The following is a 125,758-nucleotide window of genomic DNA, read 5'->3' as shown; positions in this document are numbered from 1 at the left end:
AGGATAGAGTCCTTTTAATATCATCTCTACCCGTTATCACGGCCCCGCGCCGGAGAGGCGCACTCTGTGGAGGCCTGTGGTATCAGCCCTGCTGCATCGCACGCACAGACCTATTTGCCAATCTACCTACCAAAGGCAGGGCGCGGCGTCCAAAGGGCAAGGTGCGAAAGGCGGTGAGTAAACAGAGCAGGAGGATCCATCTGTTTGGGAACATCTCTTGACCCAAGGCCAGGGAGAAGAAGGCCATTGGGTGAGATTCTGAGCCCAGGAAGGAGTACGGAGGGTGGTGAGATTCTAGGACCCTGTAAACTGTGCAGGTAAAGCCAATACTGTCCCATTTGGAGTCCTACGTTAGCAGACAATGTTAGAAACTATCTCTACAGTGTCATTAAACATGGAGTAAGCATGCTTTAGTCCCCCCTCACACCCACAAAGATAAGAAAGGCCTATTTGAATGATGAGGCCCAAACCAAAGTGTTGCTTGTAAGACTGACAGATGGCGATATGAAGTTTCATTCCAAAACACCATGCCCTACATTTTCTGTCCTCTCTAGTAGACATCAATTCTTGGTCGTTATCTACAAGCCACTGTATTAAGTCTTGTTGTACATTGGAGAGGGCATTCTGGGCTTTACAATGATATCACATGTGTGACCTTGACAACTTCATCTTCCTGGCTCTTATAAAAAAAATTATGTTGTCAAAATGTGCATATTTTATGGAAATGTTAAAAGTGTGTGTAATTGTTATAATTTTTTGGTGAGTTTAATGTTCAAATAGTTTCTAGTAAGTGAATATCTCAGGAATAGTTAAGTGAGTTGTCAGAACTGGGTAATATTTGTTTCACATTAAATAAGAGCTAAATAAGAGCTAATCAAGAAATGTCCTCTGTATTGGACACCTGGGTGCCGCGACTATGTTTTTCACCTACTGTACACATTGACAGTAATGTTAATGTTTCTCACCTACTGTACACATTGACAGTAATGTTAATGTTTCTACCCTACTGTACACATTGACTGCAATGTTAATGATTTTCACCTACTGTACCCATTGACAGTAATGTTAATGTTTCTCACCTACTGTACACATTGACAGTAATGTTAATGTTTCTCACCTACTGTACACATTGACAGTAATGTTAATGTTTCTCACCTACTGTACACATTGACAGTAATGTTAATATGTGTAATGTTTCTCACCTACTGTACACATTGACAGTAATGTTAATGTTTCTCACCTACTGTACCCATTGACTGTAATGTTAATGTTCACCTACTGTACCCATTGACAGTAATGTTAATGTTTCTCACCTACTGTACCCATTGACAGTAATGTTAATGTTTCTCATCTACTGTACACATTGACAGTAATGTTAATGTTTCTCACCTACTGTACACATTGACAGTAATGTTAATGTTTCTCACCTACTGTACACATTGACAGTAATGTTAATGTTTCTCACCTACTGTACACATTGACTGCAATGTTAATGTTTTTCACCTACTGTACCCATTGACTGTAATGTTAATGTTCACCTACTGTACCCATTGACAGTAATGTTAATGTTTCTCACCTACTGTACCCATAGACAGTAATGTTAATGTTTCTCATCTACTGTACACATTGACAGTAATGTTAATGTTTCTCACCTACTGTACACATTGACAGTAATGTTAATGTTTCTCACCTACTGTACACATTGACAGTAATGTTAATGTTTCTCACCTACTGTACACATTGGCTGCAATGTTAATGTTTTTCACCTACTGTACCCATTGACAGTAATGTTAATGTTTCTCACCTACTGTACACATTGATAGTAATGTTAATGTTTCTCACCTACTGTACACATTGACAGTAATGTTAATGTTTCTCACCTACTGTACACATTGACAGTAATGTTAATATGTGTAATGTTTCTAACCTACTGTACACATTGACAGTAATGTTAATGTTTTTCACCTACTGTACCCATTGACTGTAATGTTAATGTTCACCTACTGTACACATTGACAGTAATGTTAATGTTTCTCACCTACTGTACACATTGACAGTAATGTTAATGTTTATCACCTACTGTACACATTGACAGTAATGTTAATGTTTTTCACCTACTGTACCCATTGACAGTAATGCTAATGTTTTTCACCTACTGTACCCATTGACAGTAATGTTAATGTTTTTCACCTACTGTACCTATTGACAGTAATGTTAATGTTTCTCACCTACGGTACCCATTGACTGTAATGTTAATGTTTATCCCCTACTGTACCCATTGACTGTAATGTTAATGTTCACCTACTGTACCCATTGACAGTAATGTTAATGTTTTTCACCTACTGTACACATTGACAGTAATGTTAATGTTTCTCACCTACTGTAACCATTGACTGTAATGTTAATGTTTTTCACCTACTGTACACATTGACAGTAATGTTAATGTTTCTCACCTACTGTAAACATTGACAGTAATGTTAATGTTTCTCACCTACTGTACACATTGACAGTAATGTTAATGTTTCTCACCTACTGTACACATTGACAGTAATGTTAATATGTGTAATGTTTTTCACCTACTGTACCCATTGACTGTAATGTTAATGTTCACCTACTGTACACATTGACAGTAATGTTAATGTTTCTCACCTACTGTACCCATTGACAGTAATGTTAATGTTTATCACCTACTGTACACATTGACAGTAATGTTAATGTTTTTCACCTACTGTACCCATTGACAGTAATGTTAATGTTTTTCACCTACTGTACCCATTGACAGTAATGCTAATGTTTTTCACCTACTGTACCCATTGACAGTAATGTTAATGTTTTTCACCTACTGTACCCATTGACTGCAATGTTAATGTTTTTCACCTACTGTACCCATTGACTGTAATGTTAATGTTTTTCACCTACTGTACCCATTGACAGTAATGTTAATGTTTTTCACCTACTGTACCCATTGACAGCAATGTTAATGTTTATCACCTACTGTACCCATTGACAGTAATGTTAATGTTTTTCACCTACTGTACCCATTGACAGTAATGTTAATGTTTTCACCTACTGTACCCATTGACAGTAATGTTAATGTTTTTCACCTACTGTACCCATTGACAGTAATGTTAATGTTTCTCACCTACGGTACCCATTGACTGTAATGTTAATGTTTTTCACCTACTGTACCCATTGACTGTAATGTTAATGTTCACCTACTGTACCCATTGACAGTAATGTTAATGTTTTTCACCTACTGTACCCATTGACAGTAATGTTAATGTTTTTCACCTACTGTACCCATTGACAGTAATGTTAATGTTTTTCACCTACTGTACACATTGACTGTAATGTTAATGTTTTTCACCTACTGTACCCATTGACTGTAATGTTAATGTTCACCTACTGTACCCATTGACAGTAATGTTAATGTTTTTCACCTACTGTACACATTGACAGTAATGTTAATGTTTTTCACCTACTGTACCCATTGACAGTAATGCTAATGTTTTTCACCTACTGCACCCATTGATTGTAATGTCACTTTTTTCATATTGATGTCCTTATGACCACTAGAGAGGACAATTTGGCACTTGCAATAAAAGATAAATAAAAAAATAAAAAATAAAAAATGATTGGTAACATGTTTCCTTCCCACCGCAAACAATGTAATAATATATATAAGAATCCCAAACAATTTTTTCATTTCTCAGGAGGATGTAACAAATAACGACATTTTTTATAAAGAAATGTACAAATTATACATTTGTGACATCAATATTTAACAAATGTAAAAAATATTTTAAAAACTCAAAATTATATAAAGTATAATGAGATCTTTATGTAAAACATTTACATTTAACATTTTAGTCACTTTGCATATTCTCTTATCCAGAGCGACTTACAGTAAGGGAATTCATCTTAAGATAGTAGCTTGGGGAAACAACCACATATCAAGGTCAAATATAAAGCATACGAACATTCCATTCCGTCTTAACAGTGAATACATAGTGTTTGGCAAAAAAACAAAAAAACATTTTCATACACATCTAAAATGTATGAATAGAAAATCTGAAACAGTAATATTTTACACACACATGGAAGGTACCCAAAATAAATATTTCAGATGAAATAACATGTGGAAGTAAACTGTTTTAATGTGGTACTGTAAATCTAATATATGAGAGAAATCTGCCTCATACATATTTTTGAAACCATAAAAATGCATTAAGAACATTGGATTCAGTAATCTCCCCTCACTGAGGCAAGGTTGTTATTCGTTTCTACCCAGACTTGACAACCCAATGTGGAGTGACACTTGGTTAGGACAAAACATTTCCTGTTGTGTGTCAGGTCTTGTTTGGATGCCTGGAAATTGTAAATGACAATGGTTCTGAACTTTGAACTTCAGCAGCTCTAAATTCCGTTTTGTGTTAAACACCACGGGTGGTATCAATGAGATAGAACCATATCAGTGCCCTCCTGAACACCAGGAAGTACCTCCAAAAAGAGTAATCTTCAACTTGAGCCGGAACCCACTGCCAGTGACACACAACAAGGGTTGGACTGACAGGTAGTGGTGGGTGGGGTTGTTTTTGCTCTGGTCTCCAAGGGAAACTATTTTAGACTTATCTGTCTATCATCTAAACACTAAAGACATGACAAGAGGAAAGCCCCAGATGATCTGCTGTATGTTTAGTTACTTTTACAAGCTCTCCTAGAGTCTCGCTAGGAGGTTGGTCTTGCCACAGAAACACTGGCATCTTTACGCACAGGTCAGCACCATCAGAGGCATGTTCAGTGTAGTGGTGTAATGGTGTTTTTATGTGATAGTTTCCTACCATTATAATCATTTGGTCCTTGCCATGAAGTAGTCATGATGGTGGCTCTACGATTCAAATAAAACTGGATCCAAAGGCTCCTGGATTCAAAGGTAGTTGATAAAAATATATATTCTTGATAAGCCTTTTTCTCTTTTCAGTGGTGTCTTTTCCCAGGTAAACAGATAATAATTTGTATAAACAATAGGATGCTTGCTCTTAGCTTCCTCAAGGCTGTAAATGTTATTGGGGGGGGGGGGGGGGGTAATGCTCTAAAAAATGTCCTCACCACAGTAACGGAGATATGGTTGTTGAGAGAGTCTGATGCTCTGATAGTATAGGGGATTCCTAAAAGCGGCTTATGGAAACATGTTGAAATACCGCACACCTCACAATAAATAGGCCTACCTGGATTATCAGCCAAAGGCAATTACTGTAGCTTTACTGTTCAAATATCAAGATGGCCGTCCAAAACCAAATGATCTTGCATGGGCGCACAGGAAATAATGATTTCTAAATAAAATACGTTCACTTTTAACAAAACCAGCCTATTTAGGTGCTAAATTTACTCTCAACAGCAGTTACGAGTGCCCTCGCGGATTCGTTTAAACTGTAACGTTTAAGACAGATGTGTCATAATCCGCATGGAATCTGTTTACAGACAATCAAAGAAGGGAATATTATCACAATCTATATAAACAGACAATTATTTCAAGCAAATAAAAACAAACCAAACAGAGCAAATAACTCTTACCACCTTCAATAAAAAAAACAATTGCCTCTGCGGTGCTCATACTAGCTTATATAGCCACGTGTTTATGGGGCAGTTTTACCATAAACGTTCATTTACAATAGACTTACTGCTGCCTAATATCCTCTATACTGGTCAGATTTATTCTGTATAAACACGGGAGCTGTAAAGTAATAGTAATCAGAATAGGGTTAATGCAGTAGCTGTCTATAAATGCTAGATATGCTTAAGTGCCCTTGTCAGGTAAACCCTTTCATTGAGATTACTGGTATTCCACAGCACGCGCCTGCCTGTTGAAATACCAACGAGCGCAGAGACTCACGGACTGAAGGCACTTTATTAGATTACATATTTTCTCTAAAGGATGATAAATGGCACGTTATTTTAAGATAATAATAATTACGAAGTACATATGTGTGGATAAAAAAAAAAAAACATATATATATATATATATATATATATATATATATATTTACGTCTATGCTGGGCAATATGTGAAAATATAGAAGGTTTCACACAACATTTACACAAGGTATTATAGAGCGATGTCAGAGCAATGTCATGACCATCCTATCAGTATGACGCTGATTGCAGTGTGTCAGTTGCACAGGGCCTAATTAAGGCCAGAAGCTGTATATACCAGAAGCTTATTAGCCTGTACCAGTTACAGATGTCTGGCAGACTGTAACAATCAACCCCTAATCCCCCCTAACAGGCTTCATAGACGTAATGCTACATGCTACGGTCACACTGGCCAATTGTTGTGACCGAGCCAATATTTCTGAAGTGTTAGAGGTATTGTAAATAGCACATTGAGAGTTATCACTACGTAAGGCAATATTAATACGAATGTTAAATAACGGGTCAATTGGACATGGCATTGTGCATGGTATATGGTTATGATGGAGGCTTTTTGGCTTTGCAGAAGGGTACACTTAGTTTCCTCAAGTGAGACAGCCATGAAAATGCCTCATGGCACTTTTGACAGACTTACCTTTTGCCTGGGTAATTAACCTTTGTCTTGTTGGTAATTTAGACGATTTCGACATGACATTACAGAACCCAATCCAAACCAAGTTCATGTTTGGCAACTCGGGAGATATGGGGCTTAGGGTTGACATACTCCCTGTGCCATAGGTAGTAAAATGTAAATGTTTAACCATTGAAAAGTAAAAGGAAGTAAGTAATCAAGTAAATATGTCAAAAAGAGCTCTGAAGTCTACACTTCAACAGTAGGCTATTGGAGATTTAGTATGCTTTTAGCCAAAGATATCGATATTCTCACCATATTTCAAAATAAATCCCAATAGAAACACAATTTGTCACCCATTGTGTTCGAATGTTTTACTGAGCTCACTTGGACGTCTTCACACACTTTCTTTGAAATGTCTCTTCAGCTGAGGCTTTGTAATGAAAATGGACAAGATGTCTCCATGCTGAAATTCGCTGTCGTGTTAAATTCGTGACCATTGTCTCCTCTTTTACACTTCACGTGGAGAGTGGTTGTCTTGGTCAGGTGTAGAGGACGTGACGTCAGGTGATAAGTGTGGCAAGGCCACTGACACATCTGAGAATGTCTAGCTGGATTCTAACCCACATTTATGTCAGACTAGTTTTTAACCTGGCTTCCCCTGATCAGCCAGAGGATCCGACTGTGATAAAAAGAGAGGAAAGGGAATCCTGCGTCTCGTCTCCACTCAGACATTCACATGTTTTGCTATCTGGGATGTACAAGGAGCTCCATGAAGACCATTCTCCCTTTAAAGTCAGACCTGCAGACATTTCTCAAGATTTTTCCTCACACAAATGATTTCGTTTTCTATGGTCTCGTTATGTGTATGGACTCATAAACTGTGTTTTTTAAATTTTATTTATTTTACCATTATTTAACTAGGCAAGTCAGTTAAGAACAAATTCTTATTTTCAATGACGGCCTAGGAACAGTGGGTTAACTGCCTGTTCAGGGGCAGAACGACAGATTTGAACCTTGTCAGCTCGGGGATTTGAACTCGCAACCTTCCGGTTACTAGTCCAACGCTCTAACCGCTCGGCTACCCTGCCGCCTCATGGGAAATCGTACACCGGACAACAAGCATTGGCACGAAGAACGATCCATGCTTTGAGCGGTTTAGATGGATTTTGAAGTCGGATGAAATGTACGTTAACCAGACGTAAACAATGAATGGGGAGCGTTCGTTTATAACATGGGTTTGTGTGTCTTTTTGTCTGCTCCATGAGCTGGAGTTCCTCCTCACCTCCTCTGACCTGGTGTCAAAGTTCACACCGCATCACTAAACCGGTGTAGTCAGCCACACTTCACGGCTCTCTGGATAGGATAAGAGGCCTAGAGGAACAGTGATATTGCAGATGCAGTCTACTGTAGGAGACAATGGTGGGAACGGGACACTATACATGATACACATGATGATTAGCATTGCTGATCCTGCTATGCCCTGGCTTTGTCTTTCTGCTAAAGCCTGTGAATGAAGTCTGTGATATGGGCTAACATCAGGCCAGGGCTGTCAGTATAGTGTGAATTGGCCATGACAAGCCTGCTCCCAAGGCATGTCAGAGCTGCTACTGGTGTTTCAAACTATTTCAGGTGAAAATTAATTTAGTTTAAAAACAAATTGTTAAAACCAACATTTAATCATGATTTAAAAGGCGATTAGGGGCGGTAAGTGCCAGAACATATTTAAATGATTTTACAAACTCTTCATTCAATGGTATAAATGAATAAACAAAACAATATTTGACCCCATACCTTTCCACTGTCCTTTGATGCTGCGTCTGCCAGTCTTTTGACAAAGACAAGCCTGCGATAAGTAGCCTTTGAGGTCGTTGTGTTTTACTGCCGATTGTTAATCAGTTTCTGAGACGGCAACAATGAGCTACCTCCGCGTTTGATTTGACTATAAAGGAGTGTTTCTGTAAACTCCCCAACAAGCCTGAGGTCAAGGCTCTGTCGATCTCTCCCTCGCAATAAGGTTAAAGAAACAAGTGATCGAATACAAGCAAGTGTCATATTTGACATATTAGCCTATATATCAGCCACTGTCAATAAGATAGACAGGGGGGCCAGAAATTCTGGGAACCACACATCACCTATTTCAGAGAAAACAGATAAGAACTAGAAAACTGATTTAATAACAAGCAAATATGAATATTGTTGCCCCCACGAACTCCCAAGAACATTAAGAGTTAGCAACACTGTGTATAGAGGAACACATGAATAATCAAAACAAGTTTTTAAAAATGGTTCCAGTCTTCCTAGCATGCTAACAGATGAGCAGTGTAGAGCAAATACGGTGACAGAGCTCTGATCTCTGTGGCTGGCTGAGGTTTATGGCCCCTCAGTCCGCTAATTAACCACATTAACAGGCCTTTAATAGCTGGCCCTGACCTGCCCTCTGTCACTGAGCTGCACAGTAATCCATGCACAGCCTCACCACACACAGTCATATTGGAGGAACTGAGGTTATATCCGCATCCATGGTAATAATTAACTGGCCAATTATTAACCCCTTTAATTTCCACGATTTTCTTCCTCTGACTTTTCACTGATCGTTAATGTGATGTCTTCATCTGCTGCTACAGATACCACTGAAGAGTTTCATTAGTGTTGTAATCACAATGAAATAGCTGTGAAGTAATGAGACACGTTGAAGAAGCCTGAATCCTGCTTCCTCATGCTGAACCAGCTACATTCAAACCATTCTGATATTCAGTTCATTTATTTTACAGCCTCTGCTTTTTATATCATCATTCCTGGTTTTAGCAGGTGATTCTCAGATTCTCTAGTTGAGAATGGACTCTGTTTTACTGCTGGCATGCTACTGAGGGACTCACCCTGGCATCAGAACCCCCCAGGGCTAGCTACATAAAGGTCTCCACCTCTAGCTAATAGAATGGTCCCAATGGACCTCATTGCAATATTAAAACCTCAAATGAAAATGCCATTGTGCTAGGTGAAAATTGTCACACCATGTTTTGAATACATAGGAATCCTCGATATGTTGCTGCTGCCTTGGAGGGATTTTAATGGGGCTCGTCTTGCAATAAGATGGGACCGATTCTGTGCTGCAGAACAAAAAGGTCTCAAATAAACTGAATTGTTTTTCCCAGCACATATTCGGTTTTATTTAAGATGGCCACTGTGCTGGCACATGGGTACCTCTTTGAAACCAGATTACTCACGATAATAACCTGCCGTCAACTTCACCACGAGCAGCCCCAGTGGTCGTTGTGAAGAAAGGAAATTAGGGCAATTGCTTCTTTGTCAATTACAGACAACGGAATAATGTGTGACACAGTCAAACGCTTTCTCTGTGCCCAACGTGAAAGTAGTCGAGGACGCTATATGGAAGAGTGTGAATTATTCTGTACGTTTTTATTGAATGCTGTACCCTGCTCTAGGAAACATAAGTAGTGCTTCCATTTTCATTATCGACACCGCTGTACAGTGTGTGTACACCCAGCTCCTATAAGAAGACAGGAGAGGTTTAGGTGTCTCTATCAACCCTAACTCTGGAGTCTCATTAAGCAGGTGCCAGGGACAATCTGCTAGCTGTAAGTCAACAAGCTTTCATTGGCATTAGCTTGGCCAGGCAGGGACAGGGGCACCTCAAAGCGAATGCGAAAGTCAGGTGCAAATCAACGGATTGCTTTATGACTACGTGAGAGAAACATACCTGGAGGAGGTGAGATGCAATATAAGTTAATAATTTTTCTACTCCGGTTACAAGCTCAAAGGGGATACTTCTCGCACTGTGTCACAGCAGTTCTTCATATGGCAAGTTTTCTCATGGTGTTATAGCTAGAGCTACTATGTGGAACTATTTCTGTAAACCTCAAGAAGAAATAGAAGACACTTTAATGGTTGAATAAATCATTATTTGAATCAGTTATCTGTGGAAAAACAGTTCATATTTATTCACCATTATATGTGAGACTCTACAGGTGATGATAAACTGCTATTATCCCTGTCAATTTTACAACAGCATTTTATTTTACATACATGTATTATAACACACATTTCGATTATTTGTTCATAAACAGTAAAAGTCAACTACATCTGACATGTTCAGGGAAGCATTGGAATGATCCAACTGGGAAATCAAAAGAGAAGAGAATGGACCAGCGCCAACATTTAATGAAGTGTTAAACCCTAACGATACTGTATTTCTGGGCCGGAACTTTGCAACAACATTATATTGAGTTACAGTTGATAGTGAAGGGTCAGAGTTTCCCGTGGAAAGCCCTGGCCTCTCTTGTATGGTTCCTGTGTCACTGACTGTTCCTGTGTCACTTCCCCATTGGCTGTTCAAATGCAGAGATCAAAGAACTTCCTAGCCCTTGATGGCAGGATGACCTGTCTGTGCTCTGTCCCCTTCTCCTTCCCCTTCTCCTACCCTAGTTCTCCACCCATTTACCTGAGAACTGGAGAGTTCCAGAAATCCAAAACCAAGACAATACATCACCTCCTTTCAGGAAGTAGAGATTAAAACTACAAGAAGTCCACTGTAAGAATAATACAATATCTGATATGAATATTTGACTTTTTAACTTTTGTGACAGAGGTATCCAATGATAGTTTTACATGAGCATGATCGGGCCAAATTTCCACTATTCTGTAGTTTATACAACCTTAAGTTTGAATGCAATTCATCAAATTTGATGGAGTCTAATAATTACAGGTGTAATAATTAGGATACCATTAATACCCCTACTAAACATTCCTGTAAGCATTCAGTAGGCTATACAGTATATCAAGTAAGGTTCATGAGATTTATAGTCACCGGTAATATGGATCAACCTTCTGGGATGATAAGACCACTTGTAGGTGGTTGTATATGACACGCTAAGGATGTTAACGAGGGTATTGCACCGTAAAGAGTAGTTGGGTATCTGTTCTATTGTGTGCGACAAATCTCATGTGTGGTTGAGGATTATGATTAGATAGCATTACCGCCTGCTGTTAATATTATGTCACCTATGCTAGGTTTTTATATTTATAAAACTTGGATGAGTTAGGTTTACAATGTTTCCAAAATGTTGACATATCGTTGCAGTAATACTGGTTTTGTAATTTGCAAGCCTTTTCATTTGTATTTCATTCCACTAATCTTTGAACTTTCTTCTACAAAGAAAACTATTCAGAGCCCACGCCACAATACACAGTATGAAAGTAAAATGGGGGTCGAAAAATCAATTGAAACATCCATTATGTAATTAATTGGTGCATAAATGAATACACTGTTTTTAAAATCTTCAATTTTATTATTTTGGGGGTTTGCATTCAAGTGTATGTATATGTTTTTAAATCCAGTGGTCCTACAAAATAATATATTAAGACTGTATGACATTTAGCTAACAAGATTTCCGTGTTTCCATGAGGCATAACACCAAAGCAAATGTCCACATTTTTGGCTTTGGTTGAAACTCCATGTTAAATTCAAATCTCCCTACCATCATGTCTAAGCCAATATGACACCAACGTTTATGAAAATGTGAAAATCTCATTGATTGGCGGTACACAACACACTCTCTGCTTCTCCATGAGCCGTCCAGCTGTTACCAAAAACCAGATACCGGATTTTGAACAGGCTCATTAGCATTAGGAAAAAATAAAACGTCTTCCCTGATCTAGCTCAATATCTAGGTGTCGGATTAGAACGACTAATACATTTTTCAGCCAAAGCTCAGAGTATTAACACTTGGTCAAGAAACCGGCAACAGCACAGCTACTGCTTCACCAGGTTGCCAGTCATAAGAAGTGTAGTAGAAAAAACCAGAGGCTACTGTAGATAGCTATATGTGGTGGTATTAAAGCTGAGGTTAATCAATAAATGAAAACATATATTTTGATTAGCTAGGTAGCTAGCTAGCTACCTAAAATTAGCTAACGTTAGCTTGCTTTTCCAAAGTCCAGCAGCTAGCTTCTGTAGCTAGCTAACACCAGTCAGCTGAAAGCTAGCTAGCTAACAAACAGGCACAGAAAGGTAGCTAGCTATATTTGGTTATGGAATGTTTTTACTCAAATATCAAAACCCAAGACATGCTAACCTCTCACCATTACAATAACAGGCGAGGTTAGCATTTTGGGGGGTATGATATTTATGCCTGTGTAACTTTCACACTCATCATTATTCACAATTCATTCAGCATTATCAGGGAAGTTAGGAACCAATATACAAAGGCAGTTAGGAAAGCAAAGGCTAACTTTTTCAAACAGAAATTTGCATCCTGTAGCACAAACTCCAAAAAGTTCTGGGACACTGTTAAGTCCATGGAGAATAAGAGCACCTCCTCCCAGCTGCCCACTGCACTGAGGCTAGGAAACACTGTCACCACCGATAAATCCACAACAATTGAGAATTTCGATGAGCATTTTTCTACGGCTGGCCATGCTTTACACCTGGCTATCCCTACCCCGGTCAACAGCCCTGCACCCCCCACAGCAACTTGCCCAAGCCTCCCCATTTCTCCTTCCCCCAAATCCAGATAGCTGATGTTCTGAAAGAGCTGCAAAATCTGGACAAATCAGCTGGACTAGACAATCTGGACTCTCTCTTTCTAAAATTATCTGCCACAATTGTTGCAACCCCTTTTACTAGTCTGTTCAACCTCTCTTTCGTATCGTCTGAGATCCACAAAGATTGGAAAGCTGCCGCAGTCATCCCCCTCTTCAAAGGGGAAGACACTCTAGACCCAAACTGTTAAAGACCTATATCTATCCTACCATGCCTTTCTAAGGTCTTCGACAGCAAAATTAACAAACAGATCACCAACCATTTCGAATATATAATCTGATTTCCGAGCTGGTCATGGGTGCACCTCAGCCACGCTCAAGGTCCTAAACGATATCATAACCGCCATCGATAAAAAACTATACTGTGAAGCCGTATTCATCGACCTGGCCAAGGCTTTCGACTCTGTCAATCACCACATTCTTATTGGCAGACTTAACAGCCTTGGTTTCTCTAATGACTGCCTCACCTGGTTCACCAACTACTTCTCAGACAGAGCTCAGTGTGTCAAATTGGAGGGCCTGTTGTCCGGACCTCTGGCAGTCTCGGGCAGACTCTTTCCTTTGTATACATCAATGATGTCACTCTTGCTGCTGGTGATTCTCTGATCCACCTCTACATAGACAACACCATTCTGTATACTTCTGGCCCTTCTCTGGACACTGTGTAAACTAACCTCCAGACGAGCTTCAATGTCATACAACTCTCCTTCCGTGGCCTCCAACTGCAAGTAAAACTAAATGCATGCTCTTCAACCATAACTGCCCACACCCGCCCGCCCGTCTAGCATCACCACTCTGGACGGTTCTGACTTAGAAGACGTGGACAACTACAAATACCTAGGTGTCTGGTTAGACTGTAAACTCTCCTTCCACACTCACATTAAGCATCTCCAATCCAAAATTAAATCTAGAATCAGCTTCCAATTTTGCAACAAAGCATCCTTCCCTCAAGCTGCCAAACATACCCTCGTAAAACTGACTAACCTACCGATTCTTGACTTCGGCGATGTCATTTACAAAATAGCCTCCAACACTCTACTCAGCAAATTGGATTCAGTCTATCACAGTGCCATCCGTTTTGTCACCAAAGCCCCATATACTACCCACCACTGCGACCTGTATGCTCTCGTTGGCTGGCCCTCGCTTCATATTCGTTGCCAAACCCACTGGGTCCAGGCCATCTATAAGTCTTTGCTAAGTAAAACTCTGCCTTATCTCAGCTCACTAGTCACAATAGCAGCACCCATCCATAGCACACACTCCAGCAGGTATATTTCACTGATCACCCCCAAAGCCAATTCCTACTTTGGCCGCCTTTCCTTCCAGTTCTCTGCTGCCAATGACTAGAACGAATTGCAAAAATCATTGAAGCTGGAGTCTCATATCTCCCTCTCTAACTTTAAGCATCAGCTGTCAGAGCAGCGTACAGATCAAAGCATCTGTACTTAGCCCACCTGTAAATAGCCCATCTAACTACCTCAGCTCCTTTGCACCCCAGTATCTCTACTTGCACATTCATCTTCTACATATCTATTACTCCAGTGTTTAATTGCAAAATTGTAAATGTCTTCGACCACTACAGCCTATTTATTGCTTTACCTCCCTAATCTTACCTAATTTGCACACACTGTATATACACTTTTCTATTGTGTTATTGACTGTATATTTGTTTATTCCATGTGTAACTCTGTGTTGTTGTTTGTGTCTCACTGCTTTGATTTATCATGGCCAGGTCGCAGTTGCAAATGAGAACTTGTTCTCAACTGGCCTACCTGGTTAAATCAAGGTGAAATAATAATCTGTGATCCACATTAATGTAGAAGTCTTTATAAGCATATTCTAAAAAAGCTGAATAATGTCTTAGTGTGGTGCGGTGAAGAATCCAACACTTTACCGTGTATGCAGTACAAATCACATGATTGTGGGAGCACCTCCTCTAAGAGTATGAATTAGGCTGATTGAGAAGGTTTGAATCTAAAGCAACCTGCCTACACATTTTCTGAAGTACAACAGACCACACAGTCAAAGCTGTGTGTTGGAAAACCTTGGTAGAGCATGGGTGATGCAGGAATCGTGTTGCTCATGTGAATTATTTATTTTTAATACGCGCAGGGAGACCCATCATGCAGCATTTGTTGTGTGACAAGTTGACTAATCAGTCCGAGTATAGAGAATCACCCCGTGGGGGGATTATCTTTGTCTTTATGGATTTATGGTAGAATTATTGTTTTACAGAGATGAGACATTTAGTTTAGTGTCAGGCGGCTTGCTGAATATGCTTAGCTATTAGTCCAGTAGTGGGTGGGTGGTTTTCAGGGGTTTTCACAGCATTTCCGGATGTAGGATTCCTCAGTGTGTGTAGATAGCTGTAAAAAAAGACACTTATATTTTATGGTAATGCAGTTCATTACAGTTCTTTGTAGATTATGACAACATGTAATGCTGGTTAAGGAATTATAATTGGATCTACAGGAGCATTGGATGGTATAACATTGCTCAAGAGATGTGTAAACTGACATTTAAAAAAAAGAAGATGTATATTTTAAACTGCCATATAAAGTCCAAATATTATTTGAACAACATTTTTAAAAGGGAACCTTTTCTGATTTGTAATATAAATTGAGTTCTGTTTTGGAAATCACCAAAAATAAGTATTTGGTAGGCTAAGAACTAAATTAAGGTTAAGGAGATATACCGACCATGTATGGTAATTACTAATGACAGTTCTCTGAAAAAAGGAAAAGTAGGTCCTAACAGTGACTAACAAGAAATGTGTGCTTTATTTACCTGTTTCCACTTTTATTAAAGTTTACACCATACTTTATTACATGTATTAAGAGGTGTGAGGTGCTTTGTTTTTAGGGAGCTAAAATGTGAAGTTGTGATGATGAGTCACAATGGGAATAATGTTTATCATGCTGCAATGCTCTGTGAGGTATTTTTTGCCAGCATGGACAAGTGGGGGGAAATAAATATAATCTACTACCTCGAGATATGATTTATTCTCTCCTCTCTCTCCCATCATGATTCCCATGAGAAAAATTAATGAAGGTCAAATAAATGAAGTCGAAGAGACAGACCTTTTGCCATGTACATTTTGTAGATCTTTGTCACCTGTCAGTTGAATCATTAACTAAAGCCAGGTCATAAAACTGTAGTTTATGGAAAGTTTGATCATTGTGGGTCGTAAAGATTGGGCCTTTTATTGCCCCCTGGGCGGGGCCCATTGCATGATCTTACCTTGACACAATATGCATGTGATCCTACTCTTTTAACCTCTCTTGGAAGCTACAAACCTGGAAGCCGGAGGTCGTTGTTGGGTGTTTTGCATTTTTGTTTATCTGTTTGTTTTATGTATGCTGGTAACTGCCTGGGGATGTAATGCTTCCTTAGCTAAATGCATGTTTTGCTATACACCTCTCTTCTCCAGATTTCCCAACATGTTCTTCTCCCTGCAGCATTTGCATCGTTCTGAGAATGTGGATGCACTGGGTGTCTTCTTCTGGCCATGCGTGTAGTGTTACGTGACAGATGCATGTATCCCTTGGGTATGCAAGGATGTTTCATAGATTGTCAGGTGACTGTCAATTGTAGAGGTCCATTTCCTTCTTGGAATAACAGCGTTTACAGTGTGTTACAAAACAGACCCAACTAATAGTAATGTCCCAAATATAAATATGAATTGTTTTGGATGTAATTCATTGGTTTTTATAACCTACCCAAAAAATTATATTATACTAAAATGTAGTACGGAGTGCTAATTTTCCATAACTCTATAAGCTACAGAATTTGAGTAGGTTTTTTCCTTTTATAATGCATATTTTGTGTATATATATTTAGAAACATATTGAGCACATGTTTTTAAACTTATATGGCAATTATTTCCTGAGATTTGAAATGCACAAAGTCATTAGCGATCATTTCATGCTATTTCTGCAGTATTACCTGCACTTAAAAAATAAATCAAGGTATTTCAAAAAAATAAATACACATATTTCCTTCTCCATGTACACACGTCTATGGAAGATCAAGGGAAATAAATAGAATATATTAATATGTTCATTATACCAATTTTGAAAAATAGTTTTTAAATGGCCTTTTATGACGATTGATGTGTAAAATAGTTAAGCTACTAATTATTTAATGAAAAATTACCCTGCAAATGTAATTAGCTATACAACCATTGATTATTGCTGTCTTCTCAAAACTTGTTTTGTAATATTTTGCAAGTCCTTGTACTTATTTACTAAATTCCACAATAAAAATCTGTTTGCGATTAGAGCCATTGCTACACTGCTATGTACTTTGAATAGTTTTCTTCAGGATTACCGACAGCAATGGCATGAATGATAAAATCGGCAAAGATGAGGTTTAAAAAATAATAAAAATTCACCAAGCTGACATTGCAATTCACACTGTACAAATATACAAATGATTATGTACGCATATGTAGTCTGTTTGACACTTTGAGTACTTTTAGTAAGAATATTTACATGTATTTACAGTCTTCATTCTAACATCACTTCAAATTAAACTAGACTGCTGATTTAAACATCTTGAACTATGTAACGATAGTTGTCTATTCTAATAATCGTCATTTTGAAGACGAAAAACATACATTTGACAATAATGGCCAGAACAGCTTGGTTTGAAAATTAGAAATTGAATAATTTACAGTTGTCCCAGTGTGTCCATATGTTTGGAAACAACTATTGATGTAATTACAGTCATCCTAGGATGTTTCTTCACAGCAATTGTCACAGATTAACACTGTTTCTTTATCATACGGTAATGCTTCCACCTAGTGGTCCAGTACGATACTAAAGTAATGTAAATAAGGGAACGATACAATATCAAAATACAGGTACCAAAAAAAAATAGCACTGTTTCTCTCCTGTAGTCTCTACTATTATCTATTTGTATGAAGAAATATATACAACAAAATACTATACCATAATCTCATCAATAAACCATCATTGATTGGTAAATATTATCAGTGAATATGGTAATAATTGCGTAGTTCAAATCGTAAAATAGATGCTGTCGAAATGTAAAACCATAAACACATTCGTAATATCTCAATGAAACCATGTTCTTCATACATAGATATCATTATTATCCAACTCCCAGTGATAGTCTTCGCTTTATCCGAGCTTGAAGCGGGTGCAATAGATCTGCAGAAAACTGTTGTGGGACAACTTACAAAATATACTTTTAGAATCATAAAGTGGTGATACTTATTACTGAACACTTCAAATATAAAGGAAATGTACTGTGTCACTCTCTGCTGTGAGTTACCGTAATGGGAGGTGTCTTGGTAGGTCTTGGTCTCCTCCTGTGACCGTTTGGGCTGTAAATCCTTATGCATCTCAATATAGATGTTCTCCTCCACATCTAAAAACACATCAGTGCAGTTTGGGGGAATAGAATGTTTAATGTGAATGCTCTATAGTATTGCAACAAAACGACATACAATTGAGGATATTACTTGTATCTTTTTTCTTTGTCTCCTGACACCTCTTTTTCAAATTCAAAATGGCGACGGCCACTGTCATCAGTGCAAATGCAAAGAGTCCAAATGCAGCTACAGTTGAAATGTGACCTTTTTCCAAAACAAGTGCCACAGTTGAATTGTACGTACAGTGCCTTCAGAAAGTATTCACACCCCTTGACTTTTTCCACACTTTGGTGTGTTACAGCCTGAATTTTAAATGAATTAAATTCTGCTTTCTTTGTTACTGGCCTACACACACACAATTCTTCATTACGTCAAAGTGGAATTATGTAAAAAAAAAAAGAAAAAAAAAAAGAATCAAAACTGAAAAGCTGAAATGTATTGAGTCAACTCCTTTGTTATGGCAAGCCTAAATAAGTTCAGATGTATTTTTTTAACAAGTCACATAATAAGTTGCATGGACTCACTCTGTGTGCAATAATAGGGTTTAACATGATTTTTGAATGACTACCTCATCTCTGCAACGGTTGTCGTCTTCCTCACCTGAGGAGGAGTAGAAAATATCAGACCAATATGCAGCATGGTAAGTGTTCGTCATATTTATTACTCTGAACACAGGAAACAAACGAACAAGCGAATAAGAAAAACCGAAACAGTCCCGAATGGTGCAAAACACTGAAACGGAAAATAACCACCCACAAACAAGAGTGGGAAACAGGCTACCTAAGTATGGTTCTCAATCAGAGACAACGATTGACAGCTGCCTCTGATTGGGAACCATACCAGGCCAAACACATAGAAATATAAATACAAGAACAAAACATAGAATGCCCACCCCAACTCACGCCCTGACCAACCTAAAATAGAAACATACAAAAGGAACTAAGGTCAGGACGTGACAATGTCTGTACCCACACATACAATTATCTGTAAGGTCCCTCAGTCGAGCAGTGCATTTCAAACACAGATTCAACCACAAAGACAAGGGGAGATTTTCCAATGCCTTGCAAAGAAAGGCACCTATTGCTAGATGGGTAAAAAAAAGCAGACATTGTATATCCCTTTTGAGCATTAATTACACTTTGGATGGTGTATGAATACACCCAGTCACTACAAAGATACAGGTGTCCTTCCTAACTCAGTTACTAGAGAGGAAGGAAACCGCTCAGGAATTTCACCATGAGGCCAATGGTGACTGTAAATCAAATCAAATCAAATCAAATCAAATTTATCTATATAGCCCTTCGTACATCAGCTGATATCTCAAAGTGCTGTACAGAAACCCAGCCTAAAACCTCAAACAGCAAGCAATGCAGGTGTAGAAGCACGGTGGCTAGGAAAAACTCCCTAGAAAGGCCAAAACCTAGGAAGAAACCTAGAGAGGAACCAGGCTATGTGGGGTGGCCAGTCCTCTTCTGGCTGTGCCGGGTGGAGATTATAACAAAACATGGTCAAGATGTTCAAATGTTCATAAATGACCAGCAAAACAGGTAAAAACAGGTACAGAGTTTAATGGCTATGAAAGGAGAAAACTGAGGATGAATCAACAACATTGTAGTTACTCCCCAATACTAACCTAAATGACAGAGTGAAAAGAAGGAAGCCTGTACAGAATTTAAATATTCCAAATCATGCATCCTGTTTGCAACAAGGCACAAAAGTAATCCTGCAAGAAAATGTAGCAAAGAAATTCACTTTTTGTCCTGAATGGGGCAAATTACACATTACTGAAAAACCACCATTTATATTCCCAAGCATAGTGGTGGCTGCATCGTGTTATGGGTGTGCTTGTAATCACTAAGGACTGGGGAATTTTTCAGGATAAAAAAGAAACAGAGGCACAGGCAAAGGCACAGGCAAAATCCAACAGGAAAACCTGGTTCCACCAGACGCTGGAGTTGCTTACCAAGAAGACAGGGAATGTTCCTGTTTTGACTTAAATCTACTTGAAAATCTATGGCAAAACTTGAAAATGGATGTCCAGCAATAATCAACAACCGATTTGGGATGTAATACATTTTGAATTCAATCTGTAACGCAACAAAATGTGGAATGAGTCAAGGGGGTATGAATACTTTTGGAAGACACTCATTCATGAATGTTACAAGGTATTTTGTTCTGTACCCTATCCCCTGATTGATATTTGTAACCCTCAAAGCTTGACTCAATACATACTGTGCTACCCGGACAAGTAATGGGAAGGTCTACTTTACAGAGAGTGATTCTGGACCAATACTATGCAGAAAAATGCATGAGGAGTTACTGTACCTCTGCCTGTAAAAATAAATATATGAAACAATCAAAAACAAACATCAAACTGATCAAAATCATTCACTTAAATCATCACAAACAGGTATGCTCACGCTAAAACGTACATGTACATAACGATTAGGTCAATGTAGATTATAGAGCAGATGCTGTCAAACATGCAAAAATGACAAACTACTCACCTAGAATACTGAGCTCAATGTACCGCTTGGATATACATTCTCCATCATCACTAAATAGTTCCACTGTGCACTTTCCACTGTCTGTTTTCAGTCCATTGGGAAATAACTCACGCCTATCCTTTAAATTCATTAAAATGCCCCTTTTAGCTATATACATGTTTGCATGTTTCCATGTCGCGTCAGGGACCTTGGCATGTAACTCAATTTCAGTGTGAAGGAATATGGAGTCTCCTGCGTCAGTCCGTAGGCTGAATGATAAAACAGCTATTTCCGTGTTCAAATGTTATGGGATGCATATCCCCCATTGTTTTTGATGGTAGGCCACTCTGGTAGGCCTACATTATGATCAAATAGCCACAGTAGTCTACATGGCCACTGTTAAAGCTGTAACTTAAAACAGGTACAGCATCAGTGTTCACAGTAAAAATACGTTGGAACTGAAAGTGCCAACATTTTTTGAGGGAACATTGGTTGTGAGTAGACAGACGGGTGGAAACTGTGGGAAGTGGGACGTAGCCAGTTGAGTTTGCAAAGACCATGCATCACTGTTTGACAAGTGCTAAACCCATATCCTGTGGTATCTTGTGCTTCTGAAGTTAATCTTCGCAGATGACATTAGAGAGGGGTAATTTCCCATAACAAGAAACATCACTGTGTGAGTGTAATGAAAACTAGACCATCATTTCTTGACAAACTTTCTATTTTATAAACATGTCCTCTCCTCAGACTATGAGAGCTTTAACATCTAGTGGTGGGTTTCCAATATGGATGCTGCTTCTTGCATAAGCTATGGTAGGTTGAATATGTTAATACTATTTGCATATCTTATCTTAAAAAGTCTAACCCACTATAATTTTTGCTAATCTATTCTAAAGCATTGAAAAACTTCAATTTCAGTTTTTGCAGAGAACATCACCAGAGTAGTTGGACGCACAGTAGCAGCCAATGTGTGGTGTTATATATATATCTATATTATTTATTTGGACAGCATACATTATAGTCTTATTCTTATACAGACATCGTACACACTCTCATTATATCACACCCAATATCATACACATCAACATACTCAGATTTAATACACACATAATATCTTGTCTCAATTTTCTAACATCTGTGGCATTGGCTCACAGGCAAACACGCAAGGGAATAAAACAAATATTGCTGGAACCTATTTCTTTAATTCTAAATATCAGACATTTGAAAGCTCTAGTTTTGACCGTCGTAATACCTCTGATGGAGGGAGGTAACTTTAAAAGCACTAATTATTGTCAGACTGTCAGATTATTTAGACTGAGAATAGTATCTAGTTATGGTAACGGGGGGAAATAAGTACAGCCAATTTTAATGGCAATGATTTAGCATATTATAAAAAAGAAGATCAGTCTTTACGTGGCTAAAAGAAAAGCAATATAACATGTACTTTTTACAGGAAACTCACTCTACAGCCTTAGATGAAGTTGAATGGAAAAAGGAAGGGGTGGTGAAATAATTTTCTGTCATGGACAAAGGAACTCAAAAGATGTGATGATATTAATGAACAAATATTACGATCTGAATGTGCAAATAGTCAGGAATGTTTCGCAAGGAAGGTGGATCCTTTTTAATATGAAAGTGGACGAAAAAGAGATTTGGCTCATTAATCTATGTGGTCCAAATCAGGATGATCCACACTTCTTCGAAAACATTTATACCAACTTATTGATCATTTGTTGATCATTTGTTGCCTTTCAAACAGCATTGCAGAGCTGGATACAATTTCAATTTCATCCCCCTGAAAAGATAGAACAAATATTATGGCTGAACTCAAATGTGCTGGTTGATAAAATACCTGTACTTATGGGAAAGGGTATTTTGTTCTAAAATTATATTGTACATTGGAATGGTAGAGTTATGTCCATTGTGGAGTTATCAGAATTGTATGGTCAGCTCAATCCAAGAGTACAACCAATTGATTACAGTATTACCCCAAAAATGGAGGAGGCAGGTGGCAGTGGGAGGAGGTAGGGAACTGGTCTGTCTGCCCAATATAAAGGATCAAAACTGGTGGAGGAATAAAAATAGCATACATAGGAAAGTCTACCAGTTTCATTTGAGGACCAGGATGTTGACAACTGTGACAACTGTGCCAAATGTGATATTATTTATTACAAGATTTATTTGAGGTTTAGGGTTTAGTGAATGATTTGTCCCAAATACAATGCTTTTTATTTTTATTTTTATTGAATATCCAAAACATACAACATACTTGAAGTGAAGCAACAACTACACCACACCAATCATCCAACTACACCACACCAATCATCCAACAGACTCCCATTCAGAGTGACACACAGAAGCATCCAGGGTCAACGCCCTGCTCAAGGGCACGTCGACAGATCTCCCACAAGGCCAAAAAGAATGAGGACGTGAAGCCTCCAAGATCCCCCCCACAGTTCCCCATAGCTGTCCCTCAACCATCCAAGACCCGTCCCATAGTCATCTCCCCAAGAAAAATAAAAAATAAAATTATAAAAAATATAATTAATTCCATTCTCCACCCCCAAGAAGCCCCCCAATGCACCAACAACCAAGACAATGAACTCATGAGAAAAAGAAAAAAAGAAAACAGAAAACCACAATGCAAAAAAAACAAAGGACATCAATGACAATTAAAATCATAACAGCAAGGCCAACTGTATATGTTTGAGTGCATGTCTGGCACTAAATACAATGCTTCAGTAGTAAAGATTGAAAAAAGTAATGGGCCTAGACAGCTGCCCTGGGTAATTCCTGATTCTACCTGGATTATGTTGTAGAGGCTTCCATTAAAGAACACCCTCTGTGTTCTGTTAGACAGGTAACTCTTTATCCACAATATATCAGGGGGTGTAAAGCCATAACATATACGTTTTGCCAGCAGCAGACTATGATCGATAATGTCAAAGGCCGCACTGAAGTCTAACAAAACAGCCCCCACAATCTTTTAATCATCAATTTCTCTCAGCCAATCATCAGTCATTTGTGTAAGTGCTGTGCTTGTTGAATGTTCTTCTCTGTAAGTATGCTGAAAGTTTGTTGTCAATTTGTTTACTGTAAAATAGCAATGTATCTGGTCAGCACAAGTTTTCCCAAAAGTTTACTAAGGGTTGGTAACAAGCTGATTGGTTGGCTATTTGAGCCAGTAAAGGGGGCTTTACTATTCTTAGGTAGCACAATTACTTTTGCTTCCCTCCAAGCCTGAGGACACACAATTTCTAGTAGGCTTAAATTGAAGATGTGGCAAATAGGAGTGGCAATATAGTCCGCTATTATCCTCAGTAATTTTCCATCCAAGCTGTCAGACCCCGGTGGCTTGTCATTGTTGATAGACAACAATAATTTTTTCACCTCTTCCACACTAACTTTAAGGAATTGAAAATTACAGTGCTTGTCTTTCATAATTTGGTCAGCTATACTTAGATGTGTAGTGTCAGCATTTGTTACTGGCATGTTATGCCTAAATGTTCTAATCTTGCCAATGAAAAAATCATTAAAGTAGTTGGTTTTGTGATGAATGAGCCATCTGTTTCAATGAATGATGGAGCTGAGTTTGCCTTTTTTCCCAGAATTTCATTTAAGGTGCTCCAAAACTTTTTGTTATCATTCTTTATTTAAATATCTTGATTTCATTGTGTAGTTCCTTCTTTTTATTCAGTTTAGTCACATGATTTCTTAATTTGCAATATGTTGGCCAATCGGTTGTGTAGCCAGACTTATTTGCCATTCCTTTTGCATCATCCCTCTCAACCATACATTTTTTAAATTCCTCATCAATTCACGGGGATTTAAAAAAAGAATTACATTCATTTTCTTAAGGGGTGCATGCTTATTAGCAACTGGAATAGGAAATGTCATAAATGTGTCAAGTGCAGTGTCTGTTTGCTCCTCATTACACACCACGGACCGTAGTCTAAGGCACAGCATCACAGTGCTTGAGGTGTTACTACAGCCCCGGTTTGATCCCAGGCTGTGTCACAGCCGGCCGTGACCGGGAGACCCGTGGTGCACAATTGGCCCAGTGTTGTCTGGGTTAGGGGAGGGTTTGGCCGGCTGGGATTTTCTTGTCCTATTGTGCTCTAGCAACTCCTTGTGGCGGGCTGAGTGCCTGCAAGCTGACTACGGGTGCCTGCAAGCTGACTATGCGAGCTGTACGGTGTTTCCTCTGACACATTGCTGAGGATGGCTTCCGGGTTAAGCAAGCAGTGTGTCAAGAAGCAGTGCGTCTTGGCAGGGTCGTGTTTGGAGGACGTATGGATCTTGACCTTTGCCTCTCCTGACTTCGTACGGGAGTTGCAGCGATGGGACAAGACTGTAACTACCAATTGGATATCATGAAAAAGTGGTAAAAATAAGTATACTTATTTTGTTGTTGTTTGTAAACTCAGGTTCCCTTTATCTAATATTAGGTTTTGGTTGAAGATCTATAACATTGAGTATGAAACATGTGCAAAAATAGAGAAATTCAGAAAGGGGATACAGTACATACTTTCTCTTCCTCTTTGCCCCCCCCCCCCCCCCACAGGCCTGAGCCTAGGAGATTCAGCCCCAGTAAGCCGGCCCTGCTTCTCACCTCACCTTCTACTTCTTCTCTTCATGATGAGCAGGCTGACCACAGACCGGGCCTAGTTGAGCTACTGAGCTTTAGAAACCGCTACATTAATAGGTGTGGTGTGACAGAGGGACGGACGGTGCTCATGTTGTTTTGTTTCGTTTTGAGTTACTCTGCCAAACATGAACTCATTAACCACTCAAATATAGAACAACCTGCTAAGCCATGCAATGCATTTTACACTCTGGGCCTACTTTAACTACTGTGGTTTCCCTTGCTCATTTTCTTTTCTTAAACATAATAGTCTGGCTACTGTACAACTGAGGTGTAGCCAAACTATTTACAGCAATGGGTTGCAAACTGGTAAAGTGTATTAAGCAATGATAGTAGCCAATCTGCTGTGAAATATGTGGATCCTGTATATGCTGGATCACACTACTTCCCCAGGGTGGGCTAGATCACACTACTTCCCCAGGGTGGGCTGGATCACACAACTTCCCCATAGTGGGCTGGATCACACTACTTCCCCAGGTTGCGCGCAGAGGTAAAGGATGAGATTCTCTCCCGGGAGGTTCCTTCCAGCGTGGATTCCTTGATTGAACTCGCTATTCGCATTGAGCGACGGGTTGATCTTCGTCACCGAGCTCGTGGAAAGGAGCTCGCGTTCTCCGTTGCCCCCCTCTCCGCATCACTACCATCTTCCTCTGCCGGCTCGGGAGCTGAGCCTATGCAGCTGGGAGGTATCCGCATCTCGACTAAGGAGAGGGAACGGAGAATCACCAACCGCCTCTGTCTCTATTGCGGTTCTGCTGGTCATTTTGTCACTTCATGTCCAGTAAAAGCCAGAGCTCATCAGTAAGCGGAGGGCTACTGGTGAGCGCTACTATCAACCACATGGAAACCACGTTTGATAGCATTCCATTGACTCCATTCCAGCCATTATTATGAGCCGTCCTCCCCTTAGCAGCGTCCACTGGTGGCACAGTCATGCAGTACTTGTCAATTGGGCTATATGCTTTAAGTCTAAAACAACTTTCACAATAGTGACAGAATTGCAAAAAAGAGAAAAAAAAAATACCCCACCCACCTTCCCAGGAGGGACCTTGCAACTAGGACAAGATGATCTTGATCATATAGATTTATTCCATGACAGAATGCCTCCAAAGCAACTATATGGTGGGACACAGGGTTTAGATGATGAAACAGAAGATAGAAAGAGTCAAACTCTGTATGAAGTGGTACTACAGAGGTCTTTGACAATTTTAGACCTTGTTTTGTGCCGCAAACATGATTTTAGGCCTCGTTTTGTGCCACAAACATGATTTTAGACCTTGTTTTGTGCCGCAAACATGATTTTAGGCCTTGTTTAGTGCCACAAACATGATTTTAGACCTTGTTCCAGGAACTCAACTGGTTGCCTGTTGAGGCTAGGGTGTCCCAGATTAGACTGGGTTTGGTTTACAAGAGTATTTCTGGTTCTGCACCCAGATATTTAACTGATTACTTTCCCCATGTTAGGGATGCACACAATCACTGCACCAGATCAGATGTTGCTGATATGTGCTTATACAGGTTCAGGAGTAATGCTGGGAAAGGTCTTTTCTAACTCTAACTTGATTCATAACCTAAAATGGCTCCTAGGTATCTAGTTGAGGCTGGGAGCCTATCTGGTTCCAGCTAAAGCCAACAATGCTAATAGTATTACAGATGTTTTGTTTTGTTTAAAACAGAACAAATCTGAGGGGGTAGTATAGACTCCTAACCCACAGTGTAATAGACTCCTAACTAACTTGTGAGGTCTCACCCACACTGTCCTCACCACACCTTCCTTCCTGTCTCAGTGTTCGACATCATGTTGGAAGGGTTGCCAACATGAAACATATTGTGTTTTTTAGAGGGCCCTCCCAATCAAAGGCCAAGTCAGTGACTGTAGCGTGAATGAGTCTGTTATGCAGGCTTGGAGAGTTATCGACATGTCCCGTAGGCCGGCAGGCCACCAGGCTTGTGAGTTTTTGAAGAGTCACTGTTTTATAACACTGTCATCCAGGTTGTGCTGTGGGTCCAGCCAGCATACGTTCATACCTGTTAGGTGTGGGGTGAACCAAGCCGGGTCATGCCTTACATCCAGCTAGAGGAGGAGAGGACAGACGAGGGGAAGAGGACACACCAGTTAACAGCCTTACATCCAGCTAGAGGAGGAGAGGACAGACGAGGGGAAGAGGGTTTCTGAGGTCATGATGATTCATTGCTGAAGGAAATACTTCTCCTAACTTTACTGTAAGCTGTGTAAACTCATTGAGAATATTATTTCCAGTACAGTAGCAGTATGAGTGAAGATGAGAGAGAATACAGAACTGCATTGTTATTCATAGAGAAACTGAGGGAAATTATTTAAAAAGCAACAGTATTTATTAAAGTATATGTACAGTGAGGGAAAAAGGTATTTGATCCCCTGCTGATTTTGTACATTTGCCCACTGACAAAGAAATTATTCATCTATAATTTTAATGGTAGGTTTACCATTAAAAAACTCGGAACTAGGAATACACTAATCATAGCACATACAAATGTACAAGGCTAGACACACACAAAACAATTAGCATACACATTTTAAAAAGAGAATGAGGTATACAGAGTTAGCTCAAATGTTCAAATGATTATCTTTATATTCAAGCATCAAGCATATCAAAAAAACTTAACACACACACATTCACTGAACTTGAACATAAGCTACAACAATGTAAGTAAGTATAATACAAAAGTTTAAGAAGCCCTCCTCTACAAAAATGTTTCGATTACAATGTTCACTCACTGGTGTCCATAAAGCGTGGTCTCTTAATTTGGAGTGGTCTCTTTAATTTTTTCCTAGAGCTGTATATTATTGTAGTAACTTGTCAATTCCTGGGCATGTGGCATTTTCTTTATTATCCCCGTGGGGATAATAAAGAAAAACAATATACTGTATACGGTAATATCTATACCACTAACAGTATCTGGTGAGCTAGTCCCAAACTGTTTGTGTGTTGGAGAGTGGAGGGCGGATTTGAAAGGGAAGTAGCAGCCGCAAGATTGAAAGTTATTTCTGTAGCAGTGGTGGTGTAGTTGCTGGCGTGTGTGTCTGTGTTTGTGTTTGGCTATAGTGAGCACCTGGAGTGATAGTGTTAGACTGGTTTTGAGGGTTATTCGTCGACACCCTTACTGGACTATATAGCCCGTTAAACAATTGTTGTTAGGTGATTGTGGGACGGCATACTGTCACCAGTTCTCTCTGTCTTGCAGTTCTTATGTGGACGTTTCCGGTGGAATTGATGCTGCTCCCATACACGCTTAGGAAAAAAGGGTTCCAAAAGGGTTCTGCAGCTGTCCATACAGGAAAACACTTTTTTGGTTCCACATAGATCTATTTTTGGGTTCCATGTAAAAACCCTCCGTGGAAGATAGCACATTTGTCTTAAGATTGTAGAACTTTGAACCATCGCCACAGCCCATTCCCAGAATGAGTGAACCAAACTGGGCCTACAGATTACAGTGGGGGTGTCACAAAAGGGGGTGTCATTATATTGTTCTTTTTGTCAGTTTTTTCTTTTGTTCAAATACTTTGATTATATGCAACTATTTTACGACAGACCACAAAAGAAGCAGCAACCTGGCTGTAAGCTCCCACCAAATTGTGAAGCACCTGTGTGCATTAACCTTTTTTTAACTAGGCAAGTCAGTTAAGAACAAATTCTTATTTACAATGACAGCCTAGGAACAGTGGGTCAACTGCCTTGTTCAGAGGCAGAGAACGACAGATTTATACCAGCTCGGGGATTCAATCTAGCAACCTTTCAGTTACTGGCCCCACGCTCTAACCACGAGGCTACCTGCCGTTATTGCATGGAAATAGTTCCTAAACTCTTAGCAAACTAAATGGCGTAGTGTTGGCTACACTTATTTATCGACTGACCTCACATTCTGCTGACTTGGAATGTTAAATTGTATTAACATGTATTAGCTCAACTGGATTTCCTTCTTTTTTAGCAACTAAAATAAATGTGTCTTATCATACTAATATAATCTTGTACTGTTATCACTGCAACAATATACGTAAGAAAACACAAATAATATGAAAAGCTCTATAAATCTAAGCACTGTAAAAGATGTACAATGTCTTTATTTATCTACAGCCTCTCACCTCTTAAGGATTAACCCCTTTTTTCAATTTTCGCCTAAAATTACATACGCAAATCTAACTGCCTGTAGCTCAGGCTCTGAAGCAAGGACATGCATATTCGTGGTTCCATTTGACAGGAAGCACTTTGAAGTTTATGGAAATGTGAAAGGAATGTAGTAGAATATAACACAATAGATCTGGTAAAAGATAATACCAAAAAGAAACTGACAAGGCTGACAAGGCACAAATCTGTCGTTCTGCCCCTGAACAAGGCAGTTATAACCCACTGTTCATAGGCCGTCCTTGAAAATAAGAATTTGTTCTTAACTGACTTGCCTAGTTAAATAAAGGTAAAATACATTTTAAAATGCGCAAAGTTTTAGACTGATCCAATGAACCATTGCATTTCTGTTCAAAATGTTGTATCAAGACTGCCCAAATGTGCCTAATTTGTTTATTAATAACTTTTCATGTTCAAAATTGTGCACTCTCCTCAAACAACAGCATGGTGTTCTTTCACTGTAATAGCTACTGTAAATTGGACAGTGCAGTTACATTAACAAGAATTTACGCTATCCCCCAATATCAGATATGTCTATGTCCAGGGAAGTTTTCTTGCTACTTACAACCTCATGCTAATCACATTAGCCTACGTTAGCTCAACCGTCCCGTGGAAGGGACACCGATCCCGAAGATGATTTATAAATGTATATACCGATCCCAATATATTATATAACAGTTATAACTAAGTATTTTAACACAAATAAACATTTGTACAACAACGTGGATGCCTCAGAAGAAATAAAGGATTACATTTACAGTATGATATTGCAGCTCAGTTTACAGGAAATGGTCAGATGCTTTCTCTCAAGCAATAGAGCCTGTCTGACTCTGTCTGAGTCTGACTTGCAAGCACCCTAGTCGGGATCCATTCAACATTGAAATACAGATAAATTGATAGTACGGTTTTAAGGAAAAATGACAAAATACTTTAGAATTGTCATACCATTGTACAATACAACAGAAAAGTTTATACTTATTAATCTTAACAAACTCAAAATGACATGCAGTACGTCTTTCTTGTTGCCATCTCTTGATGTTCATTTGTCACTAGTTCAATGGTCTGTCCGACCAACTCAACCAGGGCATGCATGCACAGAATGTTCAGTCAACCCTTGTCTTAGTTCTGCTTTATAAATGTACATGTTGTAAAATGTCTACCCTTGAGGTCTTACTTACTTACTTACTTACTTACTGACTTTATTGTCCCCATGGGGAAATTTTGTTGCAGTGTCATGCACACATTTAAAGTGGCGTTTAAATACAAAACAAGATTGACAATACAACTTTCCTAACAGTTACGCACCAATAAAAATAATAATAGTAAGAAATAAGAAATAAAACTTCTTTTTTTTTAAGTCTATGGGCTCCCTGCCACATCTGGGTTCCCAGCCATGTTGATCTGTCCATACTCCACCATGTCTGTGGCTGGGGTCCTCTGCTTCCTTTGCTTGTCTATTTTCACATCAGCATATACCACCTCCTCATCCTTGTTAATGCTTACTGAAAAAATGGAAGGAAGAGGAAAGCTGTTGTACAATCTGGACATGTTGTATGTTGTGCACAAAGTACAACTTTATTTATTTATTTTTTTACCTGAAGTATCATATCTGGATCTTCGTTTCTTGCATAGATGGTTAATACCGACATATAGTGCAAGAAGTAGTGTGAGAGTTCCAATAATCAAAGCCACAGCCACTGTCACAGCTACAAAAGGAAACTGGGAAGAGACAACTAGAAAGAAAACATCAGTACGCTTTTACATGATTCATGACTCATGCAAATTAAATTATATCTACTCTTAATTCAAAAGGTGGGAATGAAGTCAACTGTCCTGACATTACCTGGGCAGGCTAGGAGATCGATTGTTGAGTTCCTTCTGCTAACATTATTCTGAACAAAGCAGGTCAGTTCTGCCACATCACTGCTCTTCAGTGTGACAGCATTGAAGGCTACACTCCTGGTCAGAGGCTGGCTGTTCATGGTCCAGCTATACTGAAGACCATCTCCCTCTGAGGAGCATGTGACCAGGGTCTCTCCATTAGGCAGACAGAGGTGAGACAACACTGGCACTGACACCGGGGCTGACAGACACAAACACAGAGACTCTATAAAATCTACTGACTCATACAAAATGTATATCTAAAGCATTACAGTATATGTATTAACAATAACCTCTCTCGGTGTAGTATTACTGCTGCCATAAACTTATTGAAGTACTGACATCCCGGTGACCTTTCAGAACCCCCCTTAGGCCTAACTAAAAAAAAAAAAAAGGTTCTGTACCTTGTATCTGAAGTCGCATGTTGACTCGGCGCAACAGTGATCCCTCTGAGTTATATATTTCCATCTGGTAATCTCCAGAGTCATTTTTTAAGACTGTCCAGCCTGAATGTTCCATTATTAAATAACTCAGAGCGATTCTTAAACTCCGGTTGCAATTTCGGTTTCCAGTCTTTACCAGTTTTGATGTTCAGAATATATTTATCACCTTTCGTCAATCTTATTTCTTCATTATCGCTGTCTGCAGCCAGGACAACGAACAAGGCTTCTCCCAAAGCCCCATAGCATTGATGAGTTCCATTATCGTGAGAGAGATTACAGGCCGTGGCACTAACTGGGGAGTAATTATTTTAGGTCAGTGGGTAGTGTATGTTTGTGTTGCATTCATTTAAGTCTGAAAGTGCATTTGAGAGAAAAATCTAAATATAACAATAGCTCAATGCAAAATAATAGTGAAATAAAGGCAAAAAAAAATAATGACATTTATGTTAAGCAAATATTTCATATACAGAGCCTTCAGAAACTATTCACACCCTTTGACTTTTTCCACATTTTGTTGTGTTACAGTCTACATTTAAATTGATTAGAAGTAGATTTTGTGTCACTGGCCTACACACAATACCCAATCATGTCAAAATAGAATTGTGTTTTTAGATAAAAATAAAAAAAAGAATTAATAAAAAACGAAAAGCTGAAATGTCTTAAGTCAATAAGTATTCATCCCCTTTTGTTATGGCAAGCCTAAATACGTTCAGGAGTAAACATGTGCTTAACAACAAGTTCCATTGACTCACTTTGTGTACAATAATAGGCTTTAACATTATTTTATAATGACTACCCCATATGTAAGGTCCCTCAGTCAAGTAGTGAATTTCAAACACAGATTCAACCACAAAGACCAGGACAGTTTTCCAATGCCTCAAAAATTGGTAAATGGGTAAACATTGAATATCCCTTTGAGCATGGTGAAGTTATTAATCACATTATGGATGTTGTATCAATACACCCAGTCACTGCAAAAATACAGACGTCCTTCCTAACTCAGTTGCCGGAGAGGAAGGAAACCGCTCAGGGATTTTACCATGAGGCCAATGGTGACTTTAAAACAGTGGCAGAGTTTAATGGAGGCTGGGGGAGCAAACTGAGGCTGGATCAACGATTGTAGTTTCTCCACGATACTAACCTAAATAAGAAATGAAGGAAGCTTGTACAGAATAAAAATATTCTAAAACATTCTAACTGTTTGCAACAAGGCACTAAAGAAAAACTGCAAAGACATTTTGCAATAAATTCACTTTATGTCGTGAACTCAAAGTGTTATGTTTGGTGCAAATCCAATACAACACATTGCTGAGTACCACTCGTCATATTTTCAAGAATGGTGGTGGCTGCCTCATGTTATGGGTATGCTTGTCATCGGCAACGACTAGGGAGTTTTTAGAATATAAATAAACGGAATAGAGCTAAGCACAGGCCAAGTCCTAGAGGAAAACCTGGTTCAGTCTGCTGCTTTCCAACAGACACTTGGAGACAAACTCACCCTTTACAAGGACAATAACCTTAAACACATGGTCAAATATACACTGGAGTTGGTTACCAAGACGACATTGAATGTTTCTGAGTGGCCTAGTTTTGACTTATATCGGCTTCAAAATCTATTGTAAAGACTTAAAAATGGCTGTCTAGCAATGATCAACAATCAACTTGACAGAGATGGAAAAATAAAAAAAAACATTTAAAAACTGTTCAATTGTTGTATAATCCATATGTGGCAAAGCTTTTAGAGACTTACCCAGAAAGACTCACAGATGTAATCACTGCCAAAGGTGATTGATTCAGGGATGTGAATCCTTATGTAAATTAGATTTTTCTGTATTTAATTTTCAATGCATTTGCAAAAATGTCTAAAAACACGTTTTCACGTTGTCTTAATGGGATATAGATGGGTGAGATTTTTTTAAATGTATTATTCCATTTTGAATTCAGGCTGTAACATAACAAAATGTGGAATAAGTAAAGGGGTGTGAGTACTTTCTGAAGGCACTCAGTTATTGATTATTTATTTAACAGTGAACCCAAGCTTCTTGAATATGTACTGCTTTTTAAAATATATATATATATATATATTAACATTATGTAATCATTGAAACTGGATTAGCAGAACATTGGATTAACAGAACATTGGATTAGCAGAACATTGGATTAACAGAACATTGGATTAGCAGAACATTGGATTAACAGAACATTTTCAACAATTAGCATACCTTTCTGATGGTTTTTGTTTGTTTGTTATTATGGCTTGGCTAGGCTTTATTCTCCTTATTCTCTGTAATATAACGTCTTACCTTGTGTTGCTGCTGTCACCACCAAAACTATAATTATCATGGGATCCATTTGTCTTTTGCCTGCATAAAATTAAGAGGAATGAAGTTAAGCAAAAATCTCAAGAGGAGCATTAGCTTCAAAAAGGTGTAAATGGACTTAAACGGATCAAATTGTGATGATTCTATACAAATCAAAGACAGGCTTGTAGACAGTTTGTCAGGGCGACAGACAGACTTTGTCAGTTCTGCATGCCGTGCCCTTGTAGGTGCATGCTTGAAGTGAATAGCAAACCATAACTAGCCTACTCTGCTTGCTTGCAAACATTGTATTTTATTATTTTGTTAGGTATTTATAACATATTTGTCACGCCCTGGCCTTAGTTATCTTTGTTTTCTTTATTATTTTGGTTAGGTCAGGGTGTGACATGGGGGATTTATGTGTTTTGGCTGGTCTAGGGGTTTTTGTATGTTTCTGGGGCTGTTTCCTTTCTAGGTAGTTTGTATGTCTATGCAAGTAGTTTGGGAACTATCTGTCATACAGGACACAATGTGTGCTTTCTGATGGTGTCAAATCACCTCAATATTACTAAAGGTGTCCCGCAGGGGTTGATTTTGGTACTTGTCCTTTTTACTGTTAATATAAATAAGATTTATATATCAGCAAAAACCTGCAACATTCATCTGTATGCAGATGACGATATTATGTACGCTAATGCCCTTACTGCTGACCAGGCTATGTTGGAGCTGCAATCTGAATTTACTGCCTTTACAGGAAGCCCTTGTTGATTTAAAATTGGTACTTAATGCGGAAAAAGTAAATGTATGTTGTTTTCTAATTCTCATGGAAATATTTTGGATGGTTATGCATTGGATGGTTCTCTCATCGAGCAGGTTCCCGCCTGTAAATACCTCGGCTTTTGGATTGACAAAAATGTGAGGTTTAAAAAACATGCGGATAAGCTAGTTAAGAAGCTGATATTTAAAGTAGGCTTCTTTTATAGAAATAGATAATTCCTCTCCCTAAACAGTACAGTACAATATCTGTACCTGCTCTCTTGTAGTTTATTTTTTGCAGGTTTAATTGCATTAGCAAGTTGATTTGTGAATTGTTTTGTTCTCAGGGCACCATTGAGAATGAGACCCTGGTCTCAATTGGGCTCCTCTTAATAATTAAAAGTGAAATAAAATACAAATGAAAACCTTTAATCTAAATGAGCTGCAATGGAATAGAGATACATTATTAGTTGCACAAACATTATTATCAATATCATTGTAGAGATCCAAACAATAGGTCCAAATGTTGGTATTGTTTTTTTATTTTTATAGGCTATTCAGCACAGCATACCATGTTTACACTGAGTTAAGGTTGCCCATTCGTGTGCCAAGCTACAGCATTTCTGCCCCTCTCAAACAGGTCAACTTAATCTCTAGGCAAATGGTCCAATTTCGGCTGCCACACTTTAGTATAAATGTTTTAATCTCCCTTTTATCCTGGAGCTAAATCTTTCCATAGGCAAAACCTTAAAAATCTCCTGATACCACTGTATAATCCCAGATTCTTAATACATGATCATTGCATGGGTTGTTTTTTTTAATCCAAGTTAAATAACTGTTACTGTCTTTTCTTAGTAACGATTGGTTTCATTAGCCATGGTTAATACTGTGTGGGTCAGTTTCCTGGACAGAGAGGAAGCCTAGTCCACAGCATTATCAATAAAGAATGTCCATTGAAATAGCTTTTCAGTCCAGGACTAGTGTGTCCAGCATGCAATTTACAGTAGACCGCATCTTGCATTATCTTAGATTTACGCTTGACCTGTCTTTTTCCTCAAGTATCAACTTACATCGCCATATAACTCATTAGATAGAGAAAATGCATACACGTATACTGACCAGTATCCCTCACCAAAGTCAAAATGGCCAAGAAGTCCTGGAGAAAGTGGGCAAAATGCTTTAGAAAATGGTTATGCTCCTTGAATAGCTGTTATCTCATCTTAGTCCTCTCTCTTCTACAGTGTGAAAATAATGTGAACAACGTGTGACGCCTGACATCCGCTCAGATTGTGGCCAAAATGTGCTACCTGTACTTCTTAATGTTTTAAGGCCTAGTGGGCAGCTGAAACACTTTCTATGTATCGTTTCCACACAAAAAAAGGGAACCTAAAAGTGAATATATACATTTAAACAGATCTTTCCATTTGTAAGGTGCCTCTTGAGGTAAGTTAGGCGTCATCATGTTTATTTTGTGTCAGACACAAATGAAACAAACCTTTAATGAAACTAGTTTGATGGAAAGCAACAATAGCTCTTAATGCAAGCCCATACCAACAAAAAGATTGGGATACCACATATAGATGATTAGACAGACGTTGTGGATTACAGGTGGCATATCATGCTTTGATTAATGTTGTGCTTTGTTGAAAAACACCATTAAATACCGTTAATACAATCTGGACTAGTTCTGTGTTAGATGTGCAGTGCTATACACAACAAGGACTCCGTAGTCACTAATATACAAATGTAACAACAAGATGTTCTACTTTAAGGCGCTTCGTAAAAAAAAAAAAAAAAACATGAATCTAACTCTCAATACAGGAAGGAAACCAGATACTGTAGGCCTAAACATGAAAAGTGTAACTGGAGTGGTGGGTCTCATTTTCCATCTCTCAGAAGTGGTTTCATAAAACTGGCCCCGCTCAAAGCGTGGAGCGGTTTGAAAAGAAATGGCATCCTGCATTAAGGAAATAGGTCTCACTCAATCGCCTTAAAAGGTCAAAGTTTCAAAGAAAGGTTCAAGAAAGAAACATTATTCCACAGCAACAGGAATGTGTCTTGGGAATCAAATCAATTCCATCATTAAAATAATACTAATGATCGAAGGCCTATATATCACGTTACAAAAACTGGGACCACTCAAAACACTGTAAAAGACGGGCAATGCCTTTGACATTATAATATCCTTTTATTTACAGCCCCACATTCACAAGATATTATATAACGACGGCAAATTACTACTTTAGACCCTTTAGAAAATGTATTTTTCTAAACACACACACACGTCAACTTCGGTACGTTACAAACGTGCATGCCTCAAAAGAAAGTGTAACTTACCCAGAATAATAAAAAAAGCCGTGCTCTTATACAGTACGGTGCGAGGAGCGGAACAACCGCAACATCAGAGTTCAGTCTGATTGAAGTTCTAATGCCGTATTAAAGTGGCAGTAGGCCTGGCCATTATCACAATAAGACTAAACTACTGTATAAAACAAGTATACATTCTGTAGAATCAGTTCTAGAAAAGACACAGAGAATTTGGCAGTTGGGGTTCTTGGTGTATCCTTCTCTATCAAATATGTTGAGGAAAACATTTGCCATATTCAGCGGATTTGTTCACAAATTGCTTTGCAGTACAAAGTGGGATATTCATCTATAGTGAACTGCCAATGGTATACAACTTTGGAAGAAAAAAAAAGCTAAATCCCATTCGGGCAGTTTTTCACAGCACAATCAAACATTCTGTGAGGAATTCATTGTTAGCAGATAGGGAAACATATACTGTAGCTTATAGAGGTGATATCATTTTCAAATTTGTCCAGTATTTACATTCTTCTGACAGTAAAAAGATAAAACACCGGTAAAATCTCAGAGTACATCTGAAATGTCACATTTAACACATTTTGAGGACTACAAGCCCAAGCAGAGAGAACCAACGCTCATTTTACACTTGCATGCAATATAATGTGATGCTAACACTGGAGAGGAAAGAAACAGAAGGAATGGAACACATTGATAAAACAAAGTCACTTAATTAAAATCATTGCCATTTTAAAATCCACACCAAATCTTAAATCAGAACACTCTATTCAGTTCTTTTTTTTTTCTTTTTTTTTACAATCTGACTTATTGCAGAAAATCCTGGGGTAGTGTTAGTAGTCTTTTGCAAATGGCTTCTTACTTTGAACTGTAGTAGGCAGAATACTGTACTTTACACTATCTGTTGCAAGTAAGTTAAACTGCTCTAACAAGCAAGAGGGTTTGTATTGATAACACTAATAGGTAGGGAAGATCTGTACACCCACAGTCCTCATTGGAAAAACCTAAAGAGGTGTTTTAATATTACTTTCACCTACAGTACCCTACCCATGTTAAATATAGCTGTTTCTGTAGATATAAAGATGTATTTGTGTATAGTATTGAAGCCCAGAAATGGCAGTTTGTTGCCCTAGTCATATAATCACATGAGGTGAGTGGCTGTTCAGACCAGCGGTCCACCATTCAGTCATTTAAACCTGTGAGGGGAAAGTACGGTTTCCTCTGTTGTCTACGCTAAATGTGCTCGAGGCACCATGATCACGGGGTGGTGGATTATCAACTGTGGAATACACCAGAAGACCCATAATCAAAAGGAACATTTCACTGTCCGTGAATGCTTGCCCACTTCTCATAATCCAATCCATGTCAAATTAATCAAACATGTACAGTAGATATTTTGGTTCAGTGACACATGGTACATCGTCAATGTTTCTATCATGGCCTGCAAGTCCGGGTTCAGAGGATGGCGTGGCGGTGTGTAACGGTATGGTGTAAGTGCAACTGCATTGAAAAGGCCAAGTCACGTGTAAAAAAGAGATCTAGGCGGCGATTACGGCAAGTGCTTTAGAGATTCAACCCCCCTCGTACATCCATTTGTACTAATTGTGCCTCTGCCAATGAAACATGACAAGAAAAAATAAAGTCAGAGCAGAGACCGAATATAGTCCTGAAAGCATATATACATACATGAGAGCCTGACACGGTGTGACATTTATGCGATTGGCTTGTGACAGACAGCGTTGAGAGGAGTAATCTGATTTCAAGTAAAGAGATGAGATGCAGTGGGCTCGTGCTTCCTCAGGGCCGGTCGGTGGGCATCCCTCTGTGTCCCCATGCAGCCAGCTGGTCACCCACCTGTGTCACTCAGAGAGATGTCTCACTCAAACCCTCCCGCCCTCTGGAGCTCAGCTGGGCGCAGGGGAGGAGACAGAGAAACGGAAAGGTTCACTTTACCTCATTCAAGAGATGAAAAAGAAACACTGAAAACATGATGCAGTAGTCTGTGCCTGTCCAGCTAATGTATCTCTGGCATTGAGTAATAATAGGCCTGCATGCAATTGCAACAACTCCCACCAGATGGCAGGCCCTGATCTGAGATCTGTCTCCAGTATAGACAGTAGAAGAGCGGTGAGGAGACTCACCAGACTGACTTACTTGGTGATGGCGGAGGGTGATCCAGAGCGGTGGAAGTGGACTATCTGCCACTTGCCGTCGCGGCGGTGCCAGATGCGTGTCTCCTCCGACTGGGCGGTGCGGGGCATGCCGTTGGTGTCGATGTATTGGGTGATGCGGATGTAGGCGATGCAGGCAGCTTCCTCGCCGATCAGGTGGATGTGGGGGTTCAGGATGGTGGTGTGGACAGGCTTACTGTTCTTAGACCACACTGGGGTGAGGAGTAGCAAACAAATAAGACAATAGTCAGTCAATGAATAAGTCATTCTACAGGAATTTTCACTGTGGTTTATGACTAGGTATGCCATGTTCTCTCTCACTGATGATGTCACTTTTCCCTCATCAATGCTTTATGTAGTTCATATTTGAGTGGGTTCATTAATGTTATCATATCAGCATGTCTCTCTCAGCCTGCCACACTCTCATTATGTTTCTCTCCCTTTCTCTCCATTTCTCTCTTCCTCTTTCTCGCTCTGCCATTTTCCCAAATAGCCCAATCAAGCCCATTAGAGCCGTTTCCACTGCCTGGGAGAACAGTGGCTGATATGAGAGGATTAGAGCAGAGCAGGGTTGGTCCATTACTCACCACAAATGAGAAATCAGAGAGCAAATGAGCCAAAAGCGTGCTGTCTGCAGCCACGGCTGGACACAGCCCCTGCATCAGCTAATGAGCGCGATATTCACTTACAGAAACTGGCCCCAAGCTTCTGTTCTCCATAACTTCCTGTAATCCTGTAATTGTCGCCTTGGTAGTTTACTCCTGCATTGTTTTTATAAAAAATATATATTTCTTGGTCCTGCTTTAAATTACGTGCCGCTTATATAGTCTTCATAAACACTACGTCAACGTGTCAGAATTCACACGTTTATGTCATGCTCTATAAAGGGTTTATAAACGTGGCATAACTGTGTGACATGACCACCAATGTCAAATGTGACATAAACCTGTGTTTTATAAAGGGTGGGGGGGGGCATAAGCACTGCTTAATAAAGTCTTTATAAATCATATTAAATAGGCTTCAAAGTGTCATGCATCTAGGTAGAGCATTGCAATGCCAGGAAAGTGGGTTCTATTCCCAGGACCATCCATACGTAAAAATGTATGCATGCATGACTGTAAGTCGCTTTGGATAAAAGCATCTGGTAAATTGTATATATTATATTATATTATTCTAAAATATTTCTAGGATGGCCCAACCTCTTTCCCTCTTTAGTGCATAGCTAGTATTGGACACGACCTCAACTTTCTCCCAAAATGCAGTGCTGCAAGATGACACACGCTCTAAAGTGCAGTCATGCACAGCAAAAAACATTGGTAGGAATCCATTTGTATTTCAAAAATAATCTAATTCCATTTTTTTCCACAAATTTCATTTTCTCTGTTTTGTTTTTACAGGTTTTGGTTTCCCCCAGTTATTTCACACTTTTCAATAGAAAAACAAACTAAATTGGATTTTTCTGTGTTCACAACAATGCTTAAAACATCTTAAGCTGACAGTCCCCAAAATCGGGCACTGGATGTACTAAAAAATAGGTACAGTGTATTCATAAAGTATTCAGACCCCTTGACTTTTTCCACATTTTGTTACATTACAGTCTTATTCTAAAATGGATTAAATAAATGTTTTTCCTCATCAATCTACACACAATATCCCATAATGATGAAGCAAAACAGTTTTTAGAAATCTTTGCAAATGTATAAAAACAAAAAAAAATTCAATGAAATATCACATTTACATAATTATTAAGACTCTTTGCTATGAGTATTGAGCTCAGGTGCATCCTGTTTCCATTGATCATCCTTGAGATGCTTCTACAACTTGACTGGAGTCCACCTGTGGTAAATTCAATTGATTGGACATGATTTGGAAAGGCACACACCTGTCTATATAAAGGTCACACAGTTGACAGTGCATGTCAGAAAAAAAACAAGACACGAGGTCGAAGTAATTGTCCGAGACAGGATTGTGTCCAGGCACAGATCTGGGGAAGGGTACCAAAAAATGTCTGCAGCATTGAATGTCCATAAGAACACAGTATCCTCCATCATGGAAGAAGTTTGGAACCACCAAGACTCTTCCTATAGATGGCCTCCCAGCCAAACTGAACAATCGGGGGAGAAGGGCCTTGGTCAGGAAGGTGACCAAGAACCCGATGGTCACTCTGACAGAGCTCCAGAGTTCCTCTGGCGATGGGAGACAACCATCTCTGCAGCACTCCACCAATCAGGCCTTTATGATAAAGTGACCAGACGGAAGCCACTCTTGAGTAAAAGGCACATGACAGCCCGCTTGGAGTTTGCCGAGAGGCACCTAAAGACTCTCAGACCATGAGAAACAAGATGCTCTGGTCTGATGAGACCAGGATTGAACTCTTTGGCCTGAATGCCAAGCGTCACGTCTGAAGGAAACCTGGCACCATCCCTACGGGGAAGCATGATGGTGGCAGCATCATGCTGTGGGGATGTTTTTCAGCGGCAGGGGCTGGGAGATTGGTCAGGATTGAGGGAAATATGAATGGAGCAAAGTACAGAGAGATCCTTGATGAAAACCTGCTCCAGACCTCAGACTGGGGAGAAGGTTCATCTTCCAACAGGACAACGGCCATAAGCACACAGCCAAGACAACACAGTATTGGCTTTAAGATAAGTCTCTGAATGATCTTGAGTGGTCCAGCCAGAGCCCAGACTTGAACCCGATTGAACATATCTGGAGAGACCTGAAAATAGCTGTGCAGCGACGCTCCCCATCCAACCTGATTGACCTGATACAACCTGATAAGGGTGTTGTGTGCAGATTGATATATATATATATATATAATTTAATACATTTTAGAATAAAAAGTCAAGGGCTCTGAATACTTTCCGAATATGTTTGCATCCGAATACTGTATATGTTTACATTACTTATTTTATTGGTTTCCCACCGTTTTAGAAGTCAGAAGACATTACTAGGATGATGTCATCATCCCCAGTCGAATAAACCTGTATTTGCCTCTATCTACTGGTCAGCTGCATCATTACATCCATTTATATTACTTCACTGCAATGTTATGTCATGGGGGGGGGGGGGGGGGGGGGGTCCTTAGAAAAACATGAATCCAGCTGGACTGCATCAGGGCACAGACATGGCAAAGCAGTAGCGGAATTTGTCTACAGCAGGCGGATCTAAATACAAAAACGTTCATAGTTCTCCGATAAAGAATGCGACCTACACCCTTCCTTAAACCTAAAATATGTAAATAAGTCATTTTGTGGGGGAAGTCAAACATTTGTTTTTTTATGTCGGAGGCAGACACATTGCATATGCTCACAATGACAAAAATTGGGGCCCTTTAGTCCTTCTCCCCTTGTCTGTTTAATGTGAATTGAGACGTTCACAAATTTAACAGATTTTAACTATCACGAATGTCAGCCTTAATTAGCTCAACGTAATTTAAAGCAGGACCTCTTTGGGTGATAGCTATTCAAGTTTTGTCACGTATACCTCCGCTCCCCCTCTCTGGCGCTCGATGTCTCCGGTCTACTAACCACCGATCCTGGCAACCCATTATTACGCACACCTGGCAACCTTCATTACGCACACCTGTGCCTCCTCATTAGGCACACTTGGACTTCATCACTTTCCTGATTACTCACCGTTTATCTATCACTCCATTGTTAACACCCTTCAGGCAGTATTGTTTCTGTGTTCATATGCCACTCTTATTCGTCTATCCACTCTGTTCGTTCTTATTAAACTCACCTGCTTCCTGACTCCCTGCGTCTTCATTACAAGTGGAATACAGAAATCAAGTTTTTTTTTTTTTTTATCAACAATTTTGAATTGGTTTGGATATTTGACTACTTCTCCAATCAACTAGCTAGCTGTTTTGATTTGAAATACCAGCCTAGATCTTCCTATATCATCTCATTGCCCGTAGCCAAAGACCGTTTTCATTCTTCGGAATGGTTGCTTCAACTGCTGGATGTTTTTTTCAAACAGAGGACTTTTAGTTGCTTTTTTGCTGCTTTGATGTGCTTCTCACCTGTGGTAACCATGGAAACCAAAGATGCAACTAGACACCGGTACACACGGGAGAGCCTGCTTCTTCTAAGACATCCATTCTAGTCTCCACCAGGGCTGGATTGTCACGCCCTGATCTGTTTCACCTGTCCTTGTTATCGTCTCCACCTCCTCCAGGTGTCGCTTGTTTTCCCCAGTGTATTTTTCCCTGTGTTTCCTGTCTCTCTGTGCCAGTTCGTATTGTATGTTTTCAAGTTAACCAGCGTGTTTTCCCGTGCTCCTGTTTTCTAACCCCTTTTTCTAGTCTTCCCGGTTTTGACCCTTGCCTGTTTTTTCTGGATTCCGTACCCGCCTGCCTGACCCTTCTGCCTGCCCTGACATCGAGCCTGTCTGCCACTCTGTACCTCTTGGACTCAGAATCTGGGTTTGACCTTTTGCCTGTCCACCACCATTCTCTTGCCTACTCCTTTTGGATTAATAAACATTAAGACTCCAACCATCTGCCTCCTGTATCTGCATCTGGGTCTGCCTTGTGCCCTTATATAGAAGGGATGATGGACATAGTCAAGCCACACCCGCAAGCCCATGTTTGGATAGGAAAGCCCAGGAGGTGAGAGAGAAGAGGGGGAGTGAGGCAGAGGCTAAGGAGACTGGCGGCGACTCCAGGCGGAGGTGGTGGTCGCTCCACCATCCGAGGCAGAGGCCCAACGCTGGGTGAAGATGGACTGTGTTGAACCCATTGTGGGAGAGTGGACAAAGGACCAATCAATTGAGAACTCAACCAAGTGCCCCAAACGGATCTTCCTGAGGTGGACTCATTCAAGCCCCTCGCCTCCAGAGGCATTGTTGACATCTTAATGTACGTAGTCTACTGCCAAAAATACACGAGATTCTGGATTGGATAACATCCCAGCTAGATTCTTGAGTGATGCTGCTGATCACATTGGCCCTTATGTAACCCTCAGAATCAAGAGGTGAAAACTCCTCCTCAACTTCTCTGTCAAGTGTAATGGTGTAGCGGTGAAGGGGAAAAAAATGCTCCGTTACAAACTTGGTGTGTGAACTGGACCCAACACATGACAGGTGAACTCATGGCTCTGAAGGTCATTGGGAAGGTTCACTCCATGACAACGTTCCTGGCAAGGGTAGCCAAGTTCCTGGATACAGAGTCTATGAGGACCCTGGCAACATCTCTGATACATTGCCACTAGGACGATGCATGTATCTCATGATTCAGTGGCATAAAAAAAAAATGTACGTCCGAAAACAAAATTACACTCCAAGCTCAGCCATAGGACGCACATTTCAGGGGACTGAGCGGTTGATTTGGTGGTGCAGATCAAACTGTTGATGTTTTTAAAAAAGTTATAAATTATCTTTCCCCCAGTTACCTGTCTGGTTATGTTCATTTCATTAGAGACTCTCATAGCCATCACACCAGAGCCAGTTGGCAATATCAGACCGCTGTGCTATAGACGCATGGCTGGAAAAAAGCTATTTCCATTACACTGGTGCAGAGGAATGGAATGGTGTACCAAACCATATAAAATACATCCCTACACTAGGGAATTTAAAAATAAACCATAAGAAATGGTTTATGGGCAAAATGCTTTCAAACGGCACAGGCTTAGAGAAAGTATCATTGTTTAATGAATGTTACCTGGTAATCAATTAGATTTTATTTTCAAGGTTTCCTCCTTATTGATGAGATGTATTTGAGATGTGCTTTGTTTTCATGTTATAATCTTGGGTATATTTTGTTTTCGTGTATTTTCATGAAGCATTTTGTGGTTCTATTGTGTTTATAATAAAAAATAATAAAACATCTTAACCACATCTAAGGAAATATAAATTACATTGTGTCACTTATTATGGATACTGTTAGCTAGAGCTTATTGGCACAAAGGGACTATTAAAGCGCATTCCAAAGATATATTATACTAAAGTGTCACTTTCTCCCTCACTGGGACAATAAATGGATTGTTACTGCTGTATAGCAAGAGGTTTATAGTCATCCTGTGTACAGCCCTGGGATTTGATTACATATCCTCTGAAATTCAACACAGTTGTCCTATAGCGTGAACCTGTCTGTGTGTGATGTAAAACGTATATTTGTCATTTCAAAAGACATATAGTAGGAGTGAAGGCAGAGGAAGGGAGCAGCTCACAGTTCTCAAAGTAAAAGCGGTGGAAGTCCAGGCCCTCCACTAGGTTACCCAGAGCCTCTGGCTCAAACGCTGTCACGCTGGGGTCACACATCTTCCTACAGGAGAGAGAGAGAGAGAGAGAGAGAGAGAGAGAGAGAGAGAGAGAGGAGAGAGAGAGAGAGAGAGAGAGAGAGAGAGAGAGAGAGAGAGGAGAGAGAGAGAGAGAGGAGAGAGGGAGAGAGAGAGAGTGAAGAAAAAAAATAAAGAGAGACAGAAGCAGACAGAGTCAGGGATACAGACAGACAGAGTCAGAGACAGTAAGACAACTGGGGAGAAATAGAGCCAAGGTTATCTTCTGTTCTACTCTTTGAAGTGCTTCAGTGAAGCGGTGAGACTGACCCTTATAGACCCAGTCAGAGCTGCTTTTGCAGTATTTGGGGCATGTGACTCACTCAACACAGTGTTTTCCGTGTCCATGGCAGATCGCTGCATGGTTGTAAAAGAGTTGAGCATGCAGGCAGAAGATTCTTTCCAGGCCTTGGTAATTGGCAGACAGCGCTACCATGACTGTGAACCTCTAACAACCACCTCTAAAAAAATCCCCTCCTGGCCTGGATGGGAATTTTATACACTTGGTTTTGAACAGGTGCTCCGATGACCCCCTGGCCGCAAGTTGTGACAGACATGCGAGGGACAGACTGGGGGTTTGCTACTCTCCTCAGAATGCCAACTTTGGAGAAAAACCTGCTGCTGAAGAAATCTATATCTGGCACTGTGCAGTGGGCTGGGGGAGAGTCACACTACTCAAGCACTTCAAGATGGGATATTGAATTGATCACTTTTACCATTTACACAGTTCAAGAGCTGCATATAATGAAATAAAACGTTATTCATACGGTTTGCATAGAATATATTACCATGCAGCATACGTGCAACATTCTGGAGCAAATTATTGACATGCACAAGCTATTCTTGACCAAAGGATCAGCTTGTTAAGCCTTCAAATAGCCTCGATTGGTCAGGCAGACATTTTTCTACCCTCCTTTATCAGAGGTAATTAGTTCCAGACACATGCACTGAGACTGATGTTCTCTCTAAATCAGTAAGGACATAGACCTAAGGAGTTCTCCCCTCACAACCACCTTAATGCCATCTTAGATTAACGTCTAAAGCCAAACCCGGAGTTATCAATTGCACTGTCACAATTGAGCTCATCAGACTCTATCAGTGGAATTGCATTGAAACAGATGTCACTAACATTTGTTTCTATTCCATCTATGTTACTTATATGCACTCTTAGAGGGGGGGAAAAGGAGGTTATCTATAACCTAAAGGGTTTCTTCGACTGTCCCCATAGGAGAAACCTTTGAAGAACCCTTTTTGGTTCCAGGTAGAACCTTTTTGGGCTCCAGGTAGAACTCTTTCCACAGAAGGTTCTACATGGAACCCAAAATGGTTTTATCTGGATCCAAAACGGGTTCTATCTGGAACCAAAAGGGGCTATTCTGTGGGAATTGCAGAAGAACCCTTTTGGAACCCTTTTTTATCTGTGAGTGTACAGCAGTAGAGTGGGTGAACAGCAATGGGAAGGTACAGTACACGATTTGTTTACTTACGTATAGCTCTCGAAGTCTCCATTGCTGATGGCTTCTATAAGTTGCTCTGTCACCTTAATGATCTCCTGTTTCCTCACTGTGAAACACAGAGACACAGCTCAGACACACAGCTCAAGCACACAGCTCAAACACACAGCACAAACGTACAGCCCTGCACTGAAACTACTTGACAACAACCACCATGATGAATGGGACTGCAGTAAAATTCATTATTTTCCAATATGCCTGGCACTGGAAGAAATAAATGAGATCCCTCCTTCGTAAAGCCCTGGGACTTGATTATATATCCTCTAAAATTCAAGACTGTGAGGTACCATTTCAAAGATACATTATAAAGTAGGAGTAATTTGTGTGTGTGTGTGTATGCGTTTGTGCGTGCATGCGTTTGTACATGCATGTGTGTGTCCACGTGTGTGACCGCGTGTGTGTGCGTACTTTGTACATGCATGTGTGTGGACTTGTGTCCGTGTGTGTGTCCGTGTGTGCTGCCTACTGCCTCCGAGTGCTTTACTGCGTGTGAAGGGGATGTTCTCTGCCCACATGGAGAGCTGCTTGTGCCGAGAGAGCTTTTACTCCCACCAGCTCTGGGTCGCAGCTCAGAGTTGGGAAAGCAAGGTCGCGCCTTGCATATGGCAAAGAGGGGTCGCTCACAGGGGTGACATCCTCGCAGTTTGACCTCCTAACTCACTTTTCCTTTTCTGTAAATACAGAACTGATAGAATTATAATTTTCTCTCTATCCTTCCTTCAGCCCCCCCTCCCCGAGCACCTCCTCCAACCACTGCAGAGAACACAGTTCTATCTCTCGTCCCGCCCACTCCACCCACACAGTTGCTCTGCATCACCCGGATTGCAGTTCTGCCACATGGATCTCACTCCTCCCTGGAGAAATCACAATGCAATTTTCTGGAACTACTTCCGGAAGGAGATAAGGTGTTGAAATGCACACATTTGTTTCCCCCCCAAAAATCGACGAGCCTCTCCTAGTCAAAGAGGAGCCTTAACTCACAGGCCCTTCTCTTCGAACACTCTTAAAAATAGAGGTGCAAGTTGGGATCCAAATAAGGTTATTGAGAGCGAGGCTAGAAGGGAACCGTTTTAGGGTCTCTGAAGAATCATGAATGGGATGGTTCTTTGAAGAACCGTTCAGAAATCCAAAACCAGAAACATTTCAGCCCTCCAGGAGTGGAATTGAATAGCCCTGCTAACGCCTTATTTGCATATTTCCCAGGGTGCCTTTAGAGTGAATTTTAGAGTAACCAGTACCACACGTCTATTTTTGCTAGTGACAGAGACATGGTTGTTGCATTCATTCATTTTCAGTCCTGTGGCCCTCACCAAGTAAGATCCTAAGTGAATATGTTGTCATCAAAATGGTATTATTCAAGACAATACATATTTCATAAGGCCTTCCTTTGAGGGCCTAGTTATACCCTAATACAGTTGCCTGAAACTCATAGTTTACAAGCCACATCAGGCCTGCAAGTCACATTATGCTGGCCAGAGTGGGGATATCCAACATTTCAATTTTTTATTACACCACAACCTGAATTCAGAATGACTGCCAGGGTTTGGTAGAATAATGTGTGAGACAACCTTAAACATCTAAAGTGGAACAATCATATCAGGTGTGATAAATCCAAGTAACAGATTGGAATATTTTTTAAATATGTATGTTATTTATATTTGAGTAGCCTAAGATGAATGAATCAATCAATGTGCATGCAAAAACACTAAAACAACAAACAATTACAAAGAAATCTGCCAGCAAAAGAGCATGCTGGGAAATATGACGATAGACATGGTTTTGGTTCAACTCTGGTCATAGAGAGCAATAGTAATGGTGTTTTTTATAGGCATTAACTCTGTCATGGCTTGTTGAACAAAGGCAATGGTAAAGTTAATTGAGTTTTTTAAGGGTTTTGGTTAAATGTCGAAAATAAGATCTGTGGTAAACACAGGTTTAGGAGAGTTTAAATGTTCTGTTCTATTAAATAATCTTAATCTGCTAAAGTCACTTTTTGTACATTTTGAAGCATTTCTGTCATTTTAAAACACATAAACGCTTCATAATTCATAACGGTCATGTTAACTGACTGATATTATCTCATAGAACAAAACGTATAAGAACTCCAAAACCTGTGTTAACCTCAGACCTTATTTTTGCCGTTTACCCCAAAACCTTTTTCTTTCGCCATTCATTTTCCCCATAGGAATGGCTGAACGAGGTAACTCATTTCCGGTTTTTAGGACTACAAACTGGCAAGCTCTATTAACACCAACACTGTGGTTATTTTACACCTCTGAATCAACATATACAGTGGGGAGAACAAGTATTTGATACACTGCCGATTTTGTAGGTTTTCCTATTTACAAAGCATGTATAGGTCTGTAATTTTTATCATAGGTACACTTCAACTGTGAGAGACAGAATCTAAAACAAAATTCCAGAAAATCACATTGTATGAATTTTTAAGTAATTAATTTGCATTTTATTGCATGACATAACTATTTGATACATCAGAAAAGCAGAACGTAATATTTGGTACAGAAACCTTTGTTTGCAATTACAGAGATCATATGTCATGTACTGTCATGTTGTCTTGTCTCTGTCCTTTCCCTTCACCCTGTCTCCCTCTGCTGGTCGTGTTAGGTTACCTTTTCTCCCCCGCTTTCCCCCAGCTGTCCCTTGTCTCCTCTAACTACCCATTCACCCCGTTCCCCACCTGTTCCCTTTTTCCCTCTGATTAGGTCCCTATATCTCTCTCTGTTTCTGCTCCTGTCCTTGTCGGATTCTTGTTTGTTTGTGTCATTCATGCCTGAACCAGACTGCCGTCATGTTTGCTGTAACCTTGTCCTGTCCTGTCGGAATCTGCCGGTCCATCTGAGCCTACCTATGTTTGGTAATTAAAGAAGCTCTGTTTAAGTTGATTCGCTTTTGGGTCCTCATTCACGCACCGTAACAGAAGAATCCGACCAAGAATGGACCCAGCGACTTCGGATCCTCTCCACTCAGCCGTCGAGATCCAGGGAGCGATGCTAGGCAGACACAAGCAGGAATTGTCTGCTGCTCGACATGCCGTTGAGACCCTGGCCACCCAAGTCTCCAACCTCATAGAACAGGTTCACCATCTCCGCCTCGATCCACCGGCCACTTCCAGGGCTTTCGAATCTCCGGAGCCCAGAATCAATAACCCGCCGTGTTACTCTGGGGAGCCCACTGAATGCCGCTCGTTCCTCACCCAGTGTGATATTGTGTTTTCTCTCCAGCCCAACACTTACTCCAGGAGCACTGCTCGTGTCGCCTACGTCATATCTCTCCTTATTGGACGGGCTCGTGAGTGGGGCACGGCAATCTGGGAGGCAAGGGCTGAGTGTACTAACCAGTATCAAGACTTTAAGGAGGAGATGATACGGGTTTTTGATCGATCTGTTTTTGGGGAGGAGGCTTCCAGGGCCCTGTCTTCCCTATGTCAAGGCAATCGATCCATAACAGACTACTCTATTGAGTTTCGCACTCTTGCTGTCTCCAGTGGCTGGAACGAGCCGGCCTTGCTCGCTCGTCTTCTGGAGGGTTTCCGCGCAGAGGTAAAGGATGAGATTCTCTCCCGGGAGGTTCCTTCCAGCGTGGATTCCTTGATTGAACTCGCTATTCGCATTGAGCGACGGGTTGATCTTCGTCACCGAGCTCGTGGAAAGGAGCTCGCGCTCTCCGTCGCCTCCCTCTCCGCATCACTACCATCTTCCTCTGCCGGCTCGGGTGCTGAGCCCATGCAGCTGGGAGGTATCCGCATCTCGACTAAGGAGAGGGAACGGAGAATCACCAACCGCCTCTGTCTCTATTGCGGTTCCGCTGGTCATTTTGTCACTTCATGTCCAGTAAAAGGCCAGAGCTCGTCAGTAAGCGGAGGGCTACTGGTGAGCGCTACTACTCCTGTCTCTCCTTCAAGATCCTGCACTACCTTGTCGGTCCATCTACGCTGGACCGGTTCGTCAGCTTCCTGCAGTGCCTTAATAGACTCTGGGGCGGAGGGCTGTTTTATGGACGAGACCTGGGCTCGGGAACATGACATTCCTCTCAGACAGTTAAAGGAGCCCACGGCCTTGTTCGCCCTGGATGGTAGTCCTCTCCCCAGGATTCAGCGTGAGACGCTACCTTTAACCCTCACTGTTTCTGGTAATCATAGTGAAACCATTTCTTTTTTAATTTTTCGTTCACCTTTTACACCTGTTGTTTTGGGCCATCCCTGGCTAGTTTGTCATAATCCTTCCATTAATTGGTCTAGTAATTCTATCCTCTCCTGGAACGTCTCTTGTCATGTGAAATGTTTAATGTCTGCTATCCCTCCTGTTTCCTCTGTCTCTTCTTCACAGGAGGAGCCTGGTGATTTGACAGGGGTGCCGGAGGAATATCACGATCTGCGCACGGTGTTCAGTCGGTCCAGGGCCACCTCTCTTCCTCCACACCGGTCGTATGATTGTAGTATTGATCTCCTTCCGGGAACCACCCCCCCCCGGGGTAGACTATACTCTCTGTCGGCTCCCGAACGTAAGGCTCTCGAAGATTATTTGTCTGTAGCTCTTGACGCCGGTACCATAGTCCCCTCCTCCTCTCCCGCCGGAGCGGGGTTTTTTTTTGTCAAGAAGAAGGACGGGTCTCTGCGCCCCTGCATAGATTATCGAGGGCTGAATGACATAACAGTGAAGAATCGTTATCCGCTTCCTCTTATGTCTTCAGCCTTCGAGATCCTGCAGGGAGCCAGGTTTTTCACTAAGTTGGACCTTCGTAACGCTTACCATCTCGTGCGCATCAGGGAGGGGGACGAGTGGAAGACGGCGTTTAACACTCCGTTAGGGCACTTTGAATACCGGGTTCTTCCTTTCGGCCTCGCTAACGCTCCAGCTGTCTTTCAGGCATTAGTCAATGATGTCCTGAGAGACATGCTGAACATCTTTGTTTTCGTTTACCTTGACGATATCCTGATTTTTTCACCGTCACTCCAGATTCATGTTCAGCACGTTCGACGTGTCCTCCAGCGCCTTTTAGAGAATTGTCTTTTTGTGAAGGCTGAGAAGTGCACTTTTCATGCCTCCTCCGTCACATTTCTCGGTTCTGTTATTTCCGCTGAAGGCATTAAGATGGATCCCGCTAAGGTCCAAGCTGTCATTGATTGGCCCGTCCCTAAGTCACGCGTCGAGCTGCAGCGCTTTCTCGGCTTCGCGAACTTCTATCGTCGTTTCATCCGTAATTTCGGTCAGGTGGCAGCTCCTCTCACAGCCCTTACTTCTGTCAAGACGTGCTTTAAGTGGTCCGTTTCCGCCCAGGGAGCTTTTGATCTCCTCAAGAATCGTTTTACATCCGCTCCTATCCTTGTTACACCTGACGTCTCTAGACAGTTCGTTGTCGAGGTTGACGCGTCAGAGGTGGGAGTGGGAGCCATCCTTTCTCAGCGCTCCCTCTCTGACGACAAGGTCCACCCATGCGCGTATTTTTCTCATCGCCTGTCGCCGTCGGAACGTAACTATGATGTGGGTAACCGCGAACTGCTCGCCATCCGGTTAGCCCTAGGCGAATGGCGACAGTGGTTGGAGGGGGCGACCGTTCCTTTTGTCGTTTGGACTGACCATAGGAACCTTGAGTACATCCGTTCTGCCAAACGACTTAATGCGCGTCAGGCGCGTTGGGCGCTGTTTTTCGCTCGTTTCGAGTTCGTGATTTCTTATCGTCCGGGCTCTAAGAACACCAAGCCTGATGCTTTGTCTCGTCTCTTCAGTTCTTCAGTAGCCTCCACTGACCCCGAGGGGATTCTCCCTGAGGGGCGTGTTGTCGGGTTGACTGTCTGGGGAATTGAGAGGCAGGTAAAGCAAGCACTCACTCAAACTCCGTCGCCGCGCGCTTGTCCTAGGAACCTTCTTTTCGTTCCCGTTCCTACTCGTCTGGCCGTTCTTCAGTGGGCTCACTCTGCCAAGTTAGCCGGCCACCCTGGCGTTCGGGGTACGCTTGCTTCCATTCGCCAGCGTTTCTGGTGGCCCACCCGGGAGCATGACACGCGTCGTTTCGTGGCTGCTTGTTCGGTCTGCGCGCAGACTAAGTCCGGTAACTCTCCTCCTGCCGGCCGTCTCAGGCCGCTTCCTATTCCCTCTCGACCGTGGTCTCACATCGCCTTAGATTTTGTCACCGGACTGCCTTCGTCAGCGGGGAAGACTGTTATTCTTACGGTTGTCGATAGGTTCTCTAAGGCGGCTCATTTCATTCCCCTTGCTAAGCTTCCTTCTGCTAAAGAGACGGCACAAATCATCATCGAGAATGTTTTCAGAATTCATGGCCTTCCGTCAGACGTCGTTTCGGACAGAGGTCCGCAATTCACGTCTCAATTTTGGAGGGAGTTTTGCCGTTTGATTGGGGCTTCCGTCAGTCTCTCTTCCGGCTTTCACCCCCAGTCTAACGGTCAAGCAGAACGGGCCAATCAGACTATTGGTCGCATCTTACGCAGTCTTTCTTTTCGCAACCCTGCGTCTTGGTCAGAACAGCTCCCCTGGGCAGAATACGCCCACAACTCGCTTCCTTCGTCTGCGACCGGGCTATCTCCTTTTCAGAGTAGCCTCGGGTACCAGCCTCCGTTGTTCTCATCTCAGTTCGCCGAGTCCAGCGTCCCCTCCGCTCAGGCTTTTGTCCAACGTTGCGAGCGCACCTGGAAGAGGGTCAGGTCTGCACTTTGCCGTTATAGGGCGCAGACTGTGAGAGCTGCTAATAAGCGTAGAACGAAGAGCCCTAGATATTGTCGCGGTCAGAGAGTTTGGCTCTCCACTCAGAACCTTCCCCTTAAGACGGCTTCTCGCAAGTTGACCCCGCGGTTCATTGGTCCATTCCGTATCTCTCAGGTCATTAATCCTGTCGCAGTGCGACTTCTTCTTCCGCGATATCTTCGTCGCGTCCACCCGGTCTTCCATGTCTCCTGTGTTAAGCCCGTTCTTCGCGCCCCCGCTCGTCTTCCCCCCCCCCCCCCCCATCCTTGTCGAGGGCGCACCTATCTACAGGGTCCGTAAAATCTTGGACATGCGTCCTCGGGGCCGTGGTCATCAGTACCTAGTTGACTGGGAGGGGTACGGTCCTGAGGAGAGGAGTTGGGTTCCCTCTCGGGACGTGCTGGACCGTGCGCTGATTGATGATTTCCTCCGTTGCCGCCAGGTTTCCTCCTCGAGTGCGCCAGGAGGCGCTCGGTGAGTGGGGGGGTACTGTCATGTACTGTCATGTTGTCTTGTCTCTGTCCTTTCCCTTCACCCTGTCTCCCTCTGCTGGTCGTGTTAGGTTACCTTTTCTCCCCCGCTTTCCCCCAGCTGTCCCTTGTCTCCTCTAACTACCCATTCACCCCGTTCCCCACCTGTTCCCTTTTTCCCTCTGATTAGGTCCCTATATCTCTCTCTGTTTCTGCTCCTGTCCTTGTCGGATTCTTGTTTGTTTGTGTCATTCATGCCTGAACCAGACTGCCGTCATGTTTGCTGTAACCTTGTCCTGTCCTGTCGGAATCTGCCGGTCCATCTGAGCCTACCTATGTTTGGTAATTAAAGAAGCTCTGTTTAAGTTGATTCGCTTTTGGGTCCTCATTCACGCACCGTAACATCATAGGTTTCCTGTAGTTCTTGACCAGGTTTGCACACACTGCAGCAGGGATTTTGGCCCACTCCTCCATACAGACATTCTCCAGATCCTTCAGGTTTCGGGGCTGTCGCTGGGCAATACAGACTTTCAGCTCCCTCCAAAGACTTTCTATTGGGTTCAGGTCTGGAGACTGGCTAGGCCACTCCAGGACCTTGAGATGCTTCTTACGGAGCCACTCCTTAGTTGCCCTGGCTGTGTGTTTCGGGTCGTTGTCATGCTGGAAGACCCAGCCACGACCCATCTTCAATGCTCTTACTGAGGGAATGAGGTTGTTGGCCAAGATCTCACGATACATGGCCCCATCCATCCTCCCCTCATTACGGTGCAGTCGTCCTGTCCCCTTTGCAGAAAAGCATCCCCAAAGAATGATGTTTCCACCTCCATGCTTCACGGTTGGGATGGTGTTCTTGGGGTTGTACTCATCCTTCTTCTTCCTCCAAACACGGCGAGTGGAGTTTAGACCAAAAAGCAATCTTTTTGTCTCATCAGACCACATGACCTTCTCCCATTTATCCTCTGGATCATCCAGATGGTCATTGTTAAACTTCAGACGGGCCTGGACATGCGCTGGCTTGAGCAGGGGGACCTTGCGTGCCCCAGAACAAGGGTGATTGACCGTCATCTTGAACTTCTTCCATTTTCTAATAATTGCGCCAACAGTTGTTGCCTTCTCACCAAGCTGCTTGCCTATTGTCCTGTAGCCCATCCCAGCCTTGTGCAGGTCTACAATTTTATCCCTGTTGTCCTTACACAGCTCTCTAGTCTTGGCCATTGTGGAGAGGTTGGAGTCTGTTTGATTGAGTGTGTGGACAGGTGTCTTTTATACAGGTAACGAGTTCAAACAGGTGCAGTTAATACAGGTAATGAGTGGAGAACAGGAGGGCTTCTTAAAGAAAAACGAACAGGTCTGTGAGAGACGGAATTCTCACTCGTTGGTAGGTGATCAAATACTTATGTCATGCAATGAAATGCAAATGAATTACTTAAAAATCATACAATGTGATTTTCTGTATTTTTGTGTTAGATTCAGTCTCTCACAGTTGAAGTGTACCTATGATAAAAATGACAGACCTCCACATGCTTTGTAAGTAGGAAAACCTGCAAAATCAGCAGTGTATCAAATACTTGTTCTCCCCATTGTATTTAAAATAGTATTTTTTTTTAAAAATTATTCTGCAGAACCGAAGATGCCATGTCAGGAACCCCACAATTAACTCAAAGGTTCTTTATCAGGCAATAGTTCTCCAGGGAACATTAAGAGCTGAGAAAGAACCACTGAATAACTTGTATTCATTGTTCAGTGTAGTTGGTAAGAGATAGAGGTCTTTTTATTTTTTAATCAGTCTTTTTATCTATTTATTCCCATTCCCTAGAACATGGAGGATCAAACTCAAGGAGCCCTTAATGACATAAGCAATAGCTATGCAACTCCCCCACCAACCGTTATCTTACTGACATACTCATATTCATTCAAGGGTACTGCCGCTGTCAATGTATCAAATGGGAGTCAATACAGTAGCTATTTGTATTGCTTTATGAACTGAAATGTTTTCACAGTAGTCAATTGTCATAGTAGACCTGCCTCAAAAAACATACAGTAGAGATTTTAGAATCTGCTCTCCCCCTCGGTTAGGTTGTCAGTCTGTAGCCATGTACATGGCATTCCAGATGAATTCAGACCCCTTCCCTTTTTCCACATTTTGTTATGTTAGAGCCTTATTCTAAAATGGATTTAAAAAATGCTTCAATCTACACACAATACCCCTTAATGACAAAGTGTCACACCCTGATCTGTTTCACCTGTCTTTGTGCTTGTCTCCACCCCCCTCCAGGTGTCGCTCATCTTCCCCCGTGTATTTATACCCGTGTTCTCTGTTTGTCTGTTGCCAGTTAGTTTTGTTCTTGAAACCTGCTATCGTTTGTTCCCCTGCTCCTGTCTGTTTCTTGCTCCTGTGGCCGAGTCCTTCCCGGTTTTGACCCTTCTGCCTTCCCTGACCCTGAGCCTGCCTGCCGTTCTATACCTTGTCCCATCTCACTGGATTATCGACCCCTGCCTGCCCTGACCCTGAGACTGCCTGCCATTCTGGACCCTTTGCACCTTCTCTGGACTTCTGACCCCTGCCTGCCTTTGACCGATCGTTTGCCTGCCCCTGTGTTTAGAAATTATCATTTGTTTCTTCGACACTGTCTGCATCTCGGTCATACCTGAAACGTGATACAAAACGAAAACAGGTTTAGAAATCTTTGTAAATGTATTATTCAAAAGCAAAAACAGAAACACCTTATTAATATGAGTATTCAGATTCTTTGCTATGAGACTCAAAATTGAGCTGCATCCTGATTTCATTGATCATCCTTGTACATACAGTGCCTTGCGAAAGTATTCGGCCCACTTGAACTTTGCGACCTTTTGCCACATTTCAGGCTTCAAACATAAAGATATAAAACTGTATTTTTTTTGTGAAGAATCAACAACAAGTGGGACACAATCATCAAGTGGAACGACATTTATTGGATATTTCAAACTTTTTTAACAAATCAAAAACTGAAAAATTGGGCGTGCAAAATTATTCAGCCCCCTTAAGTTAATACTTTGTAGCGCCACCTTTTGCTGCGATTACAGCTGTAAGTCGCTTGGGGTATGTCTCTATCAGTTTTGCACATCGAGAGACTGACATTTTTTCCCATTCCTCCTTGCAAAACAGCTCGAGCTCAGTGAGGTTGGATGGAGAGCATTTGTGAACAGCAGTTTTCAGTTCTTTCCACAGATTCTCAATTGGATTCAGGTCTGGACTTTGACTTGGCCATTCTAACACCTGGATATGTTTATTTTTGAACCATTCCATTGTAGATTTTGCTTTATGTTTTGGATCATTGTCTTGTTGGAAGACAAATCTCCGTCCCAGTCTCAGGTCTTTTGCAGACTCCATCAGGTTTTCTTCCAGAATGGTCCTGTATTTGGCTCCATCCATCTTCCCATCAATTTTAACCATCTTCCCTGTCCCTGCTGAAGAAAAGCAGGCCCAAACCATGATGCTGCCACAACCATGTTTGACAGTGGGGATGGTGTGTTCAGAGTGATGAGCTGTGTTGCTTTTACGCCAAACATAACGTTTTGCATTGTTGCCAAAAAGTTCAATTTTGGTTTCATCTGACCAGAGCACCTTCTTCCACATGTTTGGTGTGTCTCCCAGGTGGCTTGTGGCAAACTTTAAACAACACTTTATATGGATATCTTTAAGAAATGGCTTTCTTCTTGCCACTCTTCCATAAAGGCCAGATTTGTGCAATATACGACTGATTGTTGTCCTATGGACAGAGTCTCCCACCTCAGCTGTAGATCTCTGCAGTTCATCCAGAGTGATCATGGGCCTCTTGGCTGCATCTCTGATCAGTCTTCTCCTTGTATGAGCTGAAAGTTTAGAGGGACGGCCAGGTCTTGGTAGATTTGCAGTGGTCTGATACTCCTTCCATTTCACTATTATCGCTTGCACAGTGCTCCTTGGGATGTTTAAAGCTTGGGAAATCTTTTTGTATCCAAATCCGGCTTTAAACTTCTTCACAAGAGTATCTCGGACCTGCCTGGTGTGTTCCTTGTTCTTCATGATGCTCTCTGCGCTTTTAACGGACCTCTGAGACTATCACAGTGCAGGTGCATTTATACGGAGACTTGATTACACACAGGTGGATTGTATTTATCATCATTAGTCATTTAGGTCAACATTGGATCATTCAGAGATCCTCACTGAACTTCTGGAGAGAGTTTGCTGCACTGAAAGTAAAGGGGCTGAATAATTTTGCACGCCCAATTTTTCAGTTTTTGATTTGTTAAAAAAGTTTGAAATATCCAAATAGATGTCGTTCCACTTCATGATTGTGTCCCACTTGTTGTTGATTCTTCACAAAAAAATACAGTTTTATATCTTTATGTTTGAAGCCTGAAATGTGGCAAAAGGTCGCAAAGTTCAAGGGGGCCGAATACTTTCGCAAGGCACTGTATGTGGTCATTTCAATTGATTGGACATGATTTGGAAAGGCACACACCTGTCTATATAAGGTCCCACATTTGACAGTGCATGTCAGAGCAAAAATCAAGCCATGAGGTCGAAGGAATTGTCCGTAGAGCTCTAAGACATGATTGCATTGAGGCACATATCTGGGGAAGGGCACATGACAGCTCGCTTGGAGTTTGCCAAAAGGCACCTAAAGAAACAAGATTCTCTGGTCTGATGAAACCAAAATTGAACTCTTTGGACTGAATGCCAAGTGTCATGCCTGGAGGAAACCTGGCACCATCTCCACGGCATTGTGGTGGCAGTATTATGCTGTGGGGATGTTTTTCAGTAGCAGGAACTGGGACACTAGTCAGTATCGAGGGAAAGATGAATGGAGCGAAGTACAGAGCGATCCTTGATGAAAACATGCTCCAGAGCGCTCAGACTGGGGTGAAGGTTCACCATCCAACAGGACAACGACCCTAAGCACACAGCCAAGACAAAGGAGGAGTGGCTTTGAGACAAGTCTCTGAGTAGCCCAGCCAGAGCCCAGACTTGAACACGGTCGAGCATCACTTGAGACCTGAAAATAGCTGTGCAGCAACCAATCTGACAGAGCCTGAGAGGATCTGCAGAGAAGAATGGGGGAAACTCCTCAAACACAGGTGTGCCAAGCTTGTAGCGTCAAACCCAAGGAGACTCGAGGCTGTAATCGCTGCCGAAGGTGCTTCAACAAAGTACTGAGCAAAGGGTCTGAATAGTTATATAAATGTGAAAATCTAAAAACATTATGGTGTATTGTGTGTAGATTGATAAGGGGGAAACAAACAATTTAATCAATTCTGGAATAAAGGCTGTATTGTAACAAAATGTGGAAACAGTCAAGGGGTTTGAATTCTTTCCAAATGCACTGTAAGTGGACTGTAACTGTAGTAAGAGTGAACCTATTCATAGCTGTGTTGTGCGGGTGTTAGGGTTATTTATAGCATTATTGAATGTCACTTTCTGAGCCAGAGAAAGCCATATCTCAACAGCTGTGTGTGTGTGTGTGTGTGTGTGTGTGTGTGTGTGTGTGTGTGTGTGTGTGTGTGTGTGTGTGTGTGTGTGTGTGTGTGTGTGTGTGTGAGTAACATACAGTACATGATGCGCATAGGGTGTCTTATCGGTTTAGCGGAGATACTGTATATTCCTCCTGAAAGCTGTCACCCTGTCCTATTAACACGTATAGACTGCAGGTGGTGAGACTGGGAGAGGTGAGAGGAAAGGGATAGCCTTACCTCTGGTGTCTTCATCCTCAATAGTGGTGTTGGTGCTTTCTGAGGATTCCTAGAAACAACACACAGACAGGTTCAGAGATTCACACTCAATTACAGCAGGTGTTATTCTCTCCACACGAGGGTGAGTGGAAGATCCGAGTCAAGACACACACACACCACACACCTCAGACAGACAGCCGGCCTCCTGCCTGTCTGCACCTTTCAGAGAGAGAGAGAACAGGCTATTTGGTTAATCAGAGGTCTGGGTGGTAAGAGGAGTAGGGTGGGATATGGAAGGGAGGAACAGGAGGGAGGTAAAAACCTAGAGAAGGAGAGATAGGTTACCCAACGATGACCCCCCCCCCCCCCCCCCCCCCACACACACACACACAAGAGCATATAAAAAAGCAGCGGGATTAGGCAACGTTAGAGATGGGATGTTCACACACAAAAAAAACAAAAAGAAAGTCCAGCTCCATTTTGAATGACAGCTTTATTTGCTTGTTCTTTGGTTCGTTTGGATTTTTTTGAACGCTATTATCACTTTCCCTGTTAGGCGGAAAGCCGAGCGCGGCAGAGACGCGCTGTCAAGAGGATGGGGGGGTGGGGGGGTGGGGGGGGGGGGGGGGGATCACACTCACCATCAGCTGGACGCTGGAACTGGACTTCCTTTTCTGGAAGAGAAACGAGAAGAGGTTAGACAGGAACACGCAGGATGAGATGGAGACGGAAGCCAGGGAGCAACAGAGGGAGGAGAGGGAGACCTCCATGCTGCAGAGGGAGGACGTGTGTGTGTGTGTGTGGGTGGGTTTGAGGCTGACGGTGTTGGTGTGTGTTTGGGGTTCGTATTGCCACGGTGCCCTTGTCCTCTCCCCCCGGACACCTCTCGGAGCCGTCTGGTTGGCAGACCGTGCGGCGGCGTGTCATTTAGGAAACCTCCGGGCCAGGCAGGGCTGTGGTCAGGGAGGAATGCCTTTGACAAGGCAGAGGTGGCAGGGCTGAGTGGCCAGCAGCATGCCTCACTTATCCCAGTATCAGACACCCTGGACTGGACTGGCTGGGGATTACCACAGGTGGAGCATATCCCTTGATACATGTATATAGTATCTCACACACACTAACTCACAAAACAGACTCATAATACTGGAACAGACGAACAACATCAATAAACAGACAGACTCTCTCTCCTTTTGGCTCTCAAACTGAAAAGATGTCCAAGCGCTAATCTCATTAGCTACCTATCTAACTGACAATATGCTGAACATTGGATGGTGTTGCAGCAAAGCTTGTTGTCGAACAGAGTTGATATGACTCTTCTGTTCTCCTGTGTGCTACTGCATATGTTGGTAGGGGAATTCGTCCACCCGTTAGGAAAAAACAGGAAAGGTGTGTGTTTACAACTTTGGACTTATGTCAAGGAAGATGACTGAACTTGGACTGCTTCTCCGCCAGCTGTCTCTGTGCATCTGAACGGTGTGACATGAGGGCAAAACTAAACATAACACCTCTCCACTCCACCGCCCAGTCTCACACCAAGGCATGGGGCAGAGACAATAGACTGTGTACAGGGGGCAAACAAACAGGGAAGCGGGGGCTATTAGCAGCTCCAGTTCTGTACACTGGAGGAGATCAGGGCTTTGGGTGGGGCCAGCATGTTCAGAGAGAATGGAGCAAACAGTCAAACTCCCATAATCCAATATTGTACTTAGATCTGTGTTCAGACGTTTTCAAAGAGCATGTCGGATTATTCCATTTCGCAAGTGAAGCTTTTGACGTGAAAAGCACCTTTCACCTTTCACAACATGTTGAATAACGGCCAGATTTTGAAATGATAATGGTCTATCGACAGCGCGTGTTATGTACACTAAACGGCTAGCCTCCAAAAGCCCTCCTCCAGGTCAGGTTTATTCCACGGTGAGAAGAGATCCCTGTGGAGCTGGAGCCCTACCTTCACACCATCCGTCTTCTTGTTGGCCTTGTTACCTCCTGCGCGGGACACAAAGAGAAACAGGGACAGGGCGATCAAAAAGGGCACGAAAGCCCAGAAGAGGAGGGCGAAGGGCATGGCCAACACTCAGTCGAACGCAAAAAAAAGAGTTAGAAGAAAATGGAGTAAATCAGATCCAGGTGTCTCTGGGAAATCAAATTTGATATTTTCTTCAAATCCAAGCCCTCTTCCTGCTCTCCACTGATCATAAACTCGGATGAGACAGTGATATTGCCGGAAGAGTCAGTAGTAGCATCCGAACCCAACGGGTTGTTGAATATTCTCTCAGGTCAATCAACTGGTCAAATAAGAGTTTTTAGGGAAATAAAGCACATTAAAAGCAGAAATAGAAAAACACAAATTTCAAATGGTTTACTCTGTAGGGTAACACCAGAGGTTCTGGTGAACCAGACTGGGCTCTGCTACAGAGGCTGGCTGTGTGGGTGAGAGGGATCCGTGATATAGGAGCACTTGAGATAGGGAGATACCATGGGCACATTCCAGCCCCACTCCCTCACTCTCTAGAGTTTGGCTACGATCCATACAGTACATCACGTCCTGTTATTCCTAGTGCTCTGGTCCAGTTTGTTGCCCGCTCACTCCAGCTATCCTCTTCCCTTCCTCTCCTCCTCGTCTCGAAGCTGGAATCCTTTATTTGATGTCCTCTCTATGAGAACTGAGCCAGGGTGTTTCCCCCACTTTATTTTCATCAACATGGCTACTAATTTTAGCCCTGGAGTGGGCCAGGGCTGTGTGGAGCATGGCCTCTCGTCTGGCCTCTCGTCAGCTGGGGCGTAGCCTGATCCCCGCCTCGCAGCCCCCTAGCTCCCTGGCACTGTGACCCCAAATCTCTCCTGCTGCTGAGGACTGTGAGGGGTTGTGGCTGTACGCCGATGGGATTTCCCCCTGGTCTGCAGTGGAATGGCTCTGGTAACCCCAAGCACTGACCTGAGGTCCGCTTTCTCTACCCTAATCCAAATCGCACTATTTACCATCTTAAAAGCAAATCTGGCCTTGGACCAGCGTTTACACAGCACTTCCGACCCACCCCAAGCATAATAGGAGAAGTTAATAGACTAGAAAAAAAGGCTATTAAAAGCTTAAAGGGGAGATTTGGCTACAGCGACATTATCATTATTGTAAATAGGCATGAAGTGGTAATCTTGCCTTATACAGTATCTGTGGACTGTAGTTCTCGACGGCTATCTGGAGGGTAAAGATAGACCGGGGGCAAAAGGAAAGATGAATGGTAGTGGTTAGAGGTGCTGAGATGGTTTTAAATCCACAAGGCCTCTAGGGTCAACGCTGTGGGGGCTTGGCTTTCAGACAGAATTCCCTGGCAGGTGGGAGATATAGGGTGGGGGTCTATTCCTGACTGGTATGAGAATGCGTGCCCATTTAAAGATGTCCCCTCACTGCTATTAATTTCCCCTGCTGTCCCCTTCAGGTCCACTTCTTTAATATAAGAATGGTTATATGGAGCTATGAGGGGAGATAAACTCTGCTGGATGGAGATTGATAGAGATGTGTAAACTGTGAGATTGGAAGGGGATCCCTCCATCTCTGCTTTGATTTTTTTTCTTCTCCAAAACAATGTTCAACTGTGACTCGTTCATCAAGCCGTCCCTTCCTTGTAAACAAGAGGAGTATAATAAATGAGAGGATTTTGACAGAACATTGCAGATTACAGCAACATAGGGATGGTAAATAGCCACATTATGTTCCACTAGTTCAGCGGCGGATTCTATGGCATAGAACCATCTGAGTGAAGTCATGGAGGGATTGAGGATCCAATAGCAGATGGCTCAGCCACAGTATGTGGGCTGGGATGACAACAACACATGCACCTTTGTCAATCAACAATCTACATTGTGATAACAACTAGCCTTTTAGTTAACAGATGGCCAGCCTCTTTCAGCCTCCCTGCTATCACTAAAGCTATTGCTTGACGGATTAAAACACAAAATGTCCTTGAAAGATTTTAGTCTCTGGAGAAAATAATATGCCCTACAATGTGTCCGTTTTGAACAGAAATCACAGACGTCGTTCCAATGAATGGGACAGTGAATGTGTTGGTATATCCGGACCAAAGTGTCTGACAGGGGAGTGTCAACTGGAATGGGGAAGTGTCCTGATGCATGACCAGTGAGTTCCACAGGCTGTCATCATCTCCTCCCTGTTCCATGGGCTTGGAGCCCCCCCCCCCCCCCCAGTCTAGGAGCAGCCATCTGAGACCATGTCACTCCTCTAGGATAGTGACCTCCCTAGGGACCCTGTTAAGCTGTCCTCTAGTCTGTAGCTCCATTGGTAGAGCATGGCGCTTGCAATGCCAGGGCAGTGGGTTTGATTCCCGGGACCACCCGTACGTTTAAAAATATATTTTTTTTTAGAAAAGGAAGCATGCATGACTGTATGTTGCTTTTGGATAAAAGTGTCAGCTTAATGGCCGATTATTAAGCCCACTCATGAATGGAGAGGAGGACCGTTCGACAGGGCACCTCTATATGACTTACCGGAGAAGTTTCGGGTCGCCAACATGGTGGTGAGAATGGCACCCTTTGAACAAAGAGAGATGGATCGTTACATAAGATGAAAGAACAAAGGGATTCATGAAAAATGAGAGTTTATACTCTACCGTGTTCTTGGCTAGAATATAGCATTAACAGCTTGAGTAGGATGCTCACATGTATTATCAACAGCTTGGATTGCTGCTTACTGTCAATGTGATGACCTAGAGTACTTCAACATTTTCTGTCTTAACAGCACCAAATGAAATGTGCATGGGCAATCTCTATTCAAAAAGTAGTTGGTGTCACTGCATGAATATCACAATTTGTTAGTTTTAAGGTGTAGGTCGTTCCGATTTCTTAAGTGGAAGCTGAATGCATTACAATTCAATGGATCTGCCTGAAAGGGGTTGCGTAAGAGGGCAAACACAAAAGCCGTATGTACAAAACCAAATGCATTAGATAGCTTCCACGTGAGACAAATCAAACAAAGAGACGTCCTCACATCTTGAACCATGGACTCGTCTAATGAAAGACATTTTGCCTCAATAGATCGCGCCATGAAGGCCATTTTGCCTTGATCACATTTCCATCCTCATTCAAACCGCCCTATTGGGTTCAAACCCCCTCACGGATATTTCTGGGCAATACAGAGATGACCATGTTATGTTCCAGTATCATATCGACACTTCATTTTGCTCCCCGGGAGCTCTGCAATACCTTCAGCTTTCTTCTGGCGTTGAACTTTTTCAGGCATTCCACCGTCTCCTGTCTGTGCATGCAGGAGGCCACAGTGGAGCGGTGCTGTAGAGAGAAGAGGAGAGGAGAGGAGAGGAGAGGAGAGGAGAGGAGAGGAGAGGAGAGGAGAGGAGAGGAGAGGAGAGAGAGAAGGAGAAACAAAAGTCATGCCCGGTTCGATACAGGGCGAATCGTACCGCACCTCGTGGCCATCGTGAGAATGTGTGGACGTGCTCGCTCTGCACTCACTGAGATCCACGGGTGCTTGAGGACCTCAGAGGCTGTGATGCGCTTGGCAGGGTTGATCGTCAACATCTTGTTAATGAGATCCTTCGCCTCTGGAGTAACAGTGTCCCACTCAGGCGAGGGGAACTGCAGTACATGTAAGAGGAGACATATCACAGAGCTGATGGCCTTTACATATAAATAAATCGTGGGAATATAAAGCTGGTGATGATATTCGAATGAGCGAAAATCCCTTTCCCAAACGATTCTCCAAAGTCTGTAGTCAGAGTAGAGAAATAAGAAAGTGTAGAGTGTGCCATGTAAGCCACAGTAAACGGGTTGTGATGACAATAACACACGCACCTTTGTCAATCAGCAATCTACATTGTGATAACAACTAGCCTTGTAGCTAACAGATGGCCAGCCTCTTTCAGCCTCCCTGCTATCACTAAAGCTATTGCTTGACGGATTAAAAGACAAAATGTCCTTGAAAAATTTTAGCCTCCGGAGAAAATAATATGTCCTGCAATGTGTCCGTTTTGGACAGAAATCACAGACGTCGTTCCAATGAATGGGACAGTGACTGTATTTGTGTGTACTAGTATACAATACAAACAATTTCCCGAAGTCTGTAGGCAGAGTAGCGGAACAAGAAAGGGAGGAGCGTGCCATGGGATACTATGACTGTAATTGACGAAGAAAAAAACATGCAGATCTTTTTTCCCTCCCAGCAGAATGCCACAATTATACTAGGCACCGAATTGAAGATGATTCATCTACTTGGAAACTAGTGCGTTACACAATCCTGAAGAGACACTGCATTTCAACTGTCCCCCAGCAGCCGTGAGCAACAAAGTAATATCGTATTGTTAAGAACAGGAGCTAGGAGGGATGTGACTCACATCGTAGGCCCCAGCCTTGATCTGCTGGTACAGTCTGTGCTGGTCCTCATCCCAGAACGGAGGGTAGCCCACCAGCAAGATGTACAGGATCACACCTGTACAGACAATATACATCACTACACAATAGGAGACTGTCCATCACTCCAGTTACTCAAGAATGAACTAACATATAGCACATACATCTATCTACCTTTGGTGAAAAGAAAAGGTGCTGTAGAAATCAATACATCTGAACCTTGATCACTCACATATGTATGTGCAGTGTGTGTGTGCGTGTGTGTGTGTGTGTGTGTGTGTGTGTGTGTGTGTGTGTGTGCTCGCGTGTGTGTGTGTTTACATTAATATCTCTATGTTTGTTGAAAAGAAAAGGTGCTGCAGAAGTAGTGTACCCTGTGTGTACAGTGGGGTCCATAATTATTGGCAACCTTGATAAAGATGAGCAAAGAAGGGTCTAAGATCTCTCCCAATCTGTTCTCCAATCTCAAGACAATTTAGAAAAAGGCTCAGTGTGTTAGCCTTGCAAGGTGAGGTATCGAACGGTATTGAATGCAAGGGTGCCAATCATTTTGACCACTATCTTTTAGATTTTGCGAGAAAAAGAAAAAGAAATCTGAGAAATTGTATTAGTATAAAATAATATAGTTTTGCATACAAAATTGTTAGTTGTATAATTATACGTTTTTCACCTATTTATTAAGGGTGCCAATAATTTTGGACCTGACTGTATGTCTTCCATACACCCCTCCTCTGTCCCTCATTCTCTTCTACTCCCTCATTCCCACACTGTCGCCCCCCTTAGCCATCAACCTTACGTATCCTGTGACTTCCTCTCACTCCCCCAAAGCCTGGCCATGAACCCATTGGCCATGAACCCATTGGCCATGAACCCATTGGCCATGAACCCATTGGCCATGAACCCATTGGCCATGAAGCCCACATGCATCTCAAGGTCAATATCAAAAGGCAGAGAAATACAGCTATGCATAGCGATGGGCCTTCTCCTTTAAAAAAAAAAAATCTAACCACAAGGTTAAACTGCTCATTCTAGATTATGTCGGACAACAACCTCTCCCTCAACGTCAGCAAGACAAAGATCTGATCGTGGGACTACAGGAAACGGAGGGCCGAGCAAGCTCCCTTCCTCATCTACAGCGCTGTAGTGGAGCGGGGCGAGAGCTTCCCATTCCTCGGTGTCCACATCACTAAGGAATTAACATGGTCCATTAATTAACATGCATGACAATGCTTTTTCCCCCTCAGGAAGCTGAAAAGATTTGGCATGAAAAGACCCTCAAAAAGGTTCTACAGCTGCACCATTGAGAGCATCTTGACTGGCTGCATCACCGCTCGGTATGGCAACTCCTTGGCGCTCAAAAGGGTAGTTCTTTCGGCCCAGCACATCACTGAGGCCGAGCTCCCTGCCATCCAGGGTGGTGTCAAAGGAAGCAGCTACAAATTGTCAATGACTCCAGGACACCCAAGTCACAAACTGTTCTCTCTGCTACCGCATGGCAAGCGGTAGCAGTGTACCAAGTCTGGAACCAACAGCACCCTGAACAGCTTCAACGCCCAAGCCATAAGACTACTAAATAGTTAACCAAATGGCCACCCAAACTATATGCATTGACCCACTTTGCAATAACTATTTTGACTCATCACATACACTGCAGTGGTGCTTATTACTTATCCTGTTGTCAGGTCACTTTACCCCTACCTATATGTACAGTACAGTACATAGCTAGCTCAATTACCTAGTACCCCTGCTCATCGACTCGGTACCGGTACCTCGTGTATATAGCCAATTTACCATTACTCATTGTGTATTTATTCCTTGTGTTGTAATATTTTCTATATTTTTCTCTCTGCATTGCTTGGAAGGGCCTGTCAGCTAGCATTTCACTGTTCGTCTACACCACAGGAGGCTGCTGAAGGGAGGACTGCTCATACTAATGTCAGGAACGGTGCAACTGGAATGGCATCAAACACCTGAAAATAGTATTTTTGATGTATTTGATACATTCCATTGATTCCGCTCCAGCCATTACCACAAGCCCGTCCTCCCCGATTACTGTGCCACCAACCTCCTGTGGTCGACACCTGCTGTTGAGGAAGCATGTGACAAATGCGCAATGTGAAAAGTTCCTGTACCACTACATATTGTCAAAGTTTATATCATGTTTACATATGATTCATATGATATTGATTATATACACGTACTACGTTCTGGGTAAAAGTTGTTCACACATCGGGTATAATTTCGATCGTCTATCTAAATATAAAATAACGGAGAAATAAATCAATAAAAAAATTGACCAGAGGAGGGCCAATTGAAGTATGAGTTCTGCCACCTTGTTGACACAGAGGCCCTGTGTTACAGTATGTACATAGACATACACTCTTAGGAAAAAAAGGTGCTATCTAGAACCAAAAAGGGTTCTTCGGCTGTTCCAGGTAGAACCCTTTTTGGTTCTATGTAGAACCTTTTTGGGTTCCATGTAGCACCCTTTCCACAGAGGGTTCTACGTGGAACCCAAAAGAGTTCTACCTGGAACCAAAACGGGTTCTACCTGGAACTGAAAAGGGTTCTACCTGGAACTTAAAAGTACCCTTTTGAAACCCTAAGAGTGTAGAGAGAGCTCAGATCAGATCAATGCGCGGCTGCCTTCTCTCCTCTGCTCTGACAGAGAACTAATCTCTGCACCTTGGGATGAAACCAACAGGCCCCCATAAATAAACTGGTGCACTAAATCATAGTTTTTTTGGTCAACATAACTCTAGTAGGTTAGAATCTGAAGCAATCCCCAGTCTGGCCAACTGAGACAACATAAAGACAAAGTTGTATAAGTGAGGAAACTCATCACATCAGGTGTGAAGTCTATGTCATGCTTTCTGTAGGGAGAAGCAACTCAGACGTAGACAAAAACAAACAAGGAAAGAGGTGGATATCTGAAAGCCGCCCTGCTTACCACAAGCCCACAGGTCCACAGCTTTGCCATATGGGTCCTTCCTCAGGACCTCAGGAGAAAGGTAGCCAGGTGTCCCTGCAAAGCCTGCATCACATCCAGACAGAGGCAAATGGTCACAGATAACACAGCTCTGTTGAAATCAAATGCTAGGCAACAAGCAATGGGAAATAATGTTGAGGTGCTTTTTCCCATTGAAGATTAAGTTTATGAATTGCCTGGATGGGCTGTGAGACAGAGGATTGATAAACCGCAGGCAGTAATCGTGGATTATCTTGAATAACATCTAGGATCCAAACGGACCATTTTATAAAGCTCCAGAAGGGATACTCTCAGTGAAAGTCCAAGAACAGGGTGATAAAGTAGCTGAAAATAACAATCTAAATACTGGTATCGTAATGCTATGCAATACATATATGTTTCGATCAAAGGCACATGTTGTTTTATGTGTGAAGTGACGCTAACCATATCAATCCATTATATACTGTAATACAGTGCAGTAAAGTGATGAGCGATGACCATCTTCAAATTCTTGAATGCATAGAATACTTCAACCTTGGTCACAATACAACAAAGAAAAGACAGAAATCTTCCTTGAGAACTCTGTAGAAAATACACTTAGTATTCTGTCACAAACCAAGAACAGAGCACAGTGTTAGAGAGACCTGCTCTGATTATTATCTTCCCCCGGAATGTTAACGAGAGAGTAATTAACTTAACATCATCCACAGGTTCCTGGGGCCGCCTGCCTCACATTTCTCTCAATTGGGCTTCATCTGTGGTATGCAGTCCATATCCTTCTTACCTACCTCAACCAGACGGGTGTCTAACGTTCTACAGTAAGTCTGGACGTTAAACTCTTTATGAGGGGTGACGAGACCGTTATTTCACTCTCATTTTAAGGGTTCATGTCATCTTCTCATGTTCCAGCCTTGTTTTGTCCCAAACGTGTCCCAGCAGATCCACTAATAATCATGTGAAATGATTATCACTGACAGTTAACAAGGTTGCTTGCTACTTGGATAGATTATGGATTACTGTATATATCAATCATCAAAACAGTGAAGAAGAATACATTCCTCCATTTATTCTCCAGACCCATGGAATCAGCCTGGGGTTTGACACACCGTGAACAAAGGAAAGGTTGAAATATCGAGACTCATTTCCATGACTGTGTAATGTGTATATAATAATTATATCAGGGTTGGGTAAGTTACTTTTTAAACTTAATCAGTTGCAGTTACTAGTCAGCTGTCCAAAATTGTAATCAGTAACATTACTTTTGGATTACTTTCAGTTAATCGGATTACTTTCAGTTACTTTCCCCTCAAGAGGCATTAAAAGACAAAGGATCCAAAGGAGCCATTATAGGCATTTGTTGTATCATCATAGTGGTCTCTGACTTGTTTTTTCCATCCTGAATTGAATGTCATTGAGAAAACAGAAAGGTTTCATAACGTATTTTTTTTTTGCAAAAGTAATCCAATGAGTAATTATTTCGTTTTTTCAAAAGTATCTGTAATCAGATTACAATACGTTAGTAACGTAACGGATTACAGTTCAACTAAGTTTTTAATCAAATGACATGTAACTGATTACATGTCATCACCTAATCCCCAACCCTGATTATAATGAAGCAGCAGAGCTGGATCTGACAGCTCCACCAGCAGTTCTTAGAAAATATAAAAAAATATATCAACCAGCCAGGCATCCCCCAGAGGTTTTAGAAAATCATCCTGATCGAAGAGATGTACATCTTTAAAAATGAATTGTGGGTATTGGATAAGTGTCCTCTGGTTCATTAAAAATGAACTGAAAACTAAAAGACATTCCTAGTTCCTAGTTTTAAAACATTTATGGGTCATTCAACCAAAGGAATTCCTTTTGAAATGTTAAAAGGCTGTTAAATTCAGTGAAGTGCCCTTTAATATAGACCAAAAAGGGATTTCGATCAATCAGATTTTTAATGTGAACAAAATACTTGCTAAAGTACAAAAATTCTGCATTTTCTGCATCCGTGCACCCTCTGTGGCTTAACCCTGAAGTTTGTAAAGATCTACTTATATTGTTGCTTTTCCAAAGTCATTTCTGAAGACTGTTATTTCCTTAATGTGATGAGTGACAACGCAAACTGAACTCTCGTTGTAATATGGTCAAACCTTTCCTTTAGAAATTATTTTTTCAAAAGAAACATTGAACATATAATAGTCAAAACATTGTGTAAAAGCAGGTGGAGCTGGTTCTACTCTTTTCTGGCGGTAAACTGAGTTGTTTGATCATAACACTTCACAAAACGGTTACCCATAGATATACAGGCTCAAAATGTTTTAAAAATGTCATATTTAAAAAAATTTTTAAAAAAAGCTTGCATTCAATTGCTCCTCCCTGTTGCACACAACAACCTTCCATTTCCCCTGTCACAAAGGGATTCATGTCTGATTTAGTAAAGATGCACTATGCAGAAATAGCTCCACCATTTCCTGGTTGCTAAAATTCTAATAGTTCACATAATTTCAGTTTCTGTGGCAAAACAAGCAAGTGTAGTGTAGAGAATCTTTGTACCATCTAAACCGCTGTGAAATATATTTTCCGTAACCAAAAATATAGTGTTTTCAGCTGTTTGAAGCTGGTGTGCAAAACCAAAAGTAAAAGAGGCAAAAACAAAACTTAAGAACAGGAAGCATAGAAACAGCGCACATAGAACATATCTACCGCTTCTTAGACTTGCTTTCAATGAGAATGACAGATGTGAATTTGGTCGGGTCACCCAAAAAGTTACATATTTTAGCTCTAAGATGAAATCGTCAACCCTGTTACGTTCAACCCTTATACCTTATTTGGCACTTAATAGGCACTTACTATAGTCATTGTTTTATTTAACCTCTTGAGATGGGAAGCCATGTTTTTTATTAAGTTGAACATGATGATAGAAATGTAATACACCAATTGTTTAATCATTTAAATATGCACTGGCTTAAAACCAACAACACGCGCGCCTATGCCTTGCATTGGCTTTGTTTACAAACCGTAAGCTCAAGCAGAACACACTACCAAAAATACTGGTAACCTTTCATGTGTGGCGTGACTGTCGGCTAGCAAGCTACTTGCTAGCATGCCGGCAAAAGCACATTGTATTGTTACTGGAAATCAGTGTAAATTTAACGCTACACTATTTTCTAAAGAATGAAGACATACGACAGCAGTGGCAACTTTTCATTTCGGGTGGACAGGCCGAACAGAAAATCAAGATCAGGTCATGTGTGTGCAGTCCACATTTCGGGCGAAGTTGCTCTGTCAATTGGGGAGAACATTCGATGGGTCTTGCCAGGAAGCTAATCTTGAAGACGCATGCTGTACCGTCCTTGACAGTGGATCTTTGCAAGCGGTGAACATAATGTAAGTATCATCGTTTGATCATTTCTTTTGTCAACGGGGTGGTGCAGGATTATAATTATACATTTTGCCTGTGCTACATACGGCTATATCCGTCGCTAATACAGGACTAGTAAAGGCCCAGTCCATCAACACTTTTGTGATTTTTTTTCTTCTTTTTTGATTTTTCAGGGGATGCTACAGCACTCCTCTACTTGGATGATCTCCTGAAAAAGGCAAACTATCGGCATATGTCAAATCTCCCATTCCTCCGAACATTTGTTTTGAAAATGCTTTTGCTCAGCAACTCACTGCCTTCCTGAAAACAGTCTGGTTTTAGACCCCATCATACTACTGAGACCACACTCGTGAAGGTGTGTGAAATTTTTTGATCATATTTCTCCTCTGGCTTCCTGTTTAAGGCTAGGGCTGATTTCATGGTTTATCTGCTAACCTACAAAAGCGTTACATGGACTTGCTCCTACCTATCTCTCCTATTTGGTCCTGCCGTACATATCTACACGTACACGACGGTCACAAGACGCAGGCCTGCTTATTCCTACAGTAGAATTTCTAAGCAAACCGCTGCAGGTAGGGCTTTCTCCTTTAGAGCAACAATTTTATGGAATGGTCTGCCGACCCAATAGAGAGACACAGACTCGGTCTCAACCTTTAAGTCTTTACTGAAGAATCATCCCTTCATCAGGTCCTATGATTGAGTGTCGTCTGGCCCAGGGGTGCGAAGGTGAACGGCAAGGCACTGGAGTGACAAACCCACCCTTGCTGTCTTTGCCTGGCTTGCGCCCCTCTCTTCACTGCGATTCTCTGCCTCTGACCCTATTACGGGAGCTGTCACTGGCTTGCTAGCGCTCTCCCATGCCGTCCCTAGGAGGCATGCATCACGTCTAGCCAGGCTTTTATTCCCCCGTTATACTCGACTTGAGTGGGTTGAGTCACTGAAGTTATCTTCCTGTCCGGTCTTGCGTCTTCTCAGGCTCTTGTGGTGGGGGAGATCTTCATGGGCTATACTCCGCCTTGTGTCAGGGTAGTAAGTTGGTGGTCTGTTCTCATCCCTATGCTTTGACAAAGTGGGTGGGGTTATATCCTGCCTGATTGGCCCTGCCCAGGGGTATCGTCGGATGGGGCCACAGTGTCCCCCGATCCACCCTGTCTCAGTCCTCAGTGTCAATGCTGCAATAGTTTATGTGCCGGGGGGCTAGGGTCAGACTGTCCTATCTGGTGCATTTCTCCTGTCTGATCTGGTGTCCTGTGTGATCTTAAGTACGCTCCCTCTAATTTTCCCATCTCTCTCTCTCTCCCCTCCCGGAAGACTTGGACCATGCCTCAGGACTACCTGGCTGTCCCCGTCCCTAGTCCACCTGGTCGTGCAGCAAATTTTGTGACCGCCACAGCCCTAGTCATGCTGCTGATCCAGTTTCTGCTGTTCTGCCTGCGGCTATGGAACCCGGAACCTGTTCACCGGACGTTCTGCTCCGTGTGTCTTTGAACACAGCACAGTCCCGTGGGGCAGGCTGAAGAAACTTCTGAAAGAGAGGCACTGTGAGAAATGACTGAGGACATCCTCAAGCAGGCACAGAAAACCACAGCATTGGAACAGCAGAGAGACTTCCATCCTGGTTAAGAGAGGGGCCAGGGGCTCATGGGATTGGCTGGATTAAAAATCATAGATTTTCTGTGACCGTCATTTCTTTAAAAGGCACTATCTTGCTCACAATTTGCGATGAATGAGTGTGTTTTTGCAGAAATAACAAAAATAAAAAAATAAGTCGGGGGTGCTTTTTTCCATTTTGAGCACCTGCCTCTGGAAAGGTCTGTGCACGGCCCTGTTTTGGACCTAAGGGCACCAATCACAAGGCAGCACCAGTCAGTCAGTTAGGTTAGTTAGAGCAGAGTGATGAAAAATGAGCTGTACCTAACCTATTCCAACAAGACGGTTTTACACAGTAGGCCTCACTACTAACGAGTCTGGATGACGCTGTGGTGACATTTCTACTCCTGGATGATAATTCATAAATAAAACAAGCAGCAAAGTCTTCTGTTTCCCCTGTTGTAGTCATGGTGCTGCGGAAGTCATTTTTTCTTCCTTGATGGTGTTTTTTTTCATGATATGTCCGTTTGTTTTTAGTGGTTGCTATTTCTCCAGAGTAGCTGTTTTTTTTTTTGTAAATTGAAGATGTTCGAGGCAAAGAGTTGTTTTGATTGGATTCCACGGGAGTCATTTCATTATCTATTTCCCTCTGAAGATTGCGACTGGAATTCTTTGTGCTCAGAAAACCCATTCTTCTTCTTTGATGACTCTATGTGACCCCCTATGCAGTTTCCCTGCTGATTATACATCTTAAATCTTGCATAAGTAGACCTGTTTTATTAGCCATTCCTTATTTGCATTTCAGTTTATAATTTTTTTTGTGCGTGTAATTACGACTAATGTCAGCCATAAGCCATTACCGAACCAGGCTTGTTGTTCCCCCTCAACCTCGATGGCCAGGCCGAAGTCTGCCAGCTTCACTGCAGCACCCTTGGACTTGGAGGCAAGCAGAAGGTTCTCAGGCTGGGTACAAAGAGAGAATAGCCAATCAGTCAGTGAGAAGAGACAAGAGACCTGAGCACAAGCAGGAATAGGGTGACAGACAGACATGATTCTGGGCCTGATTGAATAGTGTTTAGTTTCTTTTGTGGTTGCGGCATTGCAGAGCTCTGATAAATCCAGCCTCCCACACAGGTGGAGGAATGACACCCCCCCCCCCCCCCCCCCCCACTCTGCTACTGCTATGAGATGTTATCTACCCCCTGATACATACAGACATACACCACACACGCGCACACACACCCAAACACACACAGAAATCCATTTTATCATTCCATCTTCCCTCGGGGGCAGGAGGAGGGTATCTCTTTGTACGGGAATTTGTTAGTGTGTTTATAACAGTGTGAGTGCTGAAGCAGTCTGTAAGAAAGATTTTAAAAAATGAACCTTTGAAAGATTGAGCAAGAAGGCTGCGTTTACACAGGCAGCCCAATTGTGATCTTTCTTTCACTAATTGGTCTTCAGATCAGCTCTGAAAAAGATCTGATTCCAAAAGATCTGATGTGATTGGTCAAAAGACCAATTAGTTGAAAGAAGATCCGAATTGGGCTGCCTGTGTAAACGCAGCCAAATGCACCTTTGAAAGGGTGTGAGGTTATGATAGCGACACTTGGACACGTGTGATTATAAATGGGAACCCATCCTGTGCTTTATCTGTCCTTCATTGACACAACAACAAAGCAGATTCTGTAGCACACACAACGCTGTCCGATATGATGGAGATGGTGTGAGGGTTTGTTGCCGCTTCTCATGTAAATTAGAAACCCCATTCCTTTATGGGTCCCTCGAGCTGACATTGAGATATGAAGTGCACGTGCTGTACATGACAAGTTGACAACAGAACAATGGATTGACGGTTGTTGCACTGTAATGAATGCCTATTCTACAATCGTCAAACTGTGTGCAGAGGACATGACTTAGCAGCATGTCCCCTGAATGTTTTGTAAGGGCTGTTGATATTCTGTTCACATACGTCTGCTTCTCCTCTTGCTTACTGCCGAATTCCTCTGTCTGTCATGTCAATGTGTTGTGTGAAGGAAGTTGATGGTCGCCATCAGGTCAGCAGTAACATCCAGACAGAATCAAACGGAGTGGATAGGAAGAGGGTGTGCCCTCAGAGTCACACAACCCCGGTCATGACTTTGAGTTGCAGTCGCCATCTCAGGTGATTGTGGCCTGCAAGCTAAATCCGTCTTAATGGGACACGATGGTGAGAAAATAAGTGTGTATACTGATTGACCGCTACAGCACGTGGTAGTATCAAATTCGGTTTTAACGAATGATTTTCTTGGTCTACAAATCAGTACGGCGCTAAGTCGTCATGAGAAAATAGCAGAGCAGTTTAAGAATGCAGTTGATACTGTAGAGAGTTATGACACACAGGAGGACGAAGCCATGAGGCGAGGCAGGTCAGGGGGTCTTTAGTAACACCTGACTCACTGTGGGGACCAGAGGAGGTGACAGGTGGATTCCCTAACCAACCACCCATCAAGTCCCAGCTCCACCTGAACTGCCCTGCTATCACATTGTGGTGCTGAATGTCCCCAAGAAAATGTCCCTGAACTGAATAAAATATGACTTGAGGACTGCAGAGGTATTGACAAAGTTAATGATTGTCCCATATGCTGCTGACTCAACCATATGTTTTATGACTAGTTATCCCTCCTCCTCCTCCTCCACCTCCTCCTCTTCTTCCCATCAGACCTCTTTGTGAGAACAGCGTGGGGGGGGTGTGATGGCTGGAAACAGATTTGCTAACATCCCATCTCATCCCCACGCTCCCTCTCCACTGTAACCACAGTGCAATTCTGTCCCATTTCACAGAGGTGGTCCTCACAGAACCATTCAGCAGGAACACAAAGGTTCTAATCGCAGCCCAAATGGTCTGTTGTCTAAAGCCTGAGCACACATTGACTACATGGATGTGTCCTTAAAGGGTTTAATCGGCAGTTGGCTACATCCATGTAGCAACTGCAACAATGTCATCAAAGTGAGTGTATTGCAGTGGATAAACAGTCGGGGACTGTGCCGAATATCGTCTGTGTCTTTTAATTGATTCCTTATTAAATCTTACCTTGAGGTCTCTGTGAACGACTCCCATCTGATGACAATGAAGCACTGCCTCCAGAATCTGCTGAATACAATGGCTATGAAACGAGAGAGAGAGAAAACAGAACGACTGAGTGGGCTGGGAGTTCGGCGGCATTAAATTGAGTGCTCTTGAAAATGGGCTTTGCTTCAGCATTAATCCACACATCATTTTGGGGGGAGGTAGGTCTCTGCACCTACAAAGACACACCGAGGCGTTAGATTTGGCCATTCATTTTCCTAAAGCTGTCGATCAACACAGTAGTATGGGCCAAAATCTGTCTGATGAATTTCTTCATGTTGGGCTGGTTGTCAGTGGGAGGCTAATTAGCCACTACACTCAGCTGTCAATCAAGCAGTGGATTAGTGAGATCCCGGTCCGCAGAGAGAGAGAGACTGATACACTACGCCCGGAGCGAAACGTGTACATTGATTGGAGGTCACTCCTACACCTCCACAGCCATCTGTTTCCATTTGATTCTATTCATTCATTTGTTTTGTAGCCCTGTCGCTCTGTCACTGCAAATCAATGGCCCAGTCAGTTGCTTTCACTGGCTAGGTGAAGTGGGGAAATGCTCTATCCGTGAAGGGGCTTATGCAGGTAAAGCTGTTCAATCCAAATGAACACTCCAATAATTAAAGGGGAAAAAAGAAAGGCCTCTGACTGACTACATCACAAAAAAGGGTTGTATAGCCTGGGATTGTATAGCCTTTAGACAATATATGTCAGGGTTCTATATCTATGCCTTTAGGTCCTCTCTAATCTCTCTGGATTTGGGAGTGCGGTGACCTCTGTATAATCCACCTAATTTAATACATTTTACGGCTCAAATTATTACGTTGAAATGTCTACATTGCTATTCTCACGTGTCTGTGTTTTGATGTATGCTGTGTGCGTCTGTGCTTGGGTATATGCGGTGGGTGGCAGGTAGCCACCCGAAAGGTCCCTGGTTTGAATCCCTGATCCGGCTAGGTGAAAAATCTGGCTGTTCCTTTGAGCAAGGCACTTAACCCTAGTCGCTCTGTGAGGTGGTTTGACTGACCTGGCATCGGCCTCGCTGTAGTACTCTCGAGCCACAATGTCTTCAAAGAGCTCCCCGCCTGTCACTCTGAGGAAGAGAGGATTGTGAGGCCGCCGGTTTCAAGGATGCAGGTGGACTGGAGCATGGAGCCAATGTGAGAGAAATACACCCTTCCCTGTACCCTTCATATCGGCCACTGAGACATGTTGACATGGAACCTCAATGGTACATTTCTGATGCGAGAAAAGGCAATTCATTGACAAAACTCAAGCCGTTGCCTCTCTGTTGCAAAGTATAGACTATGAGAGTATGAATCCTTTAAAATATGCATTCTCAGGGCTTAGGGCAACACATACCAGTGTGTAATGTATTGCAATGAGTGCAAGGGCGTGGGTGCTGACATTTCAAAGATCAAAGCAGCCTTCAGTGTGGGAAAGTGTGGGAAAATTGCCTTGTCAATTTGTCAGTATGATGAAGTCCATGCTCCCATTTAATAGGTGGGTGTGAGGCCATCCATCTATCAGACAGGCTCCACTAAAAGAGTGGATTCCAGAGCAGAGGACCTTGCCTGTCTTGCTGCTGCATGGGAGAAATGTTGCACTTGGGAGCTGGTTCCTGTGGTGTTGGTGAGTCAGATAAAGTACATTCGGAAAGTATTCGTTACAGCCTTGATCTAAAATAGATTTTTTTTTAAATGTTTCTCATCGGTCTACATACATAGATATTTTTTTTGCAAATGTATAAAACAAAAAAACCTGACATTTCACATTTACGTAAGTATTCAGACCTTTTACTCAGTACTTTGGTGCAGCACCTTTGGCAGCGATTACAGCGTCGAGGCTTCTTCAGTATGAGGCTACAAGCTTGGCACACCTGTATTTGGGGAGTTTCTCCCATTCTTCCCTGCAGATCCTCTCAAGCTCTGTCAGATTGGATGGGGAGCATCGCTGCTATATTCAGGTCTCTCCAGAGATGTTTGATACGGTTCAAGTCCGGGCTCCGGCTGGCCCACTCAAGGACATTCAGAGACTTGCCTCAACGCCACTCCTGCGTTGCCTTGGCTGTGTGCCTAGGGTCTTTGTCCTGTTGGAAGATGAACCTTCGCCCAAGTCTGAGGTCCTGAGCGATCTGGAGCAGGTTTTCATCACGAATATCTCTGTACTTTGCTCTGTTCATCTGTCCCTAGATCCTGACTTGTCTCCCAGTCTCTGCCACTGTAAAACATCCTGACAGCATGATGCTGCCACCACCATGCTTCACCGTAGGGATGGTGCCAGGTTTCTTCCAGACATGACGCTTGGCATTCAGGCCAAAGAGTTCAATCTTGGTTTCATCAGACCAGATAATCTTGTTTCTCATGATCTGAGAGTCGTTTAGGTGCCTTTTGGCAAACTCCAAGAGGGCTGTCATGTGCATTTTACTGAGGAGTGGCTTCCGTCTGGCCACTCTACCATAAAGGCCTGATTGGTGGAGTGCTGAGCAGATGGTGGTCCTTCTGGAAGTTTCTCCTATCTCCACAGAGGAACTCTGGAGCTCTGTCAGAGTGACCATCGGGTTCTTGGTCACCTCTCTGACCAAGGCCCTTCTCCCCCGATTGTTCAGTTTGGCTGGGAGGCCATCTATAGGAAGAGTCTTGGTGGTTCCAAACTTCTTCGATGTAAGTATCGATTTAGGCCACTTTGTTCTTGCGAACCTTCAATGCTGCAGAAATGTTTTGGTACTCTTCCCCAGATCTGTGCCTCGACACAATCCTGTCTCGGCGCTCATAGGACAGTTCCTTCGACCTCATGGCTCGGTTTTAGCTCTGACATGCTCTATCAAATGTGGGACAGGTGTGTGCCATTCCAAATCATGTCCAATCAATTGAATTGACCACAGGTAGACTCCAATCAGGTTGTAGAAGCATCTCAAGGATGATCAATGGAAACAGGATGCACCTGAGCTCAATTTCGAGTCTCATAGCAAAGGATCTGAATACTTATGTAAATAAGGCATTTACATAAAAACCTGTTTTCGCTTTGTCATTATGGGGCATTGAGTTTTAGATTGATGAGGAAACATTTTTATTTAATCCATTTTAGAATAAGGCTGCAATGTAACAAAATGTGGAAAAAGTGAATACTGACTACTTTCTGAATGCACTGTATTTGTGGGCCTATTTTATGAACCTGCTAGTACAAAGTGATTGGGCTCTGACAAAGCAGTTTGCTCCAAAATGTGTCAGCTTTAAAGACTATCCAAGGTAATTTAGTTTGTATTGTCCTAGTCTCTCATTTGTGTCCTTTTGAAACTTTCACTATGTATCTGTGGCGGATCTCACAGAACTAAAGGCTCAATTCAGCCATTTTTATGTCCGTATCAAATCATTTCTGGGTAACATTTAAGTATTTCACTGTGGTCAAATGGTCAAAAAGAAACCAAAATAGCTTCTTAGCAAGACCAATTTCTCAAGCAAGAATTTTGCTAGGACTGTCTGGGAGTGGACGGAGTCGGGAGGGGGAAACTGAAAACTAGCTGTTATTGGCAGAGAGGTTTGGAACTCTTTCTTATTGGTCTATTAACAAATTCACAGCATGGTGATGCCACCAGGCAGACCAAAACTCCATCCCACCACGACAGGCTGAAATTCAAACAGCTCTTACACTAAAAAGGGCATTATCATCATTTTCACAATTTCACAGTATTATTCCAACCTCATAGTGTGGAAATATATATAAAACACAGGGGGGCTGCACTGGGCCTTATAGCAAACGATAGGGCACAATAAGCAAAGAGAACATATTGTATGGAGTTGTGCTCATGCGACTGCTCCTTGACAATACCCAGCTGTTTCAAACCAGTTAAGAATACCTTGCATTGTCATCAACATCGTCTCATGCAACACTTTGTCCTGCTGCTCACTTTCTCACACTTACAAAGCTGTTTTTCATTCAGAGACATTAACAGGGAAGAGGCAGGTAAACGAAGACACCTCATAACAGATTCAAGAAGAGTTCTCGAAGTTACAATGGCGTAAGACTTTACCAATGCTACAAAGTCCAGTTTATGTAATGAAAAGCATTCAACGCCTCCAGGGGACTGTAATTACTGTTTTGCAGACTGAAATCAACAGTTCTTTGAGAGGCGTTGAAAGGTATTACATCATTTGAGTGTTTAAAATGCTTATAATATTGACTTTTATAGAACTATTACGGTGCACTCAAACGGAGTACACTCAACACTACGTAGCTTTTTAGCCATAATTAGCAGTTCGATCCAAACCACAGCCTGCACTGTATAGCTTACAAAGGAGCTATTTGAATTCAGGACCTCTACTTGCATTAATGGTAGATAGTGATTCACTGTGGTTCCGTCTTATACGGGCTGCTCTGATAAGTGTGTGCAGGAGACACATCAAGACTCACATCAAGCTACCACCCAAACTAGAAAAAACGCTGCGTCGTTCGTCTCAATCATCCCCACTGTGTGCGTGAGAGCAGACGGAATGACGCAGTCGATAAATTCACAGCAGTGCATTACTCACAGGTCAAAGATCAGGTAGTGATGCCCCTCCTCTGAGATGCTGTCATGGAGACGCACTGGACGGAGAAAAGAGAGAAAATAAGTAAACCTATGCAGAAATTGAAAGTGCAAATATTTCACACATAGAATGCATAGTCAATAACCTTCAAACGTCTAAATCACACATCTCAATCACCCAGTCCACTGCATATGTCAAATCGGTGTCTTACATTCCCCAAAATACACTATATGGCCAAAAGTATGTTGGCACCCCTTCAAATTTGTGGATTCTGCTATTTCAGCAATACCCATTGCTGACAGGTGTATAAAATCTAGCACACAGCAATGCAAGTAGAATGGCAGTAGAATGGCCTTACTGAAGAGCTCAGTGACTTTCAATGTGGCACCGTCATAGGATGCCACCTTTCCAACAAGTCAGTTCGTCAAAGTTCTGCCCTGCTAGAGCTGGCCCGGTCAACTCTAAGTGCTGTTATTGTTAAGTGGAAACATCTAGGAGCAACAACGGCTCAGCCGCAAAGTGGTAGGCCATACAAGCTCACAGAATAGGAACGCCGAGTGCTGAAGCGCGTAGCGCATAAAAATCGTATGTCCTCGGGTTGCTTTACTCACCGAGTTCCAAACGGCCACCGGAAGCAACGTCAGCACAATAACTGTTCGTCTGGAGTTTCATGAAATGGGTTTCCATGTCCAAGCAGCCAGACACAAGCCAAAGAGCACTATGCGTAATGGCAAGCATTGGCTAAAGTGGTATAAAGCTCGCCACTATTAGACTCTGGAGCAGTGGAAATGCGTTCTCTGGAGGGATGAATCACGCTTCACCATCTGGCAGTCAGACGGACGAATCTGGGTTTGCCGGATGCCAGGAGAATGGTACAGTACCTGCCTGAATGCATACTGCCAGCTGCAAAGTTTGGTGGAGGAGGAATAATGGTCTGGGGCTGTTTTTCATGGTACGGGCTTGACACCTTAGTTCCAGTGTAGGGAAATCTTAAAGCTATAGCATACAATGACCATCTAGATGACCCTGTGCTTCCAACTTTGTGGCAACAGTTTGGGGAAGGCCCTTTCCTGTTTCAGCAAGACAATGCCCTGTGCACAAAGCAAGGTCCATATAGAAATGGTTTGTCGAGATCGGTGTGGAAGAAGTTGACCGGCCTGGACAGATCCTTGACCTCAATCCCACCGAACACCCTTGGGATGAATTGGAATGCTGACTGCGAGCCAGGCCTAATCGCCCAACGTCAATGCCAGACATCACGGACACTCTTGTGGCTGAATGGAAGCATGTCCCTGCAAGTCCCTAATGCCCATGGTTTCGGAACGAGACGTTCGAGGAGCAGGTGTTCACATACTTTTTTTGGGGAGAATATCTAGGTTTTGATTATAGGTAGGCCTGACTGAAGTGATGTGGTACATACTGTTCATGAATGACTTTAGTCAAGCTTAGATAGTGCTTCTGGTGTCCTGTTGCTGTCCATATGTTGTCTCCACGATGGAGAGAATCTCTCTCTCTCTCGTCTACCCACCAGTACCCACCACACTCCTCCCCTCCCCCAGCAGGCAGTGTTGTGCTGCTCTGTGTGCATGTGTGTGGGCGTGTACGCACTGAGAGACAGAGAGAGAGAGAGAGAGAGAGGGAGAGGACACGCGTGCGCTTGTGTGTGGGTGCCGAGATAGAAAGGGGAACAAAGTGGAAGACTGCAGTTCAGATACCTTCACCTGCCAACACCGGATACATAGCAACAGTCTCACCATTACATAAGCCTGAAACAGCCATCTCAGTTCATTCCGCTCAAAGGCTGCCTGAAAATACTTTGATTTGCATTCGCCACTGTCAACATTGCTAAAACAACCCCCCCCCCCCACCACCCCACTTCCTTTTGCTGGGTTTTGCTTGTAGTTTTTGTCTACACTTAAAGTACGTCTTATTTCCTAAAAAGTGCAGAAATACTAACGGAGGTGTGGAGAGGGAATGTTTTATGGAAGTAGTGACATCCTAAATGTCCTCATCGGTTTTGATAGCCTTGTGACCCTGAACTGCTGTTTTGTTCACAAAGAGGGTTATGGCAAGAGGAAAAGGCCAATCTGGTGTTACTTACCGATGGTGGTGCTTTTGGCCTGTCGCTGTCTGCTTTTGGTTCCCTTGGCAGGGCTTTCCATATCAGCAGAGAGAACACTCTTCCCTCTGTTAGGGGTTGTGCCTAGGTCGTCCCAAACAAGGTATTTCCTGAGAGCTCTCGATGGGAATCTTTGATGTCAGCCTCTTTAAGAAGCTTTCCTTTACCAATCACTTGTCCAGGCTGTTGTTAGGCTATCTGAATATAGATGTGTTTGGGACGCTCTTGAATTACGGTGGCATTTGGGCATGGCATTATATATATATTTTTCTGACCATTATGATAACATTATGCCATCAGTAGAAGTAGTAACACCAATGAGAAATGTTGGGTACAATCTACGGTCATCAGTCCTGTAAAAAATATTTCACAAAAGTGATATAATTATATATATATCTATATATATATATATATATTTATATCTATATATATATATATATATTTATATCTATATCTAATATATATCTATATTTGAATAGCCCTTGTTTCTATTGATCTATATAATATATTCAATACTTTTGTTAACTGTCTAGCATTCAAAATAACAGATAGATTTCTCTAAATCCCCCAAAAACATTTCACTACACCTCTACACATCCAGTGGGACAAGCCAATTTTTCCTGCCCCCCTGTAGATTCTACAATGCATACAAATAGATGTTTTGCAGTACAACAGACTTACATATGTCTTCGTGTTAACTAACAGTTCAACAAAACAGAAAAGGTATGCTTTGTCATGTCAAGGGACCGCATTTACCACCGCAATTCAAGAAGGAATTCTAGCTGAATAGGGACGGGATGGTTGAAGTACTTTGTCTCTCCCACAGAGCAATATGACAACACACTGAGGAAAGCTTTATGACACGCTTGAGAGCCTCTATGCTGATACGCCAATTATCCCTAGCAAGAACACAATGCCTTCATTTGTGGCAACATCCTCGTATAGGTAGGGACTGCTGTCAATCCACCAAGCATAATAAGCATGAGCCATTAGGATATCTCCAAACCGCTATATGGGTGTCACTGTCGTAATGGGTTTAAAGTGGGTCTTCTACAAAATCCATTCCCAGGTATCACACAACTAACAACAAAAAAAAAAAACACAGGCCTATTCTATTGAGAACCAAACGTACCAAACCTGGCCCTTAGCCCTTGGCGTGGTGAGCCTGAATTATGAGTATCAGAGCCAATTCATCCAACACGTTGGTTCTCTCCTCTCCTGGATCTATGTGGGCGGACTTTGGCTCTTGGACGAATAACCGCCCCCGGTTTCGGCAGAGGAAGGCCGCCATGCAAAGAATGTGCCGATAAACAAAACAAGTCAATCCGAAGGCTGCAAAGTCTATTGGGAGGTTTTCACTGCTGCTCTGCACCGTCTCAAACAGCATGGTGGACGTAGGAGCACGTGAAAAAGGCTGGATGTGGGCCAGTTCTTTAATAGCCTGTGATGGTCGGTTAGGCTCAGGGATAGAGAGCACAGGATGAGGGCAGTGTGTCTCAATGCATCCGGCTGATTCAGAAAAAGGCAGCTAACTCACGTCAGAGCCTATACTGTACAGAACCCGGGAACTTGACTACATTATCAGGGGAGAGCTTGACGCTGATGATCTTTATTCTATTGAGCTGCAGTCTGTGCAGGCAAATTTCCCACAAGGGCTATAAAATGCATACACGGCCACAGGGGCAAATCTTCAGCGAGATGACAGCAGATAATGTATTCCTTTCCTCCCAGTCTGTCTGTTTAGGAGCAGTAGGAATTCAGTTTTATGTTGATAGAAGGCTGGATGTTTCAGCTTCCCCCTCTCTCTCTCTCCTCTATCCCTGACAGATCACAAAACAGCATACAACCTTATCCGAGGGCATCCACAGGCCACACTCGTATTGATTCTCTCTCTGACCACTCGGAGGCTGGGTTCGACATACTGTACAGTACAGTCAAGTCGTGCTCTCTCTCTCTTCCTCTCTCATTCCCCTCTCTCTCTCTCGCTCTCTCTCTCTCTCTCTATCTCTCTCTCTCTCTCTCTCTCACACACTTCAAACGGTTGAAAACATCTTTAGATTAGTAATGCAGTTATATTTACAATGCGGTAATCTAGCAGACACTCTTATTCAGAGCGACTTACAATTAATGTATTCATCTTAAAGTAGCTAGGTGAGACAACCACATATCACAGTCATAGTAAGTACAATTTTACTCAATAAAGTAGCAACAGCAAAATCAGTGCTAGTAGAAAAATAGAAGTGAAAGCTTTTTTTTATGGGGGGGTGGATAAAACTGAGATGTCTTATTTAAGATTTTTTTTTTTAAAGAGGTAGGGTTTCAGACGTTTTCGGTGATATGGGCAGGGACTATGCTGTCCTAGCATCAGGAGGAACCTCGTTCCACCATTGGGGTACCAGGACAGTCAATCCTGTCCATGGCAGCGAGTGGGATGCATTATTAAACACTTATGGGTCTGGGAAAAGTAGAAAAGTGCTTCTCAGCCTGTTAATCAGTAAATTACACGTTGTGGTCCTGAGCCGGCTCTGATGGTGCCACAGAGTGATGTTCCCCGGCTGTACGCACAAGAACCATAACAGTCAGCTAGCTGTCTGTCTCTCTGGATGGCTGTCGTACTTTCACTGGGCGCATGATTCTGCTCAATGGAGGCAGATTACATCAACGCAATCAAAAGTGAACTATAAGTCTACTATGCTGCCAAAAGAATCTGATCCAAGATTAGTGACGTATCTTTTTTAAGTGTCCCAGTCTGCACTACTTAATGTTAGGTAGTGTGAAAGAATGCATATAATGTAACACATTGGAAAACAAATATTGTGGAGTCAGCCAATCAATGAGACAGAATAACAAAAAAATTATATGAATGGATCATAGTGCTTCTGAGATACACTAAAAGAGTGAGAATAGGATGAGGAAGCCAGCATGACTGGCCTCCAAAACGAAAGAACTCACCGATGTTTGAGTGCTTCAGCAATCGGCAGATCCTGGCCTCTCTGTCCAGCTTCTGGTGATCTGAAACGGGGGAAAAAAACACAAACAGGTTCATAATGCAGGATAGAGCATGTTTCTTTCCCAGACATGGGCCTTTTGTCAGATTCCATGTCAAACACAATGTACAGAACTGTGTAATATTTCAACTGTCAGGCCAGAGCTGGTCTGGCTCTGGTGCAGCAGCTCTGTGGCCTGATGATGGACTGTCTATGGAGCTAGTTACCTGCAGATAGATGGCTAAGATGTCACCAATTTCCATTATTTTGTTTCACTTAGTCCTGCATATTGGAGCTTGAAGCCTAAGATTTTGGCCGTACACTACAATGACACCTGCAACTCTGTGCATCTGACTATTCAACACTCTGACTCTGAAATCATCCTAGACCTCTAAAATCTGATAATGAATTATGTGGCTGTTGAGAAAGTTGAGGAGTCTAAATGACTTGATGTCACCTTGGATTGTAAAGTGTCATGGTCAAAACGTATTGATTAAATGGTTGTAAAGATGGGGAGAGGTCTGTCCGTGATAAAGAGATGCTCTGCTTTTTTTTGACCCCGCACTCCACAAAGCAAGGCCTGCAGGCTCTAGTTTTATCTTAGCTTGATTATTGCCCGGTCACGTGGTCAGATGCGGCAACAAAAAGACCTAGAAAAAACTGCAACTGGCCCAGAACAGAGGAGCACATATTGCTCTTCACTGTAATCAGAGAGCTAATATGAATACTATGCGTGCCAGTCTCTCTTGGCGAAAAGTAGAAGAGAGACTGACTGCATCACTTCTTCTTTGTGTAATATTAATGTGTTGAACATTCCAAATGGTTTGCATAGACAACTTACACACAGTTTAAAAACAAAGGTGTCCATGTATGACAATGACTCAAGTTTTATATTAAGTCCACAAGCTAGATGCCTGCACTGTCTCATTGAAGATCTATATAACTTTTCTGGACTCTGTGGACAAAAACCTAATCATGATATGTCACGCCCTGGCCATAGAGAGGCATTTATTCTCTATTTTGTTTAGGCCAGGGTGTGACTAGGGTGGGAATTCTATGTTCTTTTTTCTATGTTTTTGTATTTCTTTGTTTTTGGCCAGGTATGGTTCTCAATCAGGGACAGCTGTCTATCGTTGTCTCTGATTGGGAACCATACTTAGGTAGCTCCTGCCCACATGGGTTTTGTGGGTAGTTGTTTTCTGTATTGTTGGTTTCCTCACAGAACTGTTTGTTTTCCTCTTTGTTATTTTTTTGTTCTAGTGTTCTGATTTTAATAAAATATCATGAACACGTCTCACGCTGCGCTTCGGTCCAGTCATTCACAGGAGGAGGATCGTTACATGATGAGTGTACAATATTACATATTGGATCTTTAAAAGATACAGGTGCAACTTCACATTACCCTGCAGTTTACCTATAAAATGGGCTGACAGTGAAGTAGACAAACTTGGAATTCATATCACAAAAGGTATAAATGAGCTCTCCACAATGAATTTCAATAGAAAACTTGTAAAAATAGACAAGATCCTGCAACCATGGTAAATACCTGTCTATTTATGGAAGAATTGCCCTGATTATCTCCTTAGTCATAACTCAGTTTACTCACTTACTTATGGCGCGGCCTACTCCTGATGATTTGTTTTTCAAATCATATGAGCAAAGAATATTTAGCTTTATCTGGGATGCTAAACCAGACAAAATTAAGTGTGCCTATCTATATAATGATTTGGGTGGGTTGAGATCATTAAATATGAAAACACTAAACCTCTCTAAAAGCTTCACTTATTCAAAAGTTTTACTTTTTACTTTTAAGAAACGCTCATCCATTGTTTAAAAACTGCCTTTTTGCCTTTTCAAACAAGCTTTGCAGAGCTGGCTACTATTTCGAATTTTACCCCCCTGAAAAGAGAACAAATATTATGGCTGAACTCATATATGCTAGTTGATAAAATACCTTTATTTATGGGAAAGATGTTTGAAAATTGGATTTTGTTTTTAAATTATATTGTACATTGGAATGGTAGAGTTATGTCCTTCATGGAGTTATCAGAATTGTATGGGAAGGTCTGCTCAATCCAAGAGTACAACCAATTGATTACAGCATAATCCCCAAAATGGCGGAGGCAGGAAGAAGCAGGAAGAGGTAGGGAACTGGTCTGTCTGCCCAATATAAAGGATTTTATACTGGTGGAGGTATAAAAATAGCATAAACAGGAAAGTATACCAGTTTCATTTGAGGACCAGGATGTTGACAACTGTGCATTAGCTGTAGAAATGTAGAAACCTGAAGAGGGTGGCCAGCAGAGATAGGTGGGAGGTGCTGAGGGAAGCTGAGGGTTGGGATGTGGAATTGGAGACAAGTGGGAGTGGAGTTGCTGGGCGGGGGATAGAATGACGGTCAAAGACAAAAGCTTTATTTTTAATTAAGTCAAAATAAAACATAACAACATGTAAGTTTGTATGACACTAAGGGGCAGTGTTTTTACAGCTAATGCCGGTTTGCCTGAGGCTGATGCCGTGCAGGTGTTTGTACACATGCATTTACACACACTCTCATTCAAATTCACAACATGTGCACATACACGGACACACACACAGGTAAATAGTGTCGTGCATGCACTCAAACATTTTCAGTTGTCCTTGAAGTCTGATTTTTGCATTGTTGTTTTCTGTTTTCCTTTGTCTTTCTCTTTTATTCTCTTTTGCTCATTTTGATGGGTGTCTTGGGGGTGGATAATGTTTTTTTGTTTTTTTTAATAATTATTATGAATTTTTCTTTTTCTGAGGCTGTGGGGGGGGGGGGGGGGGGGGGGTCTCGGATGGTTGAGGGGCAGCTCTTGAGGAACTGTGTGTGTGTGTGTGCTCCCAACTGGGGGGGGCAGTTGGGAGCTTGGGGCTGATGGATCACTGGTTTAGGTCCCCGTTTTTTGACCTTGTGAGGGATCTGTCGACGTGCCAGTGAGCAGGGCGTTGACCCTGGATGCTTCTGTGTGTCACTCTGAATGGGAGTCTGTCAGATGACTAATGTGATGTAGTTGTTGAGCGGCTTCACTGCAAGTACATTGTACGTTTTAAACATTCAATAAAAAATACACATTTCAAATGAAAATAAAAACTTACACACAGCTCTGACACACACACTTACCCCACCAGACATTTTCACAGTATCCAGATGGTAAGACATAGAGCCATGATTGCATGGAACTCCCATCTCAGATTGCTCAAGTGAACAGCAAACCTGGTTCTAAAAAAACAGATGAAGCAACACCTCTAGGCAAAGCAAATGTGTCTAGTTCTGTACTTGAGCTGTTCTTGTCAATGAATGTTCTCTATTATGTCATGTTTCACATTTTGTGTTGACCCCCAGGAAGAGTAGCTGCTGCTTTGACAACAGCTAATGGGATCCTAATAAAGTACTAAATACTGAATAATACTGTTATAATACCCTTATATTATTATAATACCCTTTTCCCTTAAGAGATGTTTGAAAAGAAGGCCTGAAATGTCCTCATTTTTTTCAAGTTGGCGTTTTGGCCTGCCTGGCGACATCACCGACGAATAACAAAGGGAGTTTCAAACCTCTCCATCAATAACATCTATGTTTCAGGACACATATCCCTCCCGTTAGGCTCCTTCAATGAGGTTAGACCACATTCTTGCTTGAGAAATAGCTTTATGCTAAGAAGCAATTTTTGTTTATTTTTGACCATTTTAATTGAAAGGGATCACAGTAAGGTACTTAATTGTCACCCAGAAATGATTTGAAATGTAGATTTAAAAAAAAAACCAGCTACAATGGACCATTAATACCAGTATTGATGATACAGAAGGAAAAACTACTGTACAGTGCCTTCAGAAAGTATTCACACCCCTCAACTTTTTTCACATTTTGTTGTGTTACAGCCTGAATTTAACATGGATTACATTGAGATTTTGTGTCACTGGCCTACACACAATATCCCATAATATCCAAGTGGAATTATGTTTTTAGACACGTTTACAAATTAATTAAAAATTAAAAACTGAAATGCTTTGAGTCAATAAGTATTCAAGCAGTTTGTTGGCAAGCCTAAAAAGGAGGATAAATTGTATTTGCTTAACAAGTGGCATGATAAGATGCATGGACTCTGCCTGTGCGCAATAATAGTGTTTAACGTGATTTTTGAATGACTACCTCCTCTCTTCACCCCACACATACAATTATCTGTAAGGTCCTTCAGTCAAGCAGTGCATTTCAAACAGATTCAACCACAAAGACCAGGGAGGTTTTCCAATGCCTCGCAAATGAAGGGCACTAAATTGGTAGATGGGTAAAAAAATACATCTAAAGCAGACATTGAATATCCCTTCGAGCACGGTGAAGTTATTAATAAACGTTGAGTGGTGAATCAATACATCAGCTCAGGGATTTCGCCATGATGCCAATGGTGACTTTAAAAAAGTTACAGAGTTTAATGGCTGTGACAGCAGAAAACTGAGGATGGATCAACGACATTGTAGTTAGTCCACAATACCAACCTAAATGTGAAAAGAAGAAAGCCTGTACAGAATAAAAAATATTCCAAAACATGCTTGCTATTTGCAGCATGGCACTCAAGTAAAACTGCAAACAATTTGGCAAAGAAATGACATTTATGTCCTGAATACAAAGCATTACGTTTGAGGCAAATCCAACACAACACTCTTCATATTTGCAAGCATGGTGATGGCTGTATCGTATCATTTTACCTTTATTTAGCTTAGGCAAGTCAGATAACAACAAATTCTTATTTACAATGACAGCCTACACCGGCCAAACCCGGACGACACTGGGCCAATTGTGCACCACCCTATGGGACTCCAAATCACAGCTGGTTGTGATACAGCCTGGATTTGAACCAGGGTGTCTGTAGTGACACCTCAAGCGCTGAGAGGCAGTGCTTTAGACAGCTGCACCACTCGGGAGCCCTGGGTATGGGAATGTTTTCCATTGGCGAGGACTGGGGAGTTTTTTAGGATAAAAATAAACGGACTATAGCTAAGCACAGGCAAAACCTGGTTCAGTCAGCTTTCCAACAGACACTGGGAGACAAATTCACCTTTCAGCAGGGCAATAACCTAAAACCAAATATACACTGAATTTGCTTACCAAGACGACATTGAATGTTCCTGAATGGCCTAGTTACAGTTTGACTTAAATCGGCTTCAAAATCTATGACAAGGCTTAAAAATGGCTGTCTAGCAATGATAGACAACCAACTTAACAGAGCTTGAAGACTTTTTTTAAATAATAATGTACAATCCAGGTGTGCAAAGCTCTTGGAGACAAACCCAGAAAGAATCACAGCTGTAATCACTGTCATATGTGATTCTAACATGTATTGAATACTTTCTGAAGGCACTGTAGATGCTGACGGTTAACAGTGCTGGTAATGTATAATGAGGGTGTGGGTGGGAGGGTGTGGGTGGGTGGGTGGGAGGGTGGGAGGGGGTGATGGTGGGCACGGTGCAAAGGAGGAGGTTCGGGAACAGAGAGAGTTCACGTCGCCACGAGCCACTTTGCCCACTAATGAAAGCGAGGGGGAGGGCAGCCAGTGAAATAACAGTGCCGCTTTGCCAAATTAGCGCTACCTTCCTGTGTGAGTGCGGAGGGCTTTCTGCGGTATTAATGAGCAATCCAAATTGACAAATGAGGAAGAGGAGACCCCCTATTCCCTCCTAATTTCTACCCCTCTATTTAATAATACAGCCCTTCACTGTCTGCACAATCTGTAGAGCTCAATCGGGGACGGAGAAGGCCTGTATCAGCCCTAAAGTCGTACAAACGGCATTGCCCTCTTCATCAAGTTCAGGATCGCATCGGAGATTGGATAAACCAAGCCTCCTCCATCATCCAGGCTTTTCTTGTGTGAGCGGAAGCTTCACAAAACCCCAAGTGCTGTGTAGCAGCTACATTTATATCATTATAAATGAGTAATGGTTTCAGGGATTCCACCATTAGACAGATAAGATATGAAACAAATATCACCTCATTCTTTACTTCTATAATATTTGCTGCCGTACCAGCGTTTTATTAAGTGTGTGACAATCTCCCCTCCGTACAGCCCTCCCGTACTGTACTGTATCCACTGTAATGTAAAAGCAAAGATATGTTCTAGACTTTGAAAATGGTGTTGCTAAGCAACGCTACCAAAAATACCAGAAATAGAAATATAAGATATATGAGTTTGAAAAAAACTACAGAGGGAAAAGTCACAGCAAACTTAGTTATTGTGACCCTGTATAAATCCTCCAACAGGGAGGATTTCAAATAAAAACTTCAACAACACTGAGCACAGGTCAACGGCACTGTGCAAGGAGAGTGTGAGACTACAATGAACCTTACGAAACAGTTTCCCAATCATGTATTAGCCAACAACAGTCAAACAGCAAATGACATAAGCCGCAGAAAAGGATATGTCCAACACACCATACCAGTGGAACTTTGTACAGTATCATTGGTGTCCACTGTTCAGTGAATGGATTTACAACTTAACATATGTACAGTATTGATTAGCACATCGACGCAGCCAATGGGTGGTGGTCTCCTTTTGCACTCTTGCTGCATGGACTTTAACCTGTAAGGTTCTTATCTAGGCAAACATAGACCTGACCCTGGACGAAGACCTGCACAGTTTGTCTCCATGTAGATGCACAATAAATACACTTTTGGATAGTGTGATGCCTTGAGTTGATTTGACCATAACTAATACACCTTTTGGTTGTGATGCCTTTAAAATAAAATCTAAAGTCAGAAATAAAGCTCACTCACAGCTGATTTGGGGTAAATGTTCCAACCAACTCCCAATGGCCTAGCAGTATATTATCAGAATGCTAATGGGCCTCCTGTGCTACTAAGCCAAGTGTCTTTCCCTGCTCCATGCAATCCATTCTGTTCACCCTCACACCTGAGCCTTACACCTGAGCCTTACACCTGAGCCTTACACCTGAGGGTCCCCAACCCAAAGTCAGTCTCTACATAGCAAGTAGAGAGGCAGGCTTTGTGTAAAAAAAAGTAAATAGTACATGTAAAATCCTCACTAATCATTTTGGAGCAAAGCATCTGCATGTATATTATCCCAAGGAGAAATGTCTGCCATGTCTGCCATGGCCAATTACAGAGGCACGCCAACTCATTAGACAGTAACTTAATTATGTGCATCATATTATTGTGACCTGTGATTTAACGCATGAGGTCATATTAAAGGAGTGGTTGACTTTAAAAAAAAAAAAAATCTCTATTTTTGATGTAAAAGGGACGTTATAGAAGGGCCCAGAAGCTATTTTTTTACGATTTAATTTGGTTTGAGAAACTTACCGCACCAGCAGTAGACTTCGTCATTGCATGTTCTGTAGTATGGGGGCCATGGCTAAACATGAACAAAGTCTCCAAAAATACTCAAATAAGTCCTTTTTAGAAACGGAAAATGTTGTACCTTTCAGACTTTTCCCACCAACTTTACAATACCGCCAACTTTATTTCTGCCTTTTCTTTATATCTGAAAGGTATTGCCGGTATCAAAGCCGAAACTTTTACTTCCGCCAAAAAACCTAGTAATCATTTCAGTAAGGTTTTGCCTACAGCTTAGTATGAAACCATAATGCTGAGGAGGCATTGGCACACACTGTGCTGCTAAATTGTTTCATCGAAAACTAGATGTTTTTGGATTAGTTATAGTGAAACATGTCAATTCTGGTCTTCATTTTGACAGCTCGTTGCAAAAGGGATATATTTTGGTATTTTAGTAGTAAATCTAGCTATTTTTTCTAGCTCTTTTTTTCTAGCTCTTTTTTTTGCATTTATGAATGTGTTATTCAATGTGTTTCTCTGTTCTATAGTAGTAAAGGCCAAATTCAATATTTTAGCTAATATATAGGGGCCCTAAAGGGGTCCTACAATTCAAATTGAAATTTCTAAAGGACCCATAGTATGACCATATTAAAACAATTCCATATGTTAGTTCCTTTTAGTATGATATGTTATGTTTCATATGGTATGTATTCATTTGTAGATGTCCATCACCCATTTCGTATGATACGTTACGAATTACAATTTGCATTATATGTTGCAAACTTTCAAAGTGTACAATATGTTACGAATTTGCAAATCGTACGATACGTTATGAATTCTAGCTAGGTGGCTATGTGGCTAACATGCTAAGTAGTTGCAAGGTAGCTAAAAAAGTATTAAGTAGTTGTAAAGTTGCTGATCAGCTAAAATTCTAAAGTTGTCCATGATGAGAACTTCCATCCTTTGGGTTGCCAGACATTCACGTAATACACCCATCCATCCCACCAACCACAACCCACAATCTGTCTTATGTTACCATACCAAACCTAACATTTCCTAATTTGAGTGTCCTGGATTTACATTTACTCTGTTACTTCTAGTCTATGAGACCAGGCTGGAATTACTGTGGGAATAAATAACATGGAACAGGGAAAATACTGGAATAAAGTAGGCTAATCCAATTGAAAGTATGTATCAAATTGTTACTTAATAAAACTCCCAAAGTCATCCAATCATTGTAAAACATTTGAAGCAATAGCCTACCTGCGTGTGGTCAACGAGATGATAATCACATCAGCACCGATGTGATATGAATGGAATAGCCTACCTGCGTGTGGTCAACGAGATGATAATCACATCAGCACCGATGTGATATGAATGGAATAGCCTACCTGCGTGTGGTCAACGAGATGATAATCACATCAGCACCGATGTGATATGATTGGAATAGCCTACCTGCGTGTGGTCAACGAGATGATAATCACATCAGCACCGATGTGATATGATTGGAATAGCCTACCTGCGTGTGGCCAATGAGATGATAATCACATCAGCACCGATGTGATATGATTGGAATAGCCTACCTGCGTGTGGTCAACGAGATGATAATCACATCAGCACCGATATGATATGAATGGAATAGCCTACCTGCATGTGGTCAACGAGATGATAATCACATCAGCACCGATATGATATGATTGGAAAAGCCTCATCGTGCTGCTTTGAGATAAGCGTGGGGACTCGTTTTGATAAATCAATCAATGTCAGATTTTTGTTTTCACTAAATCTCTATTTGGATACTGGTTATAGGCTACAATTAGGCTGGGGAAATGTTAGCTAGGTTGAGGTGAGTGCTGCTCATGAGCATCTTGTCTAGTTGTCTTATTTATTTCAACATTATGCCATATTATGTAGTTTAACAAATGGATTATTTTACTCCTACTCGCTTAGTAGCCTAGTCCTACTCCCAACCAAAAAACCTGTGACTTAGTGTGATTTTGTTTCACTGAATCTCCGTCTCTATAGGCTATTTGTTTCATCGGTTTCTGTCTGGGCAAATTAGTGGAGGTGATATAGCTCATCTATTCATTTGCTCATCTATCACTCATCAGAAACATGGAGTAATGTAGCATGGAGTAATGTAGCCTAAATCAAGAATATTATTTGTATTTTATTACTTTCTATTCCATGATATTCTTACTATAAAATATATGTCTGTTGAAAGTGACTGGGTAGGTGTGTCTTGTCTGGTTAATGAACAAAATAATGAACTATTGATTTCATTTGGATGGCAACCATGGCTGCACAGACCCGTAACATAGGCCTAATTATACTCAAAATATGGTATTCTATTATTTTGAAAATACATTTGATTAGTCTTATGTTTCTTAGGACCTGTCTAAATGAATGAATAATGGATTTATTTTTTGATGGTGCATACTCTCAATGGATTTATTAAAATAGACGCCCACCAGCATCTGCACACCACTACCACCACTTTTCCCCGGCAATGCTGCATGTGCACGGGAGGTATAAAAAGAGCATGCAGGCAAGAATGTGGTAAAAAAACAACAGTAATAGAGAGTCAAACATGGTAGGTAGAGAGTCAGTAGGTAAAGAGTCAGCATGTGCTCAGTCTGACACCCTCTCCTTCCCCTCCGTACCCTTCCTACTGCCTGCACCTCCCCGTCCTCCCTACTCTCTCTTCACTCCCTCCCTCCCCTCGCTCCTCTCTCTTCCCTCTGTTCCCTCCCTCCTTCCACGCTTTTCCCTCCTTCCCTCCTCTCTTCCCTCCGCCTCCTCCCTCTCAGGTGAATCAGCAGGCCCACGCCAGGTCCTCTGAGGGCCCTTCAATCAGGCTGCACCCAGCAGTCCATTACGGCCTCTCGTTGTTGTTTAAATGATGTGTCACCGTGCGCCCTTCACACGAGAGCCCAGTAGGAGGACATGGTCAGAACATCGAGCCAATATCAGACTCTTCTGGTGGTCAATGTACGTGTCACAATGCTGTGGTTCTTGTGATGGGATATTTAGTGTAGTTGTCATACAATAGAATGGTTTTGAAATGTTGATACTTCAGTACAACACACAACACTACCTATTTAAACTCACCAAATGGCGTTGTAAATATCAAGCAAGTGGTGCTTATCTGGAAGAGCAGTAGCTCAGGCACACTCTGACTCTGGAAATATGAGTCAGGATACAATATACATTCCTCCTAGCAATACAAGTACATTTCACCCATGTTAAGCAAATATGTTGGTATTGATGTTGTCTTCCACGGAGCCATCAGTTGGCTCAGGAGCCTTTCCTTCAGCAACTCAGTTGGTTGTTATATGGGTTGCATCACAACCAACTGAAGAAAAACCTTGGATGACTCTCAAAGGCAGGAATGGTTAACTCATTAATATTAATGCATCAGAGCGTTTGATTCATCACAGTCTTTCTCAGTAAAGTCTCCCACGCAAGACACAAAGTGACTTGGTATTACAAAGAACGTGCACATTGCACAAACTCCCACCACGGGGAAGGTATAGAGTTGTGTAACACTCTCACCTTAGTGACTAATGCTGTTCAGGAACACTTCAACAAATGTGAAGCAAAAGACCTGGAAAGCCAAGTGTAAAGTCAGTGCTTCATTATGACACTTAACAAAGTTTGCATCATGGCAACGTGAAATGCACAATGTTGAACAGACAGTGATCCTTAAAAACCCCTAATAGGACTGAGTGTGTTGGGCTTTAGTGGGAAAGGAATGGATAAAAGAAGAATCTATTGTGCGGAGGAGGGATGGGAGACCGGGTGAAATGGGAGTTGTGTGCCAGGGATAAAGGAGAGGAGAGGAGGATGATACAGCACAGCAACCAGGACTGGTAGATGTAACATAGTACACATAAATCCAGAACACTCCAATTAGTACTATATGTTACGTTTCGTTTATGGTACCATTTAAAAGGGTTTTTCTTTAATTTTACTATTTTCTACATAGAGTAATAGTAGAATACATCAAAACTATGAAATAACACATATGGAATCATGTAGTAACCAAAAAAGTGTTAAACAAATCCAAATATATTTTATATTTGAGATTCTTCAAAGTAGCCACCCTTTGCCTTCATGACAGCTTTGCTTACTCTTGGCATTCTCTCAACCAGCTTAATGAGGTAGTACCTGGAATGCATTTCAATTTACGGGTGTGCCTTGTTAAAAGTTAACGTGTGGAATTTATTTCCTTCTTAAATAGGAGTCCCGTCAACGGGGCAGTTGTAAATCATGCAGCGTTGTGTGTCACAATCGCAGATTTTAGAGAAACAACAAATGTCAGTACATATAAGTGTCCTATATCGGCTGAAAGCTTAAATTCTTGTTAATATAACTGCACTGTACAATTTACAGTAGCTATTACTGCGAAAAATGCCATGCTATTGTTTGAGGAGAGCTCCTAACAACAAAACACTTTTTTCATTGCGATAGGTTTGATAAATTCACCTCTGATGGTGAAATGTGTACTTACATTCTGAAATATTGCTCTGATTTATCATCCCAAGGGTCCCAGAGATAATATGAAGTGTCGTTTTGTTAAAAAAGGTCTATATAGCATGCACAATCGATTTTGTATTTCCACTCGTTCAATTTGCAAAGAAAAGAATCTGTGAAAATCTAACCCTAAACGTTGTTTCAACCAGTCAAAGCTAGCTAGATAGCCAATGAGCTGGGCTTTACGGGAGTATGCAGAAACCCCATATCTGTTACAACATTTGGCTGCTAACCTTGTGCGACAGTAAGCCTTTTCCTTTTGGACAAAAATTGCAAGTATATGGAGAGTTATGAAGTTATGACAACTGGGTGTTTTGCAAATGTTGAACTTACAATATGGCTAATAATACTGGAAAAGCTCAATCAAAGTCCAAGTTTACAGATTTGATGATATTCTTGCAGAAAAATTTAATGTAAATGTGCCCTTCACGGTTCGCCCAAATGTACCTGGGTGACTTTACACTAAATGTCATGTATCTTGCTCATACTTCAAGTTATCAGTCTGAAACGCTTCACATATATTGGAATTACAACCAGAGTGATGGCTAGATTTGGGACCTTTCTGTTGCATTTCAAAGCTGGTGGTGTATTTTATTCTACCAGATTTATTGTGTCATATTCTCCTACATTCAATTTACATTTCCACCACAAACTTCAAAGTGTTTCCTTTAAAATGGTACCAAGAATATACCAAGAATATGCATATCCTTGCTTCAGGGTCTGAGCTACTATGTCTTTTAGGCGAAAATTGAAAAAAGGGGGCTATCCCTAATTATTCTCAATGCATTTGAGCCTATCAGTTGCGTTGTGACAAGATAGGGGTAGTATGCAGAAGATAGCCTATGATGAAGCTGGCTTTCATGAAGACCGGCACAAGAAAGGAAGACCCAGAGTTACCTTTGCTGCAGAGGATGAGTTCATTAGAGTCAACTGCACCTCAGAAATTGCAGCCCAAATAAATGCTTCAGAGGAGACTGTGTGAATCAGGCCTTCATGGTTGAATTGCTGCAAAGAAACCACTACTAAAAGGACACCAATAAGAAGAAGAGACTAGCTTGGGCCATGAAACATGAGCAATGGACATTAGACCGGTGGAAATCTTTCCTTTGATAAGTCCAAATTTGAGATTTTTGGTTCCAGCCACCTTGTCTTGATCTTGATCTTCACATGTGTGGTTCTCACTGTGAAGCATGGAGGAGGAGGTGTGATGGTGTGGGGGTGCTCTGCGTGTAACACTGTCAGGGATTTATTTAGAATTCAAGGCACACTTAACCAGCATGGCTACCACAGTATTCTGCAGCGATACACCATCCCAAGTGGGTTTCGTTTAGTGGGACCATCATTTGTTTATCAACAGGACAATGACCCAACACACCTCCAGGTGGTGTAAGGGTTATTTTACCAAGAAGGAGAATGATGGAATGCTGCATCAGATGACCTGACCTCCACAATCACCTGACCTCAACCCTATTGAGATGGTTTGGGATGAGTTGGACCACAGAGTGAAGGAAAAGCAGCTAACAAGTGCTCAAAATATCTGAGAACTTCTTCAAGACTGTTGGAAAAGTATTCGAGGTGAAGTTGGTTGAGAGAATGCCAAGAGTGTGCAAAGCTGTAATCAAGGCAAAGAGTGGCTACTTTGAAGAATCTCAAATATAAAATTTGTTTAACACTTTTTTGGTTAATTCATAATATGTTACTTCAAAGTTTTGATGTATTCACTATTATTCTACAATGTAGAAAATAGTAAATATTATGAAAACCCTTGAATAAGTAGGTGTGTCCAAACTTTTGACTGGTACTATATATGTATTAATTTGTGGATGTCCATCATCCATTTTGTATGATATGTTACGAATTACAATTGGTACAATATGTTGCGAATTTGCAAAATATATGATATGTTACGACTTCTAGGTGCCTAAGTGGCTCATGCTAATGTTAGCTAGGTGGCTAATGTTAGCTAGGTGCCTAACGTTAGCTATGCTAGGGGTTAGGGGTTTAGGGTTAAGTTTTAGGGTTAAGTTTAGGATTAAGTTTAGGATAAAGGGTTTGGGGAAGGCTTGTCAAACATTTTAATTTACTTGCAAATTAGCTAAAAAGTAGTAAGTAGTTTCAAAGTTGCTAATCAGTTGCTAAAGTTGTCCGTGATAAGATTCAAACATGCAACCTTTTAAGGTTGCTATTTGCCTTATATGCATACACATCCACCCCGACCAACCACCCTACCTTAATTGTTGGCTTAAGTAACCTTCTGTCTTATTTAACATACCAAACATAACATATCATACTGTACTAATTTGAGTGTCCCGGATTTACATTTTACTATGTTACGGGACCAGACTGAGTACAGAGGTGGGAAATGGTGAGGTAGAGTAAGGCAGCAATGGAGGCTCCTCGGAGAAGGAAGGGGAAGACCATTCTCCTCAGTGAATTTCATAAAAATGTAAATTGTAAAACTTAAATAGTTATCCTTTTTAGATAAAACTATACTAAATATAATCACGTCACCAAATAATTTATTAAAACAAACTATTTGGTAAAGAAGGTCTACATTAGCCTCAACAGCACTCTGTAGGGTAGCACCATGGTGTAGCTGAAGGACAGCTAGCTTCCGTCCTCCTCTGGGTATATTGACTTCAATAGAAAACCTAGAAGGCTCATGGTTCTCACCCCTTTCCATAGACTTACACAGACTTAGACTTAAACTTCCGGAAGACATCCAACCTATCAGAGCTCTTGCAGCATGAACTGACATGTTGTCCACCCAATCAAAGGGTCAGAGAATGAATCTAGTACTGAAAGCATAAGTTACAGCTAGCTAGCACTGCAGTGCATAACATGTGGTGAGTAGTTGACTCAAAGAGAGACAAAGACAGTAGTTGAACAGTTTAGAACAATTTAATATTTTCCAAAATGAAGGAGAAGCAAGAGAGAAATAGACAGAGAGAGAGAGATTGTAATTTTATTTTCATTTTCAGTTTCACTTAATGTTACTTAGCTAGCAAACACTCTGCTCAAACAGAGAGATGCTATGTTAGCTAGCTATCTGTGACTTTCTAACACAACACTGGAACTCTTCCCTGTCAAGGTAGATTTTTGGATTTACCAATTTATTGCCACTGGGTCCCACCGATGTAACTGCTTACTGACTGTACACTGTAACGTTACTCCATGATTGTAGCGGGTTTACTAACACGTTAGTTCTATTAGCTATGCTGACTATGATGTTACGTTAGTTAATATGGTGACAACGATGTAGACTGTATGTAGCAGTTTGGCTTGGAGTGATTTTTTTGAATGGTCACATACATTGAAATCCACAAGTGTAGGGAAAAGGTGAGAGTAGGAAGGTGCATAGATGTATGAAGGGATACAACGTGGTTGCTATGAAAATGAACTGTGTATTCATTCTGCTGATTCTGTTGAAAACGTTTCTTAAACGTAAGAAAAACAGGGATAAACATACCTGATTTTGTCCAATATAAACTCTCATTTACAACTGTTGGAATAATGAGCATACCCTATATCAGCTAGATGGAGGCAAGAGTGTGCAAGGCGGTATTGAATGTCACTGTCTGTCCGTATGTCACTGTCTGTCACCTCAAATTTGTCTCTCAACCTGTGTGCACCTACATTGTAAACTGTCATTCATAGGCTAGGTTGCAGCAACCTCATGATGGGTATAGGGAAAATGGAGTATCATGTAGCAGCCTAAATCTATCGCTGTTAGATTGAACTGGATGAACAGAATATGAATGACAGTCATCCAACATGCTGTAATAGAAATAAGGCCATGCTCAAGAAAACTGACCGCCACTGTAAGGCAGTGGGCTTCACAGCTGAGGTGAGGGGGCCAAGGAAGCTGTCTTTGTTAGAATCAATCGTTAACCAGGGGATGAGGACCCAATAACACGCTCAAACCAGCCGATTCTGCTTATATTGTATCTAGCTAATTAAAACTGGATCGGCGCTTGCCCCCTGTATGAGAGGAGTGAACCTGGGCCTGTCGGAATGTTTAGGGGAGGTTGTCAGATTGCACTTGTCATCGTGGCTGTGCTTCCATTCCCTGCAAGTCTGGCACAGCCTAACGACTTCAGATGAGAGTTGCTGCCATACAAAGGAGCCGCTGAGGCTTTCATGCCTCCTCAGGCAACAGTGTCCTGTGTGTCGACACACAGGCAGTGAGTGGGTGTGCGTGGCTGTGCTACACAGTCACTTCTCTCTTACTGATGATGACCTTGTCAACTCTGAATTGACTTTATGTTTTGGCCGGGGTCACAAGAGTTCAGGGCTTGCTGCCGTGATCTGTTCAGGAATCCTGACGATGATTACGTATTTTTTCTATTTGTATGGTCATTTGAATTTTAGCTTGGAGTCCCACTGATACCGAAGTCTCTTTTGCAAGGGAGCTCAGCAGCAATTAGACATCAAAGGTTATAGACATAAATACTTCAATCAAGGTGGACCATAGGAAACACAAAAAAATACAGAAATACTCGTATGAAAAACGAGCACAATCCTCTGTTAATCTGACCATTAAATACCCAAATTAAGATTAACAGTTTACAATACACGGTGATGATGTTTGAATTTCATCTGGCTGTTAGCAATGTAAACATTATAGATTTTTACATGTTTTGTTTTCAAGTTAAAAAAAATGAAAAAGCTCATAGATAATGAAATGTCGTGATGCAAAGTGAAATATATCACATAGAACTGTAGGTACAGTACAGAGTGAAGAGATAGACGCAAAGTGGAGGAAATTTCCATCGCCGATTTATTGTTCATTACATTCTCAGAAGTAAGAAGTTACCTCAGGCTAGAATATCCTCCATCCGGTTAATACAAGACACCTCTCTCTCTCTCTCAATAGGCCAACAGAGAGGGTGAGAGGAAATATTTTATGAATAGCTCTGCTTGTCTTTTGTCTCGTTCTCTAGTGCACTCCTCCGGTTCAGCGCACTTTCTCCGCCTGTCTGCCCGCCAGCAGCTCAGTGATACACTGCAGCTACATGGGTTAGTTCAATGAGGAGTCATGCTCCCTGCACTCCACCACTCTGTAACATGCTCGTAAAAAGGAGATTCCCCCAAATCTCAAATGTATTTCACACAATACGGCCTTTGAATTGATTGAGCAGCCTAACAGCCAAGGCCCACTATAATGGCGCTTGACAACGTAAGTCTACCACCACCTCCATGGATTTCCCTCATTAGTGCTAATGCTATGCTGTAGCTACTGTAAGTATAAACCCAAATACCGGCTCACCAGGTCAAAAGACTATAGGTGGCAGTAAGATTATGCAACTGTTTAATTTGCATAAACGAATTCCCACATACTGCCGGCCATTCCTCTGTGCTACTTGTGTACTCTTTCGCAGTCTCCTTGTAGCAGAGATGTCAACATGTTTCAATCGAGTGGCACCACTCAACTGCTGCTGCCGCTCAGGCGCAACCCCTGAACGCCAATTCAGCTCAGCCCAACGCAAAATGAATGCAAGTGGATGCATTATGACAGACGTCCACTTTCTGACTGCCTTACAGTGTTTCTGTTAATTGTTAACTGTTAATTAACGTTAAAGGCGGAATCCGCGTTCAGGGGAAACAGAACCACTGTCCTCCCTCAGCCACTTTGTTATTGTTATTGTTTAGTTAGACGAAACGGAGGTGAGGAGCGTCAAGCAGTTTGGTCACAAAAAAAGCGCAGGACATATTCTGCTGTTCTATCGCATGTGCAACGATGTCATCGGGAAGAAAACAGTGTTCGTTGTTTGCAGTAACTGTTTTGTTGTTGTAATACCCCAAACGGACGTGGCAGTTTCATCATTAAGGATTCCTGCTTTAAGGCACCTTGGTGCCACTGACCATTATTAACTATTATGAACCATTATGAACCATTATTAACTATTATTAACTATTATGAACTATTATTAACTATTATGAACTATTATTAACTATTACGAACCATTATGAACCATTATGAACTATTATGAACTATTACGAACCATTACGAACCATTATGAACCATTATTAACTATTATTAACTATTATTAACTATTATGAACCATTATGAACTATTATTAACTATTACGAACCATTATGAACCATTATGAACCATGATTAACTATTATTAACTAATATTAACTATTATGAACCATTATGAACCATTATTAACTATTATTAACTATTATTAACTATTATGAACCATTATGAACTATTATTAACTATTACAAACCATTATGAACCATTATGAACTATTACAAACCATTATGAACCATTATGAACTATTATGAACTATTATGAACCATTATGAACCATTATTAACTATTATTAACTATTATGAACCATTATGAACCATTATTAACTATTATGAACTATTATGAACTATAATGAACTATTATGAACTATTACGAACCATTATGAACCATTATGAACTATTATGAACTATTACGAACCCTTATGAACCATTATTAACTATTATTAACTATTATTAGCAATTATTAACTATTATGAACCATTACGAACCATTATTAACTATTATTAACTATTATTACCTATTATGAAGCATTATGAACCATTATGAACCATTATGAACTATTATGAACTATTATGAACTATTACGGACCATTATGAACCATTATGAACTATTATGAACTCACTGCTACTTGTTTGTCTCAACTAGTTTTAAGGTTATTCATTTCAACGGACCAGCAATACTAAGAGTAAAGGCCATATCAATTTGATGTCTAGGGAGAAATATTTTACTCCAAACCTGCTGTCAAGCATAGGATCACAGACGAAACTAATCAAAAACAGTAGTTTACGTCCCATTGGATAATGTTACAACTATCATTCATTGAACAGATGATCATAAGTAGGGCTGCCTTCTTTAGGACTAGAGGGGGAGGGGGGGCTGAATTATGAATGTGCCAATCAAACTGTGAAAAACCCACAGTCAGATATCCAGCCAGTACAAACCATTTTAGAAATGTGAGCCAGCAGCGTTTTCCAGGTCAGTCAGTACCCAACAAAGGATTCTGGCAAAACTGAGGATTAAATGAGTTTCAAGTGACAAGTTTTAATGTCACATGCACAAGTACAATGAAATGCCTTTCTTGCAAACTGATAACCCAACAATGCAACAATCGCCATAAGGACTGTTAAAACATATTTAGGGGAGTTGGAGTGTGATAAGAAAGACTTACCCCTGGCAGAGAGCTTCTTGGTGTTGATGATCTTAGCAGCATACTCTTGCCCTGAGAGGACCTTGACGCATCTACGCACCACAGAAAAAGCTCCCCTGGGAAAAAGCAGGAGACAAAAATGCATATTGAACTGCACAGTTATGGTGAATATTAATTTCCTTTTCCAATTCATTTGAACAAAATGTTTTTGCACCTAAAATGGCTAATGTCTCATTCGTTTCATGGTCAAAGATAAACTGCCAGCTAAATGCAGACCGAGGCTATAGCACTCATCTGACCGGAAAAATACATTCCCTGACAATTGCACTGTGGGCATTCTTTTAGGAAAATCTGACAAATACTGTGGTTGATATTTGAACTGGCATCTTGCCAGTAGGCACGAAACACTTTTGAGTTGTACAATAGCACGATTGCAACAAAATCAGGCATTGGCCGACGATCCCAGACAGATCAGGTTGGAGTTTAAGAACACGTAATCCCCATGACTGAGACGCCACCACCTTTCAAACTGAAGACAGAGACAGGAGGTCAGTGCTATCCCAAGCTTTTGTCCAAACCAAACCTAATCTGCCGTCTCTTTTATTCAACCATTGTGGTCTTTTCCTTCTGTGTGCGTAGCTCAAGTGGCCTTAGGGAAACAGCAAGTAGATCAAAGGAGGGGGGGGGGGGGGGGGGGGCAGACAAGACAGTTCATTCTGCCCAAACCAGATGAAACAGATAGCATCGTCTCTCTCTCTCTCTTTCTCTCAGCAGCACTTCCTCATGGTAATCCTGTGCCTCTGCTCTGGAAGGATTGGTTAATTGAGTTACTGTGTTAGGAATTGCTTGTCTGTCTCGAAACGACACATGAACTTGATTGTGTGCTGCCTACCATAATGGATCCAGATTGAGACAGGGCTTCACCCTGGCCACTGTAACATCGTTTATTTCCTCAGTACTGCTGTCAGTACACATCAGGAAAAAGGCCAGGGTAGGTCGGAAACAGAAGGGACACGGCCGTAGATCATTCAGTGCCGTAATCATCGTTGCCACTTTCATTGTTCAGATCTGCTCTGACCCGGAAAATTGCACTTACATTACATTCATGATGTCAAAATGTCAGCTAATTCATCAGACATTCATCAGACGTTGACAAGGTCATAAATAATTATTTTTTTATTGAAATAATAATTGTGTCCTTTAAACTTTGCTTTCGTCAAAGAATCCTCCATTTGCAGCAATTACAGACTTGCAGACCTTTGGCATTCTAGTTGTCAATTTGTTGAGGTAATCTGAAGAGATTTCACCCCATGCCTCCTGAAGCACCTCCCACAAGTTGGATTGGCTTGATGGGTACTTCTTACATACCATACGGTCAAGCTGCTCCCACAACAGCTCAATAGAGTTGAGATCCGGTGACTGTGCTGGCCACTCCATTACAGACTGAATACCAGCAGACTGCTTCTTGCCTAAACAGTTATTGCATAGTTTGGAGCTGTGTTTTGGGTCATTGTCCTGTTGTAGGAGGAAATTGGCTCCAATTAAGCGCCGTCCACAGGGTATGGCATGGCGTTGCAAAATGGCCTTCCTTCTTCAAGATCCACTTTATCCTGAACAAATCTCTCACTTCACCACCACCAAAGCACCCTCAGACCATCACACTGCCTCCACCATGCTTGACAGATGGCGCCAAGCACTCCTCCAGTATCTTTTCATTTTTTCTGCGTCTCGCAAATGTTCTTCTTTGTGATCCGAACACTTCAAACTTAGATTTGTTTGTCCATAACACTTTCTTCCAATCTTCCTCTGTCCAGTGTCTGTGTTCTTTTGCCCATTTTAATCTTTTATTTTTATTGTCCAGTCTGAGATGTGGCTTTTTCTTTGCAACTCTGCCTAGAAGGCCAGCAGCCCGGAGTCGCCTCTTCACTGTTGATGTTGAGACTGGTGTTTTGCGGGTACTATTTAATGAAGCTGCCAGTTGAGGACTTGTGAGGCGTCTGTTTCTCAATCTAGACACTCTAATGTACTTGTCCTCTTGCTCAGTTGTGTACTGGGGCCTCCCACTCCTCTTTCTATTCTAGTTAGAGCCAGTTTGCGCTGTTATGTGAAGGGAGTAGTACACAGCATTGTACAAGATCTCCAGTTTCTTTGCAATTTCTCGCATGGAATAGCTTTAATTTCTCAGAACAAGAATGATGAGTTTCAGAAGAAATTCTTTGTTTCTGGCCATTTTGAGCCTGTATTTGAACCCACAAATGCTGATGTTCTAGATACTCAACTAGTCTAACGAAGGCCAGTTTTATTGCTTCTTCAATCAGAACAACAGTTTTCAGCTGTGCTAACATAATTGCAAAATGGTTTTCTAATGATCAATTAGCCTTTTAAAATGATAAACTTGGATTAGCTAACACAACGTTCTATTGGAACACAGGAGTGATGGTTGCTCATAATGGGCCTCTGTACGGCCATGTAGATATTCCATTAAAAATCAGCCGTTTCCAGCTACAATAGTCATTCACAACACTAACAATGTCTACACTGTATTTCTGATCAATTTGATGTTATTTTAATGGCCAGAAAATGTGCTTTTCTTTCAAAAACAATGACGTTTCTAAGTGACCCCAAACTTTTGAACAGTAGTGTATATATAGTACTGTATGTATTATGAAATATGCCCATGTCAAACTATTGGATTGCCACCCCCAAATGAAATTATGTAAGCATCTTTGGCTGCCTGTGAGTGTGTGCGTGTGTGTGTGTGTGTGTGTGTGTGTGTGTGTGTGTGTGTGTGTGTGTGTGTGTGTGTGTGTGTGTGTGTGTGTGTGTGTGTGTGTGTGTGTGTGTGTGCATGCGTGCGTGCTAGCGAGCAAGCGAGAGAGAGAGAGAAGGGAGAGAGAGAGAGAGAGAGAGAGAGAGAGGGGGAGTAGCAGTGTGGGTGGGGACCCTTTCTGTAGATGTGTCACAACTCTCAGATGGTTGAGCACATTACAATGCTTTAAACACAAGGGGCACCATCAAGCATTTCATATAGCACCATCAAGAATTTCATATAGCACCATCAAGCATTTCATATAGCACCATCAATCATTACATATAGCACCATCAAGCATTTCATATAGCACCATCAAGCTATCCATATAGCACCATCAAGCATTTCATATAGCACCATCAATCATTACATATAGCACCATCAATCATTACAAATAGCACCATCAAGCATTTCATATAGCACCATCAAGCGTTTCATATAGCACCATCAATCATTACATATAGCACCATCAATCATTACAAATAGCACCATCAAGCATTTCATATAGCACCATCAAGCATTTCATATAGCCCCATCAAGCATTTCATATAGCACCATCAATCATTACAAATAGCACCATCAAGCATTTCATATAGCCCCATCAAGCATTTCATATAGCACCATCAAGCATTTCATATAGCACCATCAAGCATTTCATATAGCACCATCAATCATTTCAAGTAGCACCATCAAGCATTTCATATAGCACCATCAATCATTTCAAGTAGCACCATCAAGCATTTCATATAGCACCATCAATCATTACATATAGCACCATCAAGCATTTCAAGTAGCACCATCAAGCATTTCATATAGCACCATCAAGCATTTCATATAGCACCATCAAGCATTTCATATAGCACCATCAAGCATTTCAAGTAGCACGATCAAGCATTTACAATCCAGGACAATTTAAAATCTCAAACACAAACACCTATACCTAAGGACTATCTGAAATAGTGAACTACCCCCTGTTTATTATCTATGCATAGTCACTTTACCCTTACCTACATGTACAAATTATCTTGACTAACCTGTACCCACGCACATTGACTCGGTACCGGTACCCTCTATATATAGCCTCATTATTGTTATTTCATTGTGTTACTTTTTTAAATAAAAATGTTTACACTTTAGTTTTACTTAGTAAATATTTTCTTAGCTCTATTTTCTTAAAACTACATTGTTGGCTAAGGGCTTGTAAGTAAGCATTTCAGGGTAAGGTCTACACCTATTGTATTAAACGCATGTGACAAATAACATTATATTTTATTAACACAATACACAGAGAATAAACAACTTCAATGTGTCCTCTTTTCTATCTCGATTGGTAGTGAACAATTCAAAGTTCTTTGACCTGGTGTGAATTCTTTGAGAACTTATCAGACGATCGACATTATTGCGCCGTCTCGTAGCAGCAGATAATGGGAAAGAAGGAGAATGTGTGTTTCGTGTGTTACCAGTAGAGGATGAAAGTGAACCACTGAGCACCGATATAAAATATTAAAGTCTCATCTTCTCGCCTCATTCCACTGAATTTCCAATAAGACACTCAGTGACATCATCCAGCTTCCTGTGATAACAGTTAGCTACCTACGGTTTTTGTCTTCTGATTGATGATGCTCCTCTCTCCAGACGCACTCCATTCAGCAAAATTGAATTTGTCAAGAGTTCTGAAATAATTCTCAGGCGGGAAATGTCTCTCGTTTCACATTGCTCCATCAGAAGTGAGACCTTTCTCCCTGACTTGCCACTGCCACCTGTTCCCTCTTAAACTCTCAGCACCAAGCCACTCTCTCTCTCTCTCACTCCTCTATTTCATCTCTTCACCATTCTTTTTATTCTTTCTCTCCCCTTCTCTCATAAAAATTACATTTCATCAGCTAAAAAGACCTTTCCCCTGTCCTACCATAAAGGGATTCCTCAGAAGCCTAATGTCATTCATTTCTGCCACCAGATATTTAATCAACACTGCCTCCCTCACTGTCCGTAAACATATGCCTCTGACTCAAACTGAACAGGGATCATCTTTCATTGTCACACAGGCCAGAAATGCAATTCCAAATACCACTTTGGATTAGTAAAAAAAAAGGTCAAATCTCCAGTGGGAACTTACTTGCCCAGTTCCTCAAACATCTGGAATTCCTCAGTGAAGCGGGTGCAGGTAATGGTGGCCATGCTGGATCTGAGGTGGTGGGTTTCAGGTGGTCCTTGCCTTTAGTCAAATGTTTTGTGGAAGATGGTTGGAAGCCTTGATGAGAGCCAAGCGTCTCTATCACCTTCCTGATCTACCGAGTGGAAGTGAATGGGGGATGCTGGCTGACAGGTTTGCTCCAGCATTTCACCCGCCCGCTTCGCTTGGTTCCTCCAATCGCAGCTCTGCCTGCACTCCTGAATACACAGCCCCATTGTCATGGCAACTGCATCCCCATCCTCTCCAAGTGCACACTTCACAGACAGACAGGCAGGAGAGGAGGCAGCTACACATGCTGGTGTTCAAACAGCGCACACATATGGAAAAGGACATAAATGAGCACAAACGCATATAAACACATGTGCATACACACAAATACTTACCAAACTGTAATATTAACGCAGTCAACAATTCCATATACAGCCATTTCAATCCACCAATGTACCTAGTCAAGCCCCAACGATATTAAGATATTAATAATTAACTTTATTATGGAATAATGTATCTTTCTATTGCTTCAGCTTGAATATATATCCCCCTGGTGTACAATCATGAAAACAATGGCAAAGCTTGGAAGAAACGCTATGACCCAACAATGAATGAGGATAAGACAGAATAGAGGAATGTTCGACAACACTTTAGTTATAGCCTACAGGTTAATGTATGACACACCATGGCCAAGTGACCAGACCCTAGTCTAGTGCAAACCATGTCACATATAGAAGAAAGGGAATATAATTATCCATGAGGAAGATACCTTAAGTACTGCATTTGTCATTGATGATTCCTTCATAACCCCATTTGTCAATCACAACCCATTGAGCCACTAACGCATTAAGGCCACTGTGAACCTGCAGACCCCCATAGGGAACAGATTAAAAACAAAAAACTTGACTAGGTCATTCCTCGTTGGTGACATACACAGTCGGCCTCTGACACGGTTGGGAGATTCAATATGATTCCATCACTGCCCAGCCCCCCCCCCCCTCTTCCGTCCAGTGGCTCAGATGGTAGGGCATGATGCTTGCAATGCCAGGGTTGTGGATTCAACTCCCATGGGGGACCAGTATGAAAAATGTATGCACTTTACTGTAAGGGGGGGAATACAACAACAAGGTTCCACCCTAGTCCCCTCCTCTAACTCCAGCAGATGACCCGGCCCAGGGCTTTGTGAGTGAATCACTTCTGTTACAGGTCACGCATAAACCACACAGCTTTGTTCCTGCTGCTGCCTTCTGTTGTTCTGCCTGGAGTGAAAGCATTTCTGTCAAGCATGGACAAGGTTGAGCATTCACAGTCTGCTGGGTGGGAGAACATCTCCTCATAAAGCAGGGGATGAGAAGGAAGGAGGGGAGAGCATGATGAGAAAATGATTCCCATTATCTTCTCCCTGGATAAGAGGAGATTCAGTGAATGCAGGGATTGCAAGAATGAGTGTCACATTGAGAGAGAGAGAGAGAGAGAGAGAGAGAGAGAGAGAGAGAGAGAGAGAGAGAGAATAACTTGTAGGAGAAGAGAGATAGGCCTTCTTTCCAAATACATTTCCATTGGAGTAAATTAGCAGATGCTCTTATCTAGAGAGACGCCTATAAGTGCCTTCATGTGTGGGAGCTTAAACAACCGCATAATGTGAGCATCATTAGTAAAACGTTCTGTCTCAATAATTAACATGGTGGAATACAGTCTCATGCTGTACAATCTCAACTTTCAACCGGTACAATCTCAACCATAATGGTTGGAGGTTGAGGTTGTACAGCTGAATTGCACCATGTTAATTATTGAGACAGAACGTTTTACTGTGTATTCGTATCCCTTGACTTATTCCACATTGTGTTGTGTTACAGCCTGCATTCAAAAAGGATTATATATTTTTTTTCTCACCCAATCAACAAACACTATATCCAGTAATGACAAAGTGAAGACATGTTTTTAGAAATGTTTGCTAATTTATTGAAAATGAAGTACAGAAATATCTCATTTACATAAGTATTCACACCTCTTGAGTCAATGCATGTTAGAATCAGGTTTGGCAGCAATTACAGCTGTGAGACTTTCTGGGTAAGTCTTTAAGAGCTTTGCACAATATTTATTGTACAATTTTTGCACATTATTGAAAAATTATTTCCGCTCTGTCAAGTTGGTTGCTGAACATTGCTTAACAGCCACTTTCAAGTCTTGCCATGGATTTTCAAGCCAATTTAAGTCAAAACTGTAACTAAGCCACTCAGGAACATTCAATGTCGTTTTGTTAAGCAACTCCAGTGTAGATTTGGCCTTGTGTGTTAGGTTATTGTCCTGCTGAAAGGTGCATTTGTTTCCCAGTGTCTGGTGGATGTCACACCCTGATCTGTTTCCCCTGTATTGTGCTTGTGTCCACCCCCCACCACGTGTCTCCTATTTTCCCTGTTATCCCCTGTGTATTTATCTGCGTATTCTGTCTGTCTGTTGCCAGTTCGTCTTGTCTCGTCAAGTCGTCCCAGCATGTTTTTCCTTGTGTTACCAGTTCTCAAGTTTTCTAGTCTTCCGGTTCCGACCTTTCTGCCTGTCTGTTCTCAGCCACACTCGCTTGTCCACGGTTTCTGCCTTGCCTCCGAAGAACCCCGGAAGTTCCCGATGTCTGCATTCCCGAGAGAATCCAAAATCACCCGAGTACCCTTAGGGATCATCTGGGACTGGTGACTCATCTCCTCCTGAGCCCATGCAACTGGACGGGGCTAGATTGTCTCCTAGTGTACATTTACGCAGGCTGAGCTCCAACAGTTGCCTGTATTGTGGACATACAGGACATTACATAGCCACCTGTCCAGTAAAAGACCAGACTTATCAGTAGTTACGGTTACACTAGTGGACCATACAGGGAGTCTCCAAACCCCCATTAGTCATACTCCTCTCCATGCTATCCTGCTGTGGGGTGAACGGTCAAAATCTCCCCGGGTGCTCATTGACTCTGGGGCTGATGAGAGCTTCATGGACGCTACCCTGGTATCTGATCTGAGTATCTCTACTCAACTCCTCTCCATTCCCATGGACGCAAGAGCTTTGGATGGATGCTCCATTGGCAGGGTCACTCACAGTACGGTTCCCATTAACCTGAAAGTGTCAGGTAATCACTGTGAGTCCTTACAGTTTCTACTAATTTCATCTCCTCGTACACCTTTGGTGTTGAGGTACAACCCCCTGATCGACTGGGCTACAGATTCTATCCTGGGTTGGAGCCCGTTCTGCCACGCACATTGCCTTAAGGGGGCGCAGCCTGCCCTGTTACGTCCTTCTGCAGGCTTGGGGAAAGCCTCTGATCTTTCCGCTGTTCCCACGGAGTACCAGGACCTCCTGGAGGTTTTCAACAAGGCTTGCGCCACATCCCTTCCTCCCCATTGACCCTACGATTACGCAATTAACCTCTCCTCGGGCACCACACCACCTTGGGGGCAGCTTCATTCCTTGTCTATAATGGGGACCAGGACCATGGAGGTATGCATTGAGGACTCTCTAGCTGCGTCCTTCTGCCTCCTCTGCCGGCGCAGGGTTTTTCTTTGTGGATACAAAGGACAAAACCCTGCTCCCGTGTATCGACTACCGGGGCCTCAATGACATCCCTGTAAAAATCGTTACCTGCTACCACTCATCTCCTCATCTTTCGAGCTTCTCCAGGGGACGACCATCTTTTCGAAGTTTAACCTTCGGAACGCCTACCACCTGGTTTCGATACAGGAAGGAGATGAGTGGAAGACAGCCTTCAACATGGCTAGTGGACACTACGAGTACCTGGTTATACTGTTTGGTCTGACCAACACTCCCGCAGTGTTCCAGGCCCTGGTCAATGATGTGCTCCGTGACATGTTGAACCGGTTTGTGTTTGTCTATCTTGATGACATCCTTGTCTTTTCTCAGTCGGCTCAAGAGCATGTTCCCCATGTCCGACAAGTTCTCCAGCGCCTCCTGGAGAACCAGCTATTTGTTAAAGCGGAGAAATGTGAGTTCCATCGCTCTACTATCTCCTTTCTTGGATACGTTATCGCTGCAGGGAACATTCAGATGGATCCTGACAAGGTGAGAGCGGTGGCCCCAACCCACATCCAGAGTGCAGCTGCAACTTTTCCTGGGATTTGCTAATTTCTACCAACGCTTTATTCGGGGATACAGCACCCTGGCCTCCCCCTCTCTGCACCCTCCTCTCCCAAAGTTCCGTTCACGTGGTCTCCAGCTCCTGAACGGGTGTTTCGGGATCTGAAGCACTGTTTCACCACAGCCCCCATCCTAATCCATCTGGACCCGTCCCGTCAGTTTGTGGTGGAGGTTGGCGCCTCGGACATTGGAGTGGGCGCCGTCCTGTCCTAGTGTTCTGTCCAGGACCAAAAGCTGCATCCCTGCGGTTTCCTCTCCCATCATCTCAAATCCGCTGAGAGGAACTATGACGTGGAAAATCGGGGAACGGTCAAGATGGCGCTTGCGGTCAAGATGGTGCTGGAGGAGTTGTTGCACTGGCTTGAAGGGGCAGAACTACCATTCTTAATGTGGACCGAACATACGAATTTAGAATATCTCCGCACCGCCGAGTGCCTCAACTCAAGGCACGCTCGTTGGGCTCTGTTATTCACTTGATTCAATTTTACCATTGCTTACCGCCCTGGGTCCAAGAATGTGAAGCCCGTATAGTTCCGCTACTACACCAGCTAACCCTGAGACCATCCTCCCTACCTCCTGTCTAGCAGCTACACTAGTCTGGGGTATTGAGAGCTGGGTTCGCGTAGGTGCAGCCGGATGTTTGTAACCGGATGTTCGTCCCAGATTCGGCCCGGTCCCCGGTCCTGGAATGGGCCCATTCCTCTGAACTCACCTATCATCCCGGCTTCCGTCGGACCCTGGGTTTCATCCGCCAATGTTTGTGGTGGCCAGCCATGGTTACGTAAGTCTCCGCATTCCTCGCTGCCTGCACTGTGTCTGCACAGAACAAGACTTGGCGACAAGCTCCAGCTGGCCGCCTTCAACCACTCCCTGTTCCTCATCGCCCCTGGTCCCATATATCCCTGGACTTTGTCACTGGTCTCCCAACAACACCATCCTTACTGTAGTGGATAGGTTTTCCAAAGCTGCACATTTCATTCCCCTTCCCAAGTTACCCTCAGCCAAGGAGACGGCCCAGCTTATGGTGAGGCACGTCTTCCGGATCCATGGACTTCTGGTCGACATGGTCTCTGATCGGGGTCCTCAGTTCTCATCCAGGTTTTGGAAGGCATTCTGCACCCTCATTGGGTCATCGACCAGCCTGTCCTCTGAGGTTTCATCCCAGGTCTAACGGACAATCGGAGCGAGCCAATAAGGACCTGGAGACTACTCTTCGCTGCCTCGTCTCTGCCAACCCCACCACCTGGAGCCAGCAACTTGTGCTGGGGGAGTATGCCCACAACTACCTTCCCTGCTTGACCACTGGACTCTCGCCCTTCGAGTGTCCATTGGGTTACCAGGCCCCGCTCTTCCCTGAGCAAGAGGAAGAGGTCAGCATACCCTCTGCCCAGATGTTCGTCCACCACTGTCGGTGTACCTGGAAGAGAGCCATGTCCTCTCTTCTTAAGACCACCTCCAGGTATCGGCAACAGACGGATCACCACTGTACCCCGGCTTCCAGCTATCGGCCCGGACAGAGGGTATGGCTGTCCACCCGTGAGCTGCCCCTCCAGGTGGAGTCTTTACAACTTTTCCCCCATTTTATTGGTCCATTCCCCATCTCTAAAGTCCTTGGCCCCTCTGCTGTTCATCTTCTGTTGCACCGTACCCTCATACATCCCACTTTCCATGTGTCTAGGATTAAACCTTTGTCTCACAGCCCTTTGTCTCCAGGATTTTGCCTGTGCTCAGCTCTATTCCGTTTGTTTTTTATCCTGAAAAACTCCCCAGTCCTTAAGGATTACAAGCATACCCATAACATGATGCAGCCACCACCATGCTTGCAAATATGGAGAGTGCTACTCAGTAAAATGTTGTATTGTATTTGCCCCAAACATAACATTTCCAATATTACTTTAGTGCCTTGTTGCAAACATATTTTTATTCTGTACATTCTTCCTTCTTTCAATCTATCAATTAGGTTAGTATCGTGGAGTACATGCAATGTTGTTGATCCATTTTCAGTATTCTCTTATCACAGCCATTAAACTCTGTAACTGTTTTAAAGTCACCATTGGCCTCATGGGGAAATCCCTGAGCAATTTCCTTCCTCTCCGGCACCTAAGTTAGGAAGGACGTTGTGGTTGTGGGGCTTTAGAGATAATTGTATGTGTGGGGTAGTCATTAAAAAATCAAGGTAAACACTACTATTGTACTCAGAGTGAGTCCATGCAACTTATTATGTAACTTGTTAAGCACATTATTACTCCTGAACTTAGGCTATACAGTATATACAAAAGTCTGTGGACACCACTTCAAATTAGTGGATTTGGCTAGTTCAGCCACGCCGTTGCTGACAGGTGTATAAAATCAGGCACACAGCCATGCAATCTCCATAGACAAACATTTACAGTAGAATGGCCTTCTGAAGAGCTTAGTGACTTTCAAAGTTGCACAGTCATAGGATGCCACCTTTCCAACAAGTCAGTTCATCAAATTTCTGCCCTGCTAGAGCTTCCCCTGTCAACTGTAAGTGCTGCTATTGTGAAGTGGAAACTTCTAGGAGCAACAACGACTCAGCCGTGAAGTGGTAGGCCATGTGCTGTTGAACTACCAAATTCAAAACTGTCAGCAACGTCAGCACAAGAACTCTTCATCGGGACCTTCATGAAAAGAGTTTCCATGGCTGGGCAGCTGCACACAAGCCTAAGATCAAAATGCATAATCCCAAGCGTCGGCTGGAGTGGTGTAAAGTTTGCCGCCATTGGACTCTGGAGCAATGTTCTCTGGAGTGATAAATCCTGCTTCACCATCTGGCAGTCCGATGGACGAATCTGGGTTTGGCAGATGACAGGAGAACACTACCTGCCCCAATGCATAGTGCCAACTGTAAAGTTTGGTGGGGGAGGAATAATGGTCTGAGGTTATTTTTTCCAGTGAAGGGAAATCTTAACACTACAGCATATTCTAGACGATCTAGACGATCCTGTGAATCCAACTTTATGGCAGCAGTTTGGGGAAGGCCCTTTTTTTTCAGCATGACAATGCCCCGTGCACAAAGCGAGTCCATACAGAAATGTTTTTATGAGATTGGTGTGGAAGAACTTGACTGACCTGCACAGGGCCCTGACCTCAACCCCATCAAGCACCTTTGGGATGAATTGGAATGCCGACTGCGAGCCAGGCCTAATCGCACAATATCAGTGCCCGACCTCACTAATGCTGTTGTGGCTGAATGGGAAGCAAGTCCCTACAGCAATGTTCCAACATCTAGTAGAAAGCCTTTCCAGAAGAGTGGAGGCTGTTATAGCAGCAAATGGGGGACCAACTCCATATTAATGCCCATGATTTTGAAATGAGATGTTCGACGAGCAGGTGTTCACATACTTTTGGTCATGTAGTGTATTTAGTTTTAACAAAGGGGTTGAATACTTCTTCACTCCATACATTTCAGATTGACATTTTCTATTCAATTGTAAACATTTCTAAAAATAGAATTCCACTTTTACATTATGGGGTATTGTGTGCAGGCCAGTAACAAAACATCTCTATGTAATCCATTTTTAAGCAATATGTGGAAAAAGTCAAGGGGTGTGAATACTTCCTGAAGGCACTGTTAATGTATACGTGTTCTATAATTTCAGATGATTACTGGTTTTGTATACTATTGTAGTTCAATTTAATGTCCAGAGTTCTCAACTGACATGGAAATGTATTGTACATTTAGTCTATTTATTGTCTTTAATATCAAGACTCTGGATGATTCATATTGAGTATACAGCTAGAAATATACTGTATCACCAACATTTTCCAAAACAGAGATATATTGTTCTTTGGTTGAAGGTTTAGTGTTAGGCATCAATCTCCTCTTTGATTGACACCTGCAAATGTCTTGGTTAACACAAGATGCTGTATAAACTGAGTAAGAAATTGGTAGGAAATTAGTCGCCAAGTGGCACAGTGGTCTAAGGCACTGCATCACAGTGCTAGCTGTGCCACTAGAGATTCTGTGTTTGAGTCCAGGCTCTGTTGCAGCCCACCGCAACCGGGAGACCCATGGGGCGGCGCACAATTGCCCCAGCGTCGTTAGGGGAGGGTTTGGCCGGCAGGGATATCCTTGCCCCATCACGCACTAGCGACTCCTGTGGTGAGCACGGTCGCCAGGTGTACAGTGTTTCCTCTGACACATTAGTGCGGTTGGCTTCCGGGTGGGAAGTGAGCGTTGTGTCAAGAAGTAGTAGTGCTGCTTGGCTTGGTTGGATTGTGTTTCGGAGGACGCACGGCTCTCAACCTTTACCTCTCCCGGGTCTGTACGAGAATTTAACTACCAATTGGATACCACAAAATTGGGGAGAAAAATGAGTAAAAAAATAAATGGGTAAGAAATTAGATAGAAAACTCCAGAGCAGGGATCATTAACTAAATTCACGGGCCAAATGTTTCTTGAGTGGATGTTTAGGGGACCGGAACATAATTACAGAAGCCCAAACAGATATATACAGTGCCTTGCGAAAGTATTCGGCCCCCTTGAACTTTGCGACCTTTTTCCACATTTCATGCTTCAAACATAAAGATATAAAACTGTATTTTTTTGTGAAGAATCAACAACAAGTGGGACACAATCATGAAGTGGAACGACATTTATTGGATATTTCAAACTTTTTTAACAAATCAAAAACTGAAAAATTGGGCGTGCAAAATTATTCAGCCCCCTTAAGTTAATACTTTGTAGCGCCACCTTTTGCTGCGATTACAGCTGTAAGTCGCTTGGGGTATGTCTCTATCAGTTTTGCACATCGAGAGACTGACATTTTTTCCCATTCCTCCTTGCAAAACAGCTCGAGCTCAGTGAGGTTGGATGGAGAGCATTTGTGAACAGCAGTTTTCAGTTCTTTCCACAGATTCTCGATTGGATTCAGGTCTGGACTTTGACTTGGCCATTCTAACACCTGGATATGTTTATTTTTGAACCATTCCATTGTAGATTTTGCTTTATGTTTTGGATCATTGTCTTGTTGGAAGACAAATCTCCGTCCCAGTCTCAGGTCTTTTGCAGACTCCATCAGGTTTTCTTCCAGAATGGTCCTGTATTTGGCTCCATCCATCTTCCCATCAATTTTAACCATCTTCCCTGTCCCTGCTGAAGAAAAGCAGGCCCAAACCATGATGCTGCCACCACCATGTTTGACAGTGGGGATGGTGTGTTCAGCTGTGTTGCTTTTATGCCAAACATAACGTTTTGCATTGTTGCCAAAAAGTTCAATTTTGGTTTCATCTGACCATAGCACCTTCTTCCACATGTTTGGTGTTTCTCCCAGGTGGCTTGTGGCAAACTTTAAACAACACTTTTTATGGATATCTTTAAGAAATTGATTTCTTCTTGCCACTCTTCCATAAAGGCCAGATTTGTGCAATATACGACTGATTGTTGTCCTATGGACTGAGTCTCCCACCTCAGCTGTAGATCTCTGCAGTTCATCCAGAGTGATCATGGGCCTCTTGGCTGCATCTCTGATCAGTCTTCTCCTTGTATGAGCTGAAAGTTTAGAGGGACGGCCAGGTCTTGTTAGATTTGCAGTGGTCTGATACTCCTTCCATTTCAATATTATCGCTTGCACAGTGCTCCTTGGGATGTTTAAAGCTTGGGAAATCTTTTTGTATCCAAATCCGGCTTTAAACTTCTTCACAACAGTATCTCGGACCTGCCTGGTGTTCCTTGTTCTTCATGATGCTCTCTGCGCTTTTAACGGACCTCTGAGACTATCACAGTGCAGGTGCATTTATACGGAGACTTGATTACACACAGGTGGATTGTATTTATCATCATTAGTCATTTAGGTCAACATTGGATCATTCAGAGATCCTCACTGAACTTCTGGAGAGAGTTTGCTGCCCTGAAAGTAAAGGGGCTGAATAATTTTGCACGCCCAATTTTTCAGTTTTTGATTTGTTAAAAAAGTTTGAAATATCCAATAAATGTCGTTCCACTTCATGATTGTGTCCCACTTGTTGTTGATTCTTCACAAAAAAAAAAAACAGTTTTATATCTTTATGTTTGAAGCCTGAAATGTGGCAAAAGGTCGCAAAGTTCAAGGGGGCCGAATACTTTCGCAAGGCACTGTATTATTTGACTTAAACATAATGATTTCAAACCTTGTTTACACTTGTATACGATTACATGGTATTATGCGTGGGAATACTTGGGAAGAGATTTCCAAAATTAAAATCACTTGGAGCTGATTTCCAGTTGTTTTCCAGTGTTTTTTGTCCAACAAAGAAAATGTTCTGTACAGAAAACTTGGGGCCAAAATAAAACAACCCGTGGGCTAAATTCGACCAGCAGGTCACCAGTTGCAGAACTCTGCTCTTGAGAATGGAAAGGGTTTGGATCTAAAAATATGCAGGAAATTTCCTCTAAAACATTCTCTCTGCTGTCAAAGGGGTGGCACTACAATGTTTTGTTCGCAAGGTGGGGGGAGCCCCCCAACAGGGCTAGGGCCAGCTCTGACCCTGAGTTGCCCATCGCTGATCTAGATTGATATAACCTATTTTAGCAGGGACATTGCCATTAGGTGCTTTCACCATTTAAAGTAGTCTACTGGGTGGGGATTCCAATGAGTTGGGAGCAATCAGCCAATGACCAGAGCATTATCTTCTTATTTAATTTGGGTTGCCTATGGTTTGTAAATTACTACTTTAAAATGGAGATAGCCTAATGGCACTGCCCATGCTGTAACAGATGCCATAATAGCAAAGATACAAAGCTCTATCTATCTCTATGGATGAAAGCAGACCCAGTGTCTCATCGGTGCAGCTAGGGACAGAGCTAACCCACAGATGGATAAATACAGGCTGGTCAGGGTTGATCCTCATCTGCAAATCCCAATCTCTTGAAAGCCTTTGCAGGGGCGTATGGGATTAATGTTAGGTTCAGTCCCTCGGATCAAGTCTCAAAGGCATTAGGCCTAGATTTGGAGTGTGCCAAAGACTCCTTTAAAGCTCCTCTCTTGGACAGGAGTTCTGGCATTGTGCATCTGGAAGGTTTTTATATTTCTTTCCATCCTTCACCAAATAGATTAGGTTTATATAAAGAGGCTATGGCGATTCACATGGGTTTGATAAAATAATGTCATGTTACTTGTAGTCGTCATTAAGAAGAAATGTTTAGAGTATTTCTTCATGGCAAATGTACTCAATGAACTCAGATCCGCTGTTGGTTTCTGGCAGGCGGCCTATCGCCCCAATCAGAGCAACCTGCTCATGTTGATATTCGTTTATAACGTGCCTAGAACGCACGTCTATTCAGGCAACTCACAGAGCTGCTAATTTGCCTCATGTGGCGAGAAGAGGGGCTTTCAAGGACTCTCAAGGTGCTTTAAGTCAGGGCTTCCCAAACTCAGTCCTGGGTGCACATTTTGGTTTTACTTCCAGCACCACACAACTGATTCAAATAATCAAAGCTTGATGATGAGCTGGTTATTTGAATCAGCTGTGTAGTGCTAGGGGGGGGGGGGGGGATTAGGACCGAGTTTGGAAAACCCTGCATTAAGTCACAAACATCGTAATTGCCCCCCTTCGAAGACTAATGAGGCACTAATGGAGCGGAGTATAACACAAGATCATTACTGTCCCCAAGTGTTTACAGGCGGTATGACACGCATCAATGTGTTGCATCTATATTGAAAAAAAATGTAAATGCAACATGCAACAATTTCAACTATTTTACTGAGTTACATATAAGGCAATCAGTCAATTTAAATTAATTCACTAGGCCCTGATCTATGGATTTCACATGACCAGGCACCGGCGCAGCCATTGGTGCGCCTGGGAGGGCATACACCCACCCACTGGGGAGCCAGACCCACCCACTGGGGAGCCCAGGCAATTGGAATGAGTTTTTCACCACAAAAGGGTTTTATTAAGACAGAAATACTCCTCAGTTTCACCAGCTGGACGATCCTGCAGGTATGTGAAGGTCTTGGGCTGGTGTGGATACATGTGGTCTGCGGTTGTGAGGCCGGTTGGATGTACTTCCAAATTTTTCAAACGACATTGGAGGTGGCTTATGGTAGAGAAATGCAAATTAAATTATCATGCCAATTGCACGCTTCCTTAAAACTTGAGACATCTTTGGCAGTGTGACAAAACTGCACATTTTAGAGTGGCCTTTTATTGTCCCCAGCACAAGATGCACCTGTGTAATGATCATGCTGTTTAATCAGCTTCTTGATATGCCACACCTGTCAAGTGGATGGATTATCTTGGCAAAGGAGAAAGGCTCACTAACAGGGATGTAAACAAATGTGTACACAAAATTGGAGAGAAATAAGATTTTTGTGCGTACAAAACATTTCTGGGATATTTTATTTCAGCTCATGAAACATGGGACCAACACTTTACATGTTGTGTTTATATTTTTGTTCAGTATACGTTGAATCATGGTTCACAAATACAGAGGAACTGAATCATGAATTATTGTCACATATCTGATTTGATCACAGGTTTTCCTAGGCCTTTGTCATTTAAACGGTTTCAGCTTTAGATCACAAGGTCTACACACCTAGACATTTATTTTACTGTCTAGAACCTAAAAGGGTTCTTAGGCTGTCCCGATAGAAAAATCCTTTGTAGAACCCTTTTTTTTTTGTTAGTAGGTAGAACCCTTTTGGGTTCCATGTAGAACCCTTCTACATGGAACCCAAACTACATGGAACCCAAAATTGTTCTACCTCGAACCAAAAAAGGTTCTACCTGGAACAAAAAAGGGTTTAACTATGGGGACAGCCGAAGAACCCTTTTGGAACCCTTTTTTCTAAGAGTGTATCTAGAGAACCAAAAATGTGTCTTGTTGATAGTATGACATGATGATGGAAATGTATGAGCAAGGCAATCCCTGTACATTGAAATTGGCATGCACTCAAATGAGTCATGGTCCTGCACACCACTCATACAACTACAACTGTTAAATACACACAATATAATCTCGCTTGTCCTAGTTTTGCCTTGAATAATAGCAGAGGTAAGAAAAAAAGTGAGGACATAGACTGCTACGAGTGTGAGCTCACAGAGGGTGAATCATATAACCATCCTGGAAGGAACAAAGAAGGTGCATTTCTGTGCCCCATTTTTAGCCTGCCTAAAGGAGATGAGCGACTGCTCCTCTTGCATACATAGGTGTGTGTGTTTCGGCTGCCTCCTAGCAGGTTGTGCTATTGTTGTATGCTCACAAGATTCACTCACTCAGTACCTCTACCAGAAAAATTCCAACATCACCATGGCAACGCAAAGATATGAGTCATCATCACTTGATCTCTGGAGCATAGCTGGCCCTTCTCTCTCTCTCTCTCCCCCCATGTCTTTCTTACTCTGTTTATGTATTCTGTCTGTCTGTCTGTCTGTCTGTCTGTCTGTCTGTCTGTCTGTCTGTCTGTCTGTCTGTCTGTCTGTCTGTCTGTCTGTCTGTGTGTGTGTGTGTGTGTGTGTGTGTGTGTGTGTCTGTTTGAAATTAAATCTAAAAGGGGATTCCATGAGATTTTTTTTCTATAGATCTACACAACCTACTCCACATTTTCAAAGGGAAAGAACATTTAAGAAATATAAATAAAAGACGTCAGGAGTGGGAAACCCGCCTCTACCCTCCGTTCTATTGGCCAATGTGCAATCCCTGAAGAATAAACTGGATGAGCTCCGTTCGAGACTATCCTACCAACGGGACATTGCCGAGTCGTGACTGAATGATGAAACGGATATTATACAGGTTTTTTTACACCTTTTTCTCCCCAGTTTTGTGATATCCAATTGGTAGTTACAGTCTTGTCCCATCGCTGAATCTCCCGTACGGACTCGAGTGAGGCGAAGGTCGAGAGCCAAAATTCCCCCAAAACACGACCCTGCCAAGCCGCACTGCTTCTCGACATACTGCTCTCTTAACCTGGAAGCCAGCCGCACCAATGTGTCGGAGGAAACACTGTACAGCTGGCGACCGAAGTCAGCGTGCATGCACCCGGCTCACCACGAGTCGCTATGGCGCAATGGGACAAGGACATCCCGGCCGGCCAAACCGTCCCCTAATCAGGACTGTGCTGAAACAATTGTACACCGCCTCATGGGTCTCCGGGCAAGGACGGCTGCGATGCAGTGCCATAGACCGCGGTGCCACTCGAGAGGCCACGGATAATATACAGTTGGCTGGGTTTTCGTGCATCGGCAGGACAGAACAGCTACTTCTGGTAAGACGAGGGG

At 42.1% G+C, this 125,758-nt stretch overlaps 1 protein-coding gene across 2 annotated transcripts; it reads right to left on the bottom strand.

Moving 5' to 3' along the window:
* Positions 1–37,338: 37,338 nt before the first annotated feature.
* On the bottom strand, positions 37,339–111,596 carry LOC110534177 (calcium/calmodulin-dependent protein kinase type II subunit alpha). Of its 2 annotated transcripts, XM_036933294.1 has the most exons (19): positions 111,335–111,596; positions 106,431–106,525; positions 87,346–87,405; positions 82,278–82,332; positions 78,776–78,841; positions 77,719–77,791; positions 75,506–75,608; positions 69,668–69,751; positions 66,702–66,796; positions 65,824–65,946; positions 65,557–65,640; positions 64,843–64,885; positions 62,291–62,328; positions 60,984–61,016; positions 60,364–60,412; positions 47,433–47,508; positions 45,838–45,932; positions 39,648–39,876; positions 37,339–39,401 (listed from the first exon to the last, which is right to left on the bottom strand). In XM_036933294.1, the coding sequence occupies exons 1-19, from the start codon at positions 111,394–111,396 to the stop codon at positions 39,398–39,400; spliced, it is 1,467 nt and encodes a 488-aa protein (XP_036789189.1). In that variant the 5' UTR covers positions 111,397–111,596; the 3' UTR covers positions 37,339–39,397. The 2 variants fall into 2 exon arrangements, with proteins under 2 accessions (XP_036789189.1, XP_036789190.1); XM_036933295.1 differs by lacking the exon at positions 60,984–61,016.
* Positions 111,597–125,758: the final 14,162 nt, after the last annotated feature.

The sequence above is a fragment of the Oncorhynchus mykiss genome, chromosome 10 (genome assembly GCF_013265735.2).
Source record: "Oncorhynchus mykiss isolate Arlee chromosome 10, USDA_OmykA_1.1, whole genome shotgun sequence".
Taxonomy (NCBI): domain Eukaryota; kingdom Metazoa; phylum Chordata; class Actinopteri; order Salmoniformes; family Salmonidae; genus Oncorhynchus; species Oncorhynchus mykiss.
This window is presented reverse-complemented; position numbering and strand designations above follow the sequence as displayed.

Coding starts and splice junctions, on each gene's coding strand:
- LOC110534177 (XM_036933294.1), bottom strand. CDS start 111,396: ATGGCCACCATTACCTGCACCCGCTTCACTGAGGAATTCCAGATGTTT. Junction 61,017..62,290: donor AGAAGACGGATGGTGTGAAG/GTAGGGCTCCAG, acceptor TTTCTCTTCCAG/AAAAGGAAGTCCAGTTCCAG. Junction 60,413..60,983: donor GTTCCAGCGTCCAGCTGATG/GTGAGTGTGATC, acceptor TGTTGTTTCTAG/GAATCCTCAGAAAGCACCAA.